Genomic DNA, 144179 nt, shown 5'->3' on the forward strand with positions numbered 1-144179 from the left:
ATTAAGCTAGTTACTTAATAGATAAGCTTATGGTTACATCTCATCTTGCAGAAACCAGCCTTATTTATAGACAGTTTATCTACTTTTTGTGTGTGATTTAAAATTCTATAGATCATCAGATAAGGAGCTTGAAAGTACAACTACAAATGGTTAAAACTTTCTCACATAATATCAGAATATTTGGTCTGGATAAAAGTGCAAAAGCAGCATTTAAAAATGGAAACCTGCATCACCAGGAAATGTGGAATATGAATGCAATATAAAGGAACTTGAGCAGGAGTGAGTGTATAAATATTGTAGAATAGATGTAGAGTCAGCTAGAAGTCATGAACAAATGAAAACAGAGGTCAGTAAGGAATACTTCAGAAGACTAAAGATAGTAATGAAAATTGTCTTGACATCTAAGAGTGAACAGCAAACTCAAATCAGTTTGCTCTTTCTGTTCTAACTTGCATCTTTGGTGTGATTCACTGGCCCTTAATTAAAAGTATTGAATCATTTGGATATGAAAACAAGAAAAATACTTCATGCTTATCAAATGGCGTATAGAAATCAGTGAATACCATGATGTCTATCCTTCACTCTGAAGGAGGTATGTGCCTCCTTGAAATTAACTATATGTATAGACGTCGTCAGATGCAAACATAGTGTAATCTTTAAAGAATAAGTCTAAGATGACATCTTTGCTTAGTTTAGCAGAAGCATTTTAGAGTAAGATCGCAATGGAAATCAAACCAAAAACAGACAAAAATAAAAAGGAAAAAATTGGAAAGTCCACAAATATACTGACAGCTGTAGAGATCTTCTGTAACAGCCTCATGTTGACAATTTGAAGTGGGAATTGTTAAGGCGAGGTAAAATTAAACCAAAAGATGAAAGACTAATACTGGCACCCAGGATAGTGGATTCTGTACATGTTTGGTTTACAAAGTCCATTGGAAAAAAAATGAGAGAAACAGATAAATCCAGGTTCTATTAAAACAGAACTGGAATCTCGTTGTTGGGGGTAATACACTCATGGCAGGGGGTCTGTATAATGAAAGACACAATAATGTGGCAAGGCTATTACACTGGGGATTTTGCAAACACTACAATATAGATAAACATTGGAAGCATGAACCACAAAGCATGATAAAAAATGATGAAATCTGGGAGACTCAAAACTGTTACTGTACAAAAACTGTTGATCTACTTGGCTTCAAGATTTCTAGTACAAAACATCAGCAAAACCTAGGAATTATTCTTTATGATTCAATTCTTCATCAGCCACACTGAACATTGTATATAACAGCCCTGTGTTTCTTATGCTTAGTCAAACACTCTGCTTGTGCTGTGCTGCCAAGGGCATAACAAGGCTGAAATATGCATATTCACAGCTAGTGGGGGTTGGCTTTATTGGCCTGAAATTGTTCATTAAAACGATGAAACAAGTCATGGGCATTCAGAATCGCCAATTAGCTGAAACACCTGATGTTCATAAGGGTCATTTACATATATCCCATGTGCCTCTGATACAAGAGGTTTGGGACGTCACTCAGTGGAAGTTTTAGCTTGCAGAGTCATCCAGGTCATACACTGATGAATGATAATTACAGCCTAGAATCTTCCAGGAAATCCTCCACCTGTGGAGAACATATGCTTGCCTCCTTTTAATACAGACAGTTAAAAAGTTCTGCTCAAATACTTCTTGCAAAAAGACCTGAAGGACAGATGCCTTCTCATTCCCATGGAAAGGAATGTTCTTTAATGCCTTTCTTACCCATTTGTTTTAAATATTCAAAAAGCATCTCCGAAAATGACATTGGTAACTCCCCTTTGATCCAGGTAACAGTTGATCTGAAGTAGTTAACTTCATTTTAACTGCAACCTGTGTGTATTCAGATCCATATTGGATCCGAGCCGGCGACTTATTTTCTAGCATCTGCTCCGAGCTCCTCCCCCTACCCATAGTACACCACCATCTCCTATCTTCCCTCAGATCTCATTTGCCACGCCATAGTGAGCATCATGGTCTCCTTTGCTCTGAGCTTCAGGGATTGTAAGTGTGTTTATTTCTATATTCTGTGTGAAAGTGGGCATTAGTTTTCCCTCCCTCCCCCTTTTAGTGTACACTGTTCGTCAGCTCTAGCTAAAAAAAGTCTCTCGGATCTAAAAACCTCGAAGTAGCTGCACGGATCAGGGAAGGAGAAATGGGACGGAAGAATGGCATGGAGAGGCCTGGCAAGACTCCCATCTGTATTTGGGTCTGAATGAATCTCCGCATCATCCTGTCCATGTCCAAGTCCGATAGGCTCAGAGTCGATCGCAAAGAGGCGACCGACTTGGATCTGGCTGGTCTGCAAAGCAAGGGTGAGGAAGACCTCGGATCGGAAGATTCCATCAGCTCCAGTGACAAACTGGGTGAGCAGAGCCTAGGAGAAGCTGGCCTCAAAGTCTTGGATGGTGGACTAGGGAAGGGTTCCCTATCCAGAGACCTCTTGCGAGACCTATCCCTCTTACTCTCTTTGTCTTCCTTGCTTCTTTCTCTGTTCTTTTCTTTCTCTCTCTCTTTTGCTTTTTCTTTTTCCTCCCCCACACCAGCATGAGCGGGAGTTTGAGTCCCTATCTGAGTGGGTGGTTGGGCGGGAGTACCAGAGACAGAGGCCGTGGCAGAATCCAGCATGGAGGCAGGGAGAAGACCCATGGCAACCAATTTGGCCTTCCTATCCCTGAGGGCCCTCGGGTTGAAGCCTGCACAATCTGTACATTGGATGGATAAATGGGGCACTCCCAAACAGATAACACACAGAGTGTGACCATCAGCTAGTGAGAGCTTATGGCCATACACTGTGCATTTTTTGAAAACTGACTTAGGCTGATCAGCCATAGCCTAAAACTAACCGCCACTCCATAAAGAGGAAACACAACACGCTAGCACACACTGAAGGGAACTACTATTAATAAGAGGGGAGGTTGGTCATCCCCAAAACCTGCTACGGATGAGTCCGTGTTCCTGGAGGCTTTTGGCACAGGCCTATCTACTTCCTGGGTGTCCCCGCTAGTGGACCACTTGGTGGACCTTATCACCACATGGGCATGGAAGGAGCCTGACACCATAGAGCCCATCCCCAAATGCCCTGACAAGATTCTTTATCCTTCCACCGACATACAACCTTGGTCTAAAGGAGCCCCCGTTGACACTATGGAAGTCGCAGCAGCCACCACGAAGGAACTGGCGCAAGAGAGTTCCTCAGTCCACCCTCCGGACAAGGAGTCCAGGTCAGTGGATAGGTTTGGGAAGTGTGTTTATTTGTCAGCGACCTTTTCCATCCATGCTCTGAACTATTTGGCACGTTATACGGCTGCAGTGAGACCTTGTCTCGGAATTCACTGAGTCTCCCCCGGAGTCTTTATCGCAGCAGGACAAACAACGGTTCTCTGCGAAAAGGTTGACTCTGAAGTCTGTATCAAATACGTCCATGCGCCTCCTTCCCCACGCCATAGAAGGAGCAACTAGGGTGGCTGGGACAAGTGTAGCCATGAGGCGACATGCCTGGCTCAGGTTGTGTCAGTTTGCGGACCCTTTCAGGGCATCATTTACTAATGCTCCCTACGATGGTTCCCCCCTTTTTGGGAAGACAGTACGTGACACTCTCTTGTCCAGAGCAAAAAAGACGAGAAGACTTTGTCTGCTGTCAGGATCCACTTCTCAACCCTCAGCAATCCTTTTCTAGGAACGAAAGAGGGCAAAAGAAGATGTGGTTCCGGAAATCTCAGTTTTCCTGGGAGTTTCAGGACAACTTTTCCCCCAGAGACAGAGGGGGACAGTATCGACGCCGACCCAGAGGTAGAGAAGGTCCCAGGAATTTCGGGTCTAGGGAACCTTTTTTTGACAAACCCACGCAGCAGCCCTGAGGGGTTGCCCGACTGTCCTACTCTGGAGGCAGTCAGAGGGAGATTGTCCTTGCACCCAGCGGCATGGGAGTCCATAACTGCAGATCATTGGGTGCTGCAAATAATATCCAGAGACTGCACTATCCCATTTGTTGCCCCACCAAGTGCTACAAGACGCCTCCCAGATGGTCCACCCACTCACAGGGAGGCTGCAGCTCTAAAGGTTTCAAAGGTGCTTCACAAACGAGCCATTGAACTGGTCCCCCTCGACTAGTTCGGATTAGGCGTTTACTCCAGGTTCTTTTCAGTGCCAAAAAAGACGGGGGACCTCAGGCTCATTTTGGACCTGTCATCCTTGAACCTGTCTGTAGTCAAACAAAAGTTCTGGATGGTCAACATACAGTCCATTCTACTTTATCTCCGAGAGTGCAACTGGATGTGCTCGTTAGTCCTCCAGGATGCTTACTACCATATCAAGATCCACAGAAGCTCCAAGGGGTTTCTTCACTTCCGGCTGGAAGCCAGTCACTTCCAGTTCAGAGCTCTACCCTTTGGTCTCACCAGAGCCCCCAGGGTGTTTACCAAGGTAATTGCAGTCATAGCAGCTCACCTGAGGCTTCAGGGAATTTAGGTATTTCCTTACCTGGACGACTGGCTCTTCGCTGCATTCACCAAGCTTCTTCTTTGTCTGGCCCGAGACTACTTTCTTCTCTTGGCAGATCAGTTGGGGATTACAGTCAATGGTCACAAATCCCTTTTGCAACCAGTACAAGTTCTAGATTTTATCAGGGCACAGCTAGACACTTTGCAACTAAAATTCTTCTTAATGCCGGACAGGATCTTACACCTCAGGTACCACATCGCTCTAATCATGGACCTCAAATTTCCAAAGGCAAGCGATGTTCTCTGGGCCCTGGGCTCCATGGCTGCCATGATCTTTATTCTCCCTTGTGAATGCCTTCACATGCGGGTCCTTCAATGGACTCTAGCTGTCCAATGGTCTTGGCTAGACCTGCCCATGGAATTTCTGATAAGGATCAGTCATACCTGCAGGACGTCTCTTCTTTAGTGGCTTCACTCACCGGATGTTGCAGTGGGACACCCTTTCATGTCATCTCCAGCCCAAGCCACAGTGACCACGGACACCTCCCAACTCAGGTGGGGGGACACTGTTCGGGAAGGATGGTCCAAGGCACATGGTCCCAGATAGAGACCAAGTTGCACATAAAGATGAGGGTAGTGCTTTTAGCATTGAAAGCCTTACACACTGTCCTTCCTCTGGGTACAATTGCAATTCAGTCAGACAACATGTCTGTTGTCTGGTATATCAGCAAGCAGGGGGGAACCAGATCTTATCCCTTGTGTCACGAGGCCATGAGAGTGTGGGAGTAGGCGATTTTCCACTAGTCGGTTTCTGATCACAACGCACATCCCGGGATGCTCCAGCTTTTTAGCGGACAGATTGAGTCGGGCTATTCTGATGCCGTACGCGTGGTCTCTGAAACTGTCAGTAGCGGAGGAGATATTCCTTGCATGGGGACAGCCTGGCTGCGATCGCTTCGCATCTCCTTCCAACACGAAGTGCAGCGAGTTCTTCGCTCTGATTCCCTCACCATGGGATATCCCCAGAGATGCTCTAGTCCATGTTTGGACCCCCAGGTTACTGTATGCTTACCCACCATTACCACTCTTTCAGAAGTTTCTTTAGAAACCTTGCCGACTGAGTTGCAAAGTGATCCTCATTGCCCCATTCTGGCCTCGTCAAGTTTGGTTCCCCTCCCTTTGGTCTCATCTTCTAGCACCTCCATGGATTCTGGATCCCTGTTCGGATCTAATCTCTCATCCTTCGGGTGCCTGCCCTCCCAATCTGGACAGTCTCAAGCTGACTGCTTGGCTGCTCCAGTTCCCTTGATTGCCAGGACTCTCGGTCTTTCATCCCCTGTAAAATCTATATTAGTGGCTTCTCTTAAAGATTCCACTAGGAAAGTCTATCACAATAAATGGAGACATTTTTCTATGTGGGCCTCTCAGAGAAACCTGGATCCTTTTACAGCCCGTGTTCCAGCGGTGTTGGATTTCTTGACTAGTATTTTTCAGCAAAGAGCTAGTTCCTCCACGGTGAAAGTGCAGATGGCAGCTATTTCTAATTTTCATGCCGGTGAAAATAAGATTGCCCTGGCCTCTTCTAGGCTATGTAAAGCTTTTCTAAAAGGCACTTTTCTTCTGCGTCCTCCCATCAAGGATTCGGTTCCTCCTTGGGACCTCACTTTGGTTCTCCAGTCATTAGTAATTCCTCCTTTTGAGCCTGCTGCATCAGTGGATTTAAAGTTTTTATCTTGGAAGACAGCCTTCCTAGTGGCTATTACGTCAGCTAGGAGGGTCTCTGAGCTGCAGGCTTTGTCTGCCATGCCTCCTTATTTGGTCTTCCATAAGGACAGGCTCTCTCTCTCCGTACAAATTCTTCGTTTTTACCCAAAGTGGCATCTCAATCAAACATAAACCAAACAATTAATCTACCTGTTTTCTTTCCAAATTTTCAGAATAAAGGTGAATACAAACTTAATTTGTTAGATGTTCATAGACAACTTCGTTTCTACCTTCATAGAACACAATCCTTCCATAAGGCCGATCAGTTATTTGTCTCATTTTCTAAATCTCGTTTGGGAAAGGCCATTTCCAAGGTATCTTTAGCCAGATGGATCACTCTTTGCATTCTACATATTTACAAAGCCAAGGGTTTATCTCCTCCTGGTCTGATTAAAGCTCACTCTACCAGGTCCATGGCGACTTCCGCTGCTTTTTGGTCTAAGGTTCCTTTGGATGACATTTATGCAGCAGCAACTTTGGCAAATTCACATACTTTCATCTCCCATTACAAATTAGATCTGATTTCCAGAGGGAGAGCATCATTTGGCTTTGCGGTGCTCAGGAATATCCTTCCATGAGGGCCTCCCAGGATTTGTTGAGTAGCTGGGGCCTCTGTCCCACAGGTTGCAGATAACATGAAGTTAACTACTTCAGATAAAGAAGTTATGTACTCACCATAATGTTCCATCTGAGTAGTTATACTTCATTTTTCTGCATCCTTCCCACCCTCCGTCCCCCTGATCTTTTCATGGGAATAAACATGTTAGGTTTATTTAGTTGAGTTGCTAAAGTGTATAGTTGCAGCAAACTCGATCTGAGGGAAGATAGGAGATGGTGGTGTATTATGGGTAGGGGGAGAAGCTCTGAGCAGATGCTAGAAAATAAGTTGCCGGCTCGAATCCAATATTGATCCGAATACCCACAGGTTGCAGAAAAATGAAGTATAACTACTCAGATGGAACGTTATGGTGAGTACATAACTTCTTTTTCTTCCTTCTCTTGCAAATTGCCAAGGGTAATTTCCAAAACATCCTCACAGGGTGAACTTACTCATACAAGACAAGAGGGCCTTGATCCACCCCAACCTGAATACTCTACAACTCACATCTTAGATGATAGAATTCTAATACATTTTAGACAAGTTTTTCCTCAAGTACATGTACAGATACATATAGGACTAAATGGAAAATATTTCTATTTGGTGCCATTCTGTGAAGCAAGATCAATTTAAGGCTCAGTCTCCCTTGGTTCTGCAGTATTTGTTTAGGCTAGTATCCATTGGCAATTCTCATTCTTCATTAAAGATTCACATTTTGGCCATTTCAGCTTGTCTGCCTGTGGATCTTTCGTTCTTCTTTGTCTCAAGTGAAGCAGTTCCCAAAAGGGTTTTGTATATCCATCTACCTATGAACCATATAGCTCCTTTATGGGATTTGTTCTTGAAACTTGTACATTTTCCTTTAAACTCAGCTCATGAGGCTGATTTTAAGTTCATTAAGTGAAACAGTGTTACTTATTGTGACTTCTGTAAGAAGACTATCTGAGCTACAATCTTTTAATTATGACTCAACCATATCTCATCTTTAAGCCAATCCATTCCTCCCTGTTTTCTTTCCATAACCAAAAAGTATGGGTCAGAGAATTCTGTATATGCTTGGATGTCTGCAGACAGCTCAGACTCTGCAATGACAGGACAAATGACTGGTCATCTCCTTTGAAGGTAAGAAAGAAGAACAGTCTGGATCGAAACATATTTCCAAATGGTTGCCTCATACTGTTTAATTCTGTTTATAGTATGTCAATATAGTTCCAAGCAAAGTTAGAGCTTACTGTGCTGCCTACTCTGCCAGGGCTATGGCTACTTCTGCTGCCTTTTGGAAAGAAATGGACTGTAGAAATATTCTAGAGAAAGCAACATGGTCTTTTCCTTAAACATTTACCAAGTACTAAAAAACTGACTTTTGTTCTCTAAAGCCAGATAAGGATTTGCTACAACCATGCTCCATGGGCTCCCAGAGTCTTATCAGGTTGTGTTGAGCTGTCTTCACGGGTTTATGGACTATGACCCTTCTACCATCTCTCGAAATTATTGTATTTCTCCCATAGAGCTTAGGCTACTGCAACAGTGATCTATTGATGATCATAGTACAGTTGTGTAAGTAAACATACCATAACAGTAAATTTTCAAATAAATCACTGTAGTACTAAAACCCACCCTCATTCCCCTTGTGTTTTTTCTTGTTATGAACTGGTTGGGGTCCCTACCATCTCCTCTACTCCTAGCACATATTTAATAAGCAGGGCTCTAGCTTCCCTTATTCCTGAGACAAGAAAACTCTGATTTATGGCACTTGTGCATTTTATTTTGTACTGGCTCCTCTTGAGCTCCAGTGTTCATACAGCATGTGGAAGATTCCCTGAAGCTTTGGAAGGTGGATGGACATCTGATTCTTGGCAGGATATGTCCCATATAGTTAAGGCTACTGCAGCAGTGATCTATTCAAGTATATAATGTTATGGTAAGTTTACTTACACAACTGCACCATATAACTTATTTGTTTCCCACAGTTTTAAACTTAATTTAGTTTTCACTGTACTTCTTACTGATGTACCTTTAAATGTTAACTAAACTGTTTCTTATACATTTCACACATCAGGCAGTGTTCAGACCCCTCATGACTAATTGCTTGTACCTGCATACTTCTGGTCAACAAGTAAAAGCAGTTAGTAATGAAAAAACAGCTAGCAACTTTGCAGATGAATGAAAGAATTTCTGCAAAATTCATTCAGAATACACTGTTCAGATCTCCTATGATTAATTGATTGCACTTGTTTTTCTTCTTCTTGCAAAGTTACATTTCATATGTTGGTTCTTAGTAACCAATGTGATTGATGCCATACAGTCTTTTTTATTCACTTACTTCAAAATGCTGCTGGTCTTATTTTTCAGCTGTATCTCCCAACACCAGTCTGTGGTTCAAGTCCAAGGTACTACTGATTCTTGTAGTCATCTCATGTGCTTTTTACTGTCTCAGGAATTTTCCTCTGGAACAATGGAAAATATTTAACTAGCAAAGGCAATATGTGAACTTTGTCAGAAAATTGAGAAGCAGAGTCCTCTTCTGCAGCAAAAACTGCCTTTGATCCTTGCAGAAGAAATATTCTGAAGATAGCTGGATATAGCAACTTGAATTTCCCACCTGCATCTCGACATTTCCTTTTTGTTGAGATAAATTTGCTTCTTTTCTATCTGGTTTACAGCGAATAATCATTTTCCACAAACACAGTGAATAATCATTTTCCACAAACACAGTGAATAATCATTTTCCACAAACACTTTGTTTCCCCAGTTTTTAATACTTTTCTTTTCAGCCACAATTCTGTCAGGAACATATCTTTCTAATATATGATTGCATCTTTTTTTACTATACGATTTGGCTGCTGTCTCTTGGCCAGATTTGGAGAGTATACACAATCTCCTGTCTCACATCTCCGTTAATAAATCTGGCTATGGAACACCAGTTCAGCTGCTTATTTTTACTTTCATAAAATAAATGCATTCTGTTCCTTACAGTTTCTGTACTGTAGCCAAAAATCTCAGATATTCTTCATAGTTTGTCGTCTAACTCTACTTTTTGAAACTGCTCTTCTTGTCAGTGCTCAGCCAACCTTTCTGTATTTCAACCTCTGATTTTTTTTTGAAGTTTTCAGTTCATCTGAATGACTAGATGAAGCTGCTCCTATTTTTCCAGCCTTTTATTGTTTGACTTTATATATACCTCCAGTGTTTCACATATTTTGAAGGTTTCTGAATGCATATGATTTTTCCCTCTGAATTGCTAGAAGCCATCCAGTGTACCAAAGCTAAAACTTGAACTGCTTTTTGCTTAACAGCTTCAAGATGCTTCACAGCCAGAGTTTTTCTTTTTCATTTTCTGCTCTATTTTCTCATACATTCTCCAAATTTCTTCTTTGTTGGCATCTAAACAGTAAAATTCCTATTCATAAATTAAATTTTACCAAATGGAAAACTTTTTCCATCTTTGTTTCACAATTTCACACAGAGAGCTCTAATCAAGCTGTTGATCATTGTGTAGATATCATGGAAGTCCCACCTTGGACAGATCGTGGGAATGCATCTGTAGAGGAATGGTAATGATTTTGGCAATCAAAGTTGCAGTCTCTGTTCAGGAATCTTACAAGCAATCCCAGACAATGGGGGAGGGGCATAAAATCTTATCAACTTCTTATGCTAGCCCTGCAGCTCTAGAATTTCAGTCTCCTGGAATCTACACCTAATAGCACTTCTGTCAGCAGGAAAAGGCAATGACTTAACAGCTTGATTAAAGCATATTATATGAGGATTAACAAAATCTACATTTTAATGGCAGACAAGCTGATGGGGCGGTCCAGTGATAGGTCTTTACATCTGAAGGGAGCCTTCAAATTCACCAATTTTTGCAGCAGGAGACAGTATGCTTTGGTGACATTATGGACTTTAAGTTTTCTTTGTTCTTCCTATCCATTTGTTGAATTTAAAAACAAAATTGAAAAGATATGGATTTTTCCCAGGTTTTTCATTGTGATCTCCATCATCATCTCCCTCTCCAGCATGGTGCATGAGAGTTGCAGAGAGGTCCACTTTAAACATCCCTAAAACATACACAGAAAACATATTCATAAGACTGTCTGCGCCTTCTTCATCCACCCACCACTTATTTTGGATAGAATTGTTCAAACACTTTTGCCCTTGTGCTTTAAGAGGTTCTCTGGAAACATTCCAAAAACATATACACGGCAGGCTCATCCAGAAGGCAGTCTGTGTCTATTCCATCCACCTACCATTTATTTTGGACAGAAACGTTCTACCACCACTGCCCTTGTGCTTTGTTTGTGCTGGGCAGTCAGTCCTTTCTGCATGTATTTTAGCCTGTATAGTGACTAGTCTGCAGATAAATGCTTCAATGCCCTAGCTTGTTGCCCTCCTCCACAGACATCCTGCTGAACAGTTTTTATGCTCTGCTTCATAACAGACGCTGTGATTTACTCCTTACTGATTTTTGGACTGCTTATATTCCTCAACTGTTTATTTTTATTATTATTTTCCTACACGTTTATCTAGACTGTTGTATCTTTCGGCTTTTCCCGGTTAGGGGTCGCCACAGCGGAACTCCGGTCCGCTAATGATTGTCAGTAGATTTTTACGTACATAGTTGCCAGCCCTGATGCATAGCTTTCAATGAAAGTATGCCCATTCATGCATGTCTCCACACAGAAGAAACTTTAGCTGAGAATCGAACAGGACAACGTCTTACTGTGAGGCGACAACGCTACCGCAGCACCACCACCGCAGCTAGACTATTCCCATTATTTGTCTACTTCTGTCTCTCTTCAGTAGCACTGCATGCCTTGAAGAAACTCACCCTTGACCTCCCTTCATTAAGCATAGTTCTCCTTTGCTGCCTCTCTTAAGTTTATTTCTCCTTTGCCGTAGGGACTTGTTAAACCATGTTCATTTCTGAGCCAGTGTTTTATTTTCCTGAGCTGCAGTTTTGCATTATTGGGCTTCCTTTTTCTCATTTTTTGGCGCTGTGCTTTTTTTGGGGGGGGGGGGCTGGGCTAATTGCTTGATTCTAGTATAATTTCCATGTGCTTCATTCTACTACTCCAGCCACTATCTCTCTGTTTTTCTTCTTTCCTTACCCCACACTCTCTCATCATTCCTTCCTTATCTCTCTCTCCTGCAAGGCGCAAGGGAGTTGCAGGGTAGGTGATCATCTTATATTTTGTATATTAAATATGAAATAGTAAAATTATCACAATCTGGCATTTTTCTAGCCAGTTCTTTCATTGTTTTCTGCTCTGTGACATTCTGGACAAGTGGATCCAGCTCCATTCTTCCTCACTATGCTCGGACTCACTTCACTCTTCTATCCTACCCCCACCTCACCTATACATATCCTTATCTCCACTCACTTTACAACATGACAGATTATCCACTCAAATCAATACTATCCCAGTTGCATCCTAATTCTATTATCCAGTGTTGCCACTACAGTCTTATCAAACACTCCTAATAATTGAAATCCCCCCTTCCCAATTCTGTCTGCTAAACCCTGACAGTTAATTAAGCTATTTCATACCTTATTTCTTTATTCTTATGTTCTGACACTCCATAATTCTATTCAGCAACCTTTCTCCATCTCTTAATCACTCTGTACCCCAAGCATTTTACTTCTGTTTACCAGTCTTTGAATTAAAATCTGATGAAGTTTGTCTATTTGCAGACGAAAGTGCTCATGTTATTTTATCTGTATTATTGATTTTCATTAAAGGATTCGGCTCCTACCAGGTGAACAGTGATTTTTTTACTAGCTTTGAATTAAAATCTCCCAATCCTATTTCCTACCTTACTTTTCATCCTCCTCCTCCTGTTAGCTTGGTCCATAATCTGTCAAATCTGTTTAATTTCTAAGGCTATGCAGCACATTTCTAATCTTAACTTCCACATTCACTTCTCCAGGAGCTACCATTACATCTCCCCAAGTCTTTATAACCGAAATGGCAGTCTTCTATTTAGACATAAAATACTTAGACATAAAATACTTCACTTCCAATCTCCAGCTGTACAAAACACAAATAGGTTTGTTGTTTATCAGTGGATATCTCGTGTGGAGACATCCACCCTAACCCTGTGCCTCCTCTGGCATCCACATTAATTGCCTCATCTTTTCCAGCACTTTATATACCCCCCCCCCAGCTTCAACATAATTAGAATCGACATGTTAAAAAATAAGGCTGGCAGCATTGTCCTCCTTTACTCCATCTCTCAGTTCACCAAGGCACTTCAACAATGGCATATTACTCATCACTTTCCTAAACCCTGAGTAGGAATAAGCATCTATGTATTGTATTCTACATACCCCCTGGCAACAGTGTACCAATACTAGAAAATATCCTGTTCTGGACAGATAACACAATATGAAAGAAATGTGAACTGTCAAACAAAAAGTTGTCCAAACACTTATAAATCCATAAAACATTTTGGACATGAAAGAAAAATCACATCACTTTGTGTAGTAGCATTGAAATCTTTTAATCCAGCAGTTGAAATCTTTTAATCCAGCAGTAAAAAACGTCCACCAAGTCAACAGCAGAAAAAAACTTGAAATAAATTTCAAATAAAATGGAACACTTGTATTTAAGCGCTTTTGTTCATTGTCAAATTCATTTTACAGTTATTTAACAGTCAAACTTCTTCAGAAATAATAAGGTATCATCTGAACATTGTTTAAATAAAAGCTGCTGCATAATTAATTCTTTATGCAAAGAAGGGGACGGGAAAGAATTATCATTAAAAAATCCACTTGATGCATTTTACATTAGGATTACCATTAAGCCCAGGGGGCATGTCAGTTTGCAGTTTAACCTGCCGGCTACGCTCCATAACTTCTAGCTGGGGGTTACCAGAAACTGTAGAAATTTAAAAGTGAAGCAGGAGGGGTTGGTTAGCTTGTGTTTAGCTAGAGCATTCTTTTCACCACCTTTTCTTATGGACTGGTAATGCTCCTTGATTCGATCGCTGAGCTTCCTAATAGTTTTGCCAACATAGAACGCCCCACAGTGACTGCAAACAGCAAGGTATACTATGCAAGCTGAATTACAATCAAATGTATCTAAAAATGAATTTCTTGTCCAGGAGTGTGTAAGGTGAAACAGTCTCCACTTGCAGTGTACTGGCAACAAACACATTTCCCACAACAAAACATACCAACTGACCAGCTAGATCAAATACCGATTTGAGAGATTGGGATCTTTTGTAACAGAAAGATGGAGCGGGACCTAGTGCCTTGGCTCTATCTTGGCGACTGGTGGTAATATCCCAGTTCCTAGAAACTATGTCCCAAATAAATTCTGCATCAAAATGCAGGCTGTCATTAGAAGATGGAACTGGGTTTGGGCAAAAGCCTTTTGACAAAATAGGGGGGTATTTGTTGTGTCTATTCACTGCAACTTCCTCCAACATGGTGTCCACTAAGTGTGCTGGGTAGTGTTTGTGAATAACTGTTTAAGAAAAGTTTCTTTTGTGAAACTTTCATCTTCACTAACTCTGCAGCTAAGGCATACAAATTGCCCCTTAACTATGTTCTTTTTGATAAAAAAGGAGTGTTGGCTGCCAAAATCCATATAGTTATTGCGGAATGTACTTTTTACTTGTTAGTGTGGGAGTCAATGGAGAGGGTCACATCTAAGAAGTAGACAGATGATGTTCTTCGTGTTTCACTGTTGCAGTCATTACATTTGGGTAGTCTGCTGGCAGGTTGCCCTCAGTCGGCCTGATTAACAAAGTCTTGGGTCCTGCGTTGGTTGCTGTCTCTTCTTCCATGACGTCAGGTCGTCAGGGGTATAAAACATGCAGCCAACACCATTACATCAGTCTTTCTTGCCACGCGGTGCCTGAAGCAGAAGCAGTTCGCAAGTGCCAGTTGGCCGACTCCTGAAATTTTCATTTTTGAGTTTCAGAACCGAAGTCTTCAACTAAAAAGCTAAGTACCCCGTTGGGGAAACTTTTTCTTGCTCTTTACCGATGTCAGTAAAAGTTAATAGTTGCATTACTTGTGGGAAGCAAACACCTCATAAGGATTTTCATTTGTACTGTATTCCTTGCCTAGGCCCTGACCACAACATACCTTGCTGTCGGTTTTGTGATAAATTTAATCAACGCAGTATTAAACGTCGGTATATTTTTGCCTCTAAATATTTTGGCTCACGCTTTAATTATCCAGAAATGTCATCGGTTAGCAATCCGACTACCGGAATACCTAAAAAACACAAAGAAAAAGACAGAGACAGGCTGTCGAGGTCCAAAACTGACGACAACGCTTCTCCTAAGCCAGTCGCCAGTTTGCCGGTACTCAGTGGGGGCGCTTTTGCAGCCCCTGATACCCGCAACTTCTGATTCTCAGGCCTCTACTGAGACCTATTCGGAGTCCGGTATGCTGCGAGATGCTTCAATTATGGAACCCATGGATGTCTGTAGGTGTCCAGAGCTGCTGTATAGGCACCGGCTTCTGAGGGTGTTTTCAGGCCTATAGATTTATATATTAGACCGACGCCATCTTCGAAACTAAGGCCAAAATCTAAATCAATGTCTAAAAAAATGACGCCTGGGCCACATGTGCAGGCCCCTATGCCTAAAAAACAAATGATCAAAATTGCTGAAGATGTAATTACTCTGATCTGGGGTAGTCAACCCCCCCCCCCCCTTCTAAGAGGCCCAGGCAAGACATTGATTATGAATCTTCTGAACAATATTCTATTTCTTCTGACTCTGCTAATGAACAGGATTTGTCTATACCTACCTATGAGGATTCTGATGCAGAAGATTATTCTGATGCAGAAGATTCCATTCCTTCTGCTTCTTCCCCTGAGGATTTTTCTTTTGGGGAAACTTTACATACCTTAAGGGAACATTTCCACAGGGAAAGTCAGGATTTCTCTGAATCTAAAAAGAGACTTAGGGATTTTCTTCTTCTTCCTCAGCATAGGCCTTTGGCTATACCTCCTGTTCTAGACATTGTTGATGATGTTTTTTCAGAATCTAGTATGGCTCCTGATTCTCTGCCTCCGGCTCCTTGTAAGCCAGACAGATACTACAGGGTTCCTGACTCCCACAAATTCCTTTTCAAAAATCCTATTGCAGATCCTGAAACCATTTCTCAGGGTCCCAAGGGCATTAAGGCCTCTACTGCTAAAAATCCTACCCCTTCTGATAGAGATTCCAGGGCGTTGGATAGATGGGGTAAGAAGGTTTACACTTCTGCAACCTTGGCAATCAGGGCTTTAAACTGTCAATTTCATATGCTTAAATATCAACAGCATATTATGGGACTGCTTAAACAGAAAATTATGTTAATTTCTGACTGTGTGGAAAATAAAGATTTACAGGATTTATTGCATTCAGCTGGACAAGTTGGAAGACATACTTTGCAATGTGGTTTTGATTCTTTGGAGGCCTCTTGCAGAGCTGCTGTAACTGGGTCTGTGCTAAGAAGGCATGCTTGGCTCAAAGAGCAAACTCTGCCTGATCATGTTAAAGCAAAATTGTTGGATGCTCCTTTGCAAGAGGACCATCTCTTTGGTAATAAGGATGTCGAAGTTTTAAAAAAGATGGAAGATAAAGCTAAATCTATGCAAACTGTGAAAGATTTCTTACAAGTGCAACCTCCAAGATTTAGTAGGCACTGGCCTACTAAGAACTGGTCCTTTCCAGTCCCTTCAAGAGTCACTCAAGCCAAACCCAGACATTCCAAAGGTTCCAGGTTTCAGTCACAAGGGACTTTTAGAACAAAACAATGGGGTGCCTCCTCCTCCAAATCTGGAAACAACAAGGCACTTCCGTATGGTAAACAGTCTCAGTGACTTTCCTTTACACTTACCAAGCATTTACCTTTTAGCCGTCCCTTTGGGGGGAAAACTGGCACTTCATGCAAGAAACTGGCAACTTATAACCCAGGACAAATGGGTTTTAAATATAGTATCCCAGGGATACAGATTCCATTTCCACACATTGCCAATCTTAAATGGATGGCCAGACCTGCCCCCAAATCAGTGGGCAGAGGCCCAGAAGCAAGTACTGTCCCTCATGAACACGGGGGCTATTCAACCAGTGCCAGAAGAGGAAAACGGACAAGGTTTCTATTCAAGACTTTTCCTGATACCCAGAAAAGACAAATCATGGCATCCAATTCTGGACTTATCTACTCTAAACACATTTCTGGACATTCCAAAATTCAAGATGCTGACTCTTCAACAGTTACTTCCTATGCTAGGCAAAGATGCCTGGTTGGTAACTCTAGACTTAAAAGAGGCTTACCTGCATATCCCAATCAGGGAATCTTGCAGAAGATACCTCCACTTCAAAGCAGGCTACTTGCATTACCAGTTCTCTGCACTGCCCTTTAGCTTATCTACTGCACCCACGGTCTTCACAAAGTGCCTGGTTCCAGTAATTGCATTTTGCAGACAAAGAAATATTCAAATATATCCATATCTGGACGATTGTCTATTTCAGGAAGAAAACAGGGACATTCTTCTAAAACATCTGGCGTCTGTAAAAAGGGTGCTAACTTGTCTAGGGTACACCATAAACGAAAACTGGTACCTGCTCAAAAAATTACATTCCTGGGTGCAAGCTTGAATACAGCTGCCCAGATGGCTTACCTTACGCCAGAAAAGCAAATTCATTTGGTAACTTACTTCAAACAGGTGGCCACAAAAACCCTGCTATCTGCAAGGCAAATTCTGCAAGCCTTGGGGTTCATGGCCTCCTGCATTCTTCTAATTCCATATGCAAGACTGCATATGAGGAAACTTCAGTGGTACATAAACAAGCAGGGGGGTACACCCTCCTACCCCCTTTGCAGACTAGTCATGGCATTGTGGAACACGGCCCTGACCTATCAGATACAACTACAAGCTCAATTCCTGCCAGGAAAGCTGAATACTCTGACAGACAAACTAAGCAGAAATCTCATGGACCCACACAAATGGAAACTGGAACCAAGGAAATTCAACATGTTGACACGCAAATGGGGGAGTCCATACATGGATCTTTTTGCCTCACCCCCGAATTATCAGTTGGACAAATTCTGCACAAGAACTCATCACAAAAGAGCCTGGAAAGTGGATGCTCTATCATTCAGCTGGAAAAACCTATCAGTCTATGCTTTTCCCCGTCTGCCTCTGCTCTCCAAAGTTCTACTAAAAGTCAAACAGGACAAAGCAAAAATGATTCTGATTGCTCCAGACTGGCCTCGCCAACACTGGTACCCACTCCTGCGCAATGTGTCACACCTTCCACCATGGCACCTGCCTCAGACACCTTACTTACTGTCTCAGCAGAACAACCAAATTCTGCACACTCACCTCCAAACTTTGAATCTTGCAGTGTGGCTAATCACCTACATTCACCCTTAGCATCCCTCAGCAAACCTGTGATGGATGTTATTTTGGAGGCAAGAAGGCCTAGTACTAGAAAATCTTATGCTGACAAATGGAAAAGATTCTGTGCCTGGAATCAATCACAAGGGATAAGCACAGCAGTGCCCAATATTCCTCAGATTTTACAATACTTAACTGAGATGCTTCACAAGGGCCTGTCCTCCTCTTCCATAAAAATCCATGCCTCAGCCATTTCAGCTCATTACAACACAGAACCTCCCCTCTTCTCTCATCCTCTGCTAAAGCAGTATCTCAGAGGGGCCAAAAACTTAAGACCACCCAGGAGAGCCCCAACCCCTGCCTGGGACCTCAATTTTGTATTGGAAAAACTCACTCTCCCTCCTTTTGAGCCATCTGCTACTGCAGACTTAAAATTTCTCTCCTGGAAAACAGCTTTCCTTTTAGCAGTCACTTCAGCTAGAAGGATTTCCGAATTACAGGCTCTTATGGCAGTGGTGCCTTTCATTATTTTTTATGCGGACAGGGTGTCTGTCAGGACCAATCCATCCTTCATGCCTAAGGTGGTATCCAGTGTGGCTCTTAATCAGACCATTCATTTGCCAACTTTCTTTCCCAATCCACAGAACAAGGGGGAGCGGATTCTGCATTCATTGGATGTACACAGACAATTTAGATTTTACTTAAACAGGACAAAAAGGACAAAATATCTAAGAAAATCTGAACAACTACTGGTGGCATTTGCTGCAGGGGCAGAGGGAAAGGCTATTTCAAAACAGACTATTTCCAAATGGATAAGCCATTGTATTCGTATCTGCTATATGCACCATAGTAAAACTATCCCCCAGGGGATCAGATCTCATTCCACCAGGGCTGCATCTACTTCTACATATTTTCTCAGAGGTGTTCTTACCAGACATTCTAGAAACTGCTACCTGGAGCTCAGTTCATATGTTCACCAAACATTACCATTTACCCTTCTTCTCTAAATCCAGGGCTGGCTTTGCCACTGCTGTCCTGCAGGGTCTTATAGCTGGTCCTAATGCTGTATAAATCCATCCTCCCAACCATAGCTTTGGGAATCTACCCAAATGCAACGACTGCAACAGTGAAACGCGAAGAACATAGTACAGTTGTGTACACTTACCATAACTGTAGATGTTCGAGTGTATTCACTGTTGCAATCCTGGTTACCCTCTCTCCAACCCTTTGTTTTTCTCTTACTATACCTGCACTTTCCTTTACTATGCTTAAAAGCCTTTTTGGTGTATTTGCTTTTGTTTGGAGGTATATATTTTTGTGTTTTTAATTACTTAAATATTTGGCTCCCCATTTGGGGGGCACCTGACATCTGGGGCAAGAAAAAACGATGTAATGGCGTCAGCTGCATGTTTTATACCCCTGATGACTTGACGTCATGGAAAAAGAGACAGCAACTGATGCAGGACCTAAGACTGTGTTAATCAGGCCGACTGAGGGCAACCTGCCAGCAGATTACCCAAATGTAATGAATGCAACAGAGAATACACTCGAACATCTACATTTATGGTAAGTGCACACAACTGTACTTTCTTCGTGTTTCACTGTTGCAGTCATATAATTTGGGTTATCCCTGCCAGGGTAGCCCTCGGCCCGCCCAAATACCAGAAGCTTAGTATTTCTGCGTCTTGCTGTCGCTTCAGGACTGAAGTTAGGTCGTCAGTAGTATAAAGTAAGGCAGCCGACGCCATTACATCTGTCTTTCTTGCCGAGGAGCCCAAAGCAGAAGCAATTCGCATGAGCGCTGGTCGGCTGCTGCCTGAGTTTTGTCTTCTGAATTGAAGCTGAAATCTTCTAAAAGCTAAGTACTCCATTGAGTATCCTTTTTTCTTGCTCTAACCGATGTTAGAAAAAGTAAAAAATTGTCTCTCCTGTGTAAAGCAAATACCACAGCGAGACTTTCATTCTTACTGCGTCACTTTCTTAGGCCCAGACCACGACGTCCCTCACTGTCGCTTTTGTGCTTTACTGCCAGAACTATAGTCGTCAGGCCCTTATTGTAGCTAGATATTTTCGCTTGAAGTCCTCAAATTCAGATATGGCTTTGGTAAGCCATCCGACAGCAGATCTTCCGAAAAAACGTAAGGATAAAGACAGAGACAGGCCGCACAGGTCCAAACCTACCGACGACACTTCTGTTAAGCTAGTAGTCAGTTCTCTGGTCCTCAGTGAGGAGTTTTTGCAGCCCCTGATGCCCGCTTCTGTGGATTCACAGACCACTACTGAAGCCCTTTTGGAGTCCAATATGCCGCAAAACTCTTCTTTGACTAAGGATCCTGCGGTTGTCTCACCCTTGGATGGGTCCAGAGCCGCTGAGCAGGCACCGGCTTCTGAGGAAGTACTTCGCACTACCGATTCTCATCACAAACCGACGATTTCTTTTGCGTCTACTGTTCTTTCAATATCTACCGAGTTTCTACGGCCCAGGGTACGAACCACAACCAAGAAACCAACGACCCAATCTCAGGCACCTACTTCCTTGCCTCAGTCTCAAATGCTTAAAATGGCGGAAGACCTTATCATGCTGATCAGGGGAAGCCAAGCAAGCTATCCCTTCCAAAAGAAAAGAGATCTGTCCCCAGTAGTTTTGTCTGAACAGAAGTCTGATGACTTTGATGCATCTGAATATGAAGACATACAACCCCTCTATTATGAGGATTCTGATGCAGAGGAATCCATTCCTTCAGCCTCTCCACTCAAGGACTATTCCTTTGGGGGAACCTTTCATACCTTAAGGGAGCATTTCCAATTGGAATGTCAAGACTACCCTCAGTCTAAAAAGAGACTCGAGAATTTTTAGATCTTCCACAGCACAGACCCCCTGGCCATTCCCCCAATCCTGGATGTTGTGGATGATGTTTTTCTGGAATCCAGTTTGACTCCTGACACCCTTCCTCCTGCACCCAGAAAACCTGACTGGTATTACAGAGTCCCTGACTCATACACATTTCTTTTCAGAGAGGGATTCATGAGCATTAGACAGATGGGAAAAAAAGTATACACCTCTGCTACTCTTGCTATCAGAGCACTAAATTGCCAGTTCCATATGCTAAAATTTCAGCAACATACCATGGAACTCCTCAAATAAAGTGTTTTCCTTTCCTGCTTGTGCAGAATCTAAAGAGTTACAAAAGTTAATGCATTCTGCAAGTGAAGTGACTAAGCATACCTTACACTGTGGTTTTGATGCCCTAGAAGTGCCTTGCAGGGCAGCAGTCACCGGTTCTGTCCTTAGAAGACATGCATGGCTTAAAGAACAGCCCTTGCCAGACCATGTTAAATCTAAATTATTGGATGCACCGTTGCACAAAGACAACTTATTTGGCACTAAGGCAGAGGCAGAGGAGGTCTTAAAAAAGATGTAAGAAAAAGCTAAATCTATGCAGACAGTTCCTACAGGTCCAGCCACCAAGGTTCAGCAGGCATTGCCCCTCCAAGCACTGGCCCTTTCCTGCTCCCACCAGGTCAGTTCAGCCCAGACCCTGGGGAAGCAGACCCCCCAGACAACAGCCACAGGGAATGCAAAGATCAAAACAGTGGAATTCCTCCACTTCAAAACCAGGGAGTTCTAAGCCACCCCCTCATGGTAAGAACTCACAATGATTTTCCTCCCCCACCCCCTCCCTCTGCCCACCTACACTTAACTCCTAGGGGGAAAACTCTCCTTTCACGCAGGCACCTGGGTCACCATTACCAACGACTGCTGGGTCCTCAACATAGTGTTCCAGGGATACAAATTTTCTTTCCACTCTTCTGACCCCAAAACAGTTCCCAGATCTACCTCCAAACCAGTGGGCAGAGGCGAAAAAGCAAGTCCTTTCCCTGCTCTCTATTAGGGCAATAGAGCACGTTCCTGCAGAACAGATAGGCCAAGGTTTCCACTCCAGACTATTTCTGGTACCCAGAAAAGAGGGCACCTGGCACCCCATCCTCGATCTATCCATTCTAAACACCTTCCTGGTGATACCAAAATTCAAAATGCTCACCCTCCAGCAACTCGTATCCATGCTCTCCAAGGGTGCTTGGCTAGCCACCATAGACCTAAGAGAGGCCTACCTCCACATTCTCATCAGGGAATCATACAGGAAATATCTATGTTTCAGGGCAGGATCCCTGCACTTTCAGTTCTCTGCGCTTCCTTTTAGCTAATCTACTGATCCCAGAGTTTTCCCAAAATGTCCTGCCATTGCCTTTGGCAGACAAAGGAATATCCAGATTTACCCATACTTAGATGGCTGCCTAATTCAGGCAGACAGTCAGGAAAAGCTGCTCAAGCACGTGGCCTTTTTAAAGTCCCTACTGACCTCCCTAGGGTATACTATAAATGAAAATAAATCCAAACTAGTAACCATGCAAAGGATTATATTCCTGGGAGTAAGCCTGGAAACAGCATCCCAGATGGTATTACTTACACCAGAAAAGCAAACGTACCTAACAGCCTACTTCTCTCAACTACCCACTAGACCCCAGTTATCTGCAAGGCAAATCCTGCAAGCTCTGGGGTTCATGGCATCTTGCATTCTACTCATTCCATATGCCAGACTGCATATGAGGAAACTTCAGTGGTATCTAAAAAGCCTTTGGTGTCAACACTCTCAAGTCCTGGAAACTCTTATACTAATGATACCTTGCCTAAGGAAAGATTTTCTTTGGTGGGCAGCAGCATGTTCCCACAGCAAGAGACTACCTTTCTCACCATCCCATGCCACCCATACCCTCACCACGGATGCATCAGACTATGCCTAGGGTGCTCACCTGGACGGCAGGTGCATACAGGGCCAATGGAGCCCACAGCAAATCCATCTGCACATCAACCAGAAAGAGATGTTAGCTGTCCAGCACACATTAACAGCTTTCAGGCCCCTACTCTCCCCAGGGACTCTCCTGATCAAAACAGACACCACTGTAATGTGGTATATCAACAAGCAGGGAGGGACTCACTCCTACCCTCTATGCAGACTGGCCATGACCCTTTGGCACACAGCCTCTGCCATGCAACTCCACCTGTTAGCACAATTCCTGTCAGGTTCTCTAAACTCTCTGGCAGACCATTTAAGCAGAAATCTTCTGGACCCACATGAGTGGCAGCTAGACAAAAGAACCTTCACCCCAATAACTCAGAAATGGGGCATCCCGAAAGTCGACCTCTTTGCCTCCCACACCAACCATCAGCTCAGCAAGTTCTGCACCAGGGAACATCACTGCATGACTTGGAAAGCGGATGCCCTATCCTTCCCCTGGGTCAGTCTATCGGTCTATGCATTTTCTCTACTACCTCTCATCACAAGGGTACTGCTCAAAATAAGGGAGGAAAAACCAAGGACAATTCTTATTGCTCCAGACTGGCCTAGCCAGCACTGGTACCCACTGCTGCGCAGCCTGCCTTCACTGCCACCATGGCATCTCACTCAGACCCCTATCCTCCTGACCCAGAGGGAAGGAGAATTCATGCATCCCCAATTGCAGACCCTCAATTTGGCAGCCTGGCTTTATTCCCTGACTACTGATCAATCTGCCAACCTCAGTAAACAGGTTCTAGATATTATACGCGAGGCCAGACGCTCTAGCACTAGAAAGTCTTATGCTAACAAATGGAAAAGGTTCAGCACCTGGATTCAGGCCAAGGGAGTCGATACGGCACAGCCCTCCCTGCCTCTCATCCTGGATTACCTAGCTGACCTGCTACACAGTGGTCTCTCCTTTTCCTCTATTAAAATTCATGCATCTGCTATCTCTGCTCATTTCCACACTGAGCACCCCTTTTTCTCATACCCTCTGATCAAACGGTTCTTAAGAGGGGCTAGCAACTTGAGGCTACCCAGAAGAGCACCCACTGCAGCTTGGGACCTTAACCTGGTGTTGGAAAAGCTCACCCTGCCACCCTTTGAACCAGCATCTTCAGCAGAGCTAAAATTTCTCTCCTAGAAGACTGCTTTTCTTCTGGCCATCACTTCAGCCATAAGAGTCTCTAAGCTACAAGCACTCATGGCTGTGGAGCCCTTCATCATCTTCCATGCTAACAGGGTTTCCTTCAGGACTAACTAGTTCAATTCCTACTACTGTCCCATTGCCTGTGACTACTCCTCCTCCGAGCTTACCTAGGCCTTCGGAGCCGGAGGAGGAAGATTTGATGGTTGTGGAACCCGTGGAGCCGAGTCCTGTCCCAGTGACTTTGGCTCTGTCGACCCTGATCTCTTCGGTGCCGTTCGAAGAGTTTCAGAGCCAACGCTCTCTTGTCGGTTCTGGGAGGGAGAGTCGAACCGACGCATCGGTTCTGACCCTTCCTCTCGGGGTCTCAGCACAGATGATCTCTGCTCCGTCCTCTGGTTTGGAGCCCTTGGTCTCAGCACTGGGGAAGCCGCCTTCTTCCTCGGAACAGGTGGGGTCCTTGGGTCGAAAGACTCCGGTGCCTTCGATGCCATGAGAAGGGTAATGTCTGCTAAGACTCTCACTTCCTCAGGTCTTTCCTCTTCCTCCCCTAAAATACCGCATTCTGCCTCTACATCGCAGGTTCCTACTAAGTGTCGAGACTCAGAGCCTCAGGTAACCCCTTTGGGTGAACCCTGCTCTACTGAGACTTCAGACGCTCCCACTGATGAGGTCCCCAGAAAGAGAGTGTGCAAGAGGAGACATTTGGATTCCCCTCAGGAATCCTTGACATCGGGCACCGACTTAGAGGAATCAGAAGGGTCCCCACAGTCCCCCTCGGAGGATGTCTCCTTTGCAGACATCCTGGAAACACTGAAACAGAGGGGTGACTGGCAGTCTGTTACCCCTACTGAGGATGAGTCGGTGCTCCTGAAGGCCTTTGGGTCTCAACCTTCCACCTCCTGGGTTACTCCGCCCTTCGAACTGATGGATCTGGTTGCTCGAAGGGCTTGGGAGTCCCCTGATTCCATGGAACCAGTCCCTCGGAGGCCCAATAAGTTAATCAATTCCCATCATAACAAATTGTACCTCACTAAAGGAGTCCCTGTTGATGCCATGGTGGTGGCGGCGCCGGCCACCAAGAAAGAGATGTCAGAGACCTCTTCTACTGTCCATCCTCCTAATTAGGACTATGGACAGATATGGGAAACGTATTTTTAGTTCTGCGACGTTTGCCATAAGATCGCTTAACTACTTAACCCATTTTACCCATCTTCACCGAGATCTCCTCCAGGAACTTGGAGATACTCTAAAGGGTAACACAGATGAAGCTATTTCTGAGAAGGTGACGGTTCAGCTTTCTACCCTTAATTCCATTGTCAACTCATCCATATGGCTCATTTCCTATGCAGCCGATGGGTCGAGTCGAGCAGCAGGTTCAGCGATAGCTCTGCGGAGACAGTCCTGGATGCGCTTATGCTCCTTTGCGGAAGCCTTCAAGTCTTCCTTTGTCAACACCCCATTTGATGTCTCTACTTTGTTTGGGCCCCAAGTCAAGGAGACTCTCACTAAGTGTGAGCAGGAAGGAAAGACTCTATCTGCCGTAGGAGTCCGGTTTTCCACCCCTACTAGACCATACCTCAAAGGGCAGAAAGGTGGAAAAATGTGGTTCCGGAAGTCCCAAGGACCTTTCTAGAACACACATAGTGAACCCCCCTTCAGGGGCAGTAATGGAAGATGCCGCTTTGGCGGCAGAAGGGGTCTGCAAAACCAGGGTGACAGGGAGCAGTTCTCTGGCAAGCCTTATCAGCGCTCCTGAGAGGAGGCTTGACTGTCCTACTCTGGAGGCAGTGAGGGGTCGCTTGACTTTGTACCCAGGCACCTGGCTAGGAATTACATCAGATTCTTGGGTAAAAAGCATAGTTACCAGATCCTACTGACAGACGGTTGCAAGAAGGACCTTCTCTGGTTGCTGAACAGTCACCAGGTGATGATAGGTCGACCATTTGTACTTCCCCCTCCCGTAGCCACGGTGACCACGGACGCTTCCCTGATAGGGTGGGGGGACTTTTTTCAGGGAAGAACTGCCCAAGGTACCTGGTCAAAGATGGAATCTCATTTGCACATCAATGTCCTGGAGTTGAGAGTGGTCTGGTACATCAACAAACAGGGGGGAACCAAGTCTTACCCCTTATGCCGAGAAGCCTTGAGAATTTGGCAGTGGGCTGTATCCACCGGCCGCTTTCTGATAGCAATGCACATCCCGGAGAAATCCAGCGTGATAGTGGACAAACTGAGCAGAGCAATTCTGTTGCCTCACGAGTGGTCCCTCAAAGAAGAAGTGGCAGAAATGATTTTCCGCAGATGGGGCCAGCCTTGCTGCGACCTTTTTGCATCCCCACTGAATTCCAAATGCAGAAGTTATTTTGCCCTGAATCCTCCTCCAGGGGACATCCCAAGGGATTCACTCGTACACGACTGGCCCCCGGGTCTCCTTTATGACCCCCCCCCCCGCTGATCCCCAGATTTTTACAGAAAGCAAAAAGCTCGGCAAGGACCGTTATTCTGGTGGCCCCCTTTTGGCCTTGGCAGATATGGTTCCCCTTCCTTTATCAATATCAACTGGAATTACCTTGGTTTCTTGACCCAGTGCCAGACCTTCTGACTCACTCGTCAGAAGTTCTTCACCCCTCTCTTCAGTCCCTCAAACTGACAGCTTGGCTGCTTCACTTCCCAGCCTAGCCAGGTCATATAATTTGTCTTCCGCGGTGCAACATATTCTGGTCTCCTCTCATAAAGTCTCCACCAGAAAACGGTATAACAGCAAATGGAAACGTTTTGTTTATTGGGCCTCTCAACATGATATTGATCCCTGTGTTGCTCCTATTGATAGTGTTCTGGAGTTTCTGACTATGCTTTTTCATGAAGGTGCAGTAGCAGCCACTGTAAGAGTTCAATTGGTTGCAATATCCAATTTTCACCCTGGATTTGAAGGGTCTAATCTTATCTCTCGCAGATTATGCAAAGCCTTTCTGAAAGGGACTCATCACCTTAGGCCACCTGTCAGACAACCAGTTGCCCCCTGGAATCTAAATTTAATACTATCTCAGCTTATGCTTCCCCCTTTGAACCCACATCTTCTTGTCCCTTGAAGTTAATTTCTTGGAAAACAATATTCTTGGTGGCTATTACCTCAGCTCATAGAGTTTCGGAACTACAAGCTCTTTCTGTCAGGCCTCCGTATCTGGTTTTTCATCCCGACAGAGTGTGTCTCAGGACAAATCCCACCTTTCTTCCTAAGGTCTGCTCCGAGTTCAGTTTGAACCATTCTATTGAGCTGCCCACCTTTTTCAGACACCATTAGAATAAATTAGAATATATGTTGCATAAACTTGATGTTCACAGACAATTGAGGTTTTATTTGGTCAGAACAAAGGACTTTAGGAAATCGGAACAACTCTTTGTTTCTCATGCAGACAATAAAAAAGGGCTGTCTGTAGCTAAAGTTACATTGTCTAAGTGGTTATCTGATTGCATAAAATATATGTATTCATCAACCAACCAACCTTTAGAGCATAGTGTGAAAGCACATTCCACCAGGGCTGTGTCTACATCTCTGGCTCATGCAGCCCGTTTGCCTTTGGACACTATTTGTGCAGCTGATACTTGGACCAAACCTCATATGTTTATCACTCATTACAGAGTGGACAGGGCCTCCAGGGACAGGGCTTCCTTTGGTTCCACTGTTCTCAGGAATGTACTCCCATGAGCCACCCAGGATTAGGGTACTTGGGACGCTACATACGTGTAAGAACAAATGGCGAGATTGAACAACTTCACATAGAAGTAATGTTCTTACCATAATGTTCCATGTGAGTTGTTCATCTCACCTTTGTTCTTACACTCCCTCCCACCTTCCCCCTCCAGGTTCTTGAAGAATGGGTATGACTGGTGGTCTGGTTGGTCTAACTAGTTTCCTTTACTCCAGCCAGATTATTTCTTAGCAGATTGTAAATATATGTATACATGTGTATATTTTTAGCATATTAGTATGGTTAGTGATATTTTGTCTTGCTGGGTTCAGCAAACTAGATCTGAGGTAAGTCAGAGAGCATCATGGGATAGGGACTGTGCCTCGAGCTACGCAGAGATCTTGAGCTTGGAAAGCGGCCGGCTCGGTACCCACGTGTAAGAACAAAGGCGAGATGAACAACTTACATAGAACGTTATGGTAAGAACATAACTTCTTTTTTTCCAACACTAATTTCAAAAGAGCTAACAGAACTAGGACTCTATGAGGGGGGTATTAGTGTGCTTGGCAAGGTAATCTCCCACCTTAAGTAAGCCCCTTTGGTGCAAGATGCTGGGATAGAGGCCCACAATGTCCAGGGTGACCAGTGATAGGAGGGCAGTTATGGACCTGATTCAAAAATTCACAGGAATCTTTTAAGTAGAACTGGGAGGACTGAACTAGCGGGTTTAGGAAAAAATCTAAAAGAGGTGATGTATATTCTGTCTTGGTCTTACTTGATGCCACAGTATGCCTAAGAAGAGGATTTTTTGGATCTTTGTGCTTTGGGGATCCCGCACATCCTACCCACTAATGGAGACTTCACCTCCATAAATTCCAACTGAAAGTCTGAAATAAGCTCTTTATGATAGAGCTTGGTAAGAGTGTTGTCAGTCCTACAAAAGCTTTCCGTAACAAAATCAGAGGAAGCAGTTTTGTAGTTGTCAGTGTTGGAAAGGACTTCTTCCATTTTGCTAACATAAAAGCAGTTGTCCATAATGACTAAACCTTCTCCCTTATCTGCCTTCATAACCCTGATGTCTGGATTAGCTTGGAGATTTTTGAGGGCTGTCTCTTCTTTAACCGAAAGATTAAATCTCTTAGTGGGTGGCTTTTTCTCAAGGGCTGCTCTTACTTTTTTCTCACACACTTTAGAAAAAATATTTAACGTGGGATTAAGGGGGGGGTTGAAAGTGCTTCTAGGGAAAGAGTCACCACCATCATCAGAATCGGAATCCAAACTGTCAGGGAAAGGGAGGGAATTGGAGACATTAAAAGTAACAACCTGGTCTCGCTGAGGGCCTGCACCTAGTGTGGAAAAAAACATTTGTGTTAAAAACATCATCAGCTTGTGTAACAATAGATTGACTAAAACATAAATTATTATTTTTAATGTCTTGCTTTAAATTTAGCTTTCTACAATAAAGCTGCAAGTCTAGCATCACATTAGTCACTGAAGCCCTCTGTGAGGGAATAAAATTCAGTCCCTTTCGCAAAACTGCTAAACTGTCATCATCCAACACCAAATCCGTAAGGTTGAAAATATCAGGGGTAGGAGTGGGAACAGGAGAGCAGGGAACCATTACCGTTGTCTCAGTCTTAGGGGTCTCCCTCTGCTTCTCCCTCTCGCCCTCCCTCTTCCTCTCCCCCTTCCCCTGACTGTCTCTGAAAACAGCTGTGTGGTCTCCAGACCTGGTGATAAAAAAATGGTCTGATGTAATGAAGGATTGGCATCCAAACTCACTTTGGATGTTTGTATTAGTTCTCTAGGAGGCAGAATATTAATGCCCACTGGACTAGCTGAGGCATTGGTAAGAACATTATCTGACGATTGATTCTCCTCAGAGAAAGTCTTCATTGCAGGGCTCTTGGAAGGCAAAACATCACTTCTCGAAGCCCCTTGAGGAGTGACACAAGCTGGGATAGCGCTATGCTTCTTCACCCCTTTTTTATGAAAAAAAACATTGTCAAGGGGCAATTCGTACACCTTAGCCGCATAGTTAATGAAGATGAAAGTTTCACAAAAGAAAGCTTCTTTCTTAAACAGTTATTCACAGACAAACACTACCCAGCACACTTAGTGGACACCATGTTGGAGGAAGTTGCAGTGAGTAGACAGAACAAATACCCCCCTATTTTGTCAAAAGGCTTTTGCCCAAACCCAGTTTCATCTTCTAATGATAGCTTACATTTTACTCTTCCAGTTTCAGTTGATGCAGAATCTATTTGAAACATAGTTTCTAGGAATTGGGATATTATCTCCAGTTGCCATGAGATAGGCAAGGCACTAGGTCCCGCTCCATCTTTCTGTTACAAAAGATCCCAGTCTCTCAAATCAGTATTTGATGTAGCTGGTCAGAGAAATTTAACCACCCCTCCCCCTTCAGTTGGTATGTTTTGTTGTGGGAAATGTGTTTGCTGCCAGTACATTATAAGTGGAGTCTGTTTCACCTTACACACTCCTAGACAAGAAATTCATTTTTCAGACACATTTGATTGTAATTCAACTTGTATACCTTGCTGTTGGCATAGTATACCTTGCTGTTTGCAGTCACTGTGGGGCGTTCTATGTTGACAAAACTATTAGGAAGCTCAGCGATCGAATCGAAGAGCATTACCAGGACAAAAGAATAGGTGATGAAAAGAATGCTCTAGCTAAACACAAGCTAAACAACCCTTCCTGCTCCACTTTTAAATTTCTAGTATTGGACGGTGTTTCCTTGATCTACGGAGATGGGAACCTCCAGCTAGAAGTTAAGCAGCTTAGTTGTCAGGTTAAACTGCAAGCTGACAAGCCCCTGGGCTTAATGATAATCTTAATGTAAAATGCATCCTTAAGTGGATTCGTTAATGATAATTCTTTCCCCTCCCCTTCTTTGCATAAATAATTAATTATGCAGCAGCTTTTATTTAAACAATGTTCAGTTGATAACCTTTGTATTTCTGAAGTAACTGTAAAATTAATTTGACAACGAATGAAAGCGCTTAAATACAAGTGTTCCATTTTATTTCAAGATAATATGTAATGAAATGACCCGGGGTGGTGGTGCTGCAGTAGCGTTGTCGCCTCACAGTAAGACGCTGTCCGGTTCGATTGTCAGATGTCTTCTGTGTGGAGACACGCGTGAATGGGTGTACCTTCGTTGAAGGTTGTGCGTCAGGCCTGGCAAGCCGGTACGTAAAAATCAACTGCCAATCATTAGCGGACCGGAGTTCCGCTGTGGCGACCCCTAACTGGGAAAAGCCAAAAGACACAAACAAACAATATGTAATGAAATCATCATCCTAGGTGATGTAAACATTGATTGGCAAACCCTATCCCCAGACTACTCTTCCTCCAGCATAAACCTGTTTGGTTTTACACAGTTCATAACATTCCCAGCCATGTATAATAACCATGACAAGTGTAGCATTCTTCATTTGATACTTGTATCCGAAGCCAGTAAATATAACTCTGCCAGTACACTTTCTGATGCTCTAAGAGATGACCTCCCTGCCTACATTCAAAAGAAAGCATATCCACCAGACAAAAAGAAAAACATTAGCTAAAAATAACCCGTAACTTCTCCAAAATCAACCCAGAGTCACTCAATGAGATATTACTATCTACAAACTTGTGTCCATTAGAAGTTGTCATAGATTTCAGTAAAATATTCATAAATACACTTAATAGTCTAGCTGCTGTAGTTAAAACAAAGACTCAAATCATGTTCCTTGGCTTACTAAACAAATTTATCTCCAGCCTTCATGAGGTTTAAAGTTTGTAAATAATGGCAGAAACATATAACAACTGTGCACCTTTAACCTTCAGACAACTTCATAGTTTGGTCAAAAAACAAGTAAAAAAAAAATACTATGCTAACCTTCAAAGTAAACATAGATGCAACCCCCAAAATGTTTTTTTTAACTCAATAATAAATTCTGGTAGCAAATAAAACCCAAATATCTCTCCTAGCAACTCACTCCCACAAACTGCAACACTATATGATACTTATTTTATAGACTGCTTCTCCTTATTAACTTAAAGTCCATCTCTGTCATCCATCTCTTCCTCCTAAACTACTCCAGTCTGTCCACACAGCTTCCCTCCCACTAACCAACCTACAACCAACTGAACTCCACTCAGCTCTTCCCCTAACTTATCCCAACCTACCTCTCCTCCTTCTTTACCCTCGAACGAGTTCTAATTTCGTACTTCTTAAACCTGTAGCTGACAACCTTACTCCACAATATCTTAAACTTGCTGATGAAGCCTTAGGCTTACCCAGTCAGTATACTCATCAGTACTTGAATCTCATGCTCCCCCCATATGGAAAAAAGCTCATATTATCCCTCTCCGCAAAGGTGGAAGCTCAACTGAAGTTGCTAACTTTTGCCTAATTACAACACTATCCCCCTCTCAAAGCCATTAGAAAAATACATCCACACCCAACTGCCGCAACATATCCTTCAGGATCAGCTATTAACCCTTGCTCAATGTGGCTTCAGGCCTGGCCATAGTTTAGAGCTATCAAAACAATCCTATCTTGCTTTGTGATTTACTGTGGAGTTGACTGGTAAAATAAGTTGTATTTGAACTTATTTTAGTTTTTACTATTGTTTTTCCCTGTTTGTAAGAAGGAAGGGATAGCTTGTAGACAAGGAGATTTGCTTTGAATTATGTTTTGTTGTTTTACCTTTAATTTTCACTGTTGGTTGTTAGAAAGACAGAGGTTTTAGACAGGCAAGCTCTAGCCATCCCAAGGGGCCTAGTCAGCTATAAATTCACAGACTGCAGAGAGGACAATCCAGAGCTTATCTAAACAATCTTGTCTTGGTTTGTGATTTACTGTGGAGTTGACTGGTAAGAGAAGTTTTATTTGAATTTATATTTTATTTTTAATACTGTTTGTAGGAAGGAAGGAATAGCTTGTATACAAGAAGATTTACCTTGTTGTATTTTGTTGTTTTACCTTTAATTTTCACTGTTGGTTGTTAGAAAAGGATAGGTTTTAGGCAGGCAAGTTCAAGCCATCCCAAGGGGTCTAGTCAGCTATAAATTCACATAGACTACAAAGAGGGCAATTCAGAGCTTATCTAAACAATCCTATCGTGGCTTGTGATTTATTGCTCTATTAAAAAGAAGCGCGACTATGAGCGATAGTGATGTAAAGAAATTACAGCTTTTGTCTGACTTTCAGAACTTGTACAGTCAAAACAACTTTACTGTACTTACCTTAGTATTTTGTTGTATATTGCTTGTGTGAGTTTTCTCATAGAATTCGATTTAAGTTCTCTTTGAATTCTGTGGTTACTGATTTTGATTATTCTTTTCTTTTATAATTTTTTATTCGTTTGACACTGAATATGGATTCCTTAAATGAGTATGCCGTTAATGATTTGCTAAAGCACTAATATCTTGTGCAGTGTAATAAATGGTATGCATATTTAAAGGTAACACCTGATAACACTGGTGATCTGTGTTCCTCATGTAAAAAGTTGGATGATTTGCTTACCATTATTAGAAGTTAATCTATACTTACTGATGATGATTTTAACTCTGCAGTTGGCATGGCTTGGAGAACTGCTGCTACATATATTAATACCTAGAATGGTGAGCTAAATAATGTTGGGCAAAGAACAAATAGAACACATTTAGGAAATGACGTGTCGGTTGTCAGTAAAGATCATTCAACCCCTATGAAACAAGACGATGCCCCTGATAACGTTAGAATTCTGGATGCAAGTATCCAGCAATCTGAGGATTCAGAGTATTTAGATGGAAACAAAAAAAAAAGAAAGAAAAAAGTTCAGAACAAATAAGGAAGAAAAAGAGACTGATAAATGTCTGTAAAGAGAATACGTACTAAAAAGGACACTGCTTTGCTATGTAACACACAGATTACAGGGAGTGGTAACATTTTCTATCAGAAAACCTTCAGTCCACAGAAAAATGCATGGAAGTTAGAAAAAAGAGGCAAGGGCAGGTGAAAAAGAAGAAATCAAAATGGAATGTGGAAGGATTGAAAAACATTACTGTAAGAGAAAAGAGAGAGATGTTGACTACATGGGCTGAAGCTGTGGATGTACAAAGCCAGCTGAATGAGAATTGTATGCTTGCAAATTTAATACACAGTGAAAGTGGGATTAATAAGACTAATGGTGATGATCATTCCTTTGTTAACCATTCATAGAGCTGATATTACTGCATTAGAAGTTGAAGATTCTTCAGATCTGGTCAGAAAAGATATTCTTGTAGTTGGAGATTCTGTTACTAGAGGAACTGATATTTATATTTGCAGAGAAAATGATTAACATTGAAAAGTATTATGCTTGCTAGGAGGAAAAATAGGAGATGTGAGACACGCTTTGGAACACCTTAATGTGAGGAAGTATGAATCTGTTTTTATTCATGGCGGTACAAATGATCTCATCCACAAGGACTCTGTGACTGGTTATTAGGGAACTTACAGACAGTATAGCTTGTACTGGTTCTTCTTTCGGCTTTTTCCCAGTTAGGGGTCGCCACAGTGGATCACCAGTCCGCTCATGATTGGCAGTGGAGTTTTACAGTGTCAAGTTGCCAGCCCGGCACCCAACCTTCCACAAAAGGCACACACACACACACACACACACACACACACACACATGCACTCATGCCTAGGGCCAATTTAGTGTGTCCAATCCACATACAGCATGTCTTTGGGATGTAGGAGGAAACCGGCGCACCCGGAGGAAACCCATGTGACCACAGGGAAGACATGCAGACTCCGCACAGAAGGTACCCCAGCCACGGATCGAACCGGAGAACCTCTTGCTGTGAGGCGGCAATGCTAACTGTTGCACCACCACTGGTATTAGGACATACTTTTTGCAAATCACATATAGAAAGGATAGTCAGATCACCATGAATGAAAAGAAGTTTTTTGGGGAGTAAATACCTACATGGAAAAAATGTCCCATTTTAAAAAATGGAAATGTGTAGAGCATCCATGCCTAGTTTTGGGCACATGTGTTCAGACAGGATGGCGTGCATTTAAGATCAGGGAGTATAATTTTTGTAGCAGATATTTTGCAGTATTTGACACACACTAGGCAGGATTTTTGCCAGTTCAGAAATTTAACATTTCACAAATAGCAACATTTGATTCATCTCTGGTTGTTAATGCTAGTAGCATTAATAAAGTTGTTTTTCTGGAAAATGTGCTACATTTCCACAAGACTGAATATTGTTATTGTTTGTGAAAAATGGTTAACGAACAATGATTGGAAACCAGCTCTGTCAGGTTATAAATGTTTTTACTGTAACAGACATTCTAACAAATAAATCAGGTGGAGGTGTTATGATAGAGATTCAAGATATTTATGAGACCTGTGATTATTACATGTTCAGTTATAACAGCAATACTATAGATTGTGTAACTGTGACAGTAAAGACAACAATTGTTAGAGTATATAGACCACCAAAGTCAAGTGCAGATGACCTAGAGGAATTCATACATTTTTGCATGAAATACAGGAGGGAAGAATAATATTAGCTGGGGACTTAAGTTTACCAGAAACGCATTGGAATAATATTTATTCAACCTTGATAAGGAAATTATTCACAATGTATGTTCAGGAACAACAATTACTTAAGATTGTTAAAAAAAAAAAACATACCAGGGAATGGAACATATTAGACATTTTGGGTTCCTAAAGAAATGACTGTTACTTCAAGTCCAGTTTTACCACTGTTGATGTGCAGTGATCATGGGGTTATAAAGGTTAATTTGTTGCTAGATAATTCTGACAAAATGACTGAAATCTAAACCAATGCAGAGAAGATTCATTACAGATTATATGGAAGCAAAACAGTCACTATATAAAACTAATTGGAGTGATATGCTCAGTGGAAAAACTGCAGATGGAATATGTAACATTGTGAGAGAAAAATTGTTTGAGTGCAAAGAAAAAAATGTTTAACTTCAGGATCTAGGCATACAGTGTCAGAGGAATACATTTCCATAAGAACAAGATACCTGATCGAGGTGAGAGAAAAATGTAAGAAATTAGAGAGAGTTTGAACTACAACTTTGAAAACTGAAATAAGCTGGACAAAAAGTGTGTGAGACAAGATCAAAAAGAATTTGAAAAAAATTTCTCTGAAGATATTGAGCATAATAGGAAACCTTTTTATAGATACATATGATGTGGAAGGAGTAAAGACAAAATGAGAAACTGTGTATAGATTCTAAAATTTATTCTGAGACCCAACATATATATATATATATATATATATATATATATATATATATATATATATATATTTTATTTTTTATTTATTTTATTTTTTTTACAAAATATTATGCAAAACAGTTTGGCTCCACATAGCCAAAACTGCTGGAGAGACAGGTTTGTCTCCCAAAGGTTGCCCCATCTCTAGAATAGACTTCTCATACATCACTGACCATCTTCAAATGCAACCTTGATGAGGGATGGGAAACCACAGATTTGTCCCAGGGGTTTCACCTTTGTCCCTCATTGATTGGAAACAGGTGCTGACTGAGGTTTCTTTTTTGGGGGATAAACTCTTGGCAAGGCTTGTAAGAGCCATTAGCGTAGTAACCTCCTATGATCCTATAAAGGGGTGATAATTTGTCCTATTGACATCCAGGTGACAGCAGAAACTGGAATCAAATTAGGTTGATATTGAAAAAGAACTGTGTAAACTGGATCCAAACAAAACAAAGGGAGGAGAAGGAGTTAGAATTAATGACGTAGGAACACTTGAGCAAGAACTTACAGTATCATTATATCTATTATGTACTAGGTCATATAAACATGGGGAGATTTCTCATGATTGGAGACTTGCAATTATTAGATCTGCCTTTAAGTGAAAAGGAAGTAGGACAAACCCAGAGTCGTATATACCCTTAAGTCTAATTTCATGTTGTGGAAAAATAATGGAGACTATAATATTGGATAAGTTATTGTCAGAATTTTATAGGTTGGGACTTGAAACCATATATCAGCATGCATATGTTGAAAATAGATCTATTACCACCTGTAGCATGATGTTCTATAACAATATAATAATAGCTATGAGTGGTAAATTGTCCAAAACACTCATCGTTAAATTACAACAACTAGGTGTCGATGTACTCTTGATAAGATGGATAGCTGCATGGCATAGGACATGACAAATATCATACAGTATTTGGACATCTGCAATTCTTGGGTCTATATTAGTTCTTTGAAAAACCTTTCAACCGAACACTACATCGTCGCCCCATATTCATCGAAATTCACTTCCCCGAAGACACTTTCGCCCTTCAATAACTGGGCATTATTAGAGTCTAATTCATTCCAATAGTCTATTTATATATAAAAAAACTTGCATAACTTCCTATAAACACTTGCCAGGAATAAAAAATAATAACCATCATTTACAAAATTATAAAAAATTACAACAGTTATAGAAGCACAAGGCAGAATTTCTCCAGGACAGTTGATGATAAAAAATGCAAAAAATTAAAAATTTACTACTACACTTACAATAAATTAAAACACAAAAATAATTTATAAAACCTCAAACATTTAAATTCAGCTTTTAATGTAAAACATACATTTGGCCCTTTGTTTCAAAATGCATCCAGTGTAAATGTTATCATTAATACCAGGTTCACATGTGGCATGGAGTCTTAACTGCCACTCTTTCCTTCACTTCATCCTCTAATTTAGGATTTCCACCCCTCATTAATATTCACTTTGCCAATAATAAAAAATAAAAATCTTCTAAAATTAACACATCTGGTACTATAACCATACAGGGCACTACTTAATTTTTTGTTCTTTATATCCCTCATGTGTTCTGCGATCCTATCCCTTAATCTCCTGGTAGTTTTTCCCCACATAAAATCCTGGACATGCCATACATTACATATACCACCATCTTAGTGTTACAATTACAGCGTCCGAGACATTGTAAGTTTCTGTTAAAACCCTCAATAGCTATGTATAGGCCATCATTAATAAACTCGCATACATTGCAAGTACCACACTTACACATTTTGGAATTATAGACTTTGCACCCTTACACATTTTGGAATTATAGACTTTTTCTCCTTTTAATTTGCATTTCTAAAATCTCTTGTATTTCTCCCTTTCCCATATGCTATTTTGGGCCTCAGACCCAATCTTGTATTCAGTTCCGCATCAAATATTCCTTCCCAAAACATATTAAGTTTGGAAACAAGGAGGGGTGGCAATCCTAAATTGGAGGTTGAAGTGAAGGAAACAGAGTGGCAATTAAGACTCTGTTCTAAATGTGAACCTGGTATAGGTTTATAGGTGTGTACTAGGCTAATGGCCCTGGAGCCTTTACAAGCATAGCCCTTAGGATTACCCTGGCATTGTGCCACCCGACCTTAGGTCCCAGTGCCTCTGTCAAGTAGAGCCACTGGAGTGGTCCCAGGGGTGAATTTTCTATTTCCCATCCACTCATCAAGATTTTTCTTGAAGAGGGCCAGTGAGGTGCTCTGTCTGACATGTATGGGAAGTCTATTCCATAGCATGGGCAGTCTCTGGGTTATGAACCTGGTCTGTTGATTGTGATAATGAGGTAGAGATCTCTGGAGCATGTGGTGCAGAGGGATTGAGATTTCTTTAGATGTGGCATTTTAAATAGAGCTGGGTCAGACATGGCTTTGTAAGTCAAGCAGAGATGGGCTCTAAGGCTATATGAGACAGAGAATAGTTGGACTTTTTTTGAGTCTGTCCATATAGGACTGTTTAAGGCCTAGGATCCTCTTTGTGAGATTCTTTTCCTGCCTCTCCAGTTGTTGCGGGTGTCTAGTGAGGTACATGCCAAATGGGGCATTGTACTTGATGATTGGCCTAATGAGGGAAGAGTAGATGGAGACAATGACCTCTTTCTTCCTGGATGCAAAACCCTTAGTAATGAGATGTGCCACACAGAAGGACTTTCTGACCACAGTGACAATGTGGTGGTCAAAAGAGAGGTTGCTGTCAACCTGTGTTCCAAAGCCTGTACCATTAGCTGCTTATATTGATTTCTATTCGAAAGTGGGCTCGCAGAATAGGTCATATATTTTGCAGGACTCTTGGCATTGTTTGGAACTTTTAAGGGGTATTTTTCAGTGATACCCCATGGTATACGTTTGAATTTTTATTTTTATATTTTGGCAAGCACTAACGCTATTGATCATGCTACAGTCAACTTATTAGTTGAATTGATGGAACTGGTCTTGTGGAATAATTTTCTGTATTTTGAAGGGGAATTTTTTCAGCCGACCTCTGGGATTGTGATGGGGGCAAAGTGTGCCCCGTTCTTTGCTAATTTAGTTTTAGCGGAGTGGGAGAAACGTTATGCCTTGTCTTCTCCCTATATGTCCAAGATTTAAATTTTTTAAAGATTTTTGGATAACATATTAATATGGTCAGGAAATCAAAAGGAAATAAAATAATTTATGGATTATTTGAATGGTACTACTCAGTTATTTGAAGTTCACCTATAGAACGCATACAATGGAGATTGATTGTTTTAGACATTCTTTTGAAAAGAAGTGCCTTGACAGGTTATCTATCACCCAGTATCTTCAGGAAAAAAAAGACTTATTGAAATACACTTCTACAGTTTGATAGTTGCTATCCGGTACATCAAAAGAGAAGTGTAGTAAAAAGACAGATGGTCCGGTTGTTTAGATTAGTTAGTGATGATGATAATCTTGGTGAAGATATGGCCTTTTTAATGGGGATCCTTAAAGATGGAGGGGGTTCCCCAGACATGTTTTGTTGAAAATAAGGAATGAGGTTATAAAGAACCGGACAAAAAATGTATTCCCATTTTAAAAATGGATGAGATTAGAGATGTTGAAACAGGTCATAATTCTCACGGAAGGGATGTTATGCTGATTCAGTATAACTGTGTATCAAACTTAATATGTTTTGGGAAGGAGTATTTAATGTGGAATTGAAAACAAGATTGGGTTTGAGGCCCAAAATAGCATATGGGAAAGGGAGAAATATGAAAGAGATTTTAGAAATGCAAAATAAAAGGATGTATGTGTGGTACTTGCAATGTATGCAAGCTTATTAATGATGGCCCATATGTAGCTATTGCAGGTTTTAACAGAAACTTACAATATCCTTGACGCTGTAATTGGAACACTAAGATGGTGGTATACGTAGCGACTTGTACGGCATGTCCAGAATTTTATGTGGGGAAAACCGCCAGGAGATTAAGGGATAGGATCGCAGAACATATTAGGGATATAAAGAACAAAAAAGTAAGTAGTGCCCTGTATGGGCATAGTACCAGATATGTTAATTTTAGAACATTTTTATTTTTTATTATTGACAAAGTGAATATTAATGAGAGGGGTGGCGATCCTAACTTGGAGGTTGAAGTGAAGGAAACAGAGTGGCAGTTAAGACTCAATGCCAGATGTAAACTTGGTAATAATGATAACATTTCCATTGGATGCATTTTGAAACAATGGGCCAAATGTATATGACTTAAGCTTTGCCCTTGCTATGCGTACGAAATGTTTTACATTAAAAGATGAATGTTTTACAAATTATTTTTGTGTTTTAATGTATTGTAAGTGTAGTAGTCAGTTTTTTAAATTTTTTTATTTTTTATCTTTATTATTATCAACTGTCTTGGAGAAATTATGCCCCGTGCTTCTATAACTGTTGTAGTTTTTATAATTTTGCAAATGATGGTATGATTGTTTTTTATTCATTACAAGTGTTTGTAGGAAGTTAGGCAAGTGTTTTTTTAATATAAATAGATGATGACTGTTGGTATGATTTAGGCTCTGATGATGCACTGAAGGGCGAAAGCGTGAAGTCATTGTACTTTCAGAGATTTCCTGCCTCTGAAAAGATCACCTCTCTGCAGGCTTTCAAAGGTTGATGGTCTCTGCTCGTGCTTTTACTTTGTAGGGCAGCTAAGTTCCCTTTGAGGAATAAACTTCCACATTTAAAAAAAATATATATATTTTATTATACTTTCCTGCTTAGGACAGTTATTTTTCTAAGAGTTTCTGTTTTAATAAACTGTCACAAGACTTTTAACTATTGTTTTAGGGTTTATAAACTCGAAAGACTAAAACATCGAATGACATAACATCGAACCTGAAACCTTGAAGACTGAGATTATCGAAGCTGCGGAACATTGAATTCTTACCCAGGGAAAGAATTTGGTGGGCCGTTTTCACTGCTTCGCTATTACCTCCACTGTGTTGCGATCTCGGACTTGGTATATTTAAGTAGGGGGTGTGGGGGTTGTGGGTGGTGAAGCCCCCCACATAAGAAATAGTTTCTAGTGTTTGTGTCTTCCATGTTTTGTACTGGAAGAATCGTTGTGTGCTGCTTTTGCGTTTACGATTTACTTTCAGTTGTGCACATTAGACTAGTTCACATAAATGTTTGCAGCTTAGTGTTATTTGGTGAATGGATGGTGTTGTGATGATTACAGAGGTGTTTTTGTGTTTGCTAGGGTTACGTTTCAGGTTGCATGGGTGAGCAAATGGCCAACCGTTGGTATTCGGAGGTTCCGTTTTCGAAGTTTTAAGCTTTCGCGGTTATCAGCTTTCGACATTTGCAGTTCAATGTTATGTCATTCGATGTTTTAGTCTTTCGAGTTTATGATATAAACCCATTGTTTTAAACTGGAGTGCACTTTTTTCATGTCAGTTTAAAAGTTGCTTAAAGTAGTTGAAAAAAATTTTTCTGAGATAAATTGTGTTTATTTTACTTGTAGGTGCTGGCAAAATGCATTAAGGTGCTTTGTACTGAGTTTTTTTTTAAATTAAAAAGTGACTTTTAAATTTTTGCCAGCTTATACTGCTTGTTTTCTCTTGGGTAAGAGGCGCCATCTTGGGCTTGACCATGGAACAAACTACTGTTCCCATGGTCAGTCCTTTTTCAGTCACAAAAAGAAAAAGTTAAGCAAAGCCTTTGCCAGCACAGCAAGCTAGAAATTTGCCTCAGCCGGAGGTGGGTGACCACTGCGGTCAAAGCTAGTTCCACAGACTACTCATCTTTTACCCTGGATCCTTCTGATGTAACACCTACAGCCCATAAGGACTGGGGGTTAACCACATCCTCTGCGGCTGTTGAGGTCCCATTAGTGGGCAAGGGAGAGACACTTTTGTTGGACTTGGAAGATGGAACAGGGAATGCTTCCCTGTTTAGTCAGACAGTTGTGCCCATCCTTGGAGAATTTGTTGCTGCAATAAACATTGTTGACCCCATTTTCCTGTCAAAAAGAAACAGAAAACTAAACATGTATCTACTCCCCCCTCAGATTTCTGTAGACAGTTCTGTATCTGGCTCAGGGTTTAACTAACTCTGTTGATTCTTCTTATAAGCTGGTTTCTGGTAAAGGAAAGAAGGATGCCTCTTTTCTTGATAAGATTCAAGAGTTTGAATATGAAGAGAAAGATGAGGGACAGTACAGGGTTTTCTCCTCAGATTTATGATTCAGAATCAGAGGAGAGCACAGAATCTGATTCTCCTTGTGCGGTTTCTGTTTCTGAGACTATTTCCAGAATGTGCCTGTGTTTTCAGTGGAAAACACTGAGGTTTCACAGAAAATGTGATGAGCCATTACAAATGGAATTTACAGAACCTTCACCTACTCCTTCGGTGCCGTAAGCTTTAAAGGATGTGTGCGCAACTGTCTGTAATTTTCATGATAGTCAGCCTGCTGCCTCTAAAAGACAAAGAGATTGTAGAAGTTCCTCAGTCTTTTAAGTTTTTATACACTTATCCTAAAACATTTAGTATAGGAAAATTATTGATAGGTATGGTGAGAAAATGTATGCTTCTGCAACTTTGATTTTCAGAATTTTAAATTGTTAGGCTTGTATGTATAGTTTATATTGGTTAATTGTGAAAGTATTAGGAATGTTTTGTCTGCAGTTTTGTCTTGTGAGGAAACATCTGCTTTAAATGGTATTTCTTCCATTTTGCAAGTTGCAACTCATTGGTTAGTGTGTGTGTGTGTGTGTGTGTGTGTGTGTGTGTGTGTGTGTGTGTGTGTGTGTGTGTGTGTGTGTGTGTGTGTGTGTGTGTGTGTGTGTGTGTGTGTGTGTGTGTGTGTGTGTGTGACTTTGTTGATACTTCTTACAGGGCTATAACCACTGGCACTGCTTTGAGGAGACTTGCCTGGTTACATTCTCAGAATCTCTCACATGGCGTAAAAATGTGATTTTACGTTTTTCTCTAGATAGAGAGTTACTTTTTGATCCCTGTGCTGCTGTAGTTGTCAAAAAGTGTGGTGAGAGGGGTAAGCTGATACAGGCAATCTCTCAAGATTTTTCAGCCCTCCTTTTCCAAATTTTGTAAGGGATTCTCTAAGCCCTAATCCAGTTTTGGCAGGAAACAAAATGAAATAGTCTCAGCAAAATGCTTCTAAACAGACATTTAAGAAAAAATGGCAAGGTGTTCCAAAAAGAATACAGAACCCCCACCCCACCCCCCCAAAAAATAAGGAAAAGTCCCTTTCCCCTTCCAGAAAGTCTGAATCTCCAGTTCTGTCTTTGGCAATAGATAGTTTCAGACAAATGGGTTCTGAAGATCATTCATCAAGGAGACATGTGGCAGTGGGAGGAAATACCTGCTTTCAGAGAGATGATTTGTCATTTGCCAAATCAGACTCTAATACTTCTCCCAGTCCTTCAACATATGTTGTCTCAGGGAGTGATAGAACATGTTCCTCTTTCCCAGTTTGGTAAAGGTTTTCATTCTAGCTCTTTCTATTTGTGATCGCACCCATATTCACAGCTTTTTACCTCCTCTTCATCATTTTAAGTTTCCTGGTAACACTAAATTTAAAAGATGCTTCTCATCACATCCCTTTTTCTACAGATTTCAGGCACTTCTTAAAGTTTTCTATGTCTGGATCACAATGTTAGTTATCTGCCTTACCCTTTGGATTATTCAATGCACCATCAGTGTTCTCAAAGAGTATAACTCCAGTTATAGCTCACTGCAGGCTACAGAATATCCACATTTTTTTCCATATTTAGACAACTTGCTTATCTTTACTCAGTGTTTTTCAAAGTGTCAGGAATCTTTCTGTTGGGTGAGAGATCTCTCAGACAGACTAGGATTTCAAGAGAACATTCAAAATCATGTTTGACTCCATCACCCAGGATTGTGTTCCTGGGGTATCTGCTAGACATCTCAGTTCTCAAACAGCTTTTCTTCCACAGAAAAAGATCCATCTATCATCTATCTGTATATGGGTCCGTGTGAAATGTTTCTCACTTAACTTCAGTCACTGTGAGATAATACCTCAGGATTCTCATGGCTTCTATGATTCTCATGATACCACTGGCAAGACTCCACATGAGAAAGATAAAGTGGTATCTGAAAATTCTTTAATCCCAACACCAACAATCATTGTCATTTCAAATCCCAGTGCTGGGGCTTGTCAGAAGAGGAATCATTTTGTGGGGACAACCCATATCCTTAAATCCAGGTCCTTGTTTCTCCCTCCCTGTTCCAAAGCAGACAGTCACCAAAGATGCCATTGTCTTTGTTTAGGGAGCAGTTTCACTAGGAATGAAAGTGCAGTGTGTGTGACACCAAAGACAGATGCAAACACATAAATATCAAAGGGATGCTTGCCTCCTGATCAAGACACTCAACTCTCTGAATCATCTTTGCTCCCTAAAATCTGTTCAGATTGTTACAAACAATACCACTGTCATGTGGTTCAACAAGCTGGGAGGAACCAAACTTCCAAGATGGCTGCACACAGATCAACAGTTTAATTTCAGCTCTTCAGTGTGAAAAATGAAACTGAGAAATAAGAGCTAGTAATTCTGCAGCTTAAGCAAAATTCAGTTACTAGCTATTAAGTACACTGCCTGGATGCCAACAAAGAAGAAATTTAGAGAACCTGAAAGAAAAGTAACTAGAAAAGGTGAAAAGATTACACTAACTGGGAAGAATCCTTCACCTGTTGAGCAAAAGGCAGTTCAAGCTTCAGCTTGGTAAAAGAGATGGCATCTAGTAATTTAGAGAAATAAATTAAATGTAGTGTGAAGTGATTAAAATAAATGCAGAATTGAAGGTTTATATCAACTTGAATAACAAAGGCTGAAAAAAAGCTTTAGCTATTCAGATAAACTGACAAAACTGCAAAAATCAGTGATTGAATGAATAAAAGGATGGCTGAGTATGAGGCTTCTCAAGAAGAGCTGTTTCAAAAATTGGAGGAGTTAGAAGATTGAACGTGCAGAAAGAACCTGAAATTTTCTACAGTATCAATGAAACTGCATTAATTTTCTAAAAGCACAGATAAGCAACTGGACTGGTATTCTGCAGCAGGATTTGTTAATTAAAAGGATACATTGAGTGTATGCTCCAAACTTGTCCACGAGAAAGCAGCAAAGGCCTACATTAGTAAAGTTGCAATATTATCAATAGAAAGAGTTGATCCTGACAAAACTGTGGCAGAGGGGGAAAGTATTAAAATTTGGAGACAGCAGAGTGTTTGTGGAGAATGATTATTCACTGTATTCTAGACAGATAAGTAACTTCAGTATAGCAATTGGGGAGTGTCTAAAAACAGGTGTGAGATTCAAGCTGGCATATCCAGCTGTCTTTAATTCTCCAGGAAAAAATATGCTAAAGATTTTTTTTATGCAGAACAGGCTAAGGAGGAAGTACAGCAGTTTGTCCAACCCAAAACTGAGCCATCAAAGAGAGAGGGATTTTGCTTCTCATTCTTCTGTCAATCAAGCTCATAGAGAGATTTTGCCAGAGAAACCCTTTCCAATGTTCCAAAAGAAAATGCTTGAGAGACAGAAAAAAAAAACACAGGAGTTTAAGAATCAGGAGTACTTTGGACTTGGACCAGAGTCAATTGTTGGGAGATGGAGATGAACAGGAAGAAGACCAGCAACACTGAAATTAGTGAATACATCTGAGATTATAAAGCAGTAATCATATTTGTGAAATGTGGCTTTGCAAGAAAAAGTGGCTGAGAAAGATTGGACTTTCATTGACTTTGTTAAACCTGTAGGTGGACTTGTAAAGCTTTATGTTATTTATGTTTAGAAGGACGCTAAAAGTAAAAAAAGTAACTCTTTAAGTAAAACAACTTTTGTTCTTAATAGTATTTGTATAAAACATTTCATAGTATAAACCTCATACTACATAGTAAAGCAGTTTCATGTAATATGTAGTCAGGGGTATTTTAAATTTGGGGTGAGCCTTTCAGTGATTGCTGTATGTGACAAAGATTAAACAGGTATGTTTATTTGGAAGAAATATATGCTTTACAGTGTAAAAAGAGAAGAAAGGCTGGATAAAAGCAAGTTTAAGTTAATATACTGTGATGGGTTGCTGGGCTAGGAAGTGGGGTTTAAAAGCGCACTGATTATATTATGTGGATTTGGAATGTTTTCTCTTATTTTTGCAAAAGTGAATGTTTGGATTAATGCAGGCTTGAAAAATAGAGCACAATGATGAAAACCATGCTAAGGTTCTTGCATATGAATGATATTGGCTTGATTTTTCCTTTAGCAAGGGTTCAGTGAGAGACAAGAAGTCTGCAGCAGAAAGCAGATAAACATTATGTTCTGTTCTGAGTGAAATTGGCAAAGATTTCTTCATGCCTCTGTAGGGTTGTTAGCTGCTTCTTTTTCATTTTATTCCCATTGATGACTATGTTTCCATGGAGACGAGCTTTCTGCAGGTACACGCAGTTAATCTTGAGAGTTCTAAGCATTATTTGCTAAGGGAATTGCAAAATTTAAAGGTACAAAGGCAAGCAGTTAAGAAAAAAAGTTTGAAATTATTGGAAATGAATTAAAAATAGCAACTTCTGTAGCAGCCTTAATACTTTTATGCATTTAATACAGTAGAACAGTGTATAATTTACTTTTATTTAAAGGTAGAAGTGCACTTTTTCTTAAGGCTAAAAGTTATTTTTTCTGAAAGCATCAGGCTATTTTTCACATCTGGGAGGGGAATAGAAATAAAAAAGAACAGACACCAATCAGTTTAAGTGGGAGCATATGCTGTAGCATGCACTTCAGCATGTGTAATTAATTTTAGGTTAGGTAATGCCTTTGGGTGTAGTTGTCAGTTTTGGGCAATTGTTCCTATCTAGAGGGTTAAACTTCATTTTTTGAAGATGCACATAGTTTTGTGAGTTTGTTCTAATGCAATAGGTTATGGGGTATTTAAAAATTTTTTTGTTATTGTTTTCATTAAAACAAACACCTGTATAAAAGATCAGTCTGACAAACATTATTGTGTGCATGTAACACAAAAGTTGGAAGTACACTTTCAAAAACGCAGTCATGTATAATATGTAGGAAGGGGTCCCTATCAGATGAACCAGTTGCAGAACGCCGAAGACCATATGGTCGAGATCATATGATCGAAGTCTTGCAACCTCAAACACTTTCTGTTGAGATCGCTGTACAGCGTGGAACTCGGGATTTGCCATTTTCCTCACTGTAGTGTGATCTCAGACTTGGTATATTTAAGTAGCCAGGAGTTTGAGGGGTGCAGGGGGGCAAAATTGTCACAGTACGATGTTTTTCATGTTTTCACTTTTTTTTCGAGGTTGCAAGACAAACATTATTGTGTGCATGTAACACAAAAGTTGGAAGTACACTTTCAAAAACGCAGTCATGTATAATATGTGGGAAGGGGTCCCTATCAGATGAACCACCGACCATATGGTCTCGACCATATGGTCTTCTGCATTTTGCAACTCGATCATCTGATAGGGACTCGTATGAAGAAACTGGCTATAGGTATGCATGTGCATGCGAATGTGTGATATGGAAGAAAAACTGCAGCAGCGCTGACCGCCTGTCACTGTGAACCATGGCTCGAGATGATTGTCACTGTTTGAAGGTGAAATTTGTGGTCCTCGATTGTTTGTTATATTTATGTTTATTAGTTTTATTTTTTATTTTGTATTTTTTGTGTACCATTGAAGTGGCACCCCAACCCCATGTGCAAAAAATGAGAAAAGTGGTTGTGAATGGATGGAATAACTTCTTGTCATAATGGCTACACTATCTGTATTATCTTGGAAGGTAAATAGGTTCAAGTTTAAGTACTAGGGTAGCTTCTCTCGTGGGAAATTATAAGTTTAGCCATTTTTCCCTTTTATTGCTCAAAATAACCTATCCCGTTGGGTTATAGACTGGCCTTACCCATCCCATGGTTGATAATTATATATATTACACCTAATGAGGATAACTGGGATATCCCATTGATAAATTGAGGGGACCCATGCAAGGGATAAAGAATTTAGGAACTGCCTCTGTCCATTAGCAGTACAGAGAGCAGTCTGGTAAATTTTCTCTTTCCAATACGTAGATCTGAATTGCACTTGAATACGGACAGAGATGGACTTTGTTTTATGTGGATAGGGAATAAAGTTTGATAGTGGTATCCTCTGCGAGATATACCTACTCCTCCAAATCATTTTGTTGATTTTTGCAGAAGAGGTTTAGATCCCTAGACTGAGTATTTCTGATGCCATTTGACTTGCTCGTGTGCAGCAAATCCATTAGTAATGAGTCTGAGGATACCTTGTGTGCTAGAGAAAGGTAATCTCTTAGCAGTCTGTAGGATACCAAGCATGGTGACAGGGCTTTGAGTCTGTTCATGTAGGATATATTGTTTAGGCCTTGTATACTTGTAGTAAAGTATCTCTGTAGTCATTCCAGTTGTTGCATGTGTCTGCACAGATAAAAGCCGAAGGGGGAGTTATATTCAAAGATTGGCCTAATGAGGGATTAGTGGGGGGACGGACAATAACATCCCTAGATCCAGATGTAATCTCTTTGTTTATAAGCTGTATAATATAGAAATACTTTCTTACAACACTGAATACATGATGGTCAAAGGTTAAGTCACTGTCCACATAACTTCCCAAATCCCAAACAAATAGATCAGTTCTTAGGGATGTATTGTCAATATGGTAATTCCCTGGAGTAGATGACTTCCCAAAGTATCGATTAATGCATTTTTTGGCATTTAGTTTGAGTCCATGATTTTGACACCAGTTACTTATTTGGGACAATTCTTCCTGCTGGATAGCTGTCATTTGTGGATTTTTGGCTTGCAGTTATCTACAAACTTCGCCAACCAGAGCCCTTTGATTTGGCTTTTATTTCTGAAAAGTAGATGTCAAACAGGAGTGGTCTCAGCACAGAATGCTGGGGGACTCCACTGGTGACTGGTCTCTTTGTGGAGATAACTTCCCCCTGTTGTGATTATCCGCATCTTATCTGTCAGCCGTTTGGCAAACTAGCGGGTGACATAGGGGATTATTACCAGTTTATTTAGCTTTTCAGCTATGCCTAAGTGGGGAGCTGTGTCAAAAGCTTTGGCCATTTTGAGTTATGCTATATGTACTGTTTTCCCCTCATTCATGGCTTTGGTGACCTTTTCAAAAAATCCTCCAGGTTGAATAAGCATGACAAATCCATCTGAGACATGTCCAATGTTTGGAGGGTCTGTAAGTCCCGATTGATTAGTTCCAAGTCTTTCCATGACCTTGCATATGATGCTGGCAAGACTTATAAGTCTGTAACTGCCTGGGTTTGTGGAAGATCCTCTCTTGTACATGGGAATAACTTTACTTTTAATCTGTTTGCTTCATACAAAACCTGTGTGGAGCCTGAGATTGAACTGTGTTGTTAGGGTGTGGGTAAATCTTGCTTCATGCTATTTAAGATGACTTCAGGGATATTGCCAGGACCATCAGTGCACTATTTTTAGCTTTTGATAGCACTTTTAGGAATTGGTCATGGGTGATAGCTTTATCTTGAGAGTCAGATAGAGAAGAGAGAGAGAGAGAGGTAAAGTTAGAGCTAAGTTCATCGGCCAGTAGGTTTGCTATATCTTCAACCTCAATATAAGTAACAATGTCCACAATCAGCTCATCCCATTTTTGCATTGTGCTTTTGAGATTACAAACATAACTAAAAAAAAAAATTCCTTGTGATTCTCTTTGGCTTGGGCAGCTATTTTAACCTCAAAGTTGTCTTTTGTGGATTTTATTAAGCTCCTGAGTTTGTTTATTTCACTGACAAGGGCTGTAACATTCTGGGAATTACTTTTCTTACTTTTGGTCAACATTCTTTTCCTTTTATTATAAAGCTTATTGATATTATGGCTACGCCATGTGTGTTTGTTTCTGGGTTTTGCCCTGTACTTGTTTTTATGGGGTACAGCTGCATCTGTGCAGCTGTTTACATACTGTTATATTGTGGTGGTGTATAATTGTTTGTATTCAGTGGAGTTAATTGAGTTTGGTGGGGATTTGACGTTTGCAATGCATCACTTAGGAGTAAGTAGTTTGTCTTAAAGAAATTCAAGGAATTTCTAAAAGTACCTCGGGTGGAAGGGATCTCTGGTTTCAGTTTTATTTGAAAGGATTTTTTTTTTTTTTTTTTTGTTATGGTCAGACCTAACAAGTGATGAAGATATACAGGGGATGGTGCAGAATGCCCCCATATATGATGGACAAGATCTAAGATTTTATTCCCCCTAGTGGGTACTCTGACTAATTATTCCAGGACATTAGTATTAAAGTACAGGAATCTCTGTGCTTGTGCAGTAGTGGCATTGTCGGTTTCCTAGTCTAAAGTTGGATGGTTTAGATCACCTAGAAAAATGGTATTGGGTTTAATACTGAGTGATTCTATTTCCTGCAGATAGGTGTTGTGGCTTTCTTTTGTCGTATGGTATGGGATCTTTCTGATGGTTATCTGTACGTGAAGAAGCTCTAGTGCATCTTCCTGCTTTACCAGCCTTGTCATGAGTCTCTTCTGGATGTAGATTGAGACACCTCCACATTTTTTCCCCTCCTGCACAGTAGCTTGTCTAAACATGTGGAAGTAATTTTAGCCCTGTACAACCAGAGTATTGTCCATTATTTTAAACCATGTGTCAGTCACTACACAGACATCAGTGTCCTCCCGGGAGAGAAGGGCTTGTAGGGAGTGGAGTTTCTTGTTTAGATTTAGGCTCCTAACATTGATCAGTAACACCAACATATTTTCCTTTTCTTGTTTTATGTTTGTAGGTTTTTCCAGTTGGCATTGCATAATAAAGACGCTATGGGTGTGGACTCTGCCAATAAATGAAACCGTAGAGGGGACAGCTGCCTCTCTTCATATAGTCCAGAGAGGTACATCTCAAGTCATTCACCCCAACATGGACTGTGACAGAATCGTAACTGTGCTTGTTGAGTGACCTGAAAGTATGCATGATCTGATGGATCCTGGCACCCAATAGGTAGTGGACTGTGACCAACTTCTTGTCCAGCCTGGTGAGGGAAACATCTGTGTGTCTCACTATGGAGTCTTCTATGACCAAGACATTAGGTTTTGAAGTGTTTTGCCTTGGGGGCTTATTTGTTGAGACACTGTGTGTGTGTTATGTGCAGTGGTTTCTATACATGTTGCGGTGTGTGTAGATAACTTGCGCATGGGAGGTCTGTGATCTTTTGGTAGGCTTCTAATGAGTATCTCTGCATATGTGGATTTTATGTCTCGTGTCCTGAACTTGTTGGAGAGGTGAAGTGCCTGAGCTGACAAACTGTTTGATGTGTTTTTTGTCACATGAGAGGATTGTTTTCAAATTGACAGTGTAATTACATCTGTCACATACGGTATTTGTTTCAGGACTAAGTGGTTGTCGGTATACATGAGGCATTGCTTCAATGCCTCAGGATGCCCAAGTCAATCAGGCTGGCCAGAGAAAAGGTGGGAAAGTGACCATCCATAATGGCAGGTTTATACCATAGTACTGTTGGGGGAGTGGGTTAGCTTGATCAGTTTATGATGTAGGAATAAAAGAGGGGCTTATTCTGTTGACAGTTTAGGGTGAAAATTGTGGTGATGCTGATCAGTGTGCAGTTGAGTTTCCTACGGGCAACAGGGGACTTAGGAGGATTCTATTGACAGATATCTAGGGAAAATATTTAAGTTCCCTGGTGTTTGTGCTATACAGGGCAGTGCTAACCACCATTGTACAGTGGGCACCTACAAGCAAACCCGAGGCTTAAATACAAGCGGAATTCGACAAACTACCAATGGGAAAGCCCAAAGCTTAACCTTTCTTCAGAAATCCCCAACTCAGATGGAACCTGAGCTATACACTTCTGTCACAAGTGTGCAAAGAGGCCCTCTTAACACAAGATGACTGGTTTATAGCACAGTGATACAAAACAGCCTAGATTCACCAAGTGTGAATGTAGCCTATCCTATATAAGGCAGTAGTACAGAATTTCAAAGTGCAGAAAAAAATGCAGACACAAAATGAAGCCGCATTTCAAATAAATACAGTTAACAAAGTGCAATACAAGCTTTAAATCTACTTATTTTTCAGTTGTTTGCAGTGGATGCCTTGGATTTCAGTTTAGATGTACTCCAGATCTCTCTTTAGTCACCAAACTCTGAGCAACTCCATTAAACTGAGAGCAACCCCTTGCAAATACAAGGCTTAAATGCAGGCGAAATTCAACAGTTTTACAACAAAATACCAATGAGAAAGCCCCAAATTGAGCCTTGCTCCAGCAATCCCAACTCAGATGGAACCTGAGCTACACACTTCTGTCACAAGGGTGCAGGAGGGCTCTCTTAATGTAAGATGGCTGGTTTAGAGCACAGTGGATACCAAACGGTCTACATTCAGCAAGTCTGAATCTAGCCTATGCTGTATAAGACAGTGGTACAAAATTTCAAAGGGCAGGAAAAAATGCAGATACAATCAGCAAAAAGTCAACAGTAATTCAAATAAATACAGTTAAAGTGCAATACAGGCTTTAAATATACTTATTTTTCAGTTGTTTGTAGTGGATGCCTTGGATTTCAGATCATGTGCCCTCCAGATCTGTGGCTAAAGTCACTGAACTATGAGCAGCTCCAGTTAACAAGAATGGTTGAGGTAATGCCTGCCTTACAGGCTCAGCATGTATGAGTTTGGGACTCTTGTGTTATGTGAGGAAGTAGGATTAATTTGCTGAGTGTGCTTTGTGCCTGTGTTATGTTTTTGAGGTTGTTGAGGTTTAGGCAAGTTGCTCTTTAGAACCACAGCATATGGTGGATTATGCGTATTGTAATGGCCTTGGAACGATGTGATGTTTGGTGTACTGCTGATAATTTTGGTGTTTGAGTTTACTGTGTGTGTGATTTTTGCCTCCAAGGATATTCTATATGTACATCTCTCACACACTGTGATAGTGTTTGTCATAGATGATCATCAGACAGCATGAGGGAATTCTTACATTGTCTCAAGATACCCTTCTCACTTAGGCTGGCTAGAGAAGTTGCAGGGAAGTGCTGGTCCATGATTCCGACAGGAATGACTCTGGGGTAAGGGGTCAATATCACTTCTTGGAATTCGGTTTTAGAATAATTTTTGGGAGGACTTGCTAATGAATATTTAAAGTTCAGTTAAAAAAAAAACTTGCCTGAAAATCTTCTGGCACCAGCAAGAACCAGTAAACTAATTCTGCTACAAAAAAAGAAATCACAAATTTAATACCAAATTCAGTGCAAGCGGTAACAGTACACTCAATATTAAGCAATTTTATTGAAGGTCTTTTAGCCTGGTGCATAGTGCTTATTTTCAACAGCCAGTAAATGGGTGAGAGGGAAGGAGAGAAGGTGTTTATGTAGTCAAAGTGTCATAAGAGGCAGGCAACAACAGATACCCTGGGTTTAAAGAACACAACTACAACAGGGTGGGTAGGAGGGAAAAGCAATTGGATACAGACTCTCAAAATAAATTTCATATCAAGAAATGAAAACACATATTTCGTGCAACAGTAATTTAAAAGATCACAGAAAACAGCAGTTTTGGAATTCTTAGACCCTTAGCTCTGAGCTGACTGACCTGGAACTGCCTTAATGCAAAGACAAGTCCTGAGCTAGCCTGACATACATTCAATACATAAGAATAAAACTAGGGATTAATACCAACAGTTAGACAACTTAAACAGCAAAATGTAGTGCAACTGCCTACTGGAATTATTTACTAATAAAGGCTAAAAGACCTTAGTCAGATTAATCAGATCAGAAATGAAGACACTTATCTTTCTTTATGTAATAAACTATTGCAATGCCTTACAGGCATAGACAAAAAGGTAAGAGTATTAAATTATATTAAGAAATGCATAATGCAAATAGCAGTGCTACAGGAGTCATATTTGAAAAGAAATGTCAGAGTCAGTTGCTTATCAAGGGCCAGTATCCTCCACATTATGCATGCAGTCAGGTAATTGGACCACACGTACCAGTATGGCTTAGTCATAGTCCATGTGGCTGTAAATAAATTGAGACGTACCTTCCTAGACTATATAAAGAGAGACATCATGGAGCTGTCGAAATATGTGTCCCAGTCTGGTATGAGCCTAGCATTGACTAGTATTTTACCTTTTCCAAGGATGATGCCACAGTACAAACAAAAGATGACTGACTTTAATTGGCTTAGTCTCTTGTGTCATTCTAAGATGGGACAATGTTTGTCAGCATGGAAGGAGATGGTCAACAAAGCATGCTGCTTTGCCAGCAATGGTCTGCACCTCTCACCTCTAGACTTTCAAATATTAGCTAAAACATTGTCCTCTCCTTTAGTGCTTTTTTAGGCAATGCCAAACTGAAAATACTTCCAGCATAACAAATCAAAACCAAGAAAAGCTAAAGGTGTTACTGCTCAATGCTTGGAGTCTGTAAACAAAATCTCCACTCTGTAGAAGCCGTCCTCACCCTAGAGAATGACGACATCTGTGCAGTCACTGAGACAAAAGCTGAGGAGAGTGAGCACACTGACAGTGCACGGTTATAATGCTTTCCACACATTTAGACCAGCTACTACACAGACATTGACTAAAGGTGGAGGTGTTTTGACTTGCTTCATAAATAAATATACCTTAAAGTTGGTAATACATGGCAGTGCACTTGAGCTTCTCCACATTGAAATCACCATAGGGAAAATCCACAAGGAATCATATATGACACAAAACGTACAGGCACAAAGATTCTTCGATTTTGTAAACACAAACTCCCTGGACCAGACTGTCAATACACCACCCACCTTTGAAGTAGAAATAAAACCTGAAACCCCAGCTAACCCTGGAATATTCAGGAACTACTCTAAGACTTAACTTCCTACTATTGTGACAAATTGGCAAAATGTCAAGCTCCCATAAATCCTGAGAACACTGCTGCCTACACAAAACTGTTCACAAAAACACTGCACAAGCATGTTAATAACTGCATAGAGGCAGCAGTACCCACCAGGAAGATGTAGAGAAATAACTCTGCAAACAAGCCTCCATGGTGGAATCACAGCATCAAAAGGCTGTATAATAGAAGGACGAAAATCATAGCAAAAATTAGGAGGTGCAGCACCCAGCAAGACAAAAGCACTCTCATCAAACTAAACAAACAACTCAGAAGACAAAGTCTACCAAAGCCAAATTCAAGGTAAATTTGGCCTTCCAGGCCAAGGACAACCACAAGGCATTCTTTAGCTATGTCCTCAACCTCAAAGGCAATATGCAGTTGTGTGTAGAGTTCATTCTAAATGGAGCCATTTATAATAAGCCAGAAGATATAGCAAACCTACTTGCCGACAAATTCGGCTCCAAATTTTTCCCTCTCTGCCCATCAACCTTCCCACTGGAAATACCATCAAATATAACTCCCCTGCTATCACTTGGGGAACCAGCCTTAATGCTCTCTGTAAGGCCATGAACACTGCATAAGTGGGTCTAGACAATATCCCATGATACCTTCTAAATAGCATGAAACATGACCTATCATGCCGTCTGGAATTACTATTTAACTGTAGCTTCCAAACAGATTTTGTGCCTCATAAATGGAGAACAGCAACAGTTATTACTCTGCACAAAGGTGAGCCAGCTACAGACCCATAAGTCTCAAGTCTCATATGCAAAGCAATGAAAATAATTATCATGGAAATGATCAGTAATAATATAGAAAACCTCCAGACACTGGACACAACCCAATTTCCTTTCATCAAGGGGAGGTAATGCCTACTTATCCTGGTGGATGTCTTTGAGAAGGTCACCAAAGCAATGGATGTGGGCAAAATGGTTCACACTGTCTAACTTGACCTGGTCAAGGCATTTGACATAGTACCTGACTCTCATGCATTGTTGACAGACTTAAGAAGTTAGGTAGAAACTCTTATGTCTTCCACTGGATAGACAGCTGGCTCATAGACTGGACCCAGGAAGTTAGAATTGGGGAGTCCACCTCTACAAAGAAGCCAGTCACAAGCGGAGTCCCTCTGGTATCGGTCCTTTTTGGCATTGTCTTCTCTGAAGTCAAGACCAATATCACTGGTCTCTGGCTGACTAAATTTGCAGATGATTGCAAATTAGGAGCTATCTTTGACTCTGCCCACTGACACAAATGTTCTTCAAGAAGGGCTGACACAGACAAACAGCTAGTGTTAGAGCCATGGACTAAAAGTAAATGCCACGAAATCCATAATAGCATCTTTCAGGAAGTCATCCACCCAGCTGACCCAGTAGTCAGTGACTTGTGGACACACACAGAGACTAATCTAGCCTTTGACCATCTTGTGTCTTCAGTAGTGAGGAAACCATTCTATGTTGAGCAACTTATAAGCAAAGGTACAGTATCTATGCCCAAGGAAGTCGTTGTTTTAATGTATTTGGCATTCATCAGACCTATCACTGAGTCCAGTGCCCCCTTTGGTATGTACGTAACCAGGCATGTCCAACAATTGGAACATCCACAGAGGTTCCTCACTAAAAGAATATAGGATGTAAGCAATATGTCCTATGCAGACCACCTCAAGTTCCTAGTCCTATATTCTGTCTCCTACAGGCTGTTGAGGGGAGCCCTATGCCTGGCATACAAGGCATTGTCAGATCCCACTCTGGCCCTCCCACATATCTGCAAAAAACAGCATCAGAATTACCAGTTCTAAAGACTTAAACATTGCCTATGATATAAATATGACCTGCTGGAGAGACAGGTATGTATCCCAGAGACTGCACCTTTTCTGGAACAGGCTCCCCATCCATGTGAAGCAGAGTTCCTCCCTAACCCAATTCAAGTGTAACTTGGACATTTGAATGGAGAACAGGAGAATCCTCCCTGGTTTGGGACCTTTGACTCTAGTGGACAGAGGTATCCTGTAAATGATTCATCTCCCAGGCCCCTGCTTGTAATTGGTTCACTTCCTAAGCCCCTGTTTACACTTATCAATGGTACTAGAACTTGTCAGAGATTTGGGATGCATGGCTAGGTTTAAAAAGGCCCTTGTAGTTGTTAGCCTAGTAAACCCCTGTGAACTTAAATGATTCTTTTGAGCTGGGATACAGGATGCAAATTACATAGACATAGTAAGGCCTTGTTAAGTTTAATTCTGGTGGCTATCAAAAAAAGCAATTTCTAGAGAATGGTTATCAAAGTCAGCTGTATTTGAAATACTGGAATTGGGATCTTTAGAGAATGAATGCAATAAATTATATAGAAGTAAATGGAAATTGTGGGAACAATACATGCAGAATATTGTTCAGGAGGAGTGAGCTTTAAGGAAAGGGCAGAATTGTGCAATTTATGTAATGTTGGACTGGTGATGTGATGTATAATGTATGCATTTGGAAACATGTTAATATAGTTTTTATTTGATATTAATGCATGTTTGCCTGTATCGTAACTGGTAATTTAATAAAGGTGTAAAAAAAAATGTTCATTAAAAAAAAAAAAACAGTGGGGATCCATGTCATGCCCCCATTGCAGACTATCCATGTTAGCTTGGGATATAACATCACACTGCATTATCACTCTATAGGCATACTACATTCCATCATTGCAAAATTGTGTGGTAGATAAGCTGAGCAGGACAAGGGCAGACCTTCACCAATTGAAACTAGATTGGGTGGGTCTTCCAAAATTTGCTTCAACTGTGTAGAGTTCTCAAGTAGACCTCTTTGTCTCCTCTCTTAGCAATCAGTTGACAAGATTGTGTCCAGGACTCCAAGCAAGAAGGCCTGGAAGACGTCTTCTCTTTTGCTTAGACAGGAATGTTCTTGTATGCTTTTCCACTCTCTCCACTAATATCTGTAGTACTTCTAGAGATTCATAAGGAATCCAGCATGATCATGGTGACTCCCTTCTTGCCCAGGTAGCAGTGGTTCTCCACGTCTTTTGAAATGGCCAGGGACATTACCATAAGCTTCCTTACTGACTGGATCTACTCACACAAGAACAGGGTGTTTGATACACCCCAACATCGTTCAATTTCAGTTGACTGCCTGGATGATAGGGTCTTAATTCCTTTTAGGCATCTGTTTACTTAGGACTTGCAGCAGGTATTAATGGAGGCAAAAAGGTCTGTTAGTAGAAAATCATGTATTAGCAGATGAAAAAGGTTTTCTAGTTGGTGCCAACAATATAACCAACACCTGTTCAGGGCTAGCTGTTCTTTGCTTTTACAATATTTGTTTGAGTTACAATTGTGTGGCCTTTCTTATTCTTCTATTGAGATTCATTTATCAGCCATTTCAGCATTTTCACCCATGGATCCTCCTCTTTCATTGCAGTCTCCATGTCAAAAGGGGTTTGCACAAGAGGCTTCCAAGTAAACTGGTGGACCCTCCTTGGGATCTTAATTTTGTGTTAGAGAAGCTAACACGTGCTCCATTAACCAGGATGACTGGAAGTTCTTAACACAGAAAACAGATTTAGTGATTCTCAGATGTCTGCAAAAAGATCTGAGTTGTAACAGCTTATGGTGAGTCGGTCCTATCTCATTTTTCACATGGACAGTAGTTTTTTTTAAAGAACCAAGCCTTCTTTTATGACTAAAGTGGCATCCAAGTTTACATTAAGCCAAACTATCCCATCTCCCTGTTTTCTTCAGTTGTTAATTGCTTGTGAAGTTAAGAGGAAGGGATAATCTGTGTCAAAACAGCCTATTTCCAAATGGTTGTCTAAGGCTATTACCTTTTGTTATACCCACCATAAGAAAACTATTCCAGGTAGGGTCAAGACCTACTCTGCCAGGGCCTTGGCTTCATCTGTTGTCTTTTTGGAAAGGGTTAGATTCTAGAAGTATTCTATAAGTTATGTCTTTGTCCTCTGTACATACTTTTACAAAGCACTGTAAGCTTGATTCATTATCTAGATCCAGATCAAGCTTTGCTAGAATCATTCTCCAGGAGCTCCTGGACTCTGTTTTTCTTCCACTTCCCAAATGTAGTAAGCTAGGGAGGGTAATCTACCCCTGTAGCTAAGGCCACTGCATCAGTGATCAATATGATGACCATACTGCTGTTTTGTAAGTATTAGCATAACAGTAGCTGTTTGATCACTAATGCTGTAGCCACTGCCTCCCTCCACCTCCTTGTTTTTTGGTGTATTTTTTATGCCAGGGTGTAGAGTTTTTCCTAGCATTGTCCTTTCAGGGCTTAGCCTTCTTTGGCCCCCAAATTTGTAGTTTTTTTTTTAAACAAACATCTTAAATTGTCATGTATGACACAGGCAATCTTACATTTATATAAATGAAAGTAAACCATACAGACATAATCTCAGTTGCAAACATTATACATTACAAACCATGCTGAAACAACTGTAGCTGTAAACATATTAAATCACTTATAATATATCCAGTCATTGTCAGTCAACCATTACATAGTTCATTCAGTTCCTGCTTTCTTTTAACCATTGCTCCTCCTCTCATGTAATGATCCCACACTGTGTAATTTTCTCCTTCCCTTTACTAGAGATCCCAATTTCAGTTGTTTTAGCTCTGTTACGATCTAGTAAAGTTGGTTTAGACTTTGATTTCCATTTTCTAGTAATTGCTTTTTTTGGCAGCCATTATAATTAGACTCAGCAAGGCCTTGCTATTTCTAGGCAATTCCAATTCTGTATCATAGCTCAAAAAAAAATTTCCTTAGTTAACACCAATTTGTTGTCCCAGCATCTCCGTCAAAGCAGTCTGCAGGGAATCTTTAAAGTCTGATAACTCATTACACTCCCAGAAAATATGTTCTCCTGTACCTCTTTTCTTCCCCATCACACCTCCAACATTTGCTGTTTACCTGAGGAAAAATTCTTTGGAGCCTACTTGAGGTATAAAAATACCTATATAAACACTTGTAAGCGATGATTCTAAATCTTCTAGACTTTGTTGCATATTTGGTAGACATACATTTATCTCCCAATATTTCCTTTGTGAATTGCTTATGCAGTCTCTCTTCCCAATCCTTTCTAACCTCCTCTGATTGATTCTTATCATTATCATGCAATATTTTATATGCTTTACTTTTTTTTTTTTTATAAACACTTACAAGCAATGATCCTAAATCTTCAAGACTTTGTTGCATATTTGATAGACATACATTTATCTCCCCATTGTTTCTTTGTGAATTGCTTATCCAGTCTCTCTTCCTAATCCTTTCTAACCTCCTCTGATTGATTCTTATCGTTATCATGCAATATTTTATATGCTTTACTCTTTTTTTTATAAACACTTACAAGCAATGATCCTAAATCTTCTAGACTTTGTTGCATATTTGGTAGACATACATTTATCTCCCCATTGTTTCTTTGTGAATTGCTTATCCAATCTCTCTTCCCAATCCTTTCTAACCTCCTCTGATTGATTCTCATCATTGTCATGCAATATTTTATATGCTTTACTTTTACATGTGACATCAAGGCCTAGTGAACAAAGTCAGCAACCCTTGTATTACCCAGAGAACACTCTCAACCCATGTCTCAAACACAAACACACTTGCCTAGGCAACAACCTCTATGTTGGTAGTACCCTGTATATTGCTCACAGATAGTAACCATGGTGTGAGTGCAGTGGACTACAGAGGGCATGGCACCCTGCCTACTCTTGCTGTATTCCCCTCCAAGAAAAAATCCTTCATTCCTTCATTAATTGCTATTCAGAACTTCTCCTCTGGTTGATAAAAATATGCCTGACCTATGTACAAGACTAAAGGGACTAAAAACATTTCAACTGTTTGTATTACTATCCATATCCATATAACAGAGCTTCCATTTTCTCAGTGTTTTTTTTATTATTTTTTGTTTAGTCTATTCCCACATATCCTTATCTGCCATGTCAGAATAATTTTGCACAAACCAGTGCATTTCTTTGTGCCGGTCCCAAGCACGGATAAATGGGGAGGGTTGCGTCAGGAAGGGCATCCGGCGTAAAACCTCGCCAAATCATTTCATGCAGACACCAGTAAATATTTCCATACCGGATCGGTCGAGGCCCGGGTTAACAATGATCACCACCAGTACTGTTATCCAACAGGGTGCTGGCGGAAATTGAGCTACTGTTGCCCGAAGGAGGAGAAGAGGCGGAAGGCATGGCCGAAGGCAGGAAGAGAGGAGAAAGGCTAGGACTGTGATAATCTGGGTCAGAACTTTGAATGTTGGCAGTATGACTGGTATAGGGAGAGAGCTAACTGATATGATGGACAGAAGGAAGGTTGGTATATTGTGTGTGCAAGAGACCAGATGGAAGGGGAGTAAGGCTAGGTGTATCGGAGGTGGGTTCAAATTGGTTTATCGTGGTGTGGATGGGAGGAGAAATGGCGTAGGAGTTATTCTGAAGGAACAGTATGCTAAGAGTGTTTTGGAGGTGAAAAGAGTGTCGGATAGAGTGACGTTTATGAAGCTGGAAATTGATGGTGTAATGATGAATGTTGTTAGTGCATATGCTCCACAAGTTGGGTGTGCAATGGATGAGAAAGAAAAATTTTGGAGTGAATTGGATGAAGTGATGATGACTGTACCCAAGGGTGGGAGAGTGGTGATTGAAGCAGATTTTAATGGGCATGTTGGTGAAGGGAAAAGAGGGGATGAGGAAGTGATGTGTAGGTAATGTGTTAAACAAAGGAATGCAGAAGGTCAGATGGTAGTGGATTTTGCGAAAAGGATGGTCCGTATGTACAAGTTGGTAACTATAAAAGGTCGCTGGTGTGTCCAGGTTACTGTAATTGTAACACGAATATGGTTATATATGTGGCCACTTGTTTATCATGTCCAGCGTTTTACGTTGGCATGACCACAAGGAGATTAAAAGAAAGAATACTGGAACACACCAGGGACATAAACAACCAAAAGTTAACTAATTCCTTGTACATGAATAGTAAGGACTGTTTGAATTTTAAAAAAAATCATTTTTTTTTTGTCATTGATAGAATTTATACAAAAGACTTTGGGGGAGATTATAAAAATATACTTGAAGCTAGAGAATGCCAATGGCAAATTAGACTAGATGCCAGTTCAAGACCTGGCATCAATGACACTTTATCTTTGGTATGTATATTAAAAAATAAAGCTTTAAGTATTTGATATAATTGTTTTTTTCTTTAAAAAAGATAAACCAGGGCAAATGTTTTGAGACATGGTATTAGTAAATACTGACTGTGAACTGAATGAGCAGTAAAAAGTTTTTTTCTGACTATTGAAAATGTGCTGCACTGCTAAGAGTTAATTTTAGAGACCATTATAGCAATTTCATTGCATTTGAGTGCTTATTGGCTGTAAAGTTGTTTGAATTTTACTTAAGGACTGTTTAAAATTTTACTAACTGACTCTGAGGATGCCCTAGTTGGGTGAAAGCACTAAGTCAGTTGTGTTTTGCAATTGTTGTTTGTCCTAATAAAGCTGATGGTGGTTTTACTTTTGGTTCATCAGTTTTATCTATTTACCAGATGAAGAAAGTAGACAGGAGTATAAGGAGATGAGGTGCATGGCAAAGAGAGAGGTGGCGAAGGCTAAGGATAAGGTATATGAAGAATGAATGTAAAAAGATGAGAGCAGTCACCACGAATAAATCACCAATGTAGTTAAAGTCCAAAAATGGCCCACGTTATCGTTCAACACCAGTCAAAGTAGAGGTTAAAAAATTCATTTATTTCTAAACAGGAATGAGCGCTTTCGCATAGTCAAGCTATGCTTCATCAGATACATTAGCTCAATGGAACTCATCAAATATATGTACCAAACATTTTGGCGGGCTCATTAATTAACACAATACATTAATTAAAACAATTAGAATCCATAGAAACGGAATCAATTGAGGTAAAAACACCTTGTACTTCACAATTCAACAAGAGTCATAAATGACCTAGTAAATCACGCCATCAGAACTGCGATGCTTACACATTCCAATAGCGCATAAAGCTAAGTTTAAACAATCAAACTTCTATTTAAATTGTTAAAATTATATATATATATATGCAGTAGTTCTTACAAAACATTATCGCTCCTCGCTCATTGCGATATCACCAGCTAACGGAATATACTTACTAATACAATCCGTCGCTGATCAGCTATAGCGTTAACCTGAAGGAAACATCCAAACTGGAAGTGTAGCCACAAATAACTTAACGAAGCAGAAAACTTAATCAAAAATTAGCTTAAAAGTGCGTACATATCCAGATGTCAACAATGTGACGTTCACTGTATAGTCAAATCCTCCTTCCATACGCAACACTGTCACATGTAATCAAAGCACCAATGGGGTGACTTGAAACGTTCAAGAGTGGTCTCCTTGGTCTTAGTGTCACCATTGTAATCATAGAATGAATGCTGAATGGCGGCTCTTCACTCAGGTCACTACCAGCCAAAAACGAAACAAATGAAACAAATTACTCATACATAACATAACCTTCGGTCACCCTCAATATTAATAATAGTTCTATATACTGAAAGTTCTATGTATTAAAAATAAACAAACAGTTATTGTGTTTACAAATTAATATATCATAATTATTATATGAAGAGTTGTATGAAAGGTTGGACACTAAGGAGGGAGAAAAGGGCCTGTACCGATTGGCTAGACAGAGGGACCGAGTTAGGAAAGATATGCAGCAGGTAAAGGTGATAAAGGATAATGAGGGAAACATACTCACAAGCGAGGAGAGTGTGTTGAGGAGATGGAAAGAGTACTTTGAGGGGTTGATGAATGAAGAGAATGAGAGGGGGGAAAGGTTGGATGATGTACGGATAGTGTATCATGAAGTACAATGGATTAGCAAAGAGGAAGTAATGATAGCTATGAAGAGAATGAAGAATGGAAAGGCTGTTGGCCCAGATGATATACCTGTGGAAGCATGGAGGTGTTTAGGTGAAATGGCAGTCGAGTTTTTAACCAGATTGTTTAATGAAATATTGGAAAGTGAGAGGATGCCTGAGGAATGGAGAAAAAGTGTTTTGATACCGATTTTTAAGAATAAGGGTGATGTGCAGAGCTGTAGTAACTACAGAGGGATTAAATTGATCAGTCACAGCTTGAAGTTATGAGAAAGAGTAATGGAAGCTAGGTTAAGAAGGGACGTGATGATTAGTGATCAGCAGTATGGTTTCATGCCGGGAAAGAGCACTACAGATACGATGTTTGCTCTGAGAGTGATGGAGAAGTACAGAATGTCAGAAGGAGTTGCATTGTGTTTTCGTAGACTTAGAGAAAGCATATGACAAGGTGCCTAGGGAGGAGTTTTGTTATTGTATGAGGAAGTCAGGAGTGTCAGAGAAGTATGTAAGAGTGGTACAGGATATGTACAAGGGTAGGGTGACAGCAGATGCGTTTAATGTGGAGGTGGGGTTACATCAAGGATCAGCTCTGAGCCCTTTCTTATTTGCAGTGGTGATGGACAGGTTGACAGATGAAATCAGACAGGAGTCCCCGTGGACTATGATATTTGCAGATGATATTGTGATTTGTAGTGAGAGTAGGGAACAGGTGGAGAAGACCCTGGAGAGATGGAGATATGCTCTAGAGAGAAGAGGAATGAAGGTCATCAGGACTAAGATAAGAATATATGTGTGTGAATGAGAGGGAGGATAGAGGAATGGTGAGGATGCAAGGAGTAGAGGTGGAGAAGGTGGATAAGTTTAAATACTTGGGGTCAATAGTTCAGCGTAACGGTGAGTGTGGAAGAGAGGTGAAGAAGAGAGTACAGCAGGATGGAGTGGGTGGAGATGAGTGTCAGGAGTGATGTTTGACAGACGAGTACCTGTAAGAGTGAAAGGGAAGGTCTAAAAGAGGGTAGTGAGACCAGCTATGTTATATGGGTTGGAGACAGTGGCATTGACAAAAAGGCAGGAGTTTGAGCTGGATGTGGCAGAGTTAAAGATGTTAAGATTTGCACTGGGTGTGACGAGGGTGGACAGGATTAGGAATAAGTATATTAGAGGGTCAGCCCAGGTTGGAAGGTTTGGAGACAAAGCCAGAGAGGCAAGATTACGTTGGTTTGGACATGTGCTGAGGAGGGATGCTGAGTATATTGGGAAAATATGCTAAGGATGAAGCTACCAGGTAACAGGAAAAGAGGAAGGCCTAAGATAAGGTTTATGGATGTGGTGAGAGAGGACATGCAGGTGGTTGGTGTGACAGAGCAAGATGCAGAGGACAGGAAGAAAGGGAAACAGGTGATCCGCTGTGGTGACCCCTAACGGGAACAGCCAAAAGAAGATGATGATGACACCTAAATACTTCATTTTATCACGTCCCCATAATATGGATATTGCTGAACCAATTTGTGTGTGGGTACATAATTTACTGCTATTCCCTTTGTTTTAGCTTCATTAATGTTGTATTCCCAAAAGATCTGAAACTGTCTCAAATGTTCCAAAACACTGTAATGTTTCTGGTTTTATCAGATATAAAATAATATCATCTGCAAATAGGGACAGCTTTTCTTCACTACCATACTAATTATATCCTTGAAATTCGGAGTCCCTTATTTTATTTTCCATTGGTTCTATCAGATATAAAATAATATCATCTGCAAATAGAGACAGCTTTTCTTGACTATCATACTAATTACATCCTTGAAATTCTAAGTCCCTTATTTTATTTGCCATTGGTTCTAAATGTAATTCAAATAACAAAAGGAAAAGAGGACACTCCTGCTTGGTTCCTCTGGTCAAGCAGAAATTATCAGAGTGGACCCTACCCACTTTAATTTTCACCTCTGATCCCTCATATATCCTCATATTCAACCTTAAAATTTTATCAGGGAATGCAAATGTTTCCATTGCTCTGCTCACAAAGTCCCAGCTTACTCTGTTAAATGCTTTCTTTGCATCAAGACCCACCAACAGCAGTGGTATTTGTTACATTATGTTCCTTCTGAATCATCAGTGTTCTGTTAATGTTGTCAAATGTTTGCCTCCCCTCCTGAAAACCACATTGATTGATTTTAACAATTTTGGCATCATTGTTGCCATTCTTTTAGCCATTATAGATATAAACACTTTATAATCATGCTTTAGTATTGAAATAGGCCTGTATGAAGATGGATCTTTACCCTCTTTAGGTATTACAGCTACCAGTGCTTTCTTTCCAGGACGTTGATAACATCTCCTATACTTAAAATACTGTTAAAACCTTACAGATCTTTATTAGTTTTTTTCCCTCCTAGGTTCCAAACATTGACAGGAATAATATCTATTCCTGGAGACTTTCCTGTATATTGGTTATACATCACCTTTTTTATCTTATCTCCTCATATCCTAACTGTTAGTAATTGAACCTCTTCTGTCTCTAACCTTGGCATATTTAATTATTCCATAAAGATTTCTATTTGTACCTTTTCTTGATTTCCATATGTGTCTGCTATATACAGACTTTCATAGAATATTGCTAATACTTCTACAGGATCTTTTATCTTCCTTGTTATAGGCTGCCCAAGCTTGTTGACAGCCCTTTCTACTTACTGTTGCCTGAGTCATTGTGCTGAAAGTGTTTGTACACTAGAGTTATCAATAAACAGTTGATTAATGGCAATCTTTCTAAACTCATACATATTATCAAGGTAATCCCTTATTTTCTGTTTAGCATTCTGCAGTTGCTCCTCCTCTTGTTCTGTGAGATGCCCACATTTTGCAATACTTTAACATTTGTCAGTCCTTCTAAATAATTCTTGTTACTTCTTAACCACATCTCCCTTTCTTTTATTTCCACCCTATTTTTAAACTCCACTTCAGTTTTATCCCACTCCCTGGCTATATTTTCAGAAGAAATTTCTATCTTCTTTAATAGCTCTTGAATAATTTCCATTATCCATTCCTTAAATTCTTCTCTCTCAGCAGATAGGTGGGAAAGTGCCAGTGTCTCATTTTTATTTAATTACTATTTTTTTTATTTTAGTTATCATTAGCACATGATCTAAAATAGTTGTTGGGTGCATATCAAGACCTTCAGTTAAATGCACATGTTCATGCGAAATGTAAATTCTGTCTAGTCTAGCCCAGTTTTGTATATTGGGGAATAATACGTAAATTCACTCTGAACTCCTAGTAGTGAATGAACATCTTCCATGGCAAATATTTTCATAATTTTTTTAAATCTACCCTCCTTTGTTATATTTTCCCTTCTGGGTCCCCCAGACACATATTCACTATTGCAAATCAAATTCCATTCCCCACCTGTAAGTAATATTCCTTGCTGAAAGCCAATTATTTCTCACAGAATAGTTCCATTATAGCAGTTTTGGTGGAATATAAGTACATGCCCATGTAATCCTCCTCCCTTGCCAGTAGCCCCTTAGTACTACAAATCTACTATTACTGTCTTTTTTTTTCTCCTCTTCTGTTACTATTGGAGCTCCTTTTGCAATTAAGTACTCCTCTTTTCCTTTGTCCCGTGTATTCTGCTGAATAACCATCCTGAAAACCTTTATCAAATTCACATGTTCAGTTCAGTTCTTTCCAAGTGTACCTCCTGTAGCATAACTATTTGTGCTCTACATTTTTTTAATATAGTTCACTACTCTTTCTTTTTTGTATTTATCTGTGAGACCATTAACATTTAAAGCCATTATAGAAAGCATCATATTCTTGAGAGATTATTGTTCCCACCTTTTATGTATAACAGTTTTTTTGTTACATGTGTAGTTTCAGCCTTTGTGTTGCATACACATACTGTTTGGCAGGTTAATCTTTTATACAGTTGTTTCTTATCTCCATTTGATCCTACATCACATCTTACAGAACGTTTTGTTTTATTGAAAACCTTCAAACAAAAATATAGTCACACACCTAATACCCCCTAAAACCTATTAACTTAATAACACACAAAACTATGTACATCTTCAGATATTGAACTTTTATCCTCCTAATAGGAACAAATGTTCCAAATTGACAGCCGCACAACAGATTCAAGCTAACCTGAAAGAAAGATTATTTATCCATGCTAAGATGCATGGTATAGCCTGTGATTCTATTAAATGTTGTCTGATTTTGTCTTAACTTTGTAGCTCTCTCAGTTAGGAAAACACTTAAATGCTTTCTGAAAACATTTTCTCCAAGTAATTTCTCTTTATCAAATTGTCTGCTAGAGACATGAGAACCAGACACAAAACTGTTTACTAGAAAAAAAACATGAAATATTCAATGTTCTTTTTCATTTACTTGATTCCTCTTAAAACTTGTTACTAGCTTAAGCTAATGGCCTTAACCCAGTCATTCCCCTATGCAAGAATGAGAAAAAGCACAACAATGTTTCTTTTGTCATGCTCTTTTAACCAAATCTTTTTTTACATAGCTGTGCCCACATTTCTTAAAACTGAACAAGGAGAAAGAGAGAAGGGAGAAAGAAACAAAAATAAACAGTAGCACCTATTTACATTAGTATTCCCATTATACTTAAAAATAACTGAAGAAACTTTACTTTATTACATGCAGAGAAAATCATGCACTACTTAAATAGTACTATTAAGAAAAAAATGTATTTTGTTTGCAGTTAACTTTCTCTTCCCTACTCGAGTATTTTTATAATCATTAATGACATGAAGTAAGGTGTATGCTTCAGAGTCCGCTACAAGATTAACAAAGTCCAAAAAAGCCCAATATTTCCAGATGTTCCTATTCTGTCATGTTTCATAACTATAATTATTGCTTTGTAATCCCACATTTGTCAGTTTTCAAGTTACTGATTTTATTCTCCAAACGCAAATGACATGAAGCAGGGCATATGCTTTAGAATTCCCTACAAGTTTATGAAAGTCCAATATTTCCAGATTTTCTTGTTCTCTTCCTGTTCATTTCCTTCTGCCAAACCCTGTCTCTGCTTCATTTCCAGTGTACTCTGAATTATTCTAGTCCACTCTTGTGCCCTTTTCACTCTCTCAAGCATTTTCTGTTGAAACACTGGAAAAGGTTTCACTGGCACAGTCTCTCTTGTGGTCTGTATTACCAGAAGAACAAGAAACAGAATCTTATAATGTTTCACAACTCACTTTTTGCTGGACAAATTATTTTTGTATTTGTTCCTTAACATGTGCTTAATCAGAAAATGATTTTGCTCCTCCAGGGAAAATATTTTGAAGATAGCTGGGTATAGCAGTTTGAATCTCATGCCTGCTTCTCGACGTTCCCTGAATAATGGGACAAAGTTACTCCTCGTTTGCCTGGTGTGCAGTAAGTAGTCACTCTACAAACACTTTGCTGTCTCCCACTTTTAGTATTTTGTCCTTCTGCCACAGTTTTGTCAGAATCAACTCATTCTGCTAGTAAGATTGCATCTTTGCTATTAAAGGTCTAGGTTGTTTTTCTCATAGCCAGGTTTGTAGCATACACATGATGTGCCCTTTCAATTAACAATTCCCTTTGTGGAATACCAGTCCAGTCGCTTATTTGTGCTTTCATGAAATTAATACAATCTATTCCATTCCACTTCTGTGGCACAGTAGAAAATCTCAGGTTTTCCCTATGTGCTCTGTCCTCTCATTCTATTATTCTTTGAAACATCTCTTGTGCAGTCTCATATTTAGCCAGCCTTTTCTTCATTTTGACATCTGAGTTTTGCAGTTTTATCTGAATATCTGTTTAAATCGTCTTCCATTTTTCCAGCCTTTTATCGTTTGAGTTTATACACTTCATCAGTGTTTCGTTTATTTTAGTCAGGCCTGTGTGCAGTTGCCTTATACTTTCCTCTAAGTTACTGGAAGTCATGTCTGGAGCTTGCACTGCTTTTTGCTGAACAGCTACAGTACTTTTCGCAATCATTTTTGTCACATTTTATAGCTGATTTTCCTTCAGGTCCTCTGTATTTCCTTTTTCCTGGCATCCAGGCAATATACTTACTAGCCAGTCACTGAAATTTACCCAGAAATCTTGGACCACTGGCTTTCTTTACTAAGTTTCTGTTTTCACACTGGGAGAGCTAGAATTAAGCTGTCACTCAATGTGCAGTAATCTTGGAAGAACCCAAATTTGTCCTTTAGTCAGCTCGAGCTGCCTGACAGTTTGGGGGCATAGAAGATGCTCTGAAGCTTTTGAAGCTTGTCAGCTGTTATATCCTTGGCAGGCTACAACTCGTATGGCTACGGTTGCTACAGCGGTGATCATTTGAACATCTACTGTTATGGTAAGTTTATTTACAGGACTGTACTTTCACCTCAACTGAAAATCATCTAGAAATATCCAATTTACTACTTAATGTCAAAAACTCATTCCATTTACCCCTAAACAGTTCAACTTCTGGCTCCATCAGTTCTCTAGTTCAAAGAACAATGCAAAAATTGAATTAGTAGCCAAAGCCAATTGGTTAATATGTTAGGGGAAATAACATTTTGGATCTTACCCTTAATAATTTGTCAGCATTTTACACCATCCCTTGCATCTCTTCACTACTTGTTTGGTCTGCCCATAAAGCTGTTTCCTTTTAAATAAAATTGAAACTAGAGAGCCCTTCTACCTAAGGTACCTTTAGAAACTGCTGTATCACAAACTACCTAATCCAAAGTGATAAACTGGTAAGCTTGAAATCCCCCACCAGACCCAGTTAATTGTACTAAATACAAAGAAATGTGAAACATCACACTATACCATCATATAAACATCTGCACAGATGCAGCTGTACCCTTTAGGAAGAATTGCAGGGCAAACCCCAGAAACAAACTCCAAATAATGGAACTATATAGTATCAACAAGCTTTACAATAACAGGAAGAGAATTTTGACCATAGGTAAGAAATGTAATTCCCAGAATGATAGAGCCCTCTTCACTGAAGTAGATAAATCAGGAGCTTAATAAAATCCAACAAAGTCAAGATTGAAGCTAAAATAGCTACCCAAGCCAAAGACGGTCACAAAACTTTTAGTTATGCTCATAATCTCAAAAATACAACACAGCAATGTGCTGAGTTGATTGTAAATGATGTTACCTTCATTGAGGTTGAAGATAGAGCGAATCTTCTGGACAATAAATTTAACTGTAACTTTGCCCCCTCACCCCTCCATCTGTCTGTCAAGATATATCTGAAACTGCCTTGCCTCCAGCTATCACACAAGACTTAAGTCCAAAAACTGCTATCAGAAGCTAAAAATACTGCGTCAATGGGTCCTAACAATACAACTGGATGCATCTAAAATAGCATGAAGTGTAATTTAGCCACATCCCTAACAGCTGTATTCAACCTTAGCCTCCATATATGTTTTGTTCCTAGCAAATGGAGAACGGCAACAGTCATTCCTCTGCATAAGGAAAGGCCTTTCAAAAATCCAGGCAATTACATAATTGTAACCAGCCTCATATGCAAAACTATGGAAAAACATATTAGGGAACTTATCATTAAGGACAAAGGGAACCTCCAAACACTGGATTTATCCCAGTTTGGATTTGTCAAGGGCAGGCCATGCTTATCTAACCTGGAGAACTTTTTTGAAAAGGGCACCAAAGCAACTGATGAAGACAAAACAGTGTACCCCATATGACCTGGCCAAAGCTTTTGACATAATCACCCATTCAGGCATAGTAGAAAAGCTAAAATTGAGAATCAACATGTATGTCACCCACTGGATTGCCAGTTGGCTCACAAGATGCAGGAAATTAAAATAGGAAAAGTTACCCCTACAAAGAAACCAGTGAACAGTGAAGTTGTCCAGGGTTCTCTGCAGGGACTTCTCCTGTTTGGTATTTATGTCTGTGAAGTAAAAGAAAATACCAAAGGCTTCTAGCTGACTGTTTGCAGATGACTGCAAGCTATAGACAGTTATTCAGTCCCCAAATTGCTTAGCCATCCTACAGGAAGGTTTGTCCTTAATAACTGGTCCCAAAATCATGGACCGAAACTAAACAGCAAAAAAGTACGCTGTATCTTTTGGTAATTCATTTACTCCAGAGAACTACAAAATTGATAACATGCCCGTAACAGCTGACCCAATTGTTTGGGATTTGGGAACTTGTGTGGACAACTTTCTACCAACATTTGCCCTTGTTGGAAAGTCCTACTATATTGCTTATATTATAAACACGGGATTGTGTGTAGATCATTGTCTCCTTTACTTAGACCTCATTAGGCAAGTCATTGAGTACGATGCCCCTTTGGCATTTCTGTCTAGACACATGCAATTACTGGAATGTACAGAGATACCTTACTAAAAAGATACAAGGCCTAAACAATATGTTCTTTGGGAACTGACTCAAAGCCATGTCACTATACTCTGTATCCCACAGATTGCAGTGAGGTGACCTGTAGCTATCGTACAAGGTGTGATGATATGGGCAAGTGCCAGCATAGCCAGCTGGAGTTATGTAAAGAATGATCTGTCCTTTGAATATCAATCTGATTTATACAAGATGCTTGTGTTACAAATGTATTAGAACTGTATGTCATTTGTATATCAAATTGATTTGTACAGATGCTTGTGCTGAAAATGTATTTTTGAGGTTTGCTTGTGTTAAAATTATCAACAGTGCACCCTGCTGAAATAAAAAGAAATGTACATGTATTATTGCAACTAAATTGAATGTACCAGCTAGCTTACTTTAAGAACAGTAAGGGAAATGTAAATAAGCTGTTAAACCATTAAAACAGCACTTCACAGTGCTGAATAGGACCAGAGACACGGGGTCTAGGAAAGAGCCTTTGTTCATTAGCTCAGTGAAAAGAGGGGAGGCCCCAGGCATTGTCATAAACATTTAAATGTGTATTGTAGCCATCTATACTAATTTCCTGTCTCAGCTTCAAAGGGGAATACTGTGAGAACCTAGAGTCAAGTGACCAGATGAGGTCATTCTGCCAGCCCTCTTGGAAATTATATTTTAAATATTACAAAGAGAAATCTTACAGCATTGAGCATTTTGTTTGGGAAGTCTGACTAGAAAAATCCTCACCCACAGCATCTTGCCTTGCTGTAGTAACTTAACTAGGGAACAGTAAAATTCTCTTAGATTCAGTCAGGAATGTAGTGAAGCTTTGTTCAGAGTGTGTTTTTTTTTATTTGTATGAGTCTGTCCATCAGTGTTAATTTCAATATTTTCTGTGATTTGAACTCTGTCTTTTACTGTAAATATATATTCAGTATTTTCATGTTCTTTTATTATTTATTATTAAATATATATAAAACTTTTATTGTGGCTGGTCCTTGTAAAAGCTTTCTAAACTTTGAGAGTACTTTTATTTGGTGACAGTGTGTAGGCCACTCCAGAAAGCCTAGTCATCTTGGTGAACTACTACCATTTGTATTTGTATTAATATTACACAGTAAAATTGGAAACCCTTTGTTAAGGGCCTTAGAGTAGCTGATTGTGGAGTGTCTGGTGGCGGTAGTTACTACTGTATACTCTGGACAGAAGGGGACACAACAAGTAAATCTGTGCCAGCCTTTCCAGGTGTGCGTGTGTGCGTCATCTACTTGAGGCAGGGACTGGGCTTGCAGAAATGGTGCCGGAGGACTTGACGTGGACACTCTGCTACAGCTGTACCAGTGGGGAGTCTTATTGGGGACCTGGAGGGAGACAGATTTAGAGACATCCAGACCCTGGGCTGAGTGTGTTCCCTGTGTTCTCTTAAGGGAAATTGTATTTGATGCAGAGAGGTCTGCATCTGGAAATACTGAGTGTATCCATTTGTATTCCAAGTGCACATGTCTCTCCAGTGTCAGTGGTGAGGATTGAGGCTCCTTGATTACTGGCCTTGCATGGGGACGACACATATTGGTGGCCATCACATATTGGTATCAGTGGTGGGCATCACACAAGGCATCTTTCAACCAAATACTGATGGACTTACTGCACATCAACAACTCAAATGGCATCAAAAATACTCAGTCTGGGGATCTAAACCTCTTCTGCAACATTAACAGAATAGCTTGGAGGGACAGGTATATCTCACAGAGAATACCACTGCTCTGAAACAGACTCCCCTTCCATGTAAAACAAAGCTCATCCCTGTCCATATTCAACAGCAACTTGGATCTATGGATGGGAAACAGAAATTGTACCCCAGGACTTCCCTGTGTACTACTAGTAGATAGAGGTAGCTCTTAAATGCTTTATGACATGCATGGGTCCCCTCAAATTATCTATGGTATGATCCCATGTATTCTCATCAGAGGTATTATATAATTATTGACCATGGGATGGGTAAGGTCAGTCTAACACCAACTGGGATAAGTTAATTTGAGCACCAAAAGAGAAAATGTCTCGGCTTAAAAATGGCTCACAAGGTCAGCTAGCCTGGTACTTGCGTATTAACCTATGTCACTGTCCATGCAGGTCACCAACTCAAATTTGAAGATCATAGTCGGTAAACAGTACAAAAAACACACCAAAAGCTAGGAAGTTTCTACCATGCCAAACCATTCAGCGAGTAAATCCATCACCTTAACGTGTCTTCTTGCTGCCTTACTGTATGCCTTCCTATTCTAAAAGCCCTAAGCTCTTCCTGAACCCTAAAACCTCAACAGTGCTACAATAAGGTGGCCAAATTTGCTGCTGCTCTACCTCACAGATCTTACTATTGCATAGCCCTTAGAGATCCAAATTGGCTTGAACTCCCAGATACCCTCACTTACAGACAACTTCTCATTATCTACAAACAACTGAATAAACGAGACCTTGCCCCAGCTCAGACTTGAACCTCTTCCCTGTCTTTACTCCCCAGATAGAGCCTTACAATACTAGGGGCCATGATCCTACTTACCATATCCAAATCCAAAGGTTAGCAGGTGATGGCATGTACTCTAGCAGTTTTTCCATAAAATGGAATACCCTTCCATTAACCTTGAAGCACATAAATAACCTCAACTCTTTCAAGTCCAAATCTTAAAAACATTTGGCTATGCTGCTGTGATAAACCAGGATTATAGTGCCAGCTTTCAGTAAAACCTATCTCTCATCACTTTAGTACTGTAAAGTGCTACTCCACATCTCATATTTTAAAAATGTTATGTCATAACATAGACTATGCTTATTGTGACAACTGAACTGATATGAAATCTTTTCTATTATTGTTTGATGCTACTAGTCAATGACTGTACCCAACTCTGTTCAACTTCTTCCTACGCACCCTACTGTAATTTTGTTAATTTTGTATAATATGTATACCTTTGATATCCTAAATCCTGTGTATTATACTGTTTATACATCTTGTAATCTACTAAGAACATATTGCATTATATTCAATTATATTATTTGTCCTGGATCTTTTTTATAGAGACCTCCGCTGAACCCGGGTTTCATGCCCAGTTGGAATTTACCAGTTACCAGATGGAATAAATACATTTCATAATTGTTGATCCACGGTACATCAAGTGCCGCTTATCAGTCATCAATTCTTGATTAATCAAAGAGCTGAATTAAAACAATGAATTGGGAGAGTTAGATCTCCCCCACCCCACCCTGCAGGATCCATATTAAACCCTGTTTTAGTGATTGAATGAGAAGGGCAATTAATGGGTTAAGTTGTGTATTCTACCAGAAGCCAGTGATTGTGCACATCAACTCTCAATTATATTGTCTTAACTGCAAATAGATATAGATATATGTTGTATAGATCGTAGGCAACTGATCAAAATAAAATGTAATTTTAGAGTATTTTCAAAGTAAAACATATCAAAAGACAGAGTTGTTGAATAACTGGAAAAATCTCAGCTTCGCTGTTTGCACCCCCCAGCACATACATGGGGGAGTATGTTCCCCACAGCCCAACTCCTTTTGAGATTTCACAATACTTGAAAAAGGTGAAAATACCTTACGCAGTAGTCCATTATCTTGCTGCTCTCTGCACTCTGCCTGTGCACTCCCCTTTTGATTTTCATATTACTCGATCACCTGGAATTGATTAACATGCACTTGACAAAGAGTGCACTTTGATGTCATGTATGTGTCCAGATTATGATTTGTTCATCTGCTTTTCAGAGAGGATGCTCATATTCAAAAAGAGGAGAAACTCTTGTAGGTGATGCACTGTGCTGTCTCAAGTTGTGACGACTAAGCTATTGATCCCAAAAAGACAACTTTATTCTTCTCTAAATACTGACATTTTATAGATGCCAAAACCCTCACTTTCTTGAATTTCTTTTTGGTGAAGAGGATGGGTTTATCTCAGTGGTGTGAGGTAAAAGTACTGGTATCGATTCAGGTTCACTGTGCAGATGTATTTTGTGGCGGTTTAGATTTGCTTAGCAAAAGCTAAGCCTATTCCTCTTGTAAAATTTAATGGATTGCCTTGTCAATTTCCATTCTGTAGCAGGTTTTATGGGTCCCACTGCAAATTATAAAAATCATTTAAGGAAGTTCTCTCCTTTTATCTCCTTAAAGGAAATTCTTACTAAATGAGACCTTACTTTTGCTTTGGAGAAAGTTTAGCCTTACACACAAAGTTTCAAAATTATAACAAAAGAAGCAAACTCAAAGTATTAGACAATTATTTCTAATTGATATATTTCAGTCAGGATGGCAAACACGATTTCAGAATCTTGTGCATTATTTTACAGATTGGTATTACATTCACTCTTTCCCCATGCTCAACTCTTCCTAATCTTAGAATTTTACATATTATGTATTTAAAATGGGCAACTTTCCCACGCACCTCTAAGACTTGAAAGAGTTTATAAAGTGAGATCAGCTGTCTGTCCTTATATACTGAACTTCATGTTAGATTACAGATAGTTCACTGCTGGGTTTCAGTCCTTACTGGATATTATTTGGCAGGCATCACTTTACAATGTTACCTAACCATGCATCCACCAGCAATGTTAATGCTTCACTGACCTTATTTCAACAAGTTATATTAGTGGCTTTCTGCGAGACAGTTACCACACATGTAGCCAACTTCACAACTTAAGACATTTCCAAAATGGAGCAGTATTGGTTAGTGAAGCACTTTTTATTTGCATATTTATGGTATTTTCAACCTAGACATGTAAAGACTGTGAAGACAGTGATGAATCAAGGTGTCTCAGTTTACATCAAAAACAAACGTATCTCAAGGCTATCTGAACAGGATAATACACTAGAGCTTCTCCACATTCAAATCACCACAGGTAAAACCCAGTATCACTTGCTTGCAAGCTGTAGGTCCTTATGTATTACCCAGGATACCCATAACATATATACAGACTTACTGAAAACACTCAGTCAAACCCAATATCATAATCATGAGCAAATGTAATTACCCACTATTAACTGGGAATTATATATGACACCAAATGTGGAGGCACAGAGATTTATGGATTTTGTAAACATAAACTTCTTGGACCAGATTGTCAATACACCAACCAGGGGCACAAACATACTGGATCTGGTCTTCATTAATATGGGAGAGTACCGCACATCCCCTAATATAATGTCCTCTTTGGTAAGGTCAGACCTCAAAACAGTCTCCTTTGAAGTAAAAGTAAAACCTGGAACACTAGCTAACCCAGGAATGTTCAAGAACTACTCTAAGGCTAACTTTCTACTATTAAATTATACCCTGCCAAAATGTCAGGTCCTTATAAACCCTGAGAACACTGCTGCATATGTGAAATTGTTCACAGAAACCCTAATAGATGCATAGAGACAGCTGTACCCCCACCAAAATAAGTACAGAACTAACAATAAACAAGCCATACTGGTGAAACATCAATAGGCTGTATAACAGAAGGAAGAAAATCATGGCAAAAAATTAGGAGGTGTAGCACCCAACAAGATTAAAGCATTCTCATCAAACTAAACAACTCAGAAGAAAAATAAAGTCTACCAAAGCTAAACCTGAGGTAAATTTGGCCTCCCAGGCCAAGGACAACCCAGAAGGCATTCTTTAGCTATGTCTGCAACTCCAAAGGCAATTGTTAATGGAACCACCTATACTGAGCCAGAAGATATAGCAAATCTACTGGCAGACAAAATCATCTCTACCTTTACCCTCCTGTCCCCTTCAACTTCCACTCAGGAAATACCATCAGATATAATGACACCTACTGTCACTGGGGAACAAGTCCTTATTACTCTCTCTATCTCTAAGGCAAAGAAGACTGTATTGATGGTTCAAGAAAGTATCCTAGGATGCCATCTAAATGTCATGAAACTTGACCTATCAGGCTGTCTGGATTCACTATTTAACTGTGGCCTTTAGACAAGCTTCTTGTCTAATGAAGGGAGAACAGCAACAGTCATCCCTCTGCACAAAGGTGTGCCATTTAGTGACCTTGTAAACTACAGACCCATAAGTCTCACTAGTCTCATATGCAAAGCTATGGAAAGAATTATCACAGGATTAATCAGTAAGGATGTAGGAAGCCTCCAGTTTGATTTCTTCAAAGGCAGGTCATGCCTACTCAACCTGGTGGACTTCTTTGAGAAGGTGACTAAAGCAGTGAATGAGGGAAAATGGTTCACACTGCCTACCTTGATCTGGCTAAACCATTTGACACAGTACCCCATTTGGCACTGTTAACAAAGTCAAGAGGTTAGGTATAAACCCTTCTTTACCTGGCATTGCATTTATGATACAGAGAAAACTACTTACTTCATTAAATGAGCTGATTTGCTTTTAAGTAATAAAGGAAAAATTCCCATTCAGTTCTGGTGGCAAATACGCATTCATCTTATTCGTCTTTGTCATTTCAAGGTAATACAACATATTGTTCACATCCCCTTGTTTTTGTCTTTTTTAAAGAAGTAGTTTACATAAGCTTAAATAAATGCTTGTTGCCTACCAACTTTGCTGGCTTAGCCAGTGCATTGCTTTTGTGTCCTTTTGAAATGTGTTACATGATTAGTGAGCATCAGTGGTGTAACCGGTATTACACTAACCTTTGGTGCAAAAGACTATGGGTTATATTCCCATGCCATGTAGATGCATTTTTAAACATTACAGTGCAGTTCAAGGAAGATGCTGCACTCCTTTGGATGAGACTTTAAACCGTGACCCATCTGCCTGAGGTGGTGGTAGCTCAGATGGATGCAAAAGATCCCATGGCACCTATTGAAAAGAGTAGAAGTTCCAAGATGCCCTGGCCAAATTTACCCAGTAGTATAAATACCACTTCAGGTGTACCCCTGAAAAGAGGCCGCTGCATTAAAGGGACTAACACAACCAACAAATCTTCTTCTTCTTTCGGCTTTTCCCGGTTAGGGGTCACCATAGTGGAATGCCAGTCCACTAATGATTGGCAGTTGATTTTTACGGTACCAAGGTGCCAGCCCGACACCCAACCTTCAGTGAAGGCATGCCCATTCACGCATGTCTTTCGAACGCCACTCGACTGCGGGGAGGACATGCAGACTCCACACAGGAGGCGCTCCAGCTGAGAATCGAATGGGAGAACCTCTTGCTGTGAGGCGACAACACTACCTCTGCACCAATGCAGTTTTGCCTACATAAAAGGCTTGACAAGAACAGAGGGCTAGTATAACAGCATGGTCAGTTGTATAAGTCAGAAATTATAACACATTAACCAATAGCAGGATATATAAAATAACTATCTTCACAAATATAAATAAATGACACTGGTCATCTTCTCTTCCGTCAGAGCTACAGGCTTTTCTATGCATTTTTCAGTAGAGTAAAAGGCTTACATTCTTCAATAACAGTGAATATTAGAGCTAATCTAATATTTCCCACACCTTTTTAATTTAGTTCTGAAGCAGTCAAAGATTTTCTTTGTCCCATGTTTCCATTAAGTTAGTTTTAGGGCCCTTAATAAAAAGGATAAAATAGGAGGTGTTTCTACCAAACTTTTAACTTATGCTGACTATATTTTATTTACTTTAAGATTTCCAGCTGATTTGCTTGCAGAAGGTTTTTGATGATTTTAGTTATTTCCTGTAGAAATACAACTAACCATACATGGTACCTTATATTTTAGAAATGGTTGGACCCTATTGGCTTTAAATATATTGGTGTTTAGTTGTGTCTTCACACTGACCTTATGAAAGTGAAACATTCAGTAATCTTAGAGCTAAAGTGATATTACAGTTGGACTGATGCTGCATCTGGCTGTATCTGATGGGAACAATTAATTTCTTAAAAATGACTACCACATTTACTGTATGAATTCTGTACATTTCCTGTGTGTCTTCACATATATCTTACTACAAAATCTTCCTATTGGTTTAACTGTAATGAAAACTGTAGTAAGGTTACTTATAGTAATTTACGTTGCTCAGTTTCAGAAGGTGATATTCATGCCACTTTGAATATTTTTATTGGAGCTACCATGTTGTTGCTCACTTAGCCACTGTCAGATACGCTCAAGAGGTTGATTATGCACCTGTTTGGTCAAATACGGAGAAAACCATCTTGTCCCAACATATGTATGGGACATACCTTTGATATACTACTGCAGTTACTGTGAAATTTGAAATGTTCCCCACATAGAATTCAAAATCAAGATGTGGTTTTGCTGTTGGGCTTCACTTTGAGGACTGATGTACGTCAAGTAGTTACTAAAACTGCATATTTTAAGTTCACTTATACTCCTGCATTTAATTTCCTTATTTGTAAAAGGTATGAGCAGAAAGTACTTGAACTAATTGTTTATGATAAACTGTTTAGTTTGTTTGAACTGAAATCTCAAGTTTTGTAGAAAGTTTCCTTCCACTTTTTTCATCTCAGACAAAACACCTAGTGTATCAAAAAGTAAATGGGCAAGAAAACTCCAAATGAGTTGCAGAAATCAAATTGCAACAGCCAAACCTGTGTAGTCATGAGCCTTTGCTTCACTCTTTCTTACTAGTAATATTCCAGCTTTGAACTGCAAATGAAAACAAAATGCAGTTAACACTCTGGTATTATCTAATTTGGTGATGTTGCTAAAATCATGCTGTCTGCTGTCCCTGACTTTGATAAATACATACAAGAACTGTTGTTAGCTAAGGATATGTGGGAAGACACTAAACAAAAGATATACAAAACTTGAGAAGCTGGGAGCTCTTGATTATGGCTATGGACACTGCAAGCAGTGAAAATGTTTCTAGTCCCTTTAACTTTATATATAATTGCATATTTTTATTAACCAGAAAAGAAGTTGATGAAAATAATTAATAAAGGGTTTAAAGTATCTCTTTGGGAGTGGAAGAGAGCAAGAGTTAAGTCAGATAAGTTGATTGTCCACATAGAACAATGTGGTTTAGGATTACCTGATTTGAAGGGATGCTTTATTTGTTTAAGGCTCATATACATAACACAAGCAGAAGGTTATATATCAAAGTGGAAAGGGATGATGAAGAAACAGGGCTTGGGAAGTTTGAGAAAGAGAGTAGGATTTTGGATGTAGGTCCTTATGGAAAAAAAAATACAGAATATTATATTCATAACGTTGCAGAAAGAATTTCAAGAACTAAGCAACACAAGAATGGAGAGAAGAGATTTTGCCTAAAGGAATGACTGAAAGTAGTGGAATAGAAAATAGGCAAGAGGGGACTGATATTTACTGGAGAAAAGTAACAACAGAACCAAAGTATTGGGAATAACTAACTAAAGAGAGAAAGTTAAGAGAAAGAATAGGATGAAACCAAGCAAAAGTCTGGACTGCAGGGCCTTCCCTACCAGGGAATGATAACCAAGTGTAGGCAAAAAGGAAGGGATATGACAGTGTTAAGTAAAGAAAAAATAGACTTGGCAAAGTTCTTAACTGAGTCTAGAACACAAGTTGCTGTGAAAATGGAACAATTAGTAGGGTGCATAAAATATTGCATGATAAAATCAGTCAAAGGAGGTTAGAAATTTTGGGAAGAGAGAATAGAAAGGTAATATACTGAAGAACAATGGGAAGACATCTTTGTGGCTCCCAAGTATACAACAAAATCCATAATGTTTAAAAGTTTTGCTCTGAAGGGTTTGCACGGGTATTCTTATACCCAAGCAGACTTCAGAGGATTTTTTCAATAGGTAGATAGCATACCAAATGTCATAGGTGTTGTAGGACAGAGAGAGGTGATCTGGAATATGCTTTTGGAATGTAATAATTTGGCAGATTTTAAAAAATTCACTACAGAATACTTTGTCAGAAACGTTGGAAGAGAAAATGGTTGTAACTAAGAAAATGATTCCTCTGAGCTGGGATATTGGATTGGAATGGCCCAGACATTTTAAGGTCTTGCTAAGTTTAATGCTGTTGGCTGCAAAAAGGCAATTACTAGAAAATAGAAATCAAAATATAAATTAACTTAATTGAAGTATTGAACATTCTGAAGGAGATAAAAGAACTGAAGATGGGATCTTTGGAAAAGGGAAAGACCAAACTATGTAAAATTAAATGGAATTTGTGGGAACAATACAGACTAATGTTTAGGAGGAGAAGTGAGGTTTAAGGAAAGGCAGGAATTGAGCAATTTATGTAATATTGGAGTAAATAAGTTTTAAAAAGAAAACATGAAAATGAAAAATGTTTGCAATGGTTTGTTTTCTTTTTTTCTTGTATTTGTATGCGTGTCACTTTCTGCAACATAAGAATTTAATGTAGGTACTTTTAAAAATTAGATACAGGAAGTTCAGAACTAAGAACCATTTGATTATCCATTAATAACTTAAAATGGCACAGTTCTGTAACAGCTTTAAAATGGTTAATTCCCCTGCAAATACCTGTGTTTTTGAAGAAGTTTGCTTTGAGAAATCTTTAGTTAGTTGATGACCTAAATGCATTTTATTTAACATTTGTTTACAGGAAAAATCTGACTGGGACAGAGCCCGTTTTTTGTGGAGGCCTGAGGAAAAACACTTCAGACACATGTCTTTGCAATGTAGGGAAACCGGAGCACCTGGAGGAAACCGACATGGACACAGGGAGAACGTGCAGACTCCACACAGAAGGTACCCCTGCCGAGAATCGAACTGGAGAACCTCTTCTTGTGAGGTGACAATGCTAACCACTGCACCACTGTGCTGCCGAAATTCTGCTGTAATCATTCTCTGATGGATCCCATTGCTAAACCCACTGCCAATGCCTGTGGCTTCTACTCCCTCTGAGATGTATTGATAAGGCAGTCCCTATCCACATCAAATTCAATAAGATACTTAAAAGCAAATCAATATGATGGAATATCTATATAAGTAATTATATTACAAGAGAAAGAAATGACTTAATGCTTATAGAAAGTCTCATTTTACTTCCCTTAAGAGCACGCTTAGCAAATTAGTAAAAATCCTAACTGAATAAGTAGGAAACTCAAAGTTGAATATGAATGTAAAATAGCCAAGAAAAACAAAATAATTATGAATCTTTCTTTAATTTTATCCGGATGCTAAGAACTAACAGCCAACAATGTTCACAGCTAGTCCGCAATAATACTGCCCACTCTAATCTGAAGGAAATAGCTAACATCCTAGCTGACAAATTTAACAAAAAATGTATTCCACACAGTTATAGCTATTTCTCAACTTCCACAGTCCCAGCCTTCCCTTTAATTACTATGGAACAAGAGCTGTCAGCCCTCTCAAAATCTAAGAACACCTCATCCATAGGCCCAGATGGTATAATACCAAATAGTGGCATACCTGAGCCCTTACTTAACCTCTTTAAGCTAAGCCTGACCAGTTACATTTCTGACACCTGGAAATTCAGCCATTGTAATGCTGTTACATAAGGGTAGTCCGACCAACCACATTGTGGTAATTATAGACACATTAGCCTCACTAGCCTTATTGCATTATCTTAGACCTCATTGATCTGGGAATTGAAAATCTGTTAACCCTGGACCCTTCAAAGGAAGGTCCTGCCACATTAGTCCCATTTATTTATTTGAAAAAGTCACCAAAGCATTAGATAGCAGTTATGTAATATATGCAGCATATATATGGACCTGGTCAAGGCCTGTGACATTTCCCCATGCAGGTATTATTGAGAGATTGTAAATATGAATTTATATCCTTTTTTGTACTATAGATAGCTAACTGCTTGTCTAACCGAACCCATGAGGCCAGAATCACAAGTGCCACATCCGAAAGCAAAAAGTTACCAGTGGTATACCTTAGGGATCATTGTTGGACTCTCCTATTTGCCATCTATTTCTCAAAACTACAGGCAGCACTCCTGACCTGTGGCTATCTAAGTTTGCAGACTTCTGTAAATTGGGTGTCCATTTTCTGTTCCACTAACTTACAATTCCTCCAACATGGGTTACACCATGTTAACAATTGGTGCAAGGTGAATGGTCTAAAATTAAATTAAAAAAAAACTGTTGAATTATTAATTTATGTGGGAAGAAAAATATTTTCTCATACCACAGATATGACTTACTACTCTGATCTGATAATGTAGCAAGGCATCTGTGCACTCTTATTGATAATTCCTTATCTTGTGGCCATCATATCTCTGCAGTAGTTTGGAAAGCCTTTGTTCTTGCTCATCTTCACCAAATCCGAAGAAGTATTTATTCCTATTTACCCATATCTCATCATTATAAAATATTATGCTTATTTTGTCATGTGTTTGTGTATACATATCATTTGGCTTGAAAGATCTCAAAAATCTTTGTCAGGACATACTGACAGTCCTCTCTCTACTCAGTTTCTTTTGCTATACTCACCATAACGAAATTGTTCCAGGCAGGGTCAAGGCCCACTCTACAAGGACATTGGCTTCTTTTGTGGCTTTTTGGAAAGAGTTGGATTCTAGAAGTATTCTAGAAGCTGCTACTTGGTCTTCTTTACATACTTTTACAAAGCACTATAAGCTGGATCCCTTCTGTAGGTCTAGATCATGCTCTGCTAGGACTATTCTCCAGGGGTTTCAGGACGCTTCTCCTTCCACCTTCCAAATATAGTTAGTTATGGTAATCTACCCACCTGTATAGCTAAGGTTACTTCAGCAGTGATCATTTGAATATCTAATGTTATGGTAAGTTCAGTTTATACAGCTGTAGTTTTCACTCTGAAGCTCCACACTCCTATGACTCTAAATATACTAACTCTGAAATCACAAAATAGTATGGATAATGAGAACATCTTTAACCCCAGTTTTCACTGATCTCAGTGTAAAACACACACACACACACACACACACACACACACACACACACACTGTTTTGCAAGAACAAGTAATCAGTTGAATATGGCCTAATCCTTGTTTCAACAAAATAAAAAATATGACAATGAATTATACACAAATGATAGCATTATATGGATACTTCAAGTGTTGATGTCCATAAAGGAGAAATAAATTGACAGTAATATGTCACTTTTCTTTTGGAGGTCTGTGAAGTGTGTAGTTTTATTGTTATAGTTTTCACACGGGTAAAGTTGTACATCAGGATAACCTAAACTAAATGTGTGATATATTAAGTGCATTATCTAAGAGATGCATGTTCTTTGTCTTGTACAAATATCAACAATAACTTAAACTTTGAATCATGACCTAGGAGTTGTAGTTAATGTTTTTGCCATACAGTTTTTTTTGGCATAGAATGTGATGATAGGAGGCACTGCCAGCACAGCTAGTTGGAATTTTGTAAATAATTATATGTCATTTGTGAATATCAAACTTGATTATACAAGATGCTTGTGTTACAAATGTGTTAGAACTTTATGTCGTGCATATCAAACGGATTTGTACAGATGTTTGTGTTGAAAAGTTATTTGTAAAGTGCTTGTGTTTGAAATGTATCCACAGTGTGTCCTACTGGAGAGAAGAGAAATGTACATTCACTATTGTAACTGTTTAAATGTACATGTTTTAACAGAGAAAACTGGAAGGTTACAGTCCAGCAAACTTTAAAATACATCTGAAATGAAATCACTTTACAGGCTAAGCCATAAAGATGGTATCTCACAGGTTTCAATGCAGCCAGAGACACAAAGTCTGTACCAGGAAGCTTTCTGTATAGTCTTTGGGGTGAACTAATTACTACTCTGGAAGTGTGGAGATATGCAGTTGTTTTATGAGTTTCATCACCTGACACAGATCTAAGCAAAAGCCCTTGTGTGTGTATTTTTTTACTGGTAGGTCCTAAATCCTGCCAGCTTCCAGCAATGGAGGTTTGTATGGGAACTAGAAGTCTGATGACCAGATGTGATGTCATTCTGCAGGCTATCCCAGAAGTAATATTTTAGATATTATTTTGAGAAGTCTGTAAGTAAGATTGAGCATTCTGTATTCTTTCTTGGGCTTGACAGCAAGAAGGACCATTCACCACATCATCTGCCTTGCTCTATTAAGTAAGTAGAGAATAGCAATTCTCATAGCTTCAGTCAGGAATATAGTGAAGCTTAGTTTAGATATTGTTTTTCTTTATTTGTCTGAACCTGTCCTTCAGTGTTATTTTAGATATTTCCTGTGATTTCAGTTCTGTCACTTTGAATAGATATTTAGTATTGTCTTGTTCTTTTATTATTAAATGTATTTAAACCTTTCATCATGGATGACCTTTGTAAAAATATTTAAGTTTTGAGAGTATTTGCATATTTATTTGGTGACACTGTGTGGGCCAGTCCTGATAGCCTTGCTGTTGGTCATACTACCCTTTGTATTAATATTAATTTCACTCGTTATATTGGGTACCCTTGTAAGGCCTTTAAGGTAGCATGGCAGGAGTGTCTGGTGGCAGTGGTAACTATCTTATAGTCTGGGTAGAAGGGGACATAACTAGTAAACCTGTGCCAGCCTTTACCGTGTGTGTGTGTGTGTGTGTGTGTGTGTGTGTGTGTGTGTGTGTGTGTGTAAATCAAATCTCCAAGAGTGTGTGTATCAGCTACTTAGGCAGGGACACAAAGCACTGGTTCGACAGAGAGGGTGCTGGAAGTCTTGGATTGAACAATCAGCTGAGATCTCAACTCGGTAGCTGTGCCAGTGGGGAGTCTTATTGCGGATGTGGAGAAAGAGGGAGAAACCGGCCCCTAGACTGACTGTGCTCCCCATGTGCTTAAGGGGAAATTGTGCTTGATGCAGAGAGCTGCATCTGGAGATACTGTGTGGGTACCTGTTATCCTCCCAGTGGATGTCCCCCACTGGTGCCAATGGTGAGGATTGAGGTTCCTTGATTACTGGCCCAGAGATGGAGGGGCATCACATAGAAGCTGTGGTACTCTTGATTCAAATGTCAAAGTTGGGACCCCTCCACCCATACTGGTTGTCACCCACTCTATTGGGCATGTGCTTGGCAATTCAGACTGCTTAGTGCCTGGCAAGGGACAAAGTAGTGATTTTGAAAAGTCTGAAACCATTTGAAAACCTTTGACAGGTATTAATACCCTGATGTTATGATTGCAGAGACAGAAATGAAGTCAGTTGTCTATTAATTTAAAGATTTCCTCTCACAAATGTACTTGTTCCTTCTAAATATAATAGCATAGATATAATGTGGGCAACCCTCTTTAATGGGTCTTTCACTAGGTTTAGCTTGTCCAGCAGTGAAAATCTGGCTCTCTCAAATCCTTCAGCTGAGTACATCTCTGCATCCATATATATATATATATATATATATATATATATATATATATATATATATATATATACATGTGTGTATATATATATATATATATATATATATATATATATATATATATATATATATATATATATACACACTGACATAACATGGCAACTGTGTAGTGCACATTACAATAACGAAATGAAAGATAACTGAAAACTAGTAAAAAATAAAAATGAATCGTAACTAAAAAGCACGGATTACTTTATTACAACAACACTGAGCGCTTTCACCCACCACAATGCAGGTTTCATCAGAGTAATTTCACAATGAAGCAGCTTGTCTTTTGTACTCATGTTTAACCTATAAAATTCACTCAACAATAATTGATTAGTTAATAAGTGCAATTATAGCAAATCCATTTAAAGTCACCAACACAAGGATAACTAGCAGATGTATTATGTATACCTTTCCATATTACGTAAATAATTTAACGTTAAAAATCCTATATATACAAATTCTTTAAAATAATTTTATGCAAGGCTTTTATATATCTCTTAACATTTAAATAAATAACTAACCTAACAATGTTAAACTATACCTAAAATGACAATAGTTATATCCTTATAATAATATAAAATGAAATAATATAATACAAATAAATGAATTAAATATATATATGTGTGTTTCTGTTTTAAAATAAATTAATATTAAAATATTAAGCATTATAATATTAAAATATATTAAAATATATTAAAAACATCAATTTATCTGTATTTAATATAAATGTACTTAATAAATATATTTATTTGTATATATAAATATTTATATATTATATGAATTTAACTTTAACTTACTAGCAATAGATATATGTTCGTTAAGTCCTGGTTTACTACATGCGTTCAATCTTAACTGCCATAAGCATTCCTTTAATTCTAATAGTGCATTAACATCCCCTTCTTTTATAGTATTCTGAGGTCACATACATAGGTCGCTATACATTCTGAGTGCACATTACACCTACTAGGTTCTTTTTGCTTGATCCTAAGGGAGTGTCTCAAGTTATTGAAAATGGTACTCCGCAAAAAGGGCCTTTTGTTTTCACTGGTAGTGCATTTCAGAAGTTGGTATATCTAAGTAAGAGTGAGTGGGCCATAGCCCCATGCATGGTGGTGCAAGGGGCCATAGTGTCCCTAAAATGCTTGCCGCCGCCACCTTCTTTAGGGGGCACACTTGATAAGTGCCATTTTTTGATACAACAGAATTTACCAGTTTGGTATAAATGTATTCCTTGCTGTCATTGTTAACATCCTTTATATGCTAAACATCACCACAATAAGTGTCACATGGCTGTCAAATTAAAAGTCACAACACTGAACGCTGATAAAACTGCTACAGGTTCAGTCTAGTTATTTAAAGAAAAAGAAAGGAAGATCTACTTTGCAGATATCAAATTGTCAGCTTTCTTGTGATGTTCTTCGTGTTTCACTGTTGCAGTCATAACTGTAGGGTGCTCCTGCCGGCAGGCAGCCCGAGGTCGGCCAGAATCCCAAAGTCTGGGTCCGGCGTCGGCTGTACAAGCTAGTACCCTGACGTCAGTACGCTCTGGTACATAGTCCTCAGCCGACGCCATCTTCTCCAGTCTTTCTTGCCGTACGGTGGAAAGCAGCTCGCAAGTCTTTGGTTGGCGATTTTCGAACAGCGTATTTTGTTGTTGTCGGTCCGAAGTTCTTACTTCTCTTCTTAAAGCTAAGTACCCCGTTGGGGAATCTTTTTCTTGTTCCTCCGATGTCAGAAAAAGTTAATAATTGTATAACGTGTGGGAAACAAATACCTCATAAAGATTTCCACTCTTACTGTCTACCTTGCTTAGGCCCTGACCACGACGTTTCTTGTTGTCGGTTCTGTGCCAGGTTCAACTCTCGTACTATCAAGCGCAGGTACGATTGGGCTCTAAATTATTTTGGCAGACGCTTCAATTATAGAATGTCGTCGGACACTACCGGAATTCAAAAGAAGCGCAAAGACAAAGACAGGCCTCTGAGGTCCAAACAGGACTCATTGCAGCTGGAGCCAGCGTCCGATTCAGCTGTTGTCAGTGAGGCGCTTTTGCAGCCCCTGTCGTCCGCCACTTCTGAACCGATGGCCGATACGGACTCCCATGGGGAGCCATCAAGGCCTACTATTTTAACTGCTGCAGGACCTTCGGACGTTGCTCCCTCAGATGGGTCCGGAACCGCTGTGCAGGTACCGGCTTCTGAGGGGGTTATCAGGCCTACTCACATCACTATTTCAAAGGCAAAGACAAAGACTCCTGTTAAGTCTAAAGTTCCTGCTCAAGCTGCTTCTGAATCTACTCCCAGGACACAGAAGCAATTATTAAAGATAGCTGAAGATTTACTTACAATGATTAGGGGTTCTCACCCCCCTCCTGAGAAAAGGCCTCGACATGATGTTCCTCTGGATTCCTCTGACCAGGCTTCTGTATCTTCTGTCTCTTCCTCAGATCAGGACTATTCTTTTCCTCCTTATGAGGATTTGGATGCTGAGGACTCCTTACCCTCGGCCTCTCCGCCTGAAGATTTCTCTTTTGGGGAAACCTTGCATGAGATGAGGGAACATTTTCATTGGGAAGGTCAGGAGTATTCTGCTTCCAAGAAGAGGCTTAGAGAATTTCTTCTTCTTCCTCAGCATAGGCCTTTAGCTATCCCTCCTGTTTTGGACATTGTAGATGATGCTTTTTCTGAGGCTAATTTGAATCCTGATTCCATGCCTCCTGCTCCTTCTAAGCCTGATAGATTTTATAGGGTTCCTGACTCTCATTTATTCTTATTTAAGAACGCTTCTGCGGATCCTGAAACTATTTCTCAGGGCTCTAAGGCTGCTAAGGTTGCTTCTTCTAAAAATCCTATTCCCTCTGAGAAGGATTCTCGTGCTTTAGACAGGTGGGGAAAAAAGGTATATACTTCTGCTACCCTGTCTGTAAGGGCTTTAAATTGCCAGTTTCATATGTTTAAGTATCAGCAATTTCTTTTGTCTGTTTTAAAGCAAAAGCTTGCTTCCCTTCCTGCATGTGCAGAGGATAAGGAACTTCAGGATGTTTTGCATGCTACTGAACAAGTGAACAAACATAGCTTACATTGTGGTTTTGATGCTTTGGATGCTTCTTGCAGGGCTGCAGCCTCTGGTACTGTTATCAGGAGACATGCCTGGCTCCGTGAACAAAGTTTACCTGAACAGGTTAAGGCTAAGTTGTTAGATGCCCCTGTTCAGCATGATGTTCTTTTTGGATCTAAGGCTGAGGAAGTTATTAAAAAGATGGAAGAAAAGGCAAAATCTATGCAGACTGTAAAAGATTTCTTGCAAGTTCAGCCTCCTAGATTTTCCAGGAATTGGCCCTCTAAAAATTGGTCCTTTCCCATGTCTGACAGGCCTCAAAGGGGAAGATATAGATGCTCCAGAGGTCGTGGCCAAGGTCAGGCCTCTTACAGATCTAGGCAATGGACTGCTTCTTCACCTAGAAGGGGAGAAGACAGATCCCAATCTCAAAGAAAGCAAACTCAATGACTCTCTAAGTTGGGCTGCAGGACCCCTTCACCTAGATGCCCCTCTCGGAGGAAAACTGTCTCTTTTTTACAAAAATTGGACTCATATTACCCAGGACAGATGGGTATTGGACGTGATTTTAAAAGGTTACAAATTCCACTTTCATACTTTGCCAAGGGCTTACGGTTGGCCAGATCTGCCAAAACATCAATGGTCAGAGGCCTTAAATCAAGTGGATGCTCTTCTGGCCATGAGAGCCATAGAGCCTGTTCCTCTCTCAGAGATGGGAAAAGGTTTTTATTCAAGACTGTTTCTGGTTCCAAGAAAATAAAACTCATGGAGACCTATTCTGGACCTTTCTGTGTTAAACACCTTTTTGGAAATTCCAAAATTCAAGATGCTTACTCTGCAGCAACTAATTCCAATGCTATCTCAGGACGCCTGGATGGTGACATTGGACTTAAAGGAAGCCTACTTACACATTCCCATCAGGCAGGAACGCAGGAAATTCCTCAGGTTCAAGGCAGGTTCGAGGCACTTTCAATTCTCTGTACTGCCCTTTGGTTTATCTACTGCCCAGAGTCTTTACCAAGTGCCTGGCACCAGTAGTGGCTTATTGCAGACTTCAGGGGATCCAGATTTACCCCTACTTGGACGACTGCCTTATTCAGGCAGACAGCAAAGATCTTCTACTTCAACATCTGGACTTTGTTCAACGTCTTCTCTTCCTACTGGGATTCTCAGTGAACACAAAAAAGTCACATTTGATCCCTTCTCAACAAATGGTATTCTTGGGAGCCCTCTTAAATACAACCTTACAAAGGGCCTTCCTCACTCCAGAAAAACAAACACAGCTGGCTTCTATTTTCAACACCTTGGCAACTCTATCTCAGCTCACTGCAAGGAAATTCCTGCAGACTCTGGGCTACATGGCTTCCTGCATTCTGTTGATTCCAAATGCAAGGCTTCATATGAGAAAGCTTCAATGGTATCTGAAAAGTGTATGGTCACAACATTACCACGATCTGGATATTCTGATTCCTCTGATCCCCTGTCTCCAGAGGGAGTTCCTCTGGTGGTCCAGGGCATGTGTTTTAAATGAAGGAAAGCCTTTTCGTCTACCTCAACCTACTCAAATCCTGACCACGGACGCCTCGGATTATGCTTGGGGAGCATACTTTCTAGGCAATTGCCAGCAGGGAACCTGGACAAAGGACCATCTTCACTGGCACATCAATCTGAAGGAAATGTTGGCAGTTCAAAATGCTCTTCTAGCCTTCAAGAACCTTTTGCAACCAGGGCCTCTGCTAATTCGCACAGACAACACCACGGTCATGTGGTACATCAACAAGCAAGGGGGTTCTCATTCGTACCCCCTTTGCAGGCTAGCTATGGCCTTATGGGACACAGCTCTAAATTTGAATCTACATCTCCAGGCTCAATTCATTCCAGGGGAATAGAATCTCTTAGCAGACAGCCTGAGCAGAAACATTTCAGACCCTCACAAATGGATGCTAGACACCAACTTATTCAACAGGATTACTGCAGTTTGGGGATGTCCCCAGATAGATCTGTTTGCATCCCATCTCAATCACCAGCTGCCTCGCTTTTGCACCAGGTCCTTCCACAAAACAGCTTGGAGAGTGGATGCCCTGTCCTTCAGCTGGAGAAGCCTTTCAGGATATGCCTTCCCTCCTCTTCCTCTACTACCTCGGGTATTACTGAAGATAAAACAGGACAAGCCCAAGTTCCTCATCTTGATTGCTCCAAATTGGCCTCGACAGTTTTGGTATCCAACTTTAAAGCACCTGTTCTTGGATCCTCCTTGGATTCTCCCTCTGAACCCTTCTCTTCTGTCCCAGCATCAGGGTCAGTTACTACATTCCAATCTCAAGACCCTTTGTCTGGCAGCTTGGCTCTTCAAAGGAGTTTGATTTCCTCTAGTCTTCCCAAACAAGTTTTGGATGTTCTTCTGGAAGCTAGACGGCCTAGCACTAGGAAATCCTATGCCTCTAAATGGAAGAGGTTTTGTATTTGGATGCAGGACCGAGGCTCGGTTCCTCTGGTACCTGATCTCTCTTCTATTTTGCTTTACCTTTCGGATCTTTTATCCAAAGGACTTTCCTTTTCTTCCATTAAGATTCATGCTTCTGCTATTTCTGCTCATTTCAATTCTGACCCTCCTGTTTTTTCTCATCCTTTGGTGAGACAATTCTTGAGAGGGGCTAAAAATTTGCGGCCTCCCAGGACCCCTCCTGTTCCTGCCTGGGATCTCAATTATGTTTTGGAAAAGCTTACTTTGCCTCCTTTTGAGCCTGCTGCATCTTCAGATATTAAGTTTTTATCTTGGAAGACTGTTCTTTTATTGGCATTGACTTCTGCCAGAAGGGTCTCAGAGTTGCAAGCTCTCATTGCTGTGGAACCATACCTTATTTTCCATCAGGACAGAGTATCCTTGAGGACCAATCCTACTTTCATGCCTAAGGTGAGTTTGAAAGTGGCTTTAAATCAGACAATTCACCTTCCTACTTTCTTTCCTAATCCTCAAAATAAAGGGGAAAGGATTTTGCATTCATTGGATGTACACAGGCAGTTACGAGTTTACCTGGACAAGACTAAAGAGTTCAGAAAGTCTACTCAATTGTTTGTTTCTTTTGCCTCCAGTTCTATTTCTAAACAGACTATTTCCAAATGGATTGCTTATGGAATCAGATTTTGTTACACTCATCATGGGAAACAGTTTCCAGGTACCATTAGAAGTCATTCTACTAGAGCAGCTGCCACTTCTACAGCTTTCCTCAGAGGAGTTCCTACCAAGGATATCTTGGAAGCTGCCACTTGGAGTTCTGTGCATACTTTTTCCAAGCACTACAATCTCCCACTGTATTCTAAGACCAGGGCAGGCTTTGCCTCTGCTGTTTTGCAGGGTATTCTTGCCTCCCCTTCTTCTGTCTAAAGCCTCCTCCCCTTTTTCACTGCTTTGGGATTCCACCCTACAGTTATGACTGCAACAGTGAAACACGAAGAACATAGTACAGTTGTGTACACCTACCATAAATGTAGATGTTCGAGTGTCTTCACTGTTGCAGTCGGGGTTTCCCTCCCTCCTATCCCCTCTTTTTTCTCTTTTGTGGTGTATTTGTGTTTCCTTATTGGATTCATTTTTGTTTTATTGGGGACATCTAGGGCAAGAAAGGCTGGAGAAGATGGCGTCGGCTGAGGACTATGTACCAGAGCGTACTGACGTCAGGGTACTAGCTTGTACAGCCGACGCCGGACCCAGACTTTGGGATTCTGGCCGACCTCGGGCTGCCTGCCGGCAGGAGCACCCTACAGTTATGACTGCAACAGTGAAGACACTCGAACATCTACATTTATGGTAGGTGTACACAACTGTACTTTCTTCATGCAGTAAATGGCAGGGTGTCCTCCCCAAAGCACTAGACAAATTTCAGAGCATTACTTCAAGGACAAACACTAAAAGAGAAGGTTAATGGACGTTCTTTCTCAAGTTGAGTATTTAACTAATCCATCCTTCTCTATCCATCCAGGTAGTGAGATTTCCCCCTTAGCAAGGGAGGGCCAAAACCTGTACACATTCTTCACTTCAGTGAAGGATGCATGGGGCTAGGAGAGTTGCACCTCCTGCTTCCGCCCTTTATCTTGTAGTTGTACATCACTTTCCCTGGTTGATTGGTTCAAGCCCTTGGCCAGCCTGCCTAATTCCAGAGTTCAGTCCCCAGAGTCATCTGTTCATGGTTTGATGTTACCTTGGGCCAAGGACTCTCCTCCTGGAACACCCTTATGCTAGCTATGCTGGCAGTATCTTGGTGAGATGGTTGATTTGGTTGCTCTCTGCAAGGGCGTATATCTTCAGGGTTAAACATCAAGCAAACTTTTGATGTCTGGTAGGATTACACCCTTTTGCAATTCTGTCTGAAACCCATGTATGGCCTAGTGCATGTTTCCAGTGTGCATCACCCTTAACTAGCACACAGTAAAGGGTTTGTTCCCAGTCTCCCAACATCTGACACCAGTCAGTCACATCCTTGGCTTAGTCTGCTAGTGAGCAAGAAAAGGCCTTAACCTCCCCTATGACATTAATAGAACTTGTTGGCGGGATAAACTTGTGTCCCAAAGACTCCCCCATCTGTGGAATAGACTCCCTCTTCATGTCAAGCAGAGTACCTCTCTAACCCTCTTTAGGAATCTGGATGACTGGATGGGAAACAGAAAATACACCCCTGGGATCCCACCTGTGCCCTTGCTGGACAGGGGAAACAGGTGCTGACTTTGAGGGAACATGGGTGAAATTCTTGGCTAGGCTTATAAGGGCCTCTGGGCCAATAGGCTAGTATCATCCTATGAACTTATGAACCTTACTCCCTCTGATGGCTCAGTTCAGCTGCTTTGGTGTGTTGAGAGATCCAGAGGCTACTGTCTCTGAGATTGATAAAGATATGGATTTCATTCTTCTCTCCACCCCTCTACTGGGTCACTCCTCCATTGGAGAGACACTCAGGCTTATGAAGAACAGCTTGCACTGGCATTGATCCCATATCTTTGCCCCTCTACATTCCTGATGGAATTTCTGGGGAAGAAGCCTGATGGCTTCATAGGTTACCTCTCCCCTGCAGCCAGTCTTCCAGGCATCATCATTGCTGGCTAGACATGGACTGTTTGGTCATGTCCAAGAACTCACTGTTCTTCTCCAGATCAGTCCATTCGAACAAATCTTTTGAGATAGACCTAGGCTGGGCTGCTCACAAAGGTTGTAGAGGTTGTCTCTGCTTTAGAAGAATGAAAAATATTTTACTGTTGCCTATTTTTGGTACAGAAGGAACCCTTTTCTCTTTCTCATTCAGTATGTCATGGCTTTAGTCTGCATAAACATTTCATTCAATTTCTTAAGGTCATCCTGTTGTGGATCATGCCTGTACTACAGAAAGTATCAGTATGGTGTATGTGTGAACGTGATTTATGCATTGGGGTCGAGGCCTGAAACTTCGTTAGTTGTGGGTATTACTTTCCATCATAAAGTGTTGCCATCTAGGCTTTCATCAACATTCAGAATCTTTGGCAATATGTTGGTAGTAGCCAGCTTAAGCCCTGTAGAAGAAGAATCTCCTGGTGCTGTCTTGTGTAGATGAATGACATGATAGCTCCATACAGGGACTTTTGAAATGGCCCTGTTGAGGACACTTCCAAGGATGCATTCCTTAAGGATTAACATAAATTGAAGAAAGCACTGTGTGCCTCTTGCTCATAGGAGGACCTTTACCTGCATCAAGCTAAAAATGCATTATTGTTAGTCATTTCTGACATAGGATAGTGCCCACAAAACCTTTGTGTGGTTGGAGAGAACATAATGTAGAGTCCAGATGTGATATTTACTTCACAATCTGGGCTTGATGGCTACCTTGATCTTCATGGTACTATGTACATGCCTGAGGATACAGGTTTTGCAGTGGACTGTGGAATAGCAGTAGCTGCAGAGCCACTACTTGCTTTATGTAGTCAAACACATTTCAGAATCTAGCTTAGGCTTCCACATAATGTGTGTTATAATATGTGCATATACGTTTTGAGCAAGTATGGGATAATCATCAGGTTCAAGAGTACATCCTTTGATTGTTCACTGGTCAATGAGTGGAAGAGAAAACATAACAAAAAAAAATTGAATAAAAACACATATTTGGTTACTATAGTCTGCATCAGAGTTCAGAATGTACATTTTATTATCTGGTATCTGTATCTGTTGTTATTTAAAAGTCAGTGCCCATGAAACTGGCCACATGAAGTCTACAACTGACACATTACTGTAGACTATATATTGAATATAAAATGGAGCACAAGTAATGCAGTCCTCCTAGAGAGGGGCTCCACATCAGCCATGTGGAGTTAGATTAGTACATTTGGCCCAAAAGACCTTGGAGAGAAGTCAGCTTCTAGGTTCTTTCTTTGTCTGGTCAGAGAACCAGTCTGAGCTTATACTCATCTCCAAGTGGACCATAGATGAGGCTTATCGCATGCTCAGTTCATATATCTTAGAAAGTGAATAATCCCATGGATACTGTGAGTTGCATCTTCCTTGATCTGTGGTTTCAGAAGGCCAAATGTGATCAGTCCTCCAGAAGCACACTCTGGAGACAAACCTGTTATTCACTCATAAGAATGTAGTCCTCCGTCTCATCTTTTTCAGAAGATGGTATTAGAGATTCTTAAGTGCATTCCTTTCTTTTCCACTGATTTCATATCTGATTCTAACATTCAGAGAAAAAGAGCAAAACTCATTCAAATGACCTACCAGTGACAAAGAAAGGTTTTGTTTTAGTATATAAGGTAATTGCTGATAAAGGAAACTCCCCTTGTCAGTCTGTTTGGGTAACTCTCCTTGTCAGTCTGTTTGGGTAACAGTCGAGTCCATTTCAAGCCTTGACTCTTAATATAGACCCTAAGCCTGTCATATTTGCTGGCAAGGAGCTCAGTGATTATTGAGGGTACTAGGAAGCCCTCATTTGATAGGCTTGTGCCTCCAAGTGGAAAAGGCTCTCAGTATGGCTGAAGCAGCATCTTAGTTTGACTGCATTGTTCAACTTGCAGGAAACCTGTTGCAGACGTGAATAACTTTGGCCTCAGTTACTTAATGATCAAGGTGTTGCTGTGTATTTCCTGACTTTGTGAAATGCAAGACTATGGCCAGGAGTAAGCTGATCAAGCAGCTTATTAACATAATGTTTCATCGCCTTCCTCTTCTAAAAGAATACTCCTCTCTCGCTCTCTAACTTGGATTTCACAGTTGGCAGGCTGGTCTGTCATGCATTTAAGTATGTTACCTCAGCAGCACTGAAGTTAGTGCCTTGGTGGCCATAATGTCTGTTTGCAAGCTATCAAAGCATCATACCCTTCTGTTAAGAAAACTGTATGTGTAAATATGAACTCATTAATGTGGTTTGTTTTGTTATGTTTTATAAATGTAAGTTTGCCTATATTACAAGTGATAATTCAATATATTTTTTTTAAGAAAACTATATATGGTCCTTCACAAGAGTGGTGTATCCCTAAGAACAAATGCACATTTCTTTTTTGTCTTCAGACAGGAAGTGTCACTGTTAGCAAGAGTATAGAAGAGGGAACAGATCAACAAAAAATACTGAGAAAGAAAGACATAATAAAAGCCACATGCAGTATTAGATCAGACTAGGATCTGTTGTACACTGTTGCAAGTAAACTATAGATATCAGCACAGGCAGATATACAGATAAATATAAAGGGACAGTACAAAATAAGCAATTCATTGATGACCAAAAATATTTTTATAGAGAATTGGGAAACAAAACAAACAAAAAAAACCACCCCCCCCAAAAAAGAAGAAGAAATAGACACATTTTGGAGGAATATCTATGAAGACCCTGTGGAACGCAACAAAGAGGCTGAATGGATATAAGAAGAAAGAGAAACGTGTAGGTTATAAAATAGGATGAAATAACGGCCAGAGAAATTGAAACAAAATTAAAAAAAGCTTGGAAAATCCCAGGCCCAGATGCAGTACATAACTTCCTTCTAAAAGTATTAACACCTTTATGAGAAAATTTCCCAAATCAAGACCGACCTGGTTAACAACAGGAAAAAACGATACTCCTCCTTAACAGTGAAACTGCAAGATATCTTAAAAAATATAGATCAGTAACTTGCCTTCCAGTGATGTGCAAACTATTTACTGGATTTGATGCTGACAGAGTTTATCACCATTTAGAAGAAAACTCAACCATGGTAATATTACAAAAGGGTAACAAAAGAAAGACTTATGGAACAAAGGATTTTTGTTGTTAAATAAAGTCATAATGGAGATGGTAAAAGGGAGAAGAATCTAAGTATGGCATGGGTAGATTACAGAAAGCATTTGACATCGTCCTGCATGCATGGATAAAGGAGTGCTTATACATGTAAACGATGATCAACATTGATCAGTTACATTACAGTGACCATGAAATAGTAGCAAACCACTTTGCAGCTAAGCCATGATAAAGGACAAATTATTATCTCTGGGATAAAAATTTAAAGGAGTTATTCCTGGGTGACTCTGTTACCACTGCTCTTTTGTCTTGCCTTAACCCATTAAGTTGTATACTTAACAGATTAGGTCATGATTACAATTGTGGCTCTCTGAAATCAACAAAGTGTAAAGACTTCTTATCTTCTTTTTTGTGGATGATTTAAAACTGTACTGTTCATCAGATGAGGAGCTGAAAGCACAAGTGCAAGTGGTCAAATCTTCCTCAGATGATGCACAAATGCCATTTGGTCTTGCTAAATGTGTAAAAGCAACATTTAAAGCAGGAAAGCTACAGCACCAAGGAAATATCAGTCTGGGGCAGGAATGTGATATAAAGGAACTTAAACAGGAGGAGTCTATAAATATTTGGGAAATGATAAAGGATGGGCAATAAAACACGAACAAATACAAACAAAACACAGTAAGGAATATTTTAGAAAACTAAAATTAATACTGAAAATAGCCCTGACATCTACAAGCAAAGTCCAAGCTATATACCAGTTTGCTCTTCCTATTGTACATTCCTCGTTCTGAAGAAGGTATGGACTTCCCCAAAATTAATTACATGTGTAGATCTGCAGTCATAGACCTGCATGCATATCTGCTAACTTCACCAGATCCAAACATACTGAAAATTGTAAAACATGAAGAGAACAAGTCTAAGATGACTTTCCTGTTTAGTTTAGCAGAAGCAAATCTGTGTCAAGTGGGAATGGAAATCAAACCAGAAGTAGACAAAAATCAGACAGAACTGAATGTGACAAAAACCAAAGAAAGAATATAAGGAGAAAGATCAGATGTTAAGCTGGATATGTGGAAAAGGCATAAATATAGTTACAAGTAGAGAAAACTCCTGGAACAACCTCATGTTGATCAGGATTTTATGCAGAAATGGTTAAAGAGAGGTGAATTTAAACCAAAAAGTGAAAGGTTAATGGTGGCAGCCCAGGATAGTGGATTGCATACACGTAGGTTGAACATGGGGGAGAAAGAGCAAATGAATGTTCTGTAAAACAGAATTGGAAACAGTCGCACATCTTGTTGGGTGTAATATACTAATGGGAGAGGGCCTATATACTGAAAGGCATAATAATGTGGCAAGACTGTTACACTGGTGATTTCTGCAAACAATATACTGAAGTAGCTGAGAAGTATTGGAAGTATGAGCATTACAGAGAATGATGATGTTTATATCACATAGGATCACTCTTTACCAACAGTTTAAAAAATAGATGCGAGAAAACCAGATATAGTGGCCCATGAAAAGAAGACAAAAGTAGCATTGATCAGTGAAATTGCTACACCCAGTAATTAGTGTCTTATGTACAGAGAGAGACAAGTTATAAGTTACAGTCATTTACAGGCAGAAACAAGGGCAGTGTGGAAGAAGGATACCCGGACAGTTTCAGTAGTAGTAGGAGCAATAAGTCTCATAAAAAAGAATTTACAGTTGTATTTAGATGTTACCTGTACATGTAACTCAGCATGAATTGCAGTAGGAGTCAATTCTGGGCATATTGCGGGTGCTGGGAAGAGCACTTTTGGATAAAGTCAAAGATTGAAACAACAATAATTTCACGAATTTCAGTCATACTTTGACTTAGAAATAGGGTTCATTCCTGTAATGGTATTATAAACCCAAAAGACATTAAACTGCGAACATATCATACAAGAGGACCTGTGTTGGTGAGTTAGGAATATCCTCTCTCGATCTTTTGTGGGTGAATTTTTCCTTTGCCAGTTTGTGCTGTTGTACGTTTGGTATATACTTTTATAATGCTGGTTTAATAATGTGGCAAATCTGTGTTATTTTCTTGTTTGCTGGGTTATACTCACTAATAGAAAAAGGCAAACTTGCAGGCCCAGGAAAAGAACACATTTTAATAGTCAGTGTATTAGATTATGGTGTATTTTGTTATAATGTTTGAAGCAGATTTTATATAAAAAGTCCAGGGATCTGACTGGGGAGAAGATGTGTCCGCCAAATACTCATTAAGGAGGTTTAATAAGAAAACATTTGTTATACAGTGTCAGAACCTACTTAGAATTAGTTTAGCAGTAGTTTATATGGTAAGCATGCAGTTTTACTCTCAAAATAGCAAAAAGAACATTTATTTATTTATTTGATTTTTTTTTTTTTTTTTTTTTTTTTTTTTGCATGTGATTATTTGAAAAGATGTTATAGACAGAAAAGCATGACGCAGATCAACTTTGAGAGGAGTCAAATATTTATAGAGATGCAAGCAATTTCATTTCACACAAAAAAATGAATAGTTTCTTAATCAGCAAAAGTTATCCAACAGGGATACCAACCTTAAGTGTTAGGTATGCCTGCCCTGCAGAGCATGCCGAATGGAAAAGGCACATCTGGTGTACATGACATTTATACTTGCCAGCTCACTGCCTTTATGCTCCCCCTGCTGCATGACATCATAATCAGATATTAGCAGTGTGGCAGCATCTGTTATCTTGTTACTTGACCTTGATGAAAATCACTTCTGTATTTGGACCTTCAACTGCTTTAGTACCGTGATACCGTGTTTAACTGTAGTTATACTGCACATCTCAGCAGATGCTGTAGTATAATTTAGAATGTATTATTTGCAGAATACATCATTTGTTGGTAACATTATGACACGACAAAGGTTACTCTTTTTTTTTGTTTTGTTTTTCTCTGTCTCAGAATCAAAGAACAGGGATTTGAATATTATTTCTCAACTTGTGCATGAAGTTGTTGTGGACCCTATCACTGATGAAATCAAGTATCCCTACCAATCAGAATTATCTAATCTTTGTGTAAAAGGAAAAAGCAAATGCATTTCCAGGACTGAGTGGCAAAGTTGCACTTTAACACTTTTTAAAGAAGAAATTAATTCTTACCTGTCATTCATAATGATACCTGTCATTTTACTACAGTCAATTTTATTTATTCTTTTAAATTTCCTTGATTTTAGATATAAAAATATTTGAAAAATCTCAGTGTGTCTTATGTTCAACTCTGTTAAGTTTATTTTTCTCCATCCAGTGCACTTAACTACAGCTACATCACAGTCTGTCAACCTCTGTGCATTAAAAAAAAATACTTATTTGTTTTCCAGGATAGAGCACTGATCTCCATGGACCTTTGTCAGACTCAGCCCAGGACCAGTGTCTGGTAAAGTGACTTGCTCAGAGTCACACGGTTAGACAATGGAAGCTGAGGGAATCAAACCTTGCATCACTGGACAAAGAATCATGGAAAAAAAAAAATATATATATATATATATATATATATATATATATATATATATATATATAGATAGGGGTCTAGGATTATTCACTGAAAGAACATTTCACTGAAACACATTTGACTGTGGACAGTTGACTGAAAGCTCAATTCACTGAAACACATTTCACTGAAAGTTATATATGGCCTTTTCCCCACTGTAGTGCGACCCTGGAGTTAGAATATATAGTAGGGGGGTGTATTTTGAACTATACACATGGGTACTTGCAATTTCAATAAATTACTCTTTTCTAAACTTAATACATATCCAAAGTATGTGGGGGGCGGTGCTCCCCACACCCCCCTTACTATATATTCTAACTCCAGGGTCGCACTACAGTGGGGAAAAGGCCATATATAAGTTTCAGTGAATTGTGCTTTCAGTGAATTGTGCTTTCAGTGAATTGTGCTTTCCGTCATTTGTGCACAGTCATTTGACTTTCAGTGAAATGTGCTTTCAGTGAATAGTCCTAGACCCACATTTATACATATATATATATATATATATATATATATATATATATATATATATGTGTGTATATATATATATATATATATATATATATATATATATATATATATGTATAAATAAATATAAAAAACACTGGCCTTTAAAATTCATAGTAGACTGCCAAAAAGACCAGCATTGTTTTGGTAATAGAAGGCCTTATGATACTAGATTCCATACAATTAGTGATAAGGAATCTTTGTATAGGGTTATTTCAGTTATTTATGAATGCATATACAATGGTACATCTATATTTGAGAAAAAACTCAGTAAATCTGTGAGGAGTAAGGCTAAATCTGATGTGAAAAAGCATAGTGTTGTGCTCAAATCATAGCAGTTGAGTGGTATGGACTTTTTCACAGTGAGCCTCCTTAAACTTGGAAAAGTCTTTAAGTTTCCAATAGAGATCAAATGAACTTTGGGGCATCACCATCAAAATGTATATGCTGCATTATACAGCTGCAGACTGACACCACCAATTATTTTTTGTTGTGGATTGCTAATCATATACACATGTTCATTTATATTCCTTTTACACTTAAATACTATTAATACTGAGTCATTAATATTTTAGTATACTCCCCTAAGACCAGTCTGGGCCTCCTTAGAAAGGATGAGCCATGCAATTCTGCCTGACATAAAATACAGTGGCCACCACAGCAGCTTGACTAGTATAAGCCAGCAGCACAAAGTCTTTCTTAAGAAGGTATGCATTATATGCAGTTGTTCTTAAGCTTCAGTAAACAGTGTTCTTTTCAGTAAAATTTTAAAATTATGCGTTTGCAACTGAGTAGTATTACATCTGTCGGGTTTTACTGTATGTAGTCTAATCTGATGGATTTATTTTCAGTAGTACCTTGATGTACTGTCATTTGTTTTAAAATCATATTTTCAGTTTCAACTCTAATGCTTGACTGTGTTCCTAACATAACAAAGAGCTGTCCTTGTAACTTTTATTTGACATCACAATGTTGCACCATGCTTATTAACTGGAGCCCTACTGCTATCCATTCATTTATTGTTAATCTTTTAGGCAGGTGAGTAGGCTCCCAGTTCTTATATAAACCACCTTCTGATAAAGGCCTTCTTAGCATGACTTTAATAAAGGACATCCCATCAAATGCACACTTACAAATAGTTTAAAGGTACAATGATGACCTGATTTATGCCATTTTGGGAGACAAATTAAGATCTGATGTTGTTAATCTTCTTTCCAGTCATCACTGACGGGTTCGGTTCAGAGCCCCTTGGAAAAGAGTTGGCCTATTACCAAGCTCGTGCCAACCAAAAACTCTCGAGCTAAGCTTCTACCCACAATGCTCTTCTCCCTGTTATCTCAGATCTCATTTGCCACGTACACATAAAGCCGCGTTTCAGCCGAGCTCTCAGCTAATTGGAAACTTTTTTGATATTCTGTGTGAAAAACTTGTTTGTTTCTTAATATTTGTGAGTTATAGTCTTTCTCTTGTTGAATTACAGTAGATCTAGATACTTTTCTCTCTCTCTCTACCCATTGGTAACCTTTTTTAAGTACCATTGCTGGTTGGCCCTTTCTCTTTACCCTTGTGGTATTCCTTCCTCCTTTTATTTCTAGGCTAGCTGTTGTGTTTGTTATTGGTTTTGTTGATATATACTGTGTGTACTTCAATCTCCTTTTCAGACTTAGAAAATAGAGTTTGCCTTTCTCCAAAGTTTTGAATTGTTGTTTATTTTCGGTGCAGCCTCCCTGTGGGATTTACCAAAGTTTCAGCCAACGCACTCTGAATGAGTGCAAGAATAAACTAATTCTGAAAGGACTGCTTAAATCTCCCTTTTCAGAAGTCCTTTCTGCGATGGAGGTCTCAACCCCACCTACGAAAGAGAAGAAAAGGCGCCATTCAGTTCCCTCTTCATCCTCAAGTGATCAGGGTAAAGCTGTGAAACCAAAAATTTCTCTTATATTATTCTCTGAGCATAAATCTGCCTCATCTGCTCCTAGTACTTCGACTGTTGCTTTATTGGTGCCAGCTTTGTTGCCGGCTCCAATACTGCATCCAGCACCGATGATGCACCTCACTTCGCCTGCTACGACTTCTGCATCTGTGGCCATTTTGGCACAATGCACGCCTTCGATGCCTATCTCGGCAATAATTATTGAATCTCCTACTTCGGCTCTGAGCACCTCTTCGGCACCGAGCTCTATTACTACAAGAGTGGATTTGACCCCTCTACTTCCTGTCTCTAAACTAGAGACACCGGTGCCGGCAGATCACACATCACGAACCAGATGCTCTCTGTCCATAGACCAGTTCCTAGGTCAAGTGTATAGCCCATTCTTAGATCAACCTGTCTCTCCATCCGGAGTATCCACTAGATCCACCAGGAGCCTTTCAGAATTTGATGTGGAGTGTCTTGTGGATCAGCTGTTGACAGCCAGGTGGATACCCACACCTTCCAAGACCCATCCTCTGGCAGGACTTGGGTTGATCTCTCCATGGACTCCATCCTAGTCTCCTACTTCGGCCATCCCGGATCTGAACCCCTCTGCTCCGACGTCCTTCTCGGAACCCCCCCCCCATCTCGGCGCCTGTTGTGGATCTCACTGAGGCTCCGGGTCTGTCCCTTTGGTTCTCGGTTCCTGCTGAACCGGTCCTTCCTCAATCTTGTGATTGGGGGCAGGCTCCTCGGTGTGGGGTAAGATTCGTGTGGTCCTTCGGTTCCGTCCTCTGTGCCGGTAGCCTCGTCTGCACTGATCCGGCTTAAGGCTCCATCCTCGGGAGAGGATTCACCGGAGCGGGGTGTGACCCTGGTTCCGAGGTTGTCGTCCTTGGTTCTGGGCTCCCATTCCTCTTCGGGCAGGCCTGCTTTCCGTGTGACGGAGCAGACACTCCCTTCTGGAAGCATTCCATTGACATCGGAACCGCAGTCCTCTCCCACTGAGCTACAGCTGCCATGGGCCACCTCCCTGGGACACTGGGCAGGGAAGCCACAGGGAACCCCTGTTCAGGGTACCCACTGTTCCGAGTCCTCCTCAGAAGCCTCCACTGAAGAACCCCCACGGAAGAGATTGTGCAAGAGGAAGCATGTTGACTCGCCTGAGGAGTCTCTTACAGAAGACATGGATTACGATGATGATGAAGGGTCTCCATGATCACCCCCTGATGATGTCTTCTTCGGAGACATCCTTGAAATGTTAAAGCAGAGGGGTGACTGGAAGCCCTCAGGCTTTCTGTGCCTGGCCATCTACCTCTTGGGTGACCCCACCTGCTGATGAGCTAGTCCAACTTGTCGTGCAACGCGTATGGAAGAACCCTGACTCTAGTGAGGCGATCCCTCAGAGACCCGACAAAATTCTTTCCCCTCCTGAGGAGAACCCACATTGGTCCAGAGGTGTACCAGTCGACACTATGGTGGTGGCGGTGGCCACGAAAAAGGATCTGGCTGAAGAGAATCTTGCTGTCCACCAGCCCAACAGGGAGTCCCGGGCCATGGACAGATTGGGGAAGTGAGTCTTTGCATCAACCACCTTTTGCTATATTATCCCAGAACTATTTGGCTCATTTTACGAGGCTTCAAAGAGACTTGATCTCCGAACTTTCTGGAACACTCGCAGGACAGGTGTCTGACGAGGTATGGGACAAAGTTGCCTCACAGCTTGCTACCCTGGAATCTATCTCCAACTTGTCCATGAGGTTGCTCTTACACACAACCAAAGGGGCGGCTAGAGCTGCGGGTTCAGGCATAGTTATGAGGCTGCATGCCTGGATGCACATGTGTGACCTCGCGGATCTCTTCAAGTCTTCCTTTTTTGAATGCTTCCATCGAAGCATCCTCCCTTTTTGGTTCCAAAGTGAAGGACATGCTAGCCAGGTGCGAACATGATGGCAAGACCCTGTCTGCATAGGCCTACATTTTTCCGACCCTCAACGTTCCTTTGCCAGGAACCAGAGGAGTGGGAAGATGTGGTACAAAAACTCTCAGGGTCCTTTCCGTGCCACACATGGTGGTGATACCCTCAGAAGCAGAGGGGGTAACTATTAGAGAAAAGACACCCCTTAGAGGCAGAGGGTGTCTACGTAAACAAGTCTCCAGAGACACTTTCTCTGGGCAGTCTTACTAGCACTCCTGAAGAGCTGCCAGATTGCCTCTAGAAGCAGTTGAGGGTCATTTCTCTCTGCACCAAGCTGCCTGGCACTCTATTACCACTGATCTTTGGGTGCAGAGTATAATTACCAGAAGTTACACCATTCTCCTTGTTTCTTTTCTGAAACTTCCAGCAAAACTTTCCAACGTTCCATCCAGTCAAAGGGAAGAGGCAGCTTCAGAAATAGAAAAGCGTTGCTAAAAAATAGTCATCTAACCAGTCCTACCAGACCACTGCGGATCCAGATTTTATTCAAGATTCTTTTTGGTGCCAAAAAAAACAGGGGACGGGAAACCCATTCTGGATCTCTGCAGCTTGAGCAAGTCTGTCACCCAAACCAAATACCGGATGATCACGGTTCAGTCCATTCTCCCATTCCTGAGGGAGGGTGATTGGATGTGCTTGACAGATCTCCGGGATGCGTATTACCACATCAAAATGGACAAGCGCTCCAGGAGTCTGCTTCGCTTCTGGCTTGGAGCCAGTCATTACTAGTTTCGTGCCCTGCCGTTCGGTCTCTCTACAGCCTCTAGAGTGTTCACAAAGTGCATGGCAGTGGTTACAGCTCACTTGAGACTGCAAGTATTCTGAGTATTTCCATACTTGGACGATTGACTCCTTACCACCCCCACCAAGTGTCTTCTGGTAACAGCCCTATGATGCACATTTTCTCTAGTGGAAATTTTGGAGATAACTGTGTACTGGGAGAAGTCAAACCTTGCTCCTACACAGCAGATAGAATTCATTGGAGCAGTCTTCGACACCCAATCCTGTCTGGTGTCACTCCCATCTCACAGACTCCAGAGATTGAGGCTTCAGATCTGGGTGATAATCTGTCAAACAAAGTCTCAGCAAAAGAGGTTCTTCAAGCCCTAGGATCCATGGCAACTTCAATCCCGATAGTGCCTCTTGCCAAGTATCACATGCAAATTTTCCAATGGCTTCTTCTTCTTTCTCAGTGGTTCCCGAATCTTCACCCTCTACATTTCCAAATCCAGATAACCAACTGCTGCAAGCAGGATCTTCTTTGGTAGATGAGGCCAGACACAGAACTTTGGAGCCATCCTTTCCACTTCCCTCAGCCCAAGGCCACTGTGACCACAGATGCTTCCCTGATAGGATGGGGGGCCATTTCCAAGGAAAGATGGTCCAAGACATATGGTCCACATAAGAGGCCAACCTGCATATCAGCATTCTAGAATTGAGAGCGGTGCTGTTAGCATTGCAGGCATTCCATCCTATTCTTCCTTCTGGAACAATTGCAGTTCAGTTTGTGTCGACAGGCCATGAGGATTTGGCAGTGGGCGATAGATTCCAACTGCTTTCTGATAGCAACACATATTCCGGGGATCTCCAATGTGATTGCGAACAAGTTGAGCAGATGTATTCACCTACCCCATGAGTGGTCCCTCAATCCCGATTTGTCTGCAGAAATTTTCAGTCGCTGGGGCCAGCCGTGCTGCGACCTTTTCGCCTCTCCATCAAACAAGTGCAGCAGCTATTTTGCCCTATTCCCCCAAAAGGCGGAGTCCCCGAGGGATGGTCTGATTCATGATTAGCCCATGAGACTTCTTTATGCTTATCCACCCATTCCTCTGATTCCAAAGTTCTTAAAGAAAGCTCATCAGTTGAAATGCAAAGTGATCCTCATAGCCCCCTTCTGGCCTCGACAAGTTTGGTTCCCCTTCCTTTGGCCTCATCTGGTATACCCGCTGTGGATTCTGGACCCTCTTCCAGACCTGATTGCTCACCCCCAAGGGTTGAACCACCTGAATCTGTCCAGTCTCAAGATGACAGCTTGGTTTCTCCACTTCTGTTAGTTGCCAGGCAGGCTAATCTCAACTCACCTGTTTGGGTCATTATCCTGGCCTGTCATAAACCATCCACCAGAAGATTGTATCAGGACAAATGGAAAAGGTTCTCTCTCTGGTCAAAGGATATGAAGTTAGATCCATATTCAGCTCCGATCACAGAGGTTTTGCAATACTTGTCTAAGTTTTTTGAAGGTGGAGCGACAGCCTGTACCATACGAGTATATCTGGCAGCAATTTTGAATTACCATAATGGGCTAGATGGTATGCCTCTCATTTCACTATATTTATGTAAGACCTTTTTCAAAGGAGTTTCCCAAATCAGACTCCCAGTCAAACAACCTATAGAGCCTTGGAACCTCACGTTAGTTCTCCAGTCTTTGACTCAACCCCCCCCTTGAATCCACAGTGAAGAGTGACCTAAAATTCTTGTCTTGGAAATCCTTGTTCTTGGTAGCCATTACGTCAGCCAGATGGGTCTCAGAGCTGCAGGCATTGTGCATCCGAAACCCCTATTTGGTCTTCCACAAGGACAAAATATCACTCCGGACGAACCCATCCTTCCTACCCAAGGTTGTTTCTGACTTCTCCATCAATCAGTCCATTGACCTACCAGTGTTCTTCCTGAATTCTTCTAATAAAGGAGAGTACTGCTTACATTCCTTGGATGTACACAGACAACTGAGATTCTATTTAGATAGGACCAAGATTATGTGTAAGTCTGACCAATTTTTCATTTCCTTTTCTGGACCTAGAATGGGAAATTCTTTATCCAAATTTACTTTATTGAAATGGCTAAGGGACTGCATACGCCTCTCTTACTCATCCTCAAAAGAACCTATGCCACAGGTTAAAGCCCATTCCACTAGATCAATGGCAACATCTGTAGCTTTCCATTCCAGGGCTTTTATGGATGACATTTACACAGCAGCAACTTGGGCTAAACCCCACACTTTCATCAATCATTATAAATTGGATGTGGTCTCCAGAGGGAGAGCCGTCTTCAGCTCAATGGTACTCAGGAACGTTATTCCGTAAGGGCCGCCCATAGGTCTCAAGGTAGCTTGAGATTCTGTCCCATCAGTGATGAATGGAAAGAAGATTAACAACATCAAATAAAGAAGTTCTGTCTTACCATAACGTTCCATCTGTGCTGTTGATTTCTTTCATTCATCACTTCCCACCCTCCTTCTCCCTCCAAAGGCTCCTGGGGGATACTTTGGGTCCAAGTGGTGTCGTAGGTCATTTGCGCAGAATGGGCCTCTGCTTTTCTGGTCTATCATGGGCAAACTCAATCTGAGGTAACAGGAGGAAGGGCATTGTGGGTAGAAGCTTAGCTCGAGAGTTTTTGGCTGGTGCGAGCTTGGTAATAGGCCGACTCTCGGAACTGAACCCATCAGTGATGAATGAAAGAAGATCAACAACACAGATGGAACATTATGGTAAGATATAACTTCTTTTTTTGTCTTCTGTCTCTCTCTAGGTGCCATTGACTTGGGTTTGAGTCCTAGTGACTTGATTATTTAAAGATCCAAAAAGAAGTCATTTCCGTGCTACTCCAGCAAGGTCCTTCAGCATCATCCCTATGTTTGTCATCAACGTGTCCAGCCATCTGGTTGCAGGTCACCCTTTTTGCCTGGTTCCCTTGATCTTTCCAAACATAATGTCCTTCTCTAGTGATCTCTCTCTTCTGACAGTATGACCAAAATAAGACTGTCGTAACTTCATCATGTAGGCTTCGAGTGACATAGCTGGTTCGATCTCTTCCAAAATCGATTTGTTAGTTCTTCTGGCATCCATGGCATGCATAGAATCCTTCTTCAGCACCAAAGTTCAAATGAGTAAGTCTTCATTTTGTCCTGTTCCTGTAGTGTCCAGCTTTCGTATCCATAATTTACCACTGAGAAAACAAGTGTGTGGACAAGTCTGATCTTTGTTTTGAGTGTTATTTCCTTGCTTTTGAATACTTTGTCAAGAGTCTTAGAGAGACCAAGTACTATTCTGTGAAGTATGTCTTCCCTGCTAGTTACTTCCATGTTTACAAAAGAGCCTAGGAGTTTAAAATTCTTTACAACTTCTATTCTGTCATCTTCAAGCTCAAAATCTTCTTCATTTTTTGTGCTTGTAATCTTTGTCTTGTTTATGTTCAGTTTTAATCACATATTATGACTTTCAGCTTTAACTTTTCTCAATAGATAGATTGTGTCCTCTTTGTGATGAGGGTTGTCATCTGCATAGTGCAGGCTGTTTATATTTCAGCTGCCAACTTTAACACTGATGGTCTCTTCTTCCAAATTTGCTTTTCTGAACATGGCTTCACCGTAAAGGTTGAACAGGTAAGGTGACAAGATGCATCCTTGCCTGACACCACGTTTTATCGGAAACCAGTGTTGCCATATTCAGTTCTCACTGCAGCTTCTTGATTTTTATAAAGGCTCTTTATCAGCTGAGTTATTTGTTTGAATATTCTCATTTGTGCTGGAGTTCTCCATAGTTTATCTTGATCCACACAGTCAAAAGCTTTGTTGGAGCAAAAGTATACAGACTTTGGTATTCTTTCCCCTTCAATATCCATCTAACATTGGCAATAATGTCTCTTGTTCCTTGATCTTTTCTGAAACCAGCCTGAACTTCTGTTAGTTCTTGTTCAATGTATGACTGTAGCCTTCATTGTATTATTTTCCGCAGTACTTTGCTGGTGTTTGGAATTAATGCAATGGTTCTGTAGTTGTTACAATCCTTAGTGTCACCTTTCTTAGGTATAGGTATGAACAATGATCTTCTCCAGTCAGTTGGCCATGTTTTTCTCTCCCAAATCTGTTGACACAGTCAAGTGAGGGCCAAGATAGCACCTTCTGTGCCTTTGATTAATTCAGTTGGAATACTGTAGATGCCAGGTGCTTTGTTGTTCGATAAAGCCTTAATTGCTGCTGTGACTTCTTTTAAAATATCTGTTTCTTCCTCTACATCAGTTTCCTGTTCAATATCCCCAATGTTATCCATATTGTCCTTTTATTAAAAAAAAAAATTTCCATATATTCTGTCTCATGCTTTCTGGATCGTTCAATATCATTCCATTGGTGTCTTTAAGCATTCCCAGTCGAGGCTAGAATTTCTGCCGCAATCTCTTAATTTTCAGATAAGCTAGTCTGTTTTTTTCTGTTTACATGCTCCAATTCAGTTTTCTGATGGATATCCTTGAAATATCATTCCTTGTCATTCCGAATTTTGAAACTCTCAGGTCATTTGTGATACTTTTTCTCTATCACCGGAAAATTTTGCTTGTCTTCTTTGTTCTGCTGCTTTTCTAGTTTCTACCAAGATTCAATGTGATTTTTTGGCTTTCTTTCTGTTCTTGAGTGTTTTTTCAGCTTTGTCACTAATTACAGTTTTAATGCCATTCCATAACTCTTCAGGCTCTCTATCACTGTATCAAGAACGGCAAATCTGTTATTTAATTTTGTCTAATAGTCTTGTGGAGTATTTTCAATATCCTATTTTGGAAGGTCTCTAATGATCTTTTTGCAAAGCTTTACCTTGATCTTGCATGTCAAAAGCTCATGGTCACTTCCACAGTCAACTCGTGGTTTTGTCCTTGCCATCAACACTGCAGATTTCCATCTTTGTCCTATGCAGATGAAGTCAGTTTGATTTCGATACATGCCATTTGGAGAAGTCTATGTATACAGGCAACGCTTGTGATGTTGAAAATGCGTATTCATGATTGATGGTTGGTTTTGCAAAAGTATACTAAGTTATCCACTTCATTTCTTTCTCCTATGCCATGCTTTCCCACCACTGCATCTTCAGGTGTGCTTCCTACTTTTGTATTAAAATCCCCCATAATGATCAGTAGATCTTGTTTCAGCATTTGATTTATTTCATTTTGAAGTTCGTAGAACAATTCTACATTTTCATTTTCTACATCTGTCTTTGGAGCATATGCTTGGATCATGGTGACATTGATCAGCTTTCTCTGTAGACGGATTGGCATGACTCTTTCACTGATAACATTATACTTTAGTACCATCTTTGAAAGCATATTATTGAGGATGAATGCCACACCATTTCCTGTATGTTTCATGACCAGAGTAGCAGAACCGATGCTCATTTGATTGAAAGTGGCCCTGTCCTGTCCATTTAAGTTCACTAATCCCTAACAAATCGATTTTGGCTTTTTCCATCTAATCTTTAACAATTTCCAATTTTCCTTGCTTCATGCTTCATATATTCCATATTCCTATGTTAAGAATATCTTTGCAACTTCTGATCTCTCTTTTCTGTCCAGCAACATCAGCATCAGGACAACCTGATGGCTTTGATCCATCAGCTTCACAAATACCGGATGTACTCTGGGTGACCATCAGCTCTTCCCTAGTGGCATAGTGAATGCCTTCCGATCTAGAGGACCATCTTCCAGCACTATACGTCACTTCTTTTTATTGTCTCATCATCATCAAGTTTTCTTGGCAGAGTACTGAAGTAGATTGCTGTGCCTTTCTTCTGCACAGTATAAATTTGATGTCACCATTGTAGCATCAAACATGAACTTCCACGTCCAACACTGCCCATCTGCTGCTGTGCGGATGGTTGGTATATCATTAGTCTGGCATCTCTGCTGAAACTGTCTGCCTTGGAAGACCCTGCTGGTAGTAAAACTACTGAAAGCATAGCTTTCAGCTTCCTAGATGTAGGAAACCCCTGATGGCTTGGCAAGCCCATGTGCCATGTCTTACCCATTAATAAATACTTTTAACATAAATACAGAGAAAGTCTTCTGCTTTGGCATTGCTAGAAGAATAACATTAGAACCAGTGTTGCTTATTTTTGTTCACTTTAACTGTGAGTTGCTCTGAGTTCTCGCGGTACCATCTTCTGGGAATGTACTAAGTGCTGAACCATCTACCCCTCCTCTTTTATCTTATTCAGAACTGGTCTGCGTATCAGAACTCATTGTCATTGATCCAATCTGTCCTGGAACACCATTGCCAGAACTGACAGTTCAAGTGATTTTGACTCTGATGGATTCCCTTCCTCTTTCTGCCCCAACATGTGCAGATCAAGAAGAGTCTAGGAGCCAAAGCTTCAGTACTGTGGCTCTGGGGAGGGGTCGAATCCGAAGCTGTCTGAGCTCTCTCTTCCCCTTGATGCCCCGACACAATATAGCTCAGCACTGAGATTGGCCTTGGGTCAAGGCCCTTCAGTTCTAAAGTTTCCTTTCTGTCTGAGGACAGGAGGGTGCCAGTGGAGTAGATGGCATCCTCTGCCTTTGAGGCTATTGAGTGGGTCCTTTCAGTGCAAAGGGAAAAGGGACATCCATCCAGGTCATCTCCATCTGAACCCCGACTAGGATCAGCTTCTACTTCCCATCCTAGTTCCACAGGGTTTCCAGGCTACCTGCTACATACGTTTCCAGTCTGATTCAGAACCTTCTGACTCCCCCCCTGAAATGGTTTACAGGAAACTGACTTGCAAGCAGAAGCACATAGAGTTAGTCACTGAAGATGCAGATTTAGATGAAGATGAAAGCTCCCCTAGATCCCCCTCTGAAGATGTTGCCTTTAGCAAGATCCTTGAATTTATGAATTCAGAGAAGGGATTGGTCCACAGATAATCATTCTCCAGATGAATCTGTGTTCTCGGAAGCCTTTGGTTCCAGCTCATCTTCATCCTGGGTGGTACTTCCTGTTGAGCCATTCATTGATTTGATGGCTCAACAGGCATGGAAGGATCCTGACATGGTGGACTCCATCATTGAGAAGCCTGACAGAATACTAACAGTGCCAACAGACAGGATACATTAAAGCAAAGGTCTGCAGGTGGATGCAGTGGTAGTAGTGGTAGCCACAAAGAAGGAACTACATGAAGAAAGTTCCTTGGTCCATCCCCTTAACAGCCTAGGGCTATGGATCATTTTGCAAAATGGATGTATGCTTCAGTGACTTTTGCCCTTAGAGCAGTGAATTATTTAGTCCTTATCACCAGATTTCAGAGAGACCTGACCAAGGATATTTCCAAGTCTCTCTCCAGTATTCCTCATGCGGATGTTCAAAGACCGTGGACTCCCAGTTCTCTACTCCTCCGGTCTCCTTCTAACATAGCCACACAACTGCTTTCCAACACAGCTGATGGCATAGCAAGGGCGACAGGCACCAGCATTACCATTCTTCAACATGCCTGGATGTGTCTATACAACTTTGCAGAAAGCTTCTGGACAGCCTTCATTAATGCCCCTTTTGATGGGTCCACCTTGTTTGGACCTAAAGTAAAAGAAATGCTGACTAGAAGTCAGCAGGATGGCAAAGGGTGTCTGTGCAGTAGGCATCCATTTCTCCACACCAGAGATCCTACCCTAGGAATAGGAATCAGTGGGTGGGAGACTTCCAAGATGGCTGCACATTGAGTAACATCGTAATTCTAGCTCTACCAATGTAAAAACAGAAACTCAGCAGAAAAAGCAATTAGACTTGTTTGTGGGTAAATTTCCATATCTGGATTGTAAGTGTACTGCCTGGATGCCAGGAAAAGAGAACATGGGAAAAATTGGCTACAAAAATTGAGAAAGAAACCCTGACTGGGGAAAGTTCTGCAGCTGTTCAGCAAAAAGCAATGCAACCTCCAGACATGAATTCCAGTAGCCTGCAGGAAGATACAAGACAACTGCACAGAGACCAGGTTAAAATAAACAAAACACTGATGAAGTATATCAACACAAACAACAAAAGGCTGGAAAAAATGGAAGAAGCTTTAAACAAATATTCAAATGAGGTCACAAAGCTGCAAAAATTAGAAGTCGAAATGAAGAAAAGGCTGGCTGAATGAGACTGCTCAGGAAGAGAATTTAGAGGACAGAGCACATAGGGTAAACCTGAGATTTTTAGCTATGCTAGAGAAGCTGGAAGGAACAGATCGCATTCATTTTATGAAAGCACAAATAAACAACTGGACTGGTATTCCACAGCAGGAGTTGTTAGTCGAAAGGATTGATTTTGACAAAACTGTGGCAGAAGGACAAAGTACTAAAAGTGGGAGACAGCAGAGTGTTTGTGGAGAATTACTCATTGTACACCAGGCAGAAGATTAGCAGATGTATTCCACTATTCAGGGAATGACTAGATATAGGTGTGAGATTCAAACTATTGTACCTAGCTGTCTTCAAAGTATTCTTCCCTGGAGGGACAAAAGCATTTTTGGTGAAATACATGCTAAGGAGGGAATACAGAAGTTTGTCCAACAAAAAGTGAGCTGTGAAACAGAAAGATTCTGCATCTTGTTCTTCTGGTGAAACTTTTTCCAGTGTATCAAAGGAAAATGTTACAGTGAAGAAAGGAAGCATGAGAGCTGACTAGAAGAATCGGAAGGGGTCTGTATTATAAAATCGAGCATTTAGGTTGTCGAACACCTGAACATCGACACCTAAACAGCTAAATCTGAAAACCACGAACTGCCACTTCCACAAATTTTTTCACAGGGAAAAATTTTGCTTGGCCAGCGGAAAGGAAAACAAACTTTCAAACCCTAATGAAGTGAGCTGCCCCACACACATCCCTAACTAAATATACCAACTCTGAGATCGCTCCACATTGGGGAAAAGGGTAAATTCCCAAAAACGGCCAAGCAAATTTTTTCCCTGTGAAAACATTTGTGGAAGTGGCCAGTCGTGGTTTTCAGCTTTCACTGTTTAGGTGTCGACTGTTAGGTTTTCGACAACTTAAACGTTCGATTTTATAATATAGACCCAAATTGGAAGTATGTTGGAAATAAAGCAGTGACCGGATTTGGGAGATGGAGATGAGCAGTAATGTAACTTAATGTGGGATTACAGTGAAATAATTATTTGTGTGAAATATAACAGTACAAGAAAATCTGGAAATATTGGACTTTTTCAGAGTTTGTTGGACTTGTGGGGGACTCTAAAGCTTATGCCATGGTTGGTTTGGGGAGGGGAAGAGGAGAGAGAAAGTTAACTGTAAGTAAAGAATTGTTTTCTTATTAGCACTGTTTTGTGGTGTATGGTTTTCTTTGCATGCTGTAAAGTAAAGATTTCTCAGTTATTTTTTTTAAGTGTAATAGGGATTGTAAACAGGTGCTGCTGTTTTTTCATTTTTCCTTTATCCCTTCTCTCTCTCTTCTTCTTCAGTTTTAAGAAATGTAGGCAATGCAGTGAAAAAAGGCCTAATTTAAAGAGCACGACAAAAGAAGAATTAAATGTGCTTTTTCTCATTCTTGCGTGAGGAAATGACTGGATTAAGGATCTTAGACTGGGTTAGTATCAAATTATAAGAGTATGCAAGTAAATGAAAAAGAATATTGGATATTATGAAGCTTTTTTCTAGCAAAAACATGTATGGTCAGTAGCAGTTCTGCAGCTGGTCTTCATGTTTCCGTGGAAACAATCTAATAAAGAGAAACTGGCTACAGGGGATAGAGAGTGATTGGCTGAAGGAAAAAAACTGAGAAGAGAAATTCCCTAGGACATAATGTTCTCTGAAAGCATTTAGGGGTTCCCCAGCTGAGGGAGCTATAAAGAAAAGACAAAACCAATTACCACTTCAAGAATATGTTTACATTGAGAACAGTGACCACATTTTGTCATCCTTCCTTCTTGACCAATATAATTCTGTCTTTCTAACAGATATTTCAAACAGGTATCCTTTTTATGAGCAATATGTGGGGCTTCCCCCACTAGTTTAACATATTCTGAATCTATCCTGAAAACACTCCAGTTTTTCCTCTGTAATAGCCCTGATATCAAAAAAGTCACTATTGAAAGTTAAAATAAGCACTTTACAAAATTGGTTGCTGTCAGTGTTTTTGCTTACACTTGTGTATGAAGCTGTCAGACTTTTTTATGTTCCTAGTAGAGGGGCAAAATGACAATAGCTCTCTTACCCTGAACTTCACAATATTATCTGGAAAAGAATCTGGGTAGCCCCTGCCAACCGAACACATTGACCTTAATGAGTGACTTCTTTTGGTGAACAGGGTAGGCTTTCTGTAAATTTTAAATTCAAACTGTCTTTTCTTTCTGTTCTTCATAATGGTAAGTTAAGGTAATCTACCTGTTCAGTATGCAAAGTCATAGTAAACTTCAAAAAAATCTGTAGTAGTGTGAATATATTCAAAGAACTGTTCCAGTCTCAGCTGTCAGTCCAGAAAATTATGATGTCATCAGGGTATCATCTTTAGAGAGACCAACACTTAGTGTATATACAATTGAATATATAGTCGGTCTCCCAATATGCAAGCACAATGTTGGCAAAAATGGGGACACGTGCTGCCCCCATTGATACACCCTTTTTCTGTTTGAGTAATTGGTGTTCAAAAACACCGCCATTAGTGACCTTAAAGTTAAAATCGTATTATAGTCTAAGTCTGAATTGTGGCACAAGTACAAATAAAACCATTCAACCCCTGTGGTGTGGGGAATAACAGAAAAAAGATATTTGACATCAGTGATGACAAAACTAAGTTCATCTTTGTAAATGTCTTTGGAAACCTTTGATAAAAAATCCCAAAAATCTTTGAAACAAAAAGGTTGACCAAACAATGTTTTTGATTTGGTGATCAATACAGTTGGCTGTTGGGAAGGTTTTTGAAGCCTTAACATCAATAATAGGTCTTAAAGGTGGGTCATTTAGATTTTTCTGTATTTTTGGAATTCTGAAAATCATGGGAGTCCTTGGATTTATAACCTGTAAAAAAAAAAAAAAGAAATGTGCTCAGAGGGGGAGATTTGGTTAAGTAGGTTTTCCAATAATAAATCAGTCTTATGATAACAAATGTTCATTTTGTTGACACTAGATTCTTCATAAGTGTCAGTAAATAATAGTGTCAAGATGTTATTGTTGTAATCATTTCTATTCATAATACCAAGGCCCCCATCCTTATCAGGTTTCATGACCCTCAGTTTTTTTTGTTACAGATTTTTCTTAACAACACAGCTTCATCAAAGCTTAAGTTGTAATTAATCTTGTTAACACTTTGTTTTTGACAAAGTAACTTTCAAATTCACACATTTTGTCAAAAATGGAGGCCATCAGGTGAAAGGGTGATTAAATATACTGGGTCTCTTACAGCCAGTGTCTAACTCACCAGTACCATTGAGGTCTTTGAAATAAAAACCAAGGTTCAATGTTCTAGAAGAAAGTTTTAAATTAATCAGCACTTCATCTATCTTGGCCCTCCTAACAAGGACAAATGACAACCTTTTTTCAAACAAATCAGCACAACAACCAAGTCAGTTCTTCGTCACTCTAATTACAAATGCTAAAATCTCAGTTGCTGTTCATATTAACATCACACACTTTATAGTCTACTATCTGTTGCGCCGGTATTTCCCTCTCACCCTCCCCCTGCCCCTCTGGTGTTGCCCTGATCTGTTCGTATATTCTGATGGATACTTTTTCCTCTGGTTCCTCAGCTTCTCAGACCTCCTCAGTGGGGGGTGTTCCAAAGGGTCTGTAACCTCAGAGATAGAGACAGCAGGAATGTCACCCCTGTTGTCCAAATGGTTCACCCTACCGTTGTCTTCCAAGTTGTACTTAAGCCTATTTTACAGGTGTGGGGCATAGGTTTTGCCTGTTTCATATTCTGTTTGGTCTAGTAACATTTTTTCATTTTTACTAGACTTATTTAATAGACATGGATGTAAGTTGCTGCAAGTTTTGATCAAGGACAATGAGAAAAAAATGACTGTACTCTTAGAAAACATTTTTACATTAGACAATAGTTTACAATCTGATTTATTGTCTGAGAATAAAAAAGATGAGTATTATGCAGTATTCACTACAGTCTATTGTCTGCTAGTTTTCCTTAAAGCTAAAAAAAACACCAGGGGGCAGTGGGTGGGGTAGGGGCAACTACTGGCACAACAGATAGTAGACTATGAAGTGTGTGATGTTATTATGAAGAGCAACTGAGTTTAGCATTTATACTTATAGTGACAAAGAACTCACCAGGTCTTGTGCTGATTTGTTTGAAAAAAGATTGTCATTTGCCCCTGTTAGGAAGACCAAGATAAATGAAGTGCTGAAACTTTGTCAAAAAACAAAGTGTCAACAAGATTACAACTTAAGCTTTGATGAAGCTGTGTTATGAAAAATCTGCAACAACAGAAAGTTGAGGGTCATGAAACCTTACAAGGGTGGGGGCCTTGTTATTATGAACAGAAATGATTACAACAATAAAATCTTGACACTATTATTCACTAACACTTATGAAGAGTCTAGTGTCAATTAAATGAACGTTTATCATAAGATTATTATTAGAAGATCTACTTATTAATGACCAAATCTCCCCCTCTGACCACAGTTTGCTACAGGTTATAAATCCGAGAAACCCCACGATTTTTGGAATTCCAAAAATACACACCAATCTAAATGACCCACCTTTCAGGCCTATTGTTGATGAAAAAACCTTACCAGTAACCAAATTTATTGATCACCAAATCAGGAACATATTGTTTGGTCATCCATTTTGTTTCAAAGATTTTTGAGATTTTTTATCTAAGGTATCCAATAACATTTACAAGGATGAATTTATTTTTGTCACCAATGACATCAAAGACCTTTTTCTGTTATTCCCCACATCACAAGGTTTGATGGTTTTATTTGTATTTGTGCCACAATTCTGACTTAGACCATAATAAGATTTTAACTTTAAGGTCACTAATGGAAGGGGTTGTAGAAAACAACTTTATTGTTTTCAAAACACCAATTATTCAAAAGAAAAGGGTGTAGCAATGGGTGCAGCATGTGCCCCCATTTTTGCCAACATTCTGTTTGCATATTGAGAGACCAACTATATATTTAATTCTGTATATACTAAGTGTTGGTCTCTTTACGGATGATACCTTGAAGATATCATAATTTTCTGGACTGAAACTCAGTTGAGACTGGAACAGTTCTATATTCACACTACTCCAGGTTTTTTGAAGTTTGCTATGACTTTGCATACTGAACAGGTAAATTACCTTGACATTACCATTATGAAGAACAGAAAAGACAGTTTAAATCTACAATTTTCAGAAAGCCTACGTACTCAACACATGATTACATTTTGATAGTTGGCACTCTGTTCATCAAAAGAGGTCACTCATTAAGGGTCAATGTGTTCAGTTGGCACGAATGGTGCCTGATGAAATTGAATTCCAAAACCACTGTAGATTATTGAACTTTGTTAGAGAAAAGGGGCTACCCAGATTCTTTTTCTAGATAATATTGTGAAGTTCAGTGTTAGACAGCTGTTGGGCGGCCACGGTGGTGCAGTGGTTAACATTGCCGCCTCACAGCAAGAGGTTCTCCGGTTCGATCCTTGGCTCGGGTGCCTTCTGTGCGGAGTCTGCATGTCCTCCCTGTGGTCGCGTGGGTTTCCTCCGGGTGCTCCGGTTTCCTCCCACATCCCAAAGACATGCTGCAGGTGGATTGGACACTCTAAATTGGCCCTAGGTGTGCGTGTGAGTGTGCCTTCTGTGGAAGGTTGGGCGCCGGGCTGGCAACTCGACACCGTAAAACTCCACTGCCATTCAATGTGCGGACAAGGTGATCCGCTGTGGCGACCCCTAACCGGGAAAAAGCCGAAAGAAGAAGAAGAAGAAGTGTTAGACAGCTGTTGGTTATTTTGCCCCTGTACTAGGAACAGAAAAAAAGTTTGACACCTTCATACAGTAGTGTAAGCAAAAACACTGACAGTGACCAATTTTATCAAATGCTTATTTTAACTTTCACCAGTGACTTTTTCGATATCAGGACTATTATAGAGAAAAACTGGAGTGTTTTCAAGATAGATTCAGAATATGTTAAAATAGGAGCGGAAGCCCCAAGTATTGTTTACAAAAAGGATTCCTGTTTGAAAAATCTGTTAGAGAGAATTATATTGTTCAAAAAGGAAGGATGACAAAATGTGGCCACTGTTCTCAATGTAAACATATTCTCAAAGTGAATAATAAGCTAGTTAACTTTGGGGTGATTTAAACTATGTAAAAATATTATTGTGGCACAAAAGGTGTGGTTTACATTGCATTGTGTCAATTGTACGTGTTTTTATGTTGGAAAAATCAAGCGTAACCTCAGAAACAGAATTTATCAACACAATATTATGATATACAGAAAAAAGTTCCAAAGAATGCGTTATTTAAACACTTATCTGAGCATGAACACCATTCAATTAAGTTCATAATTATTGATCATGCAGACCTAGGGCAGAGGGGTGGACCAATAGATGATTTTCTTGAGTTCAAGAAATTACAATGGCAACTCAGGATTAATACTATAGTTTACCCAAGTTTAAACAAAACAGTTTCTATCAGTAGCATTTTGAAGGTGAAATCTGCTTTTGCATTATAAGAGTTTTTTTACCTTAGTAGTTTTAGATCCTTTAGATGATATAGAAATTTGATTTTAGTAAATATTTAATTTTAGTACTGTGGTTTGCTTAAAATCATATTTATACTTGTTTTTATATACTGCTTTTATCAGTTATTTACTTGCCTACAGATTAATTATGGGAGTAAACTAATTATCCAATCACAACCTTTTTTACTAGTATTTAACTTGGCATGCATATGCCTGTTTTATTCTGAAGTCCTTGCATTTGGGACAAACTCTCTTAATAAATGGTCCTTTAGAGTGACCAATTCTTCGTTTTTCATCCTTTTATTTACTTATTAGCTTATTTTTTGTTTTTCTGTGTGTATAGGAGGAAATGAGATAAAAATTGTGATGTATAGGGATATCACCAAGCTTAGGGAGCCTATAACGAGGAAGGTAACGAGATCCTGTAGCGGTATTATAAATATTTCAGAAATTCTATGAAAGACTGTAAAAGGCAGAGAAATATGGAAATCAAAAAACATACAAATAGAAATGTTTATGGAAAAATTAAATATACCAAGGTTAGAGGCTGAGGTTCAATTACTAATGGTTTGGATAGGAGGAGATGAGATAAAATTGTGATATATATAACCAATCTACAGGAAGGGAAGTTTGGAAGGTAGGAGGGAAAAGACTAATACAGATCTGGAAGGTTTTGTTAAACAGTATTTTAAAAGGAGGAGAAGTACCAACATCCTGGAAGAAAGCTGTGGTAGCTGTAATACCTAAAGAGGGAAAAGATCCATTATACCCAGCTTCATACAGGCCCATTTCAATATAAATCATGATTATAAAGTGTCATGTCTTCAGTGGCTAAAGGAATGCCAAAAGTAATGCCATAATTGATAGATATGGATCAATCTGGTTTTGTGGAGGGGAGGCAAGCATTTGTCAACATTAACAGAACACTGATGATCCAGAGGGAAACAGAATGTAACAGGATACCATTGTTGTTAATGGGTCTCGATTCAGAGAAAGCATTTGACAGCGTAATCTGGGACTTTATGAGGAGGGCAATGGAAGCATTTTCATGCCCTGAAAAAAATTATAAGGTTTATTAGCAGGATATATGAGGGATCAGAGGCAAAATTTCCAGAGGCAAAATTTAAAGTGAGCGGGGTCCTATCTTATAATTTCTGCTTGAGCAGAGGCACCAGGCAGGGATGTCCTCTTTCACCTTTGTCATTTGCATTATATTTAGCATTGGCAAAGAAAATAAGGGACTCAGAAATTCAAGGATATAATTGGTATGGTAGTCAAGAAAACTAGCTCTGTTTACAGATATTATTTTATACCTGTCACAACCAGAAAGAGATATTACAATGTTGTGGAACATTTTGAGACAGTTTCAGATCTTTTCGAGATACAAAATTAATGAAGCTAAACCAAAGGCAATAGCAGCAAATTATTTACCCACACATGGATTGGTTCGGCAATATCCATATTTATAAGGACATGATAAAATGAAATATCTAGGAGCATGGATTAAAAATGATTCTGGAGTGACAGCTAAGGATATGTGGGAAGAGACTAAACAAAAGATAATACACAATCTGAGAAAAATGGAAGGTTTGTTTTATGGATAAGGATAGTAAGATACAAGCAGTCAAAATGTTTTTAGTCTCTCTTTAGTCTTGTACACAGGTCAGACATATTTTTATCAACCAGAGGAGAAGTTGTGGATAGCAATTAATAAAGAGCTGAAGTACTTTGTCTGTGAGGGGAAGACGGCAAGAGTCAAGTGGGATTAGATAATTCTTCTAGTAGAACTGGGTGGATTGGGATTACCTAATTTGAAGGGATATTTCAAAGCTACACAGTTAAGGCTCCTATACATAGCACAAGAAGAAAACTATAATTCAAGTAGAAGGGATGATGTTGAAACGGGGGGGGGAAGCTCAAGAAAGAAGGAGAGACTATGATTTTGGATGCAGGCCTTTAAGGAGAATAGCAATAATCATACAGAATATTATATCCATAAAGTAGCAGAAAATATTCTAAGAACTACACCAATATGGGAATGGAGAAAGGAGATTCTGCTGATAGGGATGACTGCAATAGGGATATAGACTATAGGTAAGAGGGGACTGGAATATATTGGAGAAAACTGACAAAGGAACCAAGATATTGGAAGTAAATAACTAGAGAGGGAAGGTAATAGAATGGGACGAGGACAAGAATTTATTTGGACTGCAGGTTAGAGATTGCTTTCCCTATCAAGGATTGATATCAGTGTTTAGGCAAAGCGAAAGAAATGGGGGGGGGGTCCTAAACAAAAGACCAGCACTGGTAGAGTTTTTAGTAGAATCTAGAACAGAAGCCATTAAAAAAGGAATAATTAGTAGAGCGTATAAAATATTGCATGATAACTATAATAATCAATCAGAGGAGGTTAGAAAGGATTGGGAAAAGATATTGGATAAGCAATTTACAAAGAAACAATAGGGGATATATGTATGCCTCCCAAACATGCAACAACATCTAGAAGATGTAGGATTTTTGCTTGGGAATGCTTACATAGATATTTTTTTACCCCAAGTAGACTCCAGATAATTTTTCCTCAGGTAGAGAGCAAATGTTGGAGGTGTGATAGGGAAGAAAAGAGGTACATGGGAACATATTTTCTGGGAGTGCTATGGGTTGGCAGACTTTAAGGATTCCCTGTGGGATGCACTGTCGGAGATGCTGGGTGGGCGGATTCGTGTAAAAAGGGAGATGAGTTTTCTGAGCAATGAGCCTTGACATGGTAAGGCCTTGCTTTGTCTAATTATGGTGGCTGCCAAAAAAGCAATTACTTGAAAATGGAAATCAGAATCTAAACCAACTATATTAGAAATAGTGAATATAGTAATAGAGATAAAACAACTGGAATTGAGATCTTTAGAAAAGATTAGGAGCAAACTATATAGGAAAAAATGAGAATTGTGGGAACAATGCATACAGGGGAGGAATGAGGTTTAAAAGAAGGCAGGACTTAAATGAGCTATGAAATGTTTGACAATTTGGGTTGATTATAAGTGATGTATAATGTTTGCAACTGGGAGTGTGTCAGTATGGTTTGTGATATAAAATGCTTCCAACTAGGATTGTGACGGTGTGGTTTGTTTTCATTAATATCAACATATGATTGCTTATATTGTAAGTGATGGTTTAATAAAGATGTTTCTTGCTTAAAAAGGGGGGGGCAGATGTAATATTGTTTAGGTTATATGATATATAGCAATATATGTGAAGTATAATGTTTGTTAATGTTAATTTAATACAGTTTCATTACTTTTGTATAAATGTAAATATGCCCATGTCACAAGTGATAATTCAATAAAGGTGTTTAAAAAACAAAAGAAGAAATCAGCGGGTGGGGAAAAGATGTGGTTCAGGAGGAAATTGCAGAGTTCTTACCAAGACACTCCTGTTGATAGGCCCCTCGTGGCAAAGGAGGGGGTAACAATAATGGACGTTGCCCTAGAGGCAGAGTTGGACCCCATAACTAGGGCTTTCCTAGGCACTTTATGGAAAATCCTTTTCAGTGCCCCTGAAGTGTTGCCTGACTGCTGCACTCTAGAGGCATTTGGGGGTGCACTTGTCTCTGCACGGACAAGTCTAGCAAAACATAATCCCAGATTCTTGGGTGCTGAATATAATTTCCAGAGGCTATTCCATACTATTTTCCCTTCTCCCTGTCAAAAATAAGAAAATTCCGATATTCACCCATCAGTGCGAATTTGCAGCTGCAGACATTTCCAGGCTGCTAGATAAACAAGTCATCCAACCAGTCCCCAAAGACCAGCTAAAATCTGGAGTTTGAGGTTCGTTTTAGTTCCCAAAATAACAGAGTCATTCTGAATCTGAGCCATTTAAATCAATATGTCAAGTAGACAAAGTTCCAGATGGTCACACTTCAGTCCATTTTGCCTCTACTGAGGAAGGATGATTGGATGTGCACCTGAGTTCTCAAGGACAAAATACTGTCATATGAAGATAAAGAAGTGTTCAAGGAGATTTCTCCATTTCTGTCTGGGAGCTAGTCATTATCATTTCAGACACCTGGCATTCAGTCTGACCACAGTCCCCAGGGTGTTCACCAAGATTATGGCAGCCCATCTGCACCAAATAGGAACCCAGGTTTTCTCACAATGCAGTGATTGGCTCCTGACAGCTACGTCCAACAACCTGTTATCACACCATCAGAACCTTCTGCTCCAGCTGAAGTAGAACCTAGGAATTAGTCAGTCTGACGAAAAGTCACTTTACACCATCTCAACAAGTAGAGTTTATTGGATACTGCCTGGACACAGGCTTACAAATTGCATGTGTTCCAAACTCCAGGGTGGTTTTCCTCTGCCTCATTACCACTCAAGTTCTTTGTCATCCCTGTCCACCTGCAAGACTAATTCTTTGTCTATTGGGTCTGTTGACTTCCACAGTCCTCATGGTTCCACTGGCCAGGTACTTCAGTGGACTTTAGAGGTGCAATAGTCCCAAAAGTATCATCTGTTCTACGCCAGAATTAGACTTACTGAAATTTTCAGGCAGCACATATCCTGGTAGATAATGTCTCGCTTCATGGTAGAAGTGCAGCCAATCCTTAAGCCCCCCCCCCCCCCATGGTGGTAGTGACAAATGTTTCCCTTCTTGGATGGTGGGGCATTTCGAAGGGAAGACTGTCCAGGGTACTTGGTCACATACAGAGGTCAACCTTCATATCAGTGTTCTGGAGATGAAGTTAGTCGTCCTAGTATTGCAGGCATTTCTGGACACCCTACCCAATGATGTGATATCAGTACTAATAGTATGTTGTTAGTCTGGTACATCAATAAACATGAAGGAACACTCTGTTATCCGCCATGTTGAGATGCCACAACAGTCTGGCAATGGGAGATGTCTTTGCAACACTTTAGCACACATTTTGGCATCATCCAGTGTCCTAGTGGATGTGTTGAGCAGATCTAACTTGATGCCTCACAAGTTGTTCCTCCAAGAGTAACCACCTTGATTTTCAGTCACTAGAGCCAACCTTGCTGCGAACTTTTCACATACTACCTAAACAAGTGCAGAAGTTATTTTGCCCTGACCCCCCCCCCCGACACACTGACAGTCACTGAGGGGTCCACAAATGGCCCCTGTGTCTCCTCTGCTTTCCCCCATTGGCTTTAGCGAGCAAGTTCATACAGAAAGTAAGAATGTGCAAGGTCAGGGTGATCCTCATTACCCCCTTCTGGCCTCGACAAGCATGGTTTCCCTTCCTGTAGCCTCTGTTAGTACATTCTGCATGGATGCTGAATCACTATCCAAATCTATTAACACACCCGGCTGAACTGCCTCCTCCTACACTGTCATCCTCCTTGTTAAGATCTGACTGTAAAGCTATCATTTTTGAAGTCACCATCTCCACTGATGCCCCCCCCCCCCCAGTCAGGGTGAAACAAAAAAACTTTTCCATGTGAACATCCTCCAAGAATGCCCAAACTAATGACTGGTGCCAAAAGCATGGCCTCAAACTGAATGCCAAGAAATGCTTCATTATCCCCTTTGGGGAAAATGGCATCCCCACTAATTATCACATTAATAACAATGTACTAAGCATGCAGTCAGTCGTGAGGGACTTGGGCACCCAAGTTAATAGCAACCTGACTTTGACCACTATGTTGCCTCCATTGTACTGAAGGCTTTCTACATGGCGTACCTCATACATAAGGGTATTTCATCAAGTAACAAGGAGGTCATAACATCCCTGTACTCTTCCCTTATCAGACCCATTATCGAGTACAGTGTCCCCTTCAGCATGTACCTTGCCAAGCACATGCAGCAGCTGGAGAGGCCACAGAGGTTCCTGATGAGGAAAATCCAGGGTCTCAAATACCTGTCCTATACAGATAGGCTAAAGGCTCTATCCCTCTACTCAGTCTCAGAGATTGCACGGTGGTGACCTGTGTCTGGCATACAAGGTCATGTCAGACCCAGTCTTGATGGAGTTGCTGCATATCTGTAAGTCAAACTCCACTCACACAGCCCACCTGCAAGGCCTTAACCAGGTCAGTGACATTAATAGAACTTGTTGGCAGGATAGATTTCTGTCCCAAAGACTCCCCCATCTGTGGAATAGACTCCCTTTCCATGTCAAGCAGAGTACCTCTCTAGCCCTTTTTAAGAGGATCTTGAACAACTGGATGGGAAACAGAAAATACGCCACTGGGATCCCACCTGTGTCCCTGCTAGACAGGGGAAACAGATGCTGACTTGGAGGGAACATGGGCGAAATTCTTGGCTAGGATTATAAGGGCCTCTGGACCAGTAGCCTAGTAACATCCTATGAACCTATTCATTGGCTTTGAGCAGTCCTTGCTCCCAGTTTCCTATATCCCAACCATTTTTTTCTGACATACATTTTGGAGTTAGTTTTGAACAGAAGTTATATGACTGGTATATGAGTACATTGATCTGCATATGGATATAATATTTAAAGGAGGGGCAAACTCAGTCTGAGGTACTGATGCAAAGTTCATGGAATCATGGGTAGATGTGGAATCCGAGCCCTGGAACCAAAGAACTTCAGAATTGGTGATGAGATCAGATCCATTCCAGTCCAACAACCCATAGCTGAACCAGACAAAAATCATATTCAGATCTAGAGTATATAGCCAGTCTAATAGCAGATATGTTTAGCTCTTACCCCCCCCCCTACATTCCCAGATCACATACCCTATTTGTGTTTCTCTTTTGGGACTTGAACCTAAGACCTCCAGCATACTGTGCTGGTATCGCTGTTGCTGGACTGATAAGTCTGGAAATTACATGTTTTAAGTTATGCCCAAACACAGGTATACGATTACTTACTAGATTAAACTTGACTAATGAACCCTTTCACTTCAGGTGTGTACCAGAGGCATGGAAGGAAGCTATTGTCATTCTCCTGCTCAAGTTAACACCATCTTTTATCTCCTCCCATTACAGACCTATTTCCTCTCTTTCTTGTACAGACTCTACTCTGGAGAAAGTATCCACTGTCCATCTTGATCTATACCTAAAAGTCCATAAAATATTTTCTAGATTCCAGCTTTGGTGCCTGCACAGTAGAACTCAGCAGTTTTATGGTTTCTTGCTGAACACGCAGTGGGCAAAATTAACCAGAGGCTGCTTTTATTGACCTTACTAAATTATTTCACCCTGTCTGTCAGCCTTGTAAGATAACTTCTTTTAGCAACTGGATTTGTACTTGAATCTTCTGCTTGGTCTGTATACAATATTTTAAGTGGAACATTTGCAGTCAGGGCATGCCCTCTCACCAGAAAAAGGACTTCATTTTGGAGTCATGCAAAGCTCCATTTTGGAGTCTATGCTGTTGCTAACCTATTTTATTTCCTTCTCTTGGGATTTATTTTATGTTGATGCCCTAGTGCATCTGATGATATGGACATCAATAAGAACTCCTACTCCTATCTGGCAATCCAGAAAACCATTAAGAATAAACTATTATTCATTTTTAGTACAATCCCCTAACCGAGTTCATGCTTTACTGTTTCATGCTATTCACTGTTTAGCTAGACTAAACAAAGAATCATTCAGTTGCTAAGTCCACACCCCCTTCATCCCATCTCTTTGCAACAATCTGCCTGCATGCAGTCCACATTAGCAAACAACTGGAACCATGAATTAGCACTTTCCAACCGTCTCTGTAAGACAGCTTGGTTAAAATGGGTATCCTGAGACAATGCAACAGTTGTCCCATGTTTACTGACAACCACCTATTACTTTAAACAAGCTGACAGTGTCTGAGAGATGCAATTATGTGATGTTGTTGCAGACAAAACTCTCACATGAAGATACTACAAATAAGCAGGTAGGTTGTCAGTACCATACACTATAATAAACCTATCACACACCGATCAGACCAAACACATAGACCTACAAATGTTGAGGCTGTTAAAAGTAGCCTACCTAAACCAAAGAGGCATCCTAAATATAATCTGAGAAATAGGAGCCATCAGCAACCACACAAATACACAACATAAGCTGCACCCACCTTGAAACGTGCATTAATAGTCATGGTGCCTCAATTCAAAAGCCCATAATGCACACTGCCACACAATCCCTCATCCTAGTCATAGGTGACTCCTTTGTGAGACACACTGATGCACCACTCACCAGGTTGTGCAAGGAGAGGGTCACAATTAGTTGCCTGAGGTGCCAGGATTTGCCACAACACACAGGAGCTCATGTCCTTGCACCATAAGTACACATATGATACAGTCTTAGTACATGTGTGTGTAATGACTTGAGCTGCATCTCCCTGAAAAGAAGAGACATGATAGAGCTCTCGGAATATGCTTCTGAAACAAGTATGACCCTGGCTTTGAGCAACATTTTGCCATCATCAAGAATGATGCTGCAGTATGAACAAAAGATTATTGACTTCAACAGTTGTCTTAGCTTTTGGTGTAATTGAAAGGAGACCCAATACATATCAGCCTAGAAGAAGATGGTAGAGAGCCTTTTTGTCAGATATTTCCTGCACCTTTCCCCCCCAAGACTTTTGTTTAATGTCTAAATGCTTGTCCTCATTGGTAGTGCCTTATTTAAACCATGCCAGTCCTCAAAAGCTTCCAACATACTAAAACAGATCTTGAGTAACATATAGGTATTGCTGTTCAAAAAGAACTCCACTCCCTACAAGCACTCCTTATCCTATAAATCATCAATGTATGCATCACCATAGTGACCTCGTTAAAGGCCATTGAGAGCACCCCATTAGTGCAGGGTTTTAAACTACCACACATTCAGGCCCACCACACTAGATGAAGGCAATAAAGATGACGGCCTCCGTATTGATAATAAAGCACTTCACTTCATTTAACGTTAGGACCCTCTCTACCCCCCCCCCCCCAGCGAAATTCAGATGTAAACCCCTTTGGTGGAGCCCAAATATAAACAAAATGCAAAAAAAAGAATAGCCACATAAGCAAAGAACAACCACAACACCTTCTTTAACTATGTTAGCAACCTTAGAAACAATGTCCAGTACTGTGCAGAGCTTATAGGAAATGATATGATATAGTTAGATCCAGAAGATATAGCCATTCTACTAGCAGATATGTTTAGCTCTAAGTTCACCCTCCCCTCCTACATTCCCAGATCTCATTCCCTCGTCTACACCCCCCAAAACCTCCTATGCACAAGTCTTCAAGGCACTATCTGACTCCAAGAACACTGCTTCTATAAGGCCAGATAACATAGTTGGCTGCATACTAGCCAGCCTGAAACAGGACCTGTCAGAGCCCCTACAGTGACTTTTCAATATCAGCCTCCAAACAGACTTTGTTCCAGGGAATAGAGAACAGTAACTACCATCCCCTTGCACAAAGGTGAGACATCAGTGGCCCTATGAAATTTCAGACCCATCAGTCTGACCAGTCTCAAGTGTGAGGAACATTGTGGAATTATTAAATAAGGACATAGGATTTAATAGTTTTGATTTGTGAAGGGTAGATCTTGCATAATTAACCTGGTTGACTTATTTGAGAAGGTTACTGAAGCAGTGGATGAGTCATACTAATGCATATAACACATCTGGACATCATAAGGGTGTTTAACACCATCTTACACATTAGTATCATAGATTAACTATCCTAGCTAAATGTTAATTCATGTGTAACTCGTTGGATAGCAAACTGGCTAACAAATAGAACACAGGAAATTAGGGTGGACTGCTTTACCTCCTCCAAAAGACCTGTCACTAATTGTGTAACCTATGGTCTAATCCTTGGAGCACATCTCTGGCATTTACTTCACAGAGGTCAAAGCTGCTGTTAAGGGTTTATGGCTGACCAAGTCTGCAGATGACTGTAAACTTGGTGCCATCATAATCTCCACAGAGGACACAAAGATCCTTGCATTTCCCAAAACAACAGCTGATTTGAAAACCATGGAGCAAAAGTAAATGCTAAGAAATGTATAATAGCATCCTTTGGCAAGCAAGAAATCCCTTGTAAATGTCACATTGTCAACACACCACTGAAAACTGATCCAGTAGTTGGGGATCTGTGAACCCGACTAGACAACAAACTGTGCTTTAATCACCATGCATCCTGTATTGTAAGAAAGTCCTTTTTTATTGCACAACTTATTACTAAGGGCATGGTGTCCAGTTCCGGGGATGTGATTATTCCACTGTTACATGCTCATTAGTCAGATCATTGAGTCTAATGCACCTTCTGTATGTATCTTTACAAATATTTGACACAACTTGAATGCCCATAAGCTTTCATACTAAGAAAAGCAAGGGCCATGAAAGCCATAAATCTGTGCAGGCCATCTCAAAGCTGTCACTCTCTTCTCTGTGTCATACAGGCTACTGAGGGCTGATCTCTGCATCGTATACAGAGCCTCAACAGACCCTGTCCTGTTATACCTGATGCATATTTACAATTCCAATTGGCATAAGTACTCATGCAAGAGATCTCAGTCTGTTTTGCAACATAAATAAAAGATGTTGGAGGGATAGATATGTATCGATGAGAATACCAATTCTTTGGCATTATCTTCCTCTCCATATAAAGCAAAGTGATGGGTAACTGCAAATTTACCCTCAGCTTAGTACCTTGTTGTCCTTCATGGATAGGAGCAACATGTAAATGTTCTACTTATCTCTGGGTTATACATCCTTAAAATATAAAGGCTACAAATTTCAGGGAAATATATGGCTAGTCTTCTAAAGATCCTCATGGATCAATAGCCTAGGCAGTACCTATGAATACTTTACCACATAGTCATGCTGAAGCCTTCATTCAGTTTATCTGTTGTGCTGCAGAAGTTTAGAGAAAGGCTTAACTGTCAATTGCTTCAATACATCCCAGTAACAAATGAGAGCAATTTGGGGAGAGATGGATGCTACATTCAGTATTAATTCTGTTTAGTTGATTTCTAGATGTCTGCATTATATTTGTTCTGTGGTTTTAAGAACTTTATCTGATTTTTATTCTTTGTGGTATGTGTTTAACTGTGCAATATTATCACATGATCTAGTTTGTTACTGGACTATATTCTCCCTGCCAAGATTGGCTTTTGATTTTTGTGGAGATTTTTATTATGTTGTTTCCTGCATGTTCAGTGCTTTGTTGGTCAGAGCACTGATATGTGTCTGTTTTATTTGATGATGTACATACTTTACAACTCTCAAATGCTTGCATTATTTGAATCATTGCTCACTTTTCTGCTCCTGGTACATCACCTGTGTTGTTCGCAACCACTTAATCTTTAAAGAAACAGACACAGTATGTGGGAGATGTACATGCATAATTTCTCTGGTGGCAAAAATCTCGCATTCAAGCAAGGTTGTGAAAAACACACACACTATACCCACCAGACATAGAGCTCACCACACACATAGACAAACTTATGTTGAGGTACTTAATTGCAATGAAAAAAACTCCAAATGAATCCAAAACCATGAAGAAAACAGCTGTACCAAAACACAGTCCACACTGGAGTCTTAATGATGGTTTCCAAAGATTTATTGATGCTTCCTGGTACCTCGGCTATGAGCCCTCAAAGGAAATAAATTGGACACCAAACCAACTCGTTTTATACTAACCTTAATTGCTTGATTATCCAATTACATCAGTTAGCTAATATAGCTGATATAGGAACATTCACAGAAAAGGCACAGAAAATAATGAGGTATACACTTGTGAAACTCCATAGATATTCGTCAGAATTGCATATAATTATTTACCCAATGTTGATGTTAACTTCTTGGTTTAAGCCTTTCAGAAATAAAGTACCAAAATTAATTATAAGTTTAGTCTCTAGCTGTAACAATTTTCTAAGATAGCCATCATTCGTACTTAATTGCAATCTTCCTAAAGCCCAAAGACTGCAAAGCTTATCCTCAGCAAACTCAAAAGCAACACCTAATGCCTCAGATATACCCACATCCAGTGGAGTACCAAAAACAAAGCTGATAAGGCAAACAAACATACTGCCTAGGACTCTAGTCACAGGGGACTCCACTGTACAACCACTGATGTCCCACTCCCTAGGCTGAACAAGGAGAAGATGATGGTTAGTTGCCTATCTGGAGCCAGGATCCGCCAACTTACACACACACTCAAGTCACTGCACCACAAGTACCAGTATGATTCAGTCATAATCCATGTAGGTGTAACTGACCTGAGACATACCTCCATGGACTAGATGAAAAGAGTCATTATTGATCTGTCAGCATATGCGTTTCAGGCTGGTATGTGCCTTGCATTGAGAAGCATTCTACCTTCACCAAGGATGATGTAACAATAAGGACAAAATATAATTGATTTCAATAATTTACTTAGTTCAGTTGTCATTCCAGGGGAGATATAATATTTGTCAGCATTGGAGGATGTGGTTTACAAACCATGTTGCTTTGCTAGAGATGGTCTGCCCCTGTCCCCCTCAGGCTTCCAAATATTGGCCACAACTTTATCCTGCCCCATAGAGCCTTTTTTTAGGCAATGCCAGATTGACAAACCTTCTAACATAGCAAATTCAACCCAAGGAAGCCTTAAGGTGTTACTGCTCAGTGTCAGGAGCTTCAGCAAGAAACTCCACTCTGTACTAGCTGTTCTCACCCTGGACAGTATAGAGCACCTCACTGGCCCTCTTCAAGAGAAATCTTGATGAGTGGATGGGAAATAGAAAGTTCACCCCAGGGATCACTCCAGTGGCTGTACTTGATAGAGGCACTGGGAACTAACGTCGGGCAGCACGATGCCAGGGCACTTTTATGGGCTAGGCTTGTAAATGCTCCTCCAGGGCCATTAGCCTAGTACACACCTATAAACCTGTGCTGTTACTAAGACTTGGTTTAAGGCCACAGAAGGTACTCCTGCAGTACAACTATACAGACAGGCACTACAGATGGAGGAATCATGATCTACATAAACAACAAGCATATCTCGGTGTTGGTTAAACAGGATGAAGTGATGGAGTTCCTTGATGTACAAATCACATAGACAAAGTCCCTTTCCATATAATAGCAAGCTATAGGTCCTTCTCTATGTCCCATAGAACCATTATATAGTACTTAGACCTATTGGAGTCACTCATCATACAATCAAATACCTTATTCATGGAGGACTTTAATCATCCCTCTATAGAGAGGGAAACCTACACAGCTTCAGATTTGCAGGCACATAGATTCCTGGACTTTGTAAACACAAACACCCCTGACCAGAGAGTGCACAAAGAAACTAGAGGTTCTAACATACTGGACCTAGTACTCACAAATATGAAAGAGTGCTGACCCCCCATGTCATTTCATCACTATTAAAGTCTAATCATAAAGCTGTCTAATTTTAAATAAAAATCAGCTTGATAATGCCAGTAAACCCTGTAACAGCTAGGAACTACCCCAATGCAGACTACCTCCTGTTAAATGGTAGTTTGTCAAAATTCATTGCCCTTCCTAACCCAGAGTTCACAGCAACCTATGCAGAATTGTTCACAGAGGCCCTTTAGCACCATGTAAATAGCTGAATGGAGGCTCCTGTTCCTAACAGATGTAAGCACAAAACTAACTCAAAAAAGAAACCAAACTGGTAGAATTGTAATCTAAACTGATTATACAAAAAAAGGGAAAAAAAGTCATGGCTAAAATCGGGAAAGGTAACCTCCATAACGATAAGAACTCTCTCATCAAACTAAACAGGCAACTACGTGGACTAATCAAGTCCAACAAAGTCAGTTTTGAGGTTGAGATAGCCTCCCAGGCAAAAGACAGTTACAAGGCCTTTTACAGCTATGTCTGAAATCTCATAGGCAGCACACAGCAGGAAAGTCACTGTGTCACTTCATGTGGCCCTCTTCAGATCCATCTTTGAGTATAATGACTCCTTTGTTATGTACCTCACCAGACATGCAACAAGTGGAACATTCACAAAGGTTCCTTACCAAAAGAAGCCAGGGTATAAACACATTGTTCTATGTGGATCTCCTATGTCTGTTCTCGGTTTCTTAGTGGCATAAAAGATAGCCTTAGCTCCCACTCTAATGGACCTTTTGTACATATATAAAACAAGCAGCATCAGAACTACTAGATGTAAGGATTTAAATTTTGCTTATAGCATAAATGGAACACGTTAGAGAGACAGATATGTACCTTAGAGAATCCCCATTCTCTAGAATAATCTCCCCTTCAGTGTGAAGCAGAGTCCTTCCCTAACCTTATTCAAACATAACCTAGATCAGTGGATAGGAAATTGAAATTCATCACTGGTCTGGCTCCCCTATCTCTGGACAAAGGCAGTCAGTAAATCATGTCCAAACTAGCATACGCCCACTGTATAGTCTATAGTGATGTCAAAACTAACATACCCCTCTCCCAATATAAATGCCCAAGATACAACAGCAAAACAGACATGTTTGTATTGTATGACTTGGCTTGTAAAGGTGCTAGTTGTCATTAGCCTGGTATAAACCTATGAACACTGTGAAAAAATATGTTCTTTCACAGAATATGTCTCATAGCAAATTACACAGCTGAAATTTTTGATCATAAGGAGCTTGGATATTATCATTTTAAATTTAAATGTGTGCAATTACAGTATAACATTTAAGATAAATTTAAACATAATACTACTGTCACCTAATAAAAGTAACCTGTCAGATTGTCATAAACTTCAAATAGAACTGTCAGTAAAACTCGAGCACTAGGTCATACATATTGTAGACACTAACATAGTTAAATCTTTTGAGGAGATGAATCTGGATTTACTCAGTTCTGAAGATACTTACCCACCTGAGCCTCACCCTGACTGATGAACCATACTGGCTGGGTAAATCCAGCTTCTACCATGATCGTGCATTTTCTTTTGCATTAATACTGTATTATTTATGCCCTAAGGGTGACACATTTTTCTCCTTTCATCAGCCAGTAAGAAGCTCAGTAAAATACTTTTCAAACATTTGCTCATAATGGTACCTTTAGCTTCTTTAAGTCTGTATGCATTAAATGTTTTCTTTTTCTGAGCAAAACCAAATTACTGATAAAACAAATGAAAGTTAGATGTCATATTCTATTACTGGCCTGCACAAGGTGGTAAATAAAAATAAGGCGGTAAGTAATGATAAAAGAACTTCTGTATTTCTAGAAAATATAGAAAAAACTGCAAATTTTTTTACTGTTTGGGACACATTATTGTGCCCTATAGATGTTCTCAGCTACTCACTGGAAAACACTTCATCACTTTTACATAGTAGTACAATATGATGATACAAATTTATTGGAACTCATTTTTGTTGTAGCACTTTTTGTTGTCATGCTCATAATGTTGGATTATTCCACCAGTCAACCAAATAAATAATGTATCTGTTGTTGTCAGTCTTCATTCTATCCTCAACGGTTGGATTCGGATCCAATCCTCAGAGCTGACATGGCGAATACTTTAGCTCGTGGCCACCAAAAAGCTCTGGAGTTTCTTTCTTGCTCATAATGCACCATCCCCTAACATACCTCAGATCTTATTTGATGCTTCGCGAATAAGACATGGTCACCATTTCAGCTCTCAAGTTGTTGTTCTAGAGATACATTTCTTTAAATTTACTTCATAAATCTTGTATATTCAGATATTTCCTCCCTTTTTCTTCTACATAATCTTTATTCCTCGTTACCATAGTTTGTGTTTACTTCCCTTTTTCCCTTTTTATATAATCTGCACTTTTTTGTGTAATCTCTGTTGGTATTTCTAACTGTCTTTCATACCTAAAACAAAAATGTTTTTTTTTTCTTCACTTCTGTATATTCTTTTATTATTAGTCAGAATGTCAGAAAAAGGCTGTATGGGGTTCAAAAATGTGAAGATTGTGAGCACAAGTTGCCTTTATTGGATGCGCATTCCCTATGTGTATACTGTTTAGGCCCAGATCATCTAAAGGTTGAATGCAGCATATGCCAACATTTTAATTCACCTTATACTAAAAGTGTTGCTTCCATCACCCTTTTCTGAGACAATTACTGGAGTTCAGCCCTCCAAATCTAAAACTAAGGAGAGTATCTTAAAATCACCTAAACCATCAGGATTTTTGACTCCTCCTCCTTTGGAACCTCCCAAGGAAAAGCAGAAGTCAGATCTGAAGACTTCCTCAACAGTTTCGGACTGGATCCGACAATGTACTCTTTGGCTCCGAGCACCTTGGATCCAATGCCTTTACCTAGGACTAGGCACTCTCCCACTGTAGACCCAGTTCCTTCTAGAGTTCCATCTCCATTTTTGGAACTCTTGACATTCCAAGTCCCTGTCCTTGGCATCCTCTCAATCTTCCAGAAGTCTAACCGAATCCAATGTGGACAGGATGATGAGATTTTTTACTGCGCAGATTCAGATAGGAGTTCACCAGGCTGCTATCCCTATGGGTCAGGAAGTCCTTCCTTCTGTCACTCCACCAATAACAACTCCTTCTCTGATAGGGCCCATTATTTCAGAGCCCCAGGATCTGAGTCTTCCAAATCCATCTGGTTCAGATCTGTAGATCCATCTTTGGATCCCAAAGATACCTCTGAGTGCACTGGCTCCAATGTCCTCTGAGCCAGATGACTGCTGGAGCCAACTTCCTCTGAGCCAGATGACTGTTGGAGCCGAAGTAGTCCGAGATGGAGTCAACCTCGAAGTTTTCAGAGCCATCTCTACCCCTTGGAGCTTCTGCACTGCACAGCTCAGCTCCAACTTCTGCCTCGGCCAGATTGCCTTCAGGGCTAAGGGAATCATTGAGCCAGAAGCCAGGCTTCCTGGCTTCAATGGCTTCCTTCTTCCTGAAGCGTTCTGCCTTTGAGGTGATGAAGAGGGTTTTCTGTGCTCTGGCAGTGGCAGAGTGAATGGATCCTCCCCCCCTTGGATATGCCTTCTGGATCTAAGATCTCTCTGGGCCTTGGGCCACATCATTCTATCACCACAGGGACAGCCAACCCAAAGTGTCCAGACCACTCAGCAGGGTTTCACTATCTTTTCTGATACTTCACATCCAACCGAGGAAGTCCCTAGGAAGAGGAGGTTCAAGAGGAGGCACTTGGACTCCCCTCAGGAGTCAGTCACCGAGGATACTGATTTCAATGAAGGGCAGGCGTCCCCATGATCACCTCCTGCAGACGTCTCATTTGGAGACAATCTTGAGATCCTTAAACAGAGAGGTGGTTGGTCCCCCTAATAATCCTTCCCCAGAGGAGTCAGTATTCCTGGAAGCCTTTGGAGCTGTCCTGTCTGCCTCCTGGGTTAGTCCACCCGCTGATGAGCTCATTGACTTGATCTCTAGGTGGGAGTGGAAGAATCCTGACTCAGTTGAGCTAATCCCCAAAGACCAGATCAGTTTCTGGCTCCACCTGCAGGTAGGAAATTTTAGAGTAAGGGGGTACACATAGATGACACCATGGTCGTGGTGATGGCCATCAGGAAGGTACTTGCTGAGCAGAGTTCCTCTGTCCATCCCCCTGACAGGGGATTGGACAGATTTGAGACACATATGTATGCTTCAGCGACTTTGCCCTTTGGTCACTGAATTATTTTGCATACTTTACAAGACTACAAAGGGACTTGATCAAGAAACTTTCAAAATCCCTTTTTGGGACCACTACTACTGAGGGTCAATCTTCTGTGGCTTCACAGTTGGCTACTCTTCAGTCTCTTCAAATTTGTCCATGAGGCTTATCTTGCATGCAGCTGAAGGTGCCTCAAGAGTGTTGGGTTCAGAAATTTCCATCAGGCAGCATGCTTGGATGCGCTTGTGTGATTTTTGTGAAGCCCTTCAAGTCTTCGTTCGTCAATGTATCTTTTGACCGCATTTCGTTGTTTGGCCCAAAAGTGAAGGACACACTCTCCAGGTGTGAGAAAGGTGGAAAGACCCTTTCTGCAGTGGGCGTATGTTTTTCGACCCCTCAAAGATCCTTTTCTAGGAATCAACAAGGTGGTCCAAAAATTTGGTTCAGGATGTCCCAGGGTCCTTTCCAAGATCCATGTGGAGATAGTCCTCCTGGGGGCTGAGGGGGGAACTCAAATAGACATCAACACCCACACGGCAGAGGAGGCCCGCAGAACCAAGGATCCAGGGATACTTTCTCTGATAGACCATATCAGCGCTCCTGAAGGCAGGCCCGATTGTCCTCCTCTGGAGGCAATCGGAGGTCGACTATCCATGCACCAGAGAGCCTGGCTAGATATAAAAGATATTAGAAAGACAAGTTAGTTATTTGTGTCCTTTGCAGATTCTAAACTGGGAAAATCAGTTGCAAAAGTGACTTTAGCCAGATGGCTGATGGATTGCATATCATTTATCTACAACAAATTGGGTTTATCCTTACTAAAACCTCTCAGAACTCATTCAACTAGGTCTGTGGCAACTTCTGCAGTGTTTCTATCTAGGGCTTCCGTGAATGACATATGTGCAACTGCAACTTGGGCCAATCCTCATAACTTTATTACTCATTACAAACTAGATCTGGTCTCGAGGGGAAGGATGTTCTTAAGCACAGCTGAGCCAGAGTCCACCTGGGAATTTATGTAGCTGGGGACTCTGTCCCAACAGTTAAGGATAGAATGAAAATTGACATCATCAGATAAAGAATTTATATACTCAGCATAATGTTCCATCTGTGTTGTCCATTTTCATTCTTTCTCAACTTCCCACCCACCAACTCACAACCTTTTCACATTTGATTTCTGGACGAATGAGAGTTTATAAGGACACCACTCTCCTTCAGATTAAGCTCCAAATATGGTCTCTTGTGTTAGGAGTTTTATAGTAGTACTTCCCACTTTGTCTAACAGCGTACAAGATCTGAGGTTTGTTAGGGGTTGGTGCATTATGGGTAAGGGAGGAGCTTGAGAGCTTTTTTGTGGCCACGAGCTAAATTAATGGCCAAGTTGGATCCGAGGATGGGATCCAAACCAACCGTTGAGGAAGAATGAAAATGGACAACACAGATGGAACTTTATGGTGAGTGCATATCTTCTTTTCTTTCTCCCTTCCAAAAACAGGATATGCCATATCAAACTATGCAACAAAGTGCTGGAAGAATTGGGACTAATCTGCTTTGGTTGACTGTCCACTTTTGGAGAGGAAACTGGGTTTTTTCTGCCTGGCTGTGACACCTGCAGTGGTTGGGGATTCCAGCTCAGGAGGAGAGAATGAAGAGGAACACAAGTTCATAGGTATGTACTAAGCTGTCGACCACCAGGGCTTTTATAAGCTTAGCCCAGTGACTCAACCCAATTGTCTCCCCTTGTAAATATGTGTGTCTAAATTAGAGGGGTATGTTAGGAGGGGAATGTTAGGGAATTGCTAAAAAGTTGTGTGAGGGGTGTGTTAGGAAATGTTTATTGTTGGCCTCTGTCAATAAGAGATATGGAGGTCAGCCCAGGGATAAATTTATGATTTCCCATCTAGTGTTAGGAAATGTTTACTATTCACCTCTGTATAAGAGACATAGGAGTCAGTCCAGGAATGAGTTTATGGTTTACTATCCAATGATCAAGGTTACTTCTGTATTAGGGATTGACCCTGCTTCACATGGATGGGGAGCTTGTTCCTGAGCACGGGGATCCTTTGAGTTACATACTTGCCTCATCAACATGTTCTGTTTATATAACAAGCAAACTTTAAATTCACAGAGCTAGTGTTTCTGGTGCTGTTTGTTTTGTGGATGTGCAAAAGCTCCATCAGGGCTGGATCTAAGGATGCCTTATATGCTAAGCACAGATCGCTTCTTGGCGACCTGTAAGAGGCCAAGTATAGAGACAGGGCTCTAAGGCGATCTGTAAAGGACAATCTGTTAATGCCCTGGATTCTGTTGGTGAGGAACCTCTGTGGGTATTACAACTGTTGGATGTGCCTAGTCAGGTAAATGTCAAAGGTGGCATTGTACTCAATTATGGGTCTGATAAGGGCCGAGTTTAGTGGTACTGTAACTTCCTTGGATCTGGGTGCCATACCTTTATTTATGAGTTGGGTGACATAGAATGATTTTCTTACGACCTTGGCTGTGTGTTTGTCAAAGGCCAGATTACTGTCTACATGTGTTCCCAGATCTCTGATGACCAGGTCAGGTCTTAAGAGTGTGTTATCAATGGAGTAATTTGCCTGTATAGATGTTTTCCCAAAATGCACTATAATGCACTTCTTTTACACTGAGTTTTAATGTGTGGCTCTGGCACCATTCATTTGTCTGTGTTAGACCCTCTTGCAAGATGTTAATCTCATGGAGTGAATTTGTGATGGCTCACAACTTGCAGTCGTCTGTAAACTTGGTGAGCTAGAGGCCCTTGGCATTAGCCTTGACCTCTGAGAAGTAGATACCAAACAGGAGTGGGCCCACCATAGAGCCCTGTGGTACTCCACTGGTGACCTGCCTCTTGATGGAGGTGGTCTCGCCAATCCTGACTTCTTGGGCCCTATCTGTTAGTCAGGTGGCAAATTAGCAAGTTATTTATTGATTTATGCCTAGTTCTGTGAGTTTGTTCAAAATACTTGAGTGGGATATTGTATTGAAAATCTTAGCCAGTTCTAGGTAGGTGGTATGCACTATTTTCCCTTTATCCATTACCTTTGTTACCTTCTCAAAGAAGTCAATAGGTTCATAGGTTTGTACTAGCTAATGACCAGTAGGGCCTTTTTAAACTTAGTCAAGCATCATAAATCTCTGACAAGTTCTGGTACCCTTGTTAAATGTAAGCAAGGGCTTAGAAGATAAAGCATTTACAGGCATGACTTCTGGGAGGTGAACCATTTACAGGCTGTACGTGTCCATTAGAGATATAGGTGCCAAACCAGGGATGAATCTCCTGTTTCCCCATCCAGTTGTCCAATTTACAATTGAATTGGGTTAGGGAGGAACATTGTTTCACATGGATATGGAGCCTGTTCCAGAGAAGATGTAGTCTCTGAGATACATACCCATCTCTCTAACATAGATCCATAACTCCGATGCCCACAGTGAGTGTGCCTACTGCCTTGGAGCTTCTCACTTAAATACGGACTGGTCCATTTGTACAGCATTTAATTCCCGGATCCTTAAGTACCATCAGATCAAGTTATTTTTAAAGGGCTTGGTGCCACCTTCTTTCTTCTTCATCTTCTTCTTCTGTTGCAGGGGCACAAACCCCCACAAAGTCATCCAAAGTCTCTCTGGATGCAGAAAATAATCATGAAAGCAGCCTCCAACCCACTCTCCTAAGTCTACTCTGTCTTTGGGGCCTCTCCTGTAAAATTTCAAAAGAAATCAGATCCAAGTTCCTCGGATCTGAAGTGAAAACAGTTGGATCCCATATCCTTGGATCCGACAGTTTCTCTAAGTCTCAAAGAACCTGGTCCCCAGGGTTCTGTGTAGAGCCTGTTTCACCATGGCCCCATTCTCCTTTACTTCAGGAGACTCCAAAAAGAGAGTCTCGGCCTCACTCCACCACTTCCTCCATCAGGTCTTCCAGGAGCCTTTCAGAAGCCAAAATGGATAGGAAGATGAGGAAGTTCCTCAGAGTTCAGATTCAGATGGGGGTTATTCTGTCTCTGTTTCCCATTGGTTCAGTGAACCTCCTTTCTACTTCCCATGCTGTGATTTCTCCTTCTGTGATATGACCAGTGATTTCAGAGCCCTCAGATCCAAGAGACCCAAAAGTGTCAACATCAGATCCAATAACAGCTAGACCTTTGACTCTGTCTGCTTTCCTGACTTCTTCATCACCAGTTCCTTTGAACCAGGAAGAGTCTTGTAGCTGAGGCATGAGTGTGGGGTCCAGGGGGATGAGCTCCACTCTGAGGTGCTCAGAGCTTTTCATGCCCCTTGGACAGCTTGGGTCCAACTCTCCCTTTGAGATTTAGTGTCAGGCATGGTGGCATCAGTAGCTTTGGCTCCAGTGTAACCAGATACGGCATCTCCTGTTCCCTCTGCTTTCAAAGTGGTGGAGAGGGTCTTCTCTCATCCAAGAGATTAAACTACTTTTTCCTCTTTGGATGCTACAACCCTGCCTCCTTTAG

This window comes from Protopterus annectens, chromosome 6.part0 (assembly GCF_019279795.1).
Source record: "Protopterus annectens isolate FY-2018-M chromosome 6.part0, PAN1.0, whole genome shotgun sequence".
NCBI classification, from domain to species: Eukaryota; Metazoa; Chordata; order Ceratodontiformes; family Protopteridae; genus Protopterus; species Protopterus annectens.